General features: G+C 52.7%; 5 protein-coding genes, 1 long non-coding RNA gene and 1 pseudogene across 8 annotated transcripts; 4 read left to right on the top strand and 3 right to left on the bottom strand.

Annotated features, from left to right (window-relative positions):
* Positions 1 to 7,153: 7,153 nt before the first annotated feature.
* On the bottom strand, positions 7,154 to 7,679 carry LOC124506110 (nucleoside diphosphate kinase A-like; annotated as a pseudogene).
* Positions 7,680 to 20,861: 13,182 nt separating this feature from the next.
* Positions 20,862 to 46,045, top strand: MAJIN (membrane anchored junction protein). Its single transcript, XM_047070257.1, has 11 exons — positions 20,862 to 20,940; positions 28,548 to 28,665; positions 35,729 to 35,774; positions 37,435 to 37,510; positions 37,672 to 37,797; positions 38,878 to 38,909; positions 39,208 to 39,320; positions 40,532 to 40,595; positions 44,433 to 44,505; positions 45,275 to 45,392; positions 46,000 to 46,045. The coding sequence occupies exons 1-11, from the start codon at positions 20,862 to 20,864 to the stop codon at positions 46,043 to 46,045; spliced, it is 891 nt and encodes a 296-aa protein (XP_046926213.1).
* Positions 46,046 to 48,158: 2,113 nt separating this feature from the next.
* Positions 48,159 to 49,315, top strand: GPHA2 (glycoprotein hormone subunit alpha 2). Its single transcript, XM_047072098.1, has 4 exons — positions 48,159 to 48,296; positions 48,650 to 48,752; positions 48,915 to 49,099; positions 49,214 to 49,315. The coding sequence occupies exons 1-4, from the start codon at positions 48,159 to 48,161 to the stop codon at positions 49,313 to 49,315; spliced, it is 528 nt and encodes a 175-aa protein (XP_046928054.1).
* Positions 49,316 to 49,552: 237 nt separating this feature from the next.
* PPP2R5B (protein phosphatase 2 regulatory subunit B'beta) lies at positions 49,553 to 57,768 on the bottom strand. Of its 2 annotated transcripts, XM_047071597.1 has the most exons (14): positions 57,426 to 57,768; positions 56,537 to 56,989; positions 55,584 to 55,780; positions 54,868 to 54,969; positions 54,642 to 54,734; positions 54,385 to 54,515; positions 53,231 to 53,290; positions 53,022 to 53,130; positions 52,417 to 52,470; positions 52,294 to 52,344; positions 52,053 to 52,172; positions 51,054 to 51,181; positions 50,718 to 50,819; positions 49,553 to 50,343 (listed from the first exon to the last, which is right to left on the bottom strand). In XM_047071597.1, the coding sequence occupies exons 2-14, from the start codon at positions 56,733 to 56,735 to the stop codon at positions 50,196 to 50,198; spliced, it is 1,494 nt and encodes a 497-aa protein (XP_046927553.1). In that variant the 5' UTR covers positions 56,736 to 56,989; positions 57,426 to 57,768; the 3' UTR covers positions 49,553 to 50,195. The 2 variants fall into 2 exon arrangements, with proteins under 2 accessions (XP_046927553.1, XP_046927552.1); XM_047071596.1 differs by having other exon boundaries at positions 52,294 to 52,470.
* A 5,340-nt stretch (positions 57,769 to 63,108) lies between these two features.
* Positions 63,109 to 82,868, top strand: ATG2A (autophagy related 2A). Of its 2 annotated transcripts, none has more exons than XM_047070389.1 (41): positions 63,109 to 63,358; positions 65,519 to 65,681; positions 65,776 to 65,928; positions 66,087 to 66,189; positions 66,607 to 66,742; positions 66,892 to 66,990; positions 67,284 to 67,380; positions 67,469 to 67,633; positions 67,737 to 67,877; positions 68,423 to 68,660; positions 68,744 to 68,888; positions 68,985 to 69,077; positions 69,535 to 69,693; positions 69,795 to 70,038; positions 70,367 to 70,463; positions 70,593 to 70,752; positions 71,406 to 71,548; positions 71,633 to 71,772; positions 71,878 to 72,038; positions 72,471 to 72,621; positions 72,715 to 72,905; positions 73,009 to 73,089; positions 73,324 to 73,430; positions 73,520 to 73,612; positions 74,900 to 74,970; positions 75,185 to 75,261; positions 75,779 to 75,943; positions 76,094 to 76,220; positions 76,309 to 76,523; positions 77,061 to 77,269; positions 77,543 to 77,678; positions 78,913 to 79,119; positions 79,315 to 79,416; positions 79,501 to 79,585; positions 79,675 to 79,807; positions 79,893 to 79,965; positions 80,159 to 80,241; positions 80,500 to 80,621; positions 80,769 to 80,923; positions 81,959 to 82,111; positions 82,192 to 82,868. In XM_047070389.1, exons 1-41 carry the CDS (start codon positions 63,188 to 63,190, stop codon positions 82,426 to 82,428), a joined length of 5,781 nt encoding a protein of 1,926 aa, XP_046926345.1. In that variant the 5' UTR covers positions 63,109 to 63,187; the 3' UTR covers positions 82,429 to 82,868. The 2 variants fall into 2 exon arrangements, with proteins under 2 accessions (XP_046926345.1, XP_046926344.1); XM_047070388.1 differs by having other exon boundaries at positions 75,779 to 75,949.
* A 6,637-nt stretch (positions 82,869 to 89,505) lies between these two features.
* LOC124506229 (uncharacterized) lies at positions 89,506 to 90,327 on the bottom strand. The gene is made up of 2 exons (XR_006960733.1): positions 90,135 to 90,327; positions 89,506 to 89,795 (listed from the first exon to the last, which is right to left on the bottom strand). It is a non-coding gene; the product is annotated as an uncharacterized LOC124506229 (long non-coding RNA).
* A 6,273-nt stretch (positions 90,328 to 96,600) lies between these two features.
* EHD1 (EH domain containing 1) lies at positions 96,601 to 119,089 on the top strand. The gene is made up of 5 exons (XM_047072197.1): positions 96,601 to 97,164; positions 101,033 to 101,130; positions 113,494 to 113,906; positions 116,365 to 116,529; positions 117,002 to 119,089. The coding sequence occupies exons 1-5, from the start codon at positions 96,761 to 96,763 to the stop codon at positions 117,524 to 117,526; spliced, it is 1,605 nt and encodes a 534-aa protein (XP_046928153.1). The 5' UTR covers positions 96,601 to 96,760; the 3' UTR covers positions 117,527 to 119,089.
* Positions 119,090 to 123,512: the final 4,423 nt, after the last annotated feature.

The following is a 123,512-nucleotide window of genomic DNA, read 5'->3' as shown; positions in this document are numbered from 1 at the left end:
TAGGAGGAAAGCCAAGATACTTTTCACTGAAGGTCAGCGGGAGTCTGGGACGAGAGTTGATATCATGCGCCATGGGCTGAGACTTAACGAGGGGCAGGCCCTGTGTGTGAGGACACTGTGGTCTGGCTTGTGTCCGTATGACCTAAAATTTGTCAGGTACTGTGCTGTGTTTCACCTGGGTTAACCCCCGGGTTGTGCCTCTAATAACTCTGTGAGGTAGGTACGGTTGTTATTCCCACTGCTCAGAAAGGGAAACTGAGGCCTGGGGGTGTTAAGTAACAAGCAAAGGACACATAGCCAGGAAGTGTTGTAGGCTTGATGCAGCATGAGAAACACTTAAACATAGGTGATCCTGCCTTCTCCCTACCCCATACCCCCTACCCCCTCTCCCCACAAGCCCTGCTTGAAGGGGCCAGCATGCGCCGATAGACGTGAACCGAAGACTTAAAACCCCACCTTGAGCTCAAAACATGAGAGAGGGAAGTGACTAAATTAATGTTGGTGCACTCATCAAATGGGCTGCTGGAGAAGCGCGAGGAATAAATAATGCTTCGAAGTACAGTTAATGAGATGAGAAAATGCTCCTAACACATTAAGCTGGGGGAAAAAAAAAGAATGTGTAACTGTCACTATAGTTTGATATTCTGTTTCTTTAAAAATATAAAAAGGAGTGGGAGGAGATGTTGTAGATTCTCCCCAGAAGGGATATGAGCTAATATCTGTGAATCCTCGAATTTGTCAACATAGCTACGGTTATAGCCTGAGCCTTCCACGTGGTTGAGTAGAGCCTAGAAATTTATATCTGGGTGTATCTATCGCTGTACAACAAATGACTCCAAAACTTAGCGGCTTCACGATGAGTGTTTATCATCAGCGATGAGTGTTTATCATCTCACAGATTCTGTGGGCACGGCGTAGCTGGGGGCCTGGGGCTCAGGGTCTCCCACAGGCCCCAATCAAAGCGTTGGCTGAGGCTGCAACATGGGAAGGTTCAGCTGGGGGTGGAGGAGATCAGGTTCGAAGCTCATTCCTGTGGCTTGTCTGCCGGCCTTGGAAGGTCCACTTCCAAGCTTGCTCACAAGGTTGTTGGCGGGCTTTAGTTCTCTGAGGGCTGCTGGACCTCAGGTTCTTGTAGGCTGTTGGCTAGAGAGATCAGTTCCTCGCCACATGGGCCTCCCACAGGGCGGCTTGATATGGAAGCTGGCTTCCCTAGAAGCAAGGAAGCTAGAGAGTGAGGAAAGCTGAGCAGTACAGAAGCCACAGTCTTTTGTGACCTAATTTCGGAAATAACATCCTGACATTCTTACTGTATTGTATTTAGTAGAGGGAAGTCACTAGATCCAGGCCATGCTTGAGGGGGAGGGGACGACACGTAGACATAAAAACCAGGAGGGGAGACCATTGAGGGAACATTCATCTTAGAGGCTGCGTGCCATCCTTGGACCCCTTCTTTTTCCTTTCTTTTTTTTTTTAATTTTTAAATTTATTTTTGAGAGAGAGGGAGGGAAAGAGAGAGAGAGAGCAGGGGAGGGGCAGAGAGGGAAACATAGAATGTGAAGCAGGCTGCAGGCTCCAGGCTCACGTCAGCACAGAGCCTGACGCGGGGCTCAAACTCTTGAACCACGACATCATGACCTGATGCCAAGTCAGATACTTAGCCAACTGAGCCACCCAGGCACCCTTCTTTTTCCTTTCACTATCTGCATAGCAGGTGACTCTCTTTGGAAAGGTCATTTTCTAGAAAGAAACTATTTTGGCCCCTAAATCGTAGTGGCAATACCACCCCCCCCCCAGTAAGGAGCAGAGAGGATCTGATGGGTTTGGGGTTGCAGCAATGCCCCTGGCTAGACTCATAGCCCCGAATTAGCCTTGCAGCGAGCACAATGCAGACACTCCCTCCTCACAATGACCTTTGAAGTGATGCGTGGACAGTCAGTGCTGAAATAGCAAGCATGTGCAGGGCAGGAGTCTTCTATGCTTTGAAAAGGAATCGCTCACTGGAGGACTAAAGTTTAAACTCAGTTTACACTCTTTCAGCTTTTTTTTTCTTTTGAGTTTCACCTCTGCACTGGGTTGTACAGTACCTTTTGGCTCCCTAAAAGGTATGTCCACCCAGGAGCTATGCATGTGACCTTATCTGGAAAAAGGATCTTTGCAGATGTAATTAAGTGAAGGGTCTTAAGATGAGATCATCGTGGATCATCCAGGTTGGCCCTAAAAAAATAAGAGGAAGTCACCAATAATAGGGAGAGAAGATGCAGGGAAGAAGGCCATGTGAAGACAGAGTAGAGATTGGAGTTAGGAAGTCCCAAGCCAATGAACATCTGGAGCCACCAGAAGCTGGAAGAGGCAAAGTAGGCTTCTCCTTGTGGCCTTCGGGAAGAACACGGAAACAGGAGAGCAGGGAGGATGTTGTTGCAGTTGTCCAGGTGAGTGATGGTGACAGTCGTGACCAGAGGGGTCGCGGGGAGGTGGTAAGGAGAGACCAGATTCAGGATGTGCTTGGTAGATACAGCTGAGGGGGAGTGCTCATGGGTTGGGTATGGGAAAGGAAGGAAGGAAGGATGATGCTGTGGTCTGGAGCCTGAGTAATTGGTGGCTGGTAGTTCCTAAGAGCAAGAAAGATTGGAAGAGGAGCAGTTTGGAGTGAGTGTGAGTGGACAGGGTTGGGAGCCCTGTCTTGGCAATGTTAAATCTGAAATGCAGATTTGTCACCCAACTAAAAAGAAAAGAGTTTGGAGATCAGAGGGATGGTCAAGACTGGCTATATAAATTTGGAATCCAGCAATGCAAAAATCGGTGAGTGGACAATGGTGACTGGACAAGGTGATCTCTGAGGGCCCTTGTGGCTACGATTATATGAGGACTTACTCTTCCTGTGCCCTCAGACTCTCTCAGCCTGGCACTCCTTCCCTTCACCCTGGCACGCCCAGAAGCTTCCCCCCATCTTTTCTCTTTAGATGCTTTTTCCTTTAGGAAGCCTCCTGTGATCTTCCAGGATACAAATGACCCCCTTTTCCTTAGACTTCTTGTCACACCCATGTGCCTTACCAATATTCATCATTTTCCTTCTAGAGTGTGCATTCCTCTCTTTTTTTATTTCCCTCAGTGGCAGCAACCAGTCTGGCACATCATGAGTACCTCTAAATGGCCTGTGTGCCAGGAGGCAGTAAAAGATGACGGATAGAGAGCTTGAGCTCCAATGCCAGACAGGATGGGATTTGCAGCCCAGCTCCACTACTTCCTGGCTCAACTTCTTCAAGCCTCAGTTTTCTCATCTGAAAACGGGAATTTAAAAACCTGCTGCAGTCCACCCGATGTATGTGTGTGTATGTGTATACATACTCCTCTATACATGTGTATCTAATATCTTATACGTTATAGAAAAGCATATGTTCACCAAAAGATATGAACAAGAGTGTTTATATCAGCAATATTCATAATGGCATAAAACTGGAAACAACTCAAATACCCCATCAGCAGCGGAACGAATAAATTGCATAATGTCTTACACAAGGTAACGCTACATGACAACAAGAATGAACAAACTACAACTATCTAGAATATGAATAAACTTCCCAAGCATAATAGAAGCCAGACACAAAAGAGAAGACAATTTGTATGATCCATTTATGTAAAGTTCAAAAGTAGGAAAAAACTAATCTCATAATGTTCTGTTTCTAGATCTTTGTTTTGGTTACATGAATATATTCGCTGTATGAAAATTCATTGTGTTGTATGTTTATGATCTGTGCTCTTTTTCCTTATGTCTGGAAGACCACAATAAAAAGAGGCTGAATGTAAGGACATCACAGTCCCTGGGGCATAATAAGTGCTCAGTGTATATTAGTTATCGTGAAGGAACGAAAGAACCCATGTCTTGCCCTCAAGTGAAATACATTAACAATCAGAACCATGGACAGATCAGAGTCTGCTCTCAAGGAAAGCGGAAGGGAAAGAAATTGATCTCAGGTCTGATCCTGGGGACTGGAAGAAGGAGAGAATCTGAGACCTTTCCTCTTGGATTAGTGGTTCAGTGCCTTCTGGGGGGCAACCTTCAAGGCAGAAAGGAGACTATTCCCAGAGGACCATGGGTATCTCTGTGTGTGTGTGTGTGTGTGTGTGTGTGCGCGCGCACTCATGCAGAATTTCATTCCATTTTAAAAGGTCTGCAGCTCTTATTTTTCTAAGCCAGTGAATACTGAAATCTCCCCAGAGAGGTCATTCCTGGACTTAGCATATCCAATAGCTTGCTCAGGCTCTGCAGGCTTTGCTCACTGTTTGGGCTTGGTTAGGGGAGATAGGAAAGAGAGCCCAGGCAGGATAAAAACAACCTATGACAGAAGATCTTCTCTCAGTCATGCCCAAACTCCAGGAAGAAAGGCATATCTTGTTATCAATTGAAGGAGCTGCTTTATTTGATAGTGAGTTCCCCATCACTAGGAGTATCCACACAGAGGCTGCACAGCAACCTGTCAGGATATTGCAGGGAAAACTCCTGCAAAGTGAAAAATTTACCCAGGTGACTTTCAAGGGCACTCTAAGTCTAAAATTCTATTATTTAATTCAACACAACATTCCCTTGAAGGCATGAACTGCTTCTCTATGCATTGCCCCTGCTTATCAGTACTTTTCCTTTTTCCTGAGAATTAAAATATTTCATACTCAGTAGGAAATTTGAAAAGCAGGTGAGCAGAATTACTTATACCATTGAATGAATACTACTCAGCAATTAAAAGGAATGAACTACAGATACACCTAACAACTTTGATGGGTCTCCAGGACATTATGCTGAGTGAAAAAAGCCAATCTCAAAAAGCCACACACTATATGATTCCAGTTATGTAACATTCCAAAATGCCAAAATTATAGAGATGGAGAACAGATTAATGGTTGCAAAGGCTTAGGGATGGTGGGAGAGGAGATGGGTGTGGCTATAAAGGGTTGCATCTTTGAGGTGATGAAACAATTCTGTACCTTGCATGTGGTGGTTATACGAATTTACATGTGTGAATAAATGATGCAGAACTATACACACACTTTATAGCAAGGACATTTTTCTGGTTTTAATATTGTACTAAGTCATGTAAGATGTAACCATCGAGGACAGTGGATGAAGTGTATGGGACTTCTTTGTACCACCTTGATAGCTTCTTCCAAATCTATAATTATTTATAAAAATAAATAAAATTAAATGAATTTTAAAAATTTAGAGCACAGAAAACCCACTGTTAATATTTTAGCGTATTTTTATGAATTATTTTCTTCACACAGTTGTGATCATATTGCATATAAACTTTGTATCCTGAAATTTTTTTCTTTTTTTTAAATTTTTACTGTTTTTAAATTTATTTTTGAGAGAGAGAGAGAGAGAGAGAGAGAGAGAGAGACGGAGCATGAGCAGGGGAGGGGTAGAGAGAGACAGAAACACAGAATCTGAAGCAGGCTCCAGGATCTGAGCTGTCCACACAGAGCCCAACAGGGGGTTCAGACTCATGAACCACGAGATCATAACCTGAGCTGCTTATAACCTGGCCGCTTAACCAACTGAGCCACCCAGGTGCCCCCTGAAATGTTTGTTAATAGGATATCATGGGCATTTCCTCTGTCCTGAACTTCTCCACAACACCATCGCCATACTAGTTATTCCCATCAGTTGGAAAATGGATAAAGAAACTGTAGTATGTTCATACAATACAATATTATTCAGCAATGAAAAGGAACAAACTGCACCAATATGGATAAATCTCAAAAACATTACATTGAACAGAAGAAGCTTTACACAAAATAGTATACGCTATATGCTTTCAATTATATAAAGTCCCAAAACAAGCAAACAATCTATGATGGAAAAAAATTAGGTTAGTTGTACCTCTGGGGTGGGGGTGGGGGATGAAGTGAGGGCAGGGATTGAGTCGGAAGGGGCATTGAGTAGGAAGGGATTGAGTAGGGCAGGGATTGAGTAGGGCAGGGATTGAGTAGGAAGGGGGAACTTTTTGGCATGTTGGTAACATTCCATATCTTGATAGGGATTTGGGTTACACAGGTAAATGCATTTGGTAACATGTAGCAAATGTATGCTTAAGATTGAGGCATTTCATTTTATGTAAATCTCCTCTCAAAAGTAAAAACTTGTAAATCAATACTGATCCCCTTTTAATGAAGTGCATGCTGAAGTATTTACAGGAAGTATACTGATGTCTGCAACTTCTTTGAAATGCCTCAAAAAAGAACGAATTGTTGGGGGGAAAGAAGGATGGGTGGGTGGGTGGAACGGGTATGTGATGAAGCAAATAGAGTTAAATTGAAATGACAGTCTAGAAGGTGGGTATACCACTTTTCTGTCTGTTTGTAGATTTTCATTATATACACACATATATATATTTTTAAATTTAGACAAAAATCACTTGGAATCTTTGGTACAATGCAGAATGTCCCCCAACCCGGTCCCCCCGGCAATGTGACTCCCTGGCCCGGGCCTGGGACCCAGTGTCTAGATCAGTTTCTGTGGAAGATTCTCGGCACACTTGAGCCTCTAAGGGCTCAGTCTCCCAGCTAGGTCCAAACATGAACCCTTTTCAAGCATCCGTCTTCTAAATTTTTTTTTTCAACGTTTATTTATTTTTGGGACAGAGAGAGACAGAGCATGAACGGGGGAGGGGCAGAGACAGAGGGAGACACAGAATCGGAAACAGGCTCCAGGCTCCGAGCCATCAGCCCAGAGCCCGACGCGGGGCTCGAACTCACGGACCGCGAGATCGTGACCTGGCTGAAGTCGGACGCTTAACCGACTGCGCCACCCAGGCGCCCCTCAAGCATCCGTCTTCTAAAGAGGTTTCTCCAGAGTCTCTCCCACCTCTTTGCTGAGGTTCGCTGCTTCTGTCCTATGGCAGCCACCGCCCGCAGAAGTTAGCTCTCTTTACTGAATTCACAAAGGCCTCCAAGGTCTAAGCTGAGCCCAGAAGATTCTTTTTTCTGGGGGGAGAGGGGGCGATAAAACATAATACTCTATAGGGAGCATATCCAGCTCCAAGAGTTCCCCTCCAGATTATAAGGAAGTTCTCAAAAATAGCTAAATTTGCTAGAGCCTGGCCCACTGCTCAAGGGAGGGAGAGGGAGTGGAATGGGCAAAGAACTGAGGTTGGTTCTCTTGTCACTCATGGATCGGGTTCTAAGCCCAGCTCTTCTAATCTACCAGCTCTTCAGGCTGAAACCATAAGCCAATCTTCTTCTCTGCACTTTGCACGGAATCACTGCCAACCTGGATGCAAAAGTCCCACGGATGGTCCCAGGTTTGGAGTCTGCAGGGTTGGTCTCCCTGAGCATCACTTGTCCTGTCTTCACCACATTCAACCCCTCCCAGACCATGGCAACCACAGGCCCTGATTGAATGTACTTCACCAGGCCGGCAAGGAATGGACGGTCCTTCAGGTCAATGTGGTGTTCCTTGAGAAGGTCTTCAGAAGCCTGAATTGATTTCATAGCAGTGAGGAGAATCCCTTTTGCTCAAAACACTTGGTGATCTCTCCCACGAGGCTGCGCTGGACCCCATCAGGGCTTGATGGCAATGACAGCTGCTCAGGCTGCAACTCCCGCAGCCCCTCTGGGGCTGCCGGCACCGGAGAAGCCCAGAAGGATTCTGAGGCCTCTTTGAGCAGCCCTAGCCCAACCCATTGCATCGCTGAGCTCTACAAGGCTCACACTTGGGTAGTCACAGGGTGTCACAGACTTGCTGTGAGCCAACACTCAAAGAAGGAGAGAAAAACAGCCAATCAAATGACAGTTTCCCTTAGGAACCACTCCTCCTCCCCTCCTCCTACCCCCAGGGTTGCCTCTCTGAGCCAGTTTTCCTGGTCTCCAGTCCCCTCGAGATGAGACCTGAAGAACATCCAACATCCCCTGACTCTGGTAATTGACCTGGGAAGCCGGAAGGGAGGTGGCAGGGGCTCAGGGGAGGCAGAGCCCCAGGTGCTGCAGGAAGTGCAGCTGTTAATTTAGTGGCTTCTTCCCACCCTGGGAGAGGGAGATGGGGGAACTGCAGAGGCCCAGGAAGCAGGGGTCTTAAAGGGGACAAGACCCCTTTCTGACCCTATCAGAAAGAGCCACGTTATATCCCAGGCTTCTTCATGGGTCATACTCGGGATTTGTCCTGTCCTCTGGGGCTCCCTGGTGGAGCTACTCAATGGGAGGGAAGCCTGTTAAGGAACCCACGTGACCACGCTCCCTCTGAGAAGCCTTAGGGAGTCCCTGGGAGAAAAGGACCAGGAGAGGGCACTGTAATGCCCAGCTCCAGCTCCAAGGGGTGGGACAGAGTAAAGACTAAGGAAATCCCCTGAAGGCATCCACTGAAGCTTCAGGTGGTCAGACAAGAAACAGCAGCAACAGCTGCAAAGAGGGCCTCTTGACAACCCGGGCTTGTCTGTGAGAAGCACCTGAACTGTAACCACAGCCACATCAAAGGTTCCTTGAGTGTGGTCCTCAGCAGCAGCAGCACGATCACCTGGGACCTTCTTTTGCATGTCCAACATGCAAATGTTCAGTCCCCTTCTCCTTCCCAGACCTATGAATCAGAAACTTGGGAGCTAAGCCCAGCAATCCACAAGCCCTCTAGGTGATTCTGACAAATACTTAAATTTGAGAACCACTAGTATAATCTGACAGATTCTGGAGCTGGGCTGCCCGGAAAACTTCTATTCACAAATTCATTCACATTCATCGAGTATTTGTGTATTTAATTTATTTATTTATTTTTAATTTGTTAGCGTTTATTTATTTTTGAAGGAGCAAGAGACAGGGCACGAGCAGGGGAGGAGGGGCAGAGAGAGAGGGAGACACAGAATCGGAAGCAGGCTCCAGGCTCTGAGCTGTCAGCACAGAGTCCGACGCGGGGCTCGAACTCACAAGCCGTGAGATCATGACCTGAGCCAAAGCCAGGGGCTTAACTGACTGAGCCACCCAGGTACCCCTCATGAAGTATTTATTAGCACCTTCTGTGTGTTGACCCTGTGGCAAGTGTCACGAGGAGCCCAAAGTGGGGTGAATGATAGCTCCCACCCTCCAGGCAGACTGATAGTAAGTACAAAAGATGGGTGAAGAGCCCCAGGAAGGAGCCCAAGTTTCTGGTTAGGATGATTAGAGAGGACTTCCCAAAGGAGGTGGCCTTTGAGATGGACCTTGAAGATTGAGTTAGAATCAACAGAGCAGAAAAGCAAGGCACTTCTAAAACCAAAATCTAACTTAAAAAAAAATGTTTATATATTTTTGAGACAGAGAGACACAGGGTGTGAGTGGGGGAGGGGCAGAGAGAGAGGGAGACTCGGAATCTGAAGCAGGCTGCAGGTTCCACGCTGTCAGCACAGAGCTGGGCCAGGGGCTCAAAGTCACAAATCATGAGATCATGGCTTGAGCCAAAGTCAGACACTTACCCGACTGAGCCACCCAGGCACCCTCAAAATCTAACTGTTAAAAGCACCTTATGGGGACGTCTGGGTGGCTCAGTTGTAAGCGTTCAACTTTGGCTCAGGTCACGATCTCACTGTTCCGGGGTTCAAGCCCCACATCGGACTCTGTACTGACAGCTCGCAGCCTGGAGCCTGCTTCAGATTCTGTGTCTCCCTCTCTGTCTGCCCCTCCCCTGCTTGCATTCTGTCTCTTTCTCAAAAATGAAACATTAAAAAAAAAAAGATCAATGAAAGGAAAGAAAAATATTCATTAAAAAATAGGTAAATAATGGGGCGCCTGGGTGGCGCAGTCGGTTAAGCGTCCGACTTCAGCCAGGTCACGATCTCGCGGTCCGTGAGTTCGAGCCCCGCGTCAGGTTCTGGGCTGATGGCTCAGAGCCTGGAGCCTGTTTCCGATTCTGTGTCTCCGTCTCTCTCTGCCCCTCCCCCATTCATGCTCTGTCTCTCTCTGTCCCAAAAATAAATAAACGTTGAAAAAAAAATTTTTTTAAAAATAGGTAAATAAAATAAAAGCACCTTATAGCTTTGGGGATAAATTCAAGTGCATCAGCCAAGCTTCTCCATGATCCAGCCCTTGTCTCCTTCATTAACTCTATGTCCTGCCACTCTACACCTCCATCCATAGATTTGAGTAAAATTAAATTTCTCATAGAAGTGCGCACACAGCATGCTATTTCTTTCTTTTCTTTTTTTATGTTTATTTATTTTGATAGAGAGAGCAAGTTGCTAAGGGAGAGAGAGAATCCCAAGCAGGCTCCTCATTGTCAGCACAGAGACCAATGCGGGGCTCAATCCCAGGAATTGTGAGATCATGACGTGAGCCCAAACCAAGGGTTGGACGCTTAACCGACTGAGCCACCCAGGCGCCCCAGCAAGCTATTTCTTATTGCCAGGGCTTCGCTTAGCCTGTCTCTTCTACCTGGAATGCCCTCTTTGTGTCTCTTAGTCCAATACCCACCCGTTCTTCAGAACTCCTTACAGGCGTTATCTTCTCCAAGAATCCCTCTCCTCCAGGTCCCCAAAGGCCTGGAACACTGGTCCCTCACTGTCTTCACTGCACTGTATTTAAAAATCTGCTTTACGTTAATCCTCCCCCCGTTGGAATGTGAACCTACCGTAAGTGGGCATCTTCTTCAACTTTGTGACCCTAGAGCCTAGCACAGTGCCTGGCATGCAGTGGGCTTTGAATAAATAGTTCTTTAGCAAAGGAAAGAAGGAAGGGAGAATGTTAAGTAGGAGGCTCAGGAGAAAAAACCATGACAAGAATGACGTAGAGTCTGACAAGGAGCCCATCCCGAAGGCAAAGGCACAAAATGTTTTCCTCTACATAAAACCTGGAGCAGGGGAGACAGTGCTTAACAGCCAGGAGCCTCTTGCCGCCTGCTTGCTGGCTGGACAGACCTGGCATATGTGCTTTGAATCCAATTGTCATCTGCTGAGCATGGCTGCTAAAATGTTCCAGTATGTCAGGCCAAATGTGAATCCATATAAGTCTATTTAGCACTGCAGGTTGGTTTCTGAGTTGGGGTCCAGGTTTATTAATTCTCAGGATTCCCAAGAGCACATGAAAAGATGCTCAAAAATGCATTAGGGAAATGCAAATTGGATCTACAACTGATACCATTAATATCTCTTAGAATGGCAAAAAAAAAAAAACAAAACCCAAATATTTTTAACTGAAAATACCAAGTCCTGGGGTGATTGGCTGGCTCGGTTGATTGAGCGTCCGACTCTTGGTTTGTGGGATTGGGCTCTGCATCGACGGCACAGAGCCTGCTTGGGATTCTCTCTCTCTGCTCCTCCGCTCATGTTCTCCGTCCCTCTCTCTCTCTCTCTCTCCCTCAAAATAAATAAATAAACTTAAAAAAAAAAAAAGAAAGAAAATACCAAGTGATATCAAGGATGCACAGCAAGTGAAACTTTCATACTCTTCTGATAAGAATGCAAACCAACACAGCCACTCTGGAACACAGTTTGGTGCTTTCTTCGAAAGTTAAACATATACTTGCCATAGAACCCAGAAGCCCCTGTTCTAGGTAGTTTTTTTATATTTTTAAAAATGTTTTTGGGGCGTCTGGGTGGCGCAGTCGGTTAAGCGTCCGACTTCAGCCAGGTCACGATCTCGCGGTCCGGGAGTTCGAGCCCCGCGTCGGGCTCTGGGCTGATGGCTCAGAGCCTGGAGCCTGTTTCCGATTCTGTGTCTCCGTCTCTCTCTGCCCCTCCCCCGTTCATGCTCTGTCTCGCTCTGTCCCAAAAAATAAATAAAAAACGTTGAAAAAAAAATTTTTTTAAACGGTTTTTATTTATTTTTGAGAGACAGAGCAAGAGTGGGGGAGGGGCAGAGAGAGAGGGAAACACAGAATCTGAAGCAGGCTCCGGGCTCAGCGCCGTCAGCACAGAGCCCCAGGCGGGGCTTGAACTCACGAACCGTGAGATCATAACCTCAGCCCAGGTTGGACGATGAACTAACTGAGCCACTCAGGCGCCCCTCCTGTTCTAGGTATTTACTTGAGTCATATGAAAACTTACATTCATACAACTGGTTATGTCAAGCCTTATAGAAGCTCTATTCAAAATCGCCCAAAACTGAAAACAAACCAAATGTCCACCAATAGGCAAATAATAAAGAAATGGTGGAATATCCCTACAATAGAATACTTCTCAGCAATAAAAAGGAATGAGTTGGGGCGCCTGGGTGGCTCAGTCGGTTAAGCGTCTGACTTGGGCTCAGGTCACGATCTCACTGTCCGTGAGTTCGAGCCCCGCGTCGTGCTCTGTGCTGACTGCTCAGAACCTGGATCCTGTTTCCGATTCTGTGTCTCCCTCTCTCTCTGACCCTCCCCCCGATCATGCTCTGTCTCTCCCTGTCTCAAAAATAAATAAAACGTTAAAAAATTTTTTCTAATAAATAAATAAAAAGGAATGAGTTATGGATATATATACAACAACATGGATAAATCTGAGTGTATCACTCAGAGAAAGACCCCAATTCCAAAAGGTTACATAGTGCATGAATCCATTTACGTGACACACTGGAAACCAGGAATGGAGAACAGGCTGCCAGTAGTTGGGGTTGGAGGAGGGTTTGATGATAAAGAGGCAACCAGAGGATATTTTTTGGAGGGACAGAACCGTTCTCTATCCTGATGTCCTTGAATCTATGCATATGTTAAAAATCATGGACTTAGGGGGCACCTGGGTGGCTCAGTAGGTTAAATGTCAGCTCAGGTCATGATCTCACCGTTTGTGAGTTTGAGCCCCGCGTGGGGCTCTCTGCTGAAAGCTCGGAGCCTGGACCCTTCTTTGGATTGTGTGTCTCCCTCTCTCTCTGTCCTTCCTCTGCTCGTGCTCTTTCTCTGTCTCTCAATAATAAATAAAAATTTATTTTTTTTTAAATTTTTTTTTAACGTTTATTTATTTTTGAGACAGAGAGAGACAGAGCATGAACAGTGGAGGGGCAGAGAGAGAGGGAGACACAGAATCGGAAACAGGCTGCAGGCTCTGAGCGGTCAGCACAGAACCCGATGCGGGGCTCGAACTCACGGACCGTGAGATCATGACCTGAGCCAAAGTCGGACGCTTAACCGACTGAGCCACCCAGGCGCCCCAATAAATAAAAATTTAAAGAAAATCATAGACTTATACACCAAAAACAATGAATTGAACTATATGTGATTTTTTTTTTACTTTGTATTTATCTATTTATTTTTAAGGTTTATTTATTTATTTTGGTGGGGGAGGGGCAGAGAAGGGGGGTGGAGAATGAATCCCAAGCAGACTCCATGCTGGGCACAGAGCCCGACTCGGGACTTGATCTTATGACCGCGAGACCATGACCTGAGCCAAAACCAAGAGTCGGACAGTCAATCAACCGAGTTACCCAGGTGCCCCTATAATTTTTTTTTACACGTAATACTAGTTTAAAGTAAAAAAAAAAAAAAAAAAATCCCAAGGGACCAGGCAGTCTTCAGGCCCACAGGTGGTGCCCCTCCCACCACCTTGCCTGCGGTGGCCAGGTGTGGTGGCCAGGTGTTGGTACCACCTCTAGCTCTTGAAGCAGGTCAGTCAGCTATACAACCCTCCTGGGGGGCTCAGGAAAGCAAGCTGCAATTCTCCCATCTAGTTTGATTTCCGGGTCGTCTCCATAATGACAGCTAATTTTGTCTTATTCACCAAAGTATCCCCAAAGGGCTAGAACAGTGCTTATAGTTATTCAAATAAATATTTGTTGATCGAGTAAATATTTGTTATCCCTTTATCTGACTGGCTCCAAATTCCTGAATCCACTCTCTTAATTGAAGTACTCACCTCAGCCCCCCTCCCCCTTCTCCAGTTATGTCACTAAGTTCCCTCCTGGAATTTTGGCACTTAACGTTCCTGCTCAGGGGGTGGCTCTGCCCCTTTTCTGGCCCAAGGGACACCTGTCATCTCAGGTAAGAATTCCTCCCTATGGCTGCATCCCACTACGGGCCCTCAGCCAGAGCCCCCGTGGAGGCAGCCCTGGGCTCACCACACAAGACGGTGCCCAACATGGGGCTGGCACCCTCCCCGAACAGGAAGGAAAAAACAGCGGACCACATGGGCAGAGAAGGCACCCATGCCTTGACGGAGTGTGTGCGCGTCTGTGTCTGCCAGGAGACTAGATGGACTAGTATTACATGTAAAAAAAATTATAGGGGCACCTGGGTAACTCGGTTGATTGACTGTCCGACTCTTGGTTTTGGCTCAGGTCATGGTCTCGAGGTCATAAGATCAAGTCCCGAGTCGGGCTCTGTGCCCAGCGTGGAGTCTGCTTGGGATTCATTCTCCACCCCCCTTCTCTGCCCCTCCCCCACCGAAATAAATAAACTCAACTCAACTTTGGTTGAATCTTCCTCCTTGAAAGTGTTTGTGTGCTCCTTTCATTTCACCCGACACCCTGTAATTGCAGATGACAGGAAGTGGGATGTTTGGTCATTTGGAGTTGTAAGTAAGCCTTTTGGTTAGAATCCCCCGGGTTCCTGCTTATTTCCCTTCTGGCTGGTTGAAACTGAAGACCCTTTGTGTCCAGTGATTACTTCCTGTTCATCACACCTGACAAGGGGCCCTCTTCCATAGGAGATCATGTACATCACACAAGTGGCCATTCAACCTTCTTTACCGCTTTGGGACAAATAATATCCAGGTAGGTAGATTACAAGTAATTAGCACATGTACACAACAGAAGCCTGATCCCTTTACCCTGCATGGATCCTATCCCCACCCGGCCCAAAGAGGGGCCTTTCTCTTGGTTCCCAAGCATAAAGAGTGCAAGAGTGCATACAACTGCCGGAAAGCTGCCCGGTGCTCCGACTCAAGTCTCACTAGCTTGGTCATCTTTTTCTCTGTGCCAAGCAAGGTCAGAGCCACAGATGGGTGTCTCCAGAGCTGTGCACACAAATGTGTTAGTTTCAGTCCACAGTGTATTCAAGTTTTTCAATTAGTTGCCAACATTTGTTTTTTGTGTGTTTTTTTTTGGTTAATGTTTCTTTATTTTTGAGAGAGAGACAGACAGACAGGGAGGGCACAAGCCAGGAAGGGGCAGACACAGACACAGACACACACACACACACACACACACACACACACACACACACAGAATCGGAAGCAGGCTCCAGGCTCCGAGCTGTCAGCACAGAGCCCAATGCAGGGCCTGAACTCACGAGCCATGAAATCACGACCAGAACTGAAGTCAGACGCTTAACCGACTGAGCCACCCCGGCGCCTCTAGTTGCCAACATTTTTAAATTGGGAGATTCCCCAGGAAAATCAGATCTGGCATTACCAGGCCACACTTCCCACAGGCCTCCCTTTAGCGGAACACTGGACAGCAGATGCCTTCTTTAGATGGGGCAGATGCCCAGGTGAGATATTTTCCTCCCCCTCCATCCACTTTTCCTTTTTCTTCCTGCCTTGCTTTTCCAGGTCTTTGCGTATACTACTCAGTAGCAGGTGCTCAGTTGCCCTGGGTATAAAAAGATATACAAGACTCAGCCTTCAAAGAGCTTATTATTTGGGCATGTGGAGTAAAGTTTTCAGGTGGGGTGGGGGAGGCATTCCAAACAGAGGGAACACCATGAGCAGTGAAGAGGAAAGCAGGAGAATGCAGGAGGACCGTAGACATAAGAGTTGGGATCGCCGGCTATCTGGGCAGGTCCGTTTTCAGGAAGGCAGACACCCAGTCCCCCCCCCCCCGCCTCCCCCCAGATGACGTAGGGCCAAATCGCTTAATAATTCACATGGTCAGAATTTGATCAGCAGGGAGTTGTAGGGAAGGTGCTGGGCTTTGAAACCAGAGACCCCTGTTCCTGACCTCGCACCTCCACAAGTCGCTCCCATTCCCACGCCTCTTTCAAAATAGGATATGAATAACTGCTTTACAGAGGCGCCCGAGTGGCTCGGTCCGTTAAGCGCCGCCTCTTGATTTCGGCCAGGTCATGATCTCATGGTTTCTGAGTTCCAACCCCAGGTCAGGCTCTGCGCTGACCGTGTGCAGCCTGCTTGGGATTCTCTCCCTCCCTCTCTCTCTGCCGCTCCCCTGCTCGTGCACTCTTTCTCTCTCTCAAAATAAATAAATAAACATTAAAATAAAATTTAAAAAACCTGCTTTACAACACTGCGGTCGGGATTTACCAAAGAAGAGCGAGTATGAAAAGTGCCTTCACAATCCAGGCCTATCTCAAGAAACAAGAAAAATCCCAAATACAAAATCTAACAGCACACCTAAAGGAAATAGAAGCAGAACAGCAAAGGCAGCCTAAACCCAGCAGAAGAAGAGAAATAATAAAGATCAGAGCAGAAATAAACAATATAGAATCTAAAAAAACTGTAGAGCAGATCAACGAAACCAAGAGTTGGTTTTTTGAAAAAATAAACAAAATTGACAAACCGCTAGCCAGGCTTCTCAAAAAGAAAAGGGAGATGACCCAAATAGATAAAATCATGAATGAAAATGGAATTATTACAACCAATCCCTCAGAGATACAAACAATTATCAGGGAATACTATGAAAAATTATATGCCAACAAATTGGACAACCTGGAAGAAATGGACAAATTCCTGAACACCCACACTCTTCCAAAACTCAATCAGGAGGAAATAGAAAGCTTGAACAGACCCATAACCAGCGAAGAAATTGAATCGGTTATCAAAAATCTCCCAACAAATAAGAGTCCAGGACCAGATGGCTTCCCAGGGGAGTTCTACCAGACGTTTAAAGCAGAGATAATACCCATCCTTCTCAAGCTATTCCAAGAAATAGAAAGGGAAGGAAAACTTCCAGACTCATTCTATGAAGCCAGTATTACTTTGATTCCTAAACCAGACAGAGACCCAGTAAAAAAAGAGAACTACAGGCCAATATCCCTGATGAATATGGATGCAAAAATTCTCAATAAGATACTAGCAAATCGAATTCAACAGCATATAAAAAGAATTATTCACCATGATCAAGTGGGATTCATTCCTGGGATGCAGGGCTGGTTCAACATTCGCAAATCAATCAACGTGATACATCACATTAACAAAAAAAAAGAGAAGAACCATATGATCCTGTCAATCGATGCAGAAAAGGCCTTTGACAAAATCCAGCACCCTTTCTTAATAAAAACCCTTGAGAAAGTCGGGATAGAAGGAACATACTTAAAGATCATAAAAGCCATTTATGAAAAGCCCACAGCTAACATCATCCTCAACGGGGAAAAACTGAGAGCTTTTTCCCTGAGATCAGGAACACGACAGGGATGCCCACTCTCACCGCTGTTGTTTAACATAGTGCTGGAAGTTCTAGCATCAGCAATCAGACAACAAAAGGAAATCAAAGGCATCAAAATTGGCAAAGATGAAGTCAAGCTTTCGCTTTTTGCAGATGACATGATATTATACATGGAAAATCCGATAGACTCCACCAAAAGTCTGCTAGAACTGATACATGAATTCAGCAAAGTTGCAGGATACAAAATCAATGTACAGAAATCAGTTGCATTCTTATACACTAACAACGAAGCAACAGAAAGACAAAGAAACTGATCCCATTCACAATTGCACCAAGAAGCATAAAATACCTAGGAATAAATCTAACCAAAGATGTAAAGGATCTGTATGCTGAAAACTATAGAAAGCTTATGAAGGTAATTGAAGAAGATTTAAAGAAATGGAAAGACATTCCCTGCTCATGGATTGGAAAAATAAATATTGTCAAAATGTCAATACTACCCAAAGCTATCTACACATTCAATGCAATCCCAATCAAAATTGCACCAGCATTCTTCTTGAAATTAGAACAAGCAATCCTAAAATTCATATGGAACCACAAAAGGCCCCGAATAGCCAAAGGAATTTTGAAGAAGACCAAAGCAGGAGGCATCACAATCCCAGACTTTAGCCTCTACTACAAAGCTGTAATCATCAAGACAGCATGGTATTGGCACAAAAACAGACACACAGACCAATGGAATAGAATAGAAACCCCAGAACTAGACCCACAAACGTATGGCCAACTCATCTTTGACAAAGCAGGAAAGAACATCCAATGGAAAAAAGACAGCCTCTTTAACAAATGGTGCTGGGAGAACTGGACAGCAACATGCAGAAGGTTGAAACTAGACCACTTTCTCACACCATTTACAAAAATAAACTCAAAATGGATAAAGGACCTAAATGTGAGACAGGAAACCATCAGAACCTTAGAGGAGAAAGCAGGAAAAGACCTCTCTGACCTCAGCCGTAGCAATCTCTTACTCGACACATCCCCAAAGGCAAGGGAATTAAAAGCAAAAGTGAATTACTGGGACCTTATGAAGATAAAAAGCTTCTGCACAGCAAAGGAAACAACCAACAAAACTAAAAGGCAACCAACGGAATGGGAAAAGATATTTGCAAATGACATATCGGACAAAGGGCTAGTATCTAAAATCTATAAAGAGCTCACCAAACTCCACACCCGGAAAACAAATAACCCAGTGAAGAAATGGGCAGAAAACATGAATAGACACTTCTCTAAAGAAGACATCCAGATGGCCAACAGGCACATGAAAAGATGTTCAGCGTCACTCCTTATCAGGGAAATACAAATCAAAACCACACTCAGGTATCACCTCACGCCAGTCAGAGTGGCCAAAATGAACAAATCAGGAGACTATAGATGCTGGAGAGGATGTGGAGAAACGGGAACCCTCTTGCACTGTTGGTGGGAATGCAAATTGGTGCAGCCGCTCTGGAAAGCAGTGTGGAGGTTCCTCAGAAAATTAAAAATAGACCTACCCTATGACCCAGCAATAGCACTGCTAGGAATCTACCCAAGGGATACAGGAGTACTGATGCATAGGGGCACTTGTACCCCAATGTTCATAGCAGCACTCTCAACAATAGCCAAATTATGGAAAGAGCCTAAATGTCCATCAACTGATGAATGGATAAAGAAATTGTGGTTTATATACACAATGGAATACTACGTGGCAATGAGAAAAAATGAAATATGGCCTTTTGTAGCAACGTGGATGGAACTGGAGAGTGTGATGCTAAGTGAAATAAGCCATACAGAGAAAGACAGATACCATATGGTTTCACTCTTATGTGGATCCTGAGAAACTTAACAGGAACCCATGGGGGAGGGGAAGGAAAAAAAAAAAGAGGTTAGAGTGGGAGAGAGCCAAAGCATAAGAGACTGTTAAAAACTGAGAACAAACTGAGGGTTGATGGGGGGTGGGATGGAGGGGAGGGTGGGTGATGGGTATTGAGGAGGGCACCTTTTGGGATGAGCGTGGGTATTGTATGGAAACCAATTTGTTCAATAAATTTCATATATAAAAAAAAAAAAAAAAGAAAGAAAAGTGCCTTCACGATGCTGGACACATTAGTAGAGGCTCCGCAGGACACAGCTCCCACGGCAGGCACGGCAGGCACGGACTATGCGCTAAGTGAACACAGTGGACAGGATGAGTAGTGACAAAAAGGCCCCGGCCGGGGTGGGGCCGCGAGCCACTCCGGACCTGAGCGGCGGACCACCCACGGGGCCGTGGCGCCGCGCCGCGCACGCGCACATCACGGCCAAACCTCGGCGCGCGCGCCCACAGCGGCAGGCGAGGGAGCACATCTGCGCGTGCGCAGAACGCTCGGCCCCGGCGGGAGGTGGGGCGGGGAGCGCGGTTGCGCGTGCGCAAAAGGGCTGGCGGGCGCGCGGCATGAGCCAAAGCGCGAGCGAGCGCCTGAGTGAGTTCGCGAGCCGCGCTTCGTGCGCAGTCGACGCCCGCACGTTTCGGGGGCGCTCTCCCGGCGGAACTGCGGCCGAGGCCGCTTGTACGAGGCGCGAAGAACCCGTAGCCTGTATAAGGGCCCGGCCTGGCCTGGGAAAGTCTTGAGTCTGAGGTAACGGCCCACAGCGGCCTGGTGCTCCCGTGAGGGTGGCGCTTCGTGGCCTTTTATTTTCCGAGGGAGAGTTACAGCCCCGGCGGCCCCTCCCTTTAGCGGCGCGAGAGGGCCAGGCTACCGCGGCCACTTGCAGGCCGCAAGGGTGGCCCGGGGCGGGCTGGGCAGGGGGGGTGGCGGCGGCCTGGGCCGACCCCCTTCGCCCGGCGAGCGGAGCGGCGGCGCCGAGGCCGAGAACGCGGCGCGCTGGCCCCTCTTCCCGCCCCCGAGGGCCGCCCCGTCTTCCGAGGGCCCCGCGCCCCTCTCGCCGCACCCTCTTTTTAAAAACCCCCTTTCCCCGTAACAAAAGTGTGCCCTCTGCTCTGCAGCCTCCCGGTGACCCCAGGCTCAGCGGTTGCCACGAAAGCAAGACTTCGCCCACGGAGAAGTTTCTCGTCCCCGCCATGTCTTAGTGATCTCGGGGAGTCTCTGCCTTGCCTGACTCAACCTGGGAGGGAAATACTGGAGGCGTGGCACTCAGTGAGACCTCCCCTTCCCACCCCCCCCCCGCCCCCCCCCCCCAGCCCCGCCGTTTGAATCTTGGCATCTGCGAAAGTGGAAAGATTAAGCCTGCCTTGGTCCTTGACTTTTCTCAACTTCAGTTCCTCCCCTTGCGCATGTGCAGGTGGTGAACCTACCGCAGTATCCCAACCGTCTCCCTAAAATCGCTCTTTGGCTGGCTCGTGGGCACCTTAAAATTGAGCACGTCCCACTAAGGAGGTCACATCTTCCCCCTCAAAAATGGACTTTCCAGGGGCGCTTGGGTGGCTCAGTTGGTTAAGCTCCGACTTCAGCTCAGGTCATGATCTCGCGGTTCGTGAGTTTAAGCCCCGCATCGGGCTCTGTGCTGACAGCTCAGAGTCTGGAGCCTGCTTCAGATTCTGTGTCTCCCTCTCTCTCTGGCCCTCCCCCCATTCATGCTCTGTCTCTCTCTGTCTCAAAAATAAATAAACGCTAAAGAAAAAAATTTAAAAAAAAATGGACTTTTCAGGGGCGCCTGGGTGGCTCAGTAGTTGTGGGGTTCTTGACTCAGGAGGTCATCAGCAACTCCCGGTTGGTGAGTTCCAGCCCCACTTCGAACTCTGCTCTGGCAGTGGGGAGCCTGCTTGAGCCATCTCTTTCTCCCTCTCTCTTACCCCTCCCCTGCTCGCTCTCTCTTTCTCAAAAAAGGAATAAACTGAAAACTTTTTAAAAAATGTACTTTATAGGGGCGCCTGGGTGGCTCAGTCAGTTGAGCGTCCGACTGCAGCTCAGGTCATGATCTTATGGTTGGTGAGTTCAAGCCCTGCGTGGGGCTCTGTGCTGACAGCTGGGAGCCTGGAGCCTGCTTCAGATTCTGTGTCTCCCTGTCTCTCTGTTCCTCCCCGGCTCACACCATCTCTCTCTTTCAAAAAGTAAATAAACATTAAAAATTTTTTTAAAGTTTACTTTCTAAGGCTACTTTTTCAGGAAGTGGTACTTTTTTCCCTCTTCCATTAGCTGCTCAAGCAATTAGGAATCATCTTTGTTCTCTCTCCCTTCCCTCATCAGTTGACAAAATCACGACTAGACATCTTCGCAGGCATCCTCCAAATCAATCCTTTTCTCTTCATCTCCACTTTTGTCACTGGAGACCAGGCCACTTAATCAGCTTCTGCCTAGCACCACAGGCATCGCCTAGCTGGTCCTAGTCCTTTTTTATCTGTTCTTGTTCTGGATTATTTTCCACGTTACAACCGGATCCATACATATGTGTACTTTAACTCACAGCTGTGTGGTCATTTCTTTATTATACCCTTCAGCGCCTTCCTATTGCTTTCAGGATAGACTCCACAATTCATAACCTGGGCTGTAAGTAAGGCCCACATCCCTTCTTTACCTGCACTTTCTCCCCTGATGATCACGTCTGTTCAATAGTTTCAAATACCACCTAAACACTGATTACTTAAATTTACATTTCCATCCTGATTTCCATCTCTTGCACACTAGGAGACCACCCTCTCAGCATATCCACTGGGATGTTGAATAGGCCTTAGACTTAACCAAAACAGAACTATTGAGTTTCTCTACAAATCTCTTTCCCTAGAATCCTTCCCCATCTCAGAAAAGGGTATGTACCATCCTCCACCTAATAGCAAAGGCTGAAAACATAAGAACCGTCCTTGACTTCCCACATCTAGTCCATCAGTCTAAAATATACCCCCATTCAGCTATTCATTAAGACTCCCCAGTCAAAATCAGCATCATCTTTCTCCTGGACTACTACAAAAGTTTCCTAACTGGTTCCCTGCTTCTACTTTTACCCTTGTACAGTTCATCTTTCTAAAACAAATCAAATCCTTTCATTCTTTATAAAACCCTTAGCATAAAATTTGAACTCTTTACAGTGGCCTACAGGCCTTACACGATCTGGTTGCTTCTTATCTCTGACTTCGTCTTCCTCTATTCTGTTTTCATTCTCTGTGCTCCAGTCACACTGACCTTTCTGTCCATTAAACCTAAACCACCCATCACAAGGCATCTGTGATTGCTGTTTTTTTTTCTGCTTGGAATGCTTTTCCTCTTGACTTTGCATGGTTGTTCAACTTTCCATTTGGGCCTCAGCTCAGCTGTAATCTTGTCCGAAAAGTCTTCCCTGGCCACAGTAGTTAAGCACCCTCCCAGTTACTCTTTTCTGTGAAACTCTTTTATTTTCTTTAGAGTACTTAGAGTACTTGAAATTACATTTATGTACTTACATGTTTATTGTTGCTTCCACACCTGAAATATAAGCCCTTAAAGACAAGTTATCATGTCTCTCTTGTTATACTCTAGACATAGAGCAGTGCATAGTAAGGCTCTCACATGTATGCTGACTAACTCATTGCTTATCTGTATGTGTTATCTCAAAGCACTGTCCTTTTTGCCCACTAGGTTCCAAGTTTCTATACTTCTTTCTTTTGAAAGCGCCATGCTCTCTCCAAGTTGAAGACTCTTACATCTTCTGTTTCCTGTACGCACCTCAGACCTGCTCTCTTTTTGTGCGTCCCTAACTCATATTCATCCCTCAGGTATGAGTCTTTTACTTAGAATGGGCTTCCATGATTTCCTTTCTAGGGTTAGGATTCTCTGTATCATGTTCCCATATCACCCTGTTCTTTTTTGTAGCAGTCACCACACTTGAAATGATTTGTAAGCTCTTTGCAGGTGAGGACCAAGTTCCAATCCTCTCCACTTCATCTCCAGCACTTCCGCTTCTGTAACATTGTAGGCATGTAAATATTTGTGAGCTGAATGAATGAATGTTGAATGAACATGAGATTGAGAGGCTCAGATCAGGTAAAAACTAGGAGAGCAGTTAGCATGGAAAATGAATTAGCTGACTCTACTTTTCCTACTTCAATAGAAGTTTTTGGATCTTGTGAGCTAGAGATAAGAAAGCATTATATACACTGAAAGTGCTTTATAAATATGAGGTTTGCTTGTTTGCTAAGGCCTCTTCACCATTAGAGCCCTGTGGTTTGATGGTTATTCAAAGTACAAAACTTTATGTTTCTTAGCCATAATAAATGATTTGTTGTTTTAGAGCTAGGCTTAAAATGTAAAATATAAAGAATTGAGGCTAATATTGAGTGTAGGCCAGTTCATAATCAGTTGGACTGTCTTGCTTTAACAATACATCTGAGTTTTAGTCTTGCCCGTCATGGCCAAATTAGATGATCTCCTCAAGTCAGCTATATCTTTTTGTAAATACAGTTCTTATCTCTGCCCCCCGCCCCACATCTCACCAGAATTGGATTAAACTTAGTAAAATATTTCAAATTTCCTGTATGAAATGTCTCTCATTACATAAAAAGTAATTTAGTTTTCTTATTAATTTCTTCAGAATCTGCCATTGTTTCCTGGCAAGAACAAAGCTGGATATTTTAGAAGCTTTCTTTTCTTTTCTTTTCTTTTCTTTTCTTTTCTTTTCTGTTCTGTTCTGTTCTGTTCTGTTCTGTTCTTTTTTTTAAGTAGGCTCCACACTCAGCATAGAGCCCAACTCAGGGCTTGAACTCACGACCCTGAGCTGAGATCAACAGTTGGACGCTTAACCAACTGAGCCACCCAGGTACCCCTCAAGCTTTCTTTTCACACTTTCCTATATCAGTCTTCTGTCACTAAGACCATCGAGATATGTACATCAAGGACTCAAGAGTTTTGAGCTCAAAGTTGTAAAAGATGTTCCTTTCTCTCTACCTAAGCATATTCTCTAAACCATTTGCCCTTCTGAAACTACTGATGCTTTCCCCCCCACCAATTTTACATATTCTTCCCTACATGTACGGGTGAGTACAGGTCAACTCACCCAGTGGTGTAACCAAAAGATAAAATGTCTCTCATTGCCTTCAGTTTTACATCCAAATGCTTTTTGGGTTCCTGGGGTTGGTAGGATGTTTAGAGTGCTACAGTGAATTCAGTGTGATGTGAATGCTAATAGGTTGATCATCACATAACAAGCCAGAGCTTCTGGGCAGGGTGATGAGATGAGATACCATTCTATTGCTTTTCTAGAATAAGGACCACAGTTCTGGACCTATTGACTAAAGGTAGTTTTTCCAATAGCTTTTAGGATGGTTAAATTGTAAGTGGTGCAAAGGTAACTTAAGAGATTAACTTAGACTCCTTTCTGGTCTACTGACTTGTCCATTAGGCCTTTTAATTTCACTTTAGGGCATCTTCCTACCTCTCTGTTAGAAACTTTAGTTACTCCTTACCTCTCAAACAAAACAAAACAAAACAAAATCTAACACAGTTCCAAGGGCAAATCTATTCCTGAACAAATGCCAAGAGCATTTTAAAGATTGTGTTTTACCAGAAAGAGTAGGAAGAAACCTAAAGAGAAAGAACGATACCAGTAAACATGAAAGTATTCTGGGTAGTCTTAGATCAGTCTCTCCCTGTCCCCTCCCATATCTTAAGACTTTGTTTTGTCTTAGAAAGGTTATTCTTTATTGAAAAACCTGTGTAGAGCACTAAAATAAGCAGTTATACCTGCATTATTTCATAACCATCCTAGCTACCCTGCAAGGTAAAGAAACGGAGAATAGTTCCTTTTGACAATAGAGCTTGAAGACAAACAAATGTGAACACTTTAACACTCCAAGAAATAATTCTAAGAACATTTGATCAGAAAAGCTTACATTTTGGTTTGATGCCTTTATACCCAGATTGAGTTTGCCTTGAGTCATCCACAATTATAAGAGTGACCAGGGTTACAATTTAATAAAGTGACTGACAGGGTATTGTGATGTAATGGGGAATGCGTGGGTCAAAGGAGTCAGCAATCTTGGGGAGTGCTAATCCTGGTTCCGTACTAAGTTATATGACACCTTGTGGAAGTTATTTCGTTCTTTGTTGAAATCCCTTTATTCTCATACCGTCTAAAACAGAGGGCGCTTCCAACTATAGGCAACCATGAATCTCTGTTTGGAAATACAGACTTCAGAGAGTCTGAACATACTTCAGTAAAGCCAGGCAGACCTTGGAGACTAGCCAAGGACTTGTGAAGGTGGAAGGAGTTGCTGGTCATCTGTCTTCAATCTCAATTCTAAAACTTGGGTAGTAAATTCATGGTATCAGTGGGATTTCCCTGTTTTGTTACCCCCACTCATTAATGGTCACAGAGCCTATCATATTAGATCTGCTCAGTAAATGTATTTTGAATAAATGCTTATGAAGCTCTTTTATTCTTTAACACTATGGAGGATTTTTCCATCAAATATCACCAGATATATTTAGTGACAGCACTTCCTTATCTTCCACCTCAATAGTCAATATTATCCTCATATAACATTCAGCCCTGCTTTAGGTTCTATGAACTGACCCAGATGTTTCTTTATGTGAAAAAATTACTAAAACCTTAAAAAATCGAACATCATTGCCTATGTGGCATTTAAATATAATTATTGGAAATTTTCAAAGAAAAGGTTCTTGATTGGGATTTGTCAGATTTTGCGCTGAAATTAAAGGTAGTCAGTTTTCCTCTCTTAAATTTGCTTTTCTAGTGAAGCATTAAGAGAGAAACTCTTCAAATCTATCAAAACAGCTAATGTTTATGTAATATTCTAGAGTTTATGGAGTGCTATTTACAGCGTAATCTCATTTAATCCCACAACAATTCTAGATGGGATTCCCATTTGTAGATGCAGAAATTGAGAAATGGCAAGGCTAAGTGACTTGCTCAGGATCTAATGGCTAATAAGAAGCAGAGCTAGGACTCAGGCCTTGATCCTCCAATTGCAAATCTTATGTGTTTCCAACTAATGCATTTTGCTTCTAAACTTTTCTTTGTTTTAACACCATCGTGTTGTTTGATCACCTAAAAATGGATTGAGAGTGACCCTTCTTCATATGTTAAGACCCCATATTGTTATCTTGACTACAGTACTTAGGTTGAAAAATAACCTTGTGAAATCTTTGAACCAATAGTACTATGTGGTTGTTTTGGATTATGCTGTCTAATCTTTATTTTCAAATGAGGCAGTTAGTGTGTGGTTGTTTCTGAAGCAGGCAGCCAGCAATTAACAGGCAGGCCCCAGCCAGAAGAGGGCTGTTGTTACCTCTTTCGGACAGCCAATGTGGTGCAATACATGAAGTTTCCTCTCTGGATTGTCATTTCCAGCAAATGTCCTTCATTTCCTTTGCTCTGATCCCCAGCCCTCAGTCTGTGGTGAGAGGTGACTGCATTTTAGTAAAACTCTCTGAATAACTGAAAGCTAAATTTTTGTGGCAGCAACTTTTGTGGCAGGTAGGCTCCTTTCCTACTTAGAAAAGTCATCTTAGCACCGAAAACACCATCAAATCTAGCTGGGTTCCTGCCATGCCTTGGGCATGGGAATCAACAAGCTTCCCTCCCCCCTGCCCCCCTCCCCCCCCCCCCCCCCCGCCAGCCTTCCCCACCCCATCTCAGGATATGAACAGTATTTCCCCTCTGGTAACTTTGCAGTTGGCACCAAGTATTTCTTTTCACTTTTGACTGCAATTCTAGTCTAAATAGTCTCATGGGCTCTGGCTCCAACCCCCTGTCATTCTAATCCCAAGCAGCTGAGATCAGACACTGGGATATCTCTTTACTGGCAGCCCCAGACATGAACTCTGGAAATTGTGGGAAATTCCATTCTTTGGGCACGTAGATCTTCTGACTCCACCACACGAGAGTTTTCCCTGCTGAGTATAAATGGTACTGGGGTAATATGGAGGAAAGAGTAATGAAAATAGTCCTTTATGTGTATATAGTATTTTAATACTTACAAAATGATTTATATTCATTATCTTATTTTTTTGTCCTAAAAACCCCAGAAAGCAGAGTAGGAAAGTGGTTAAGGGTATCAAGTCTGGCTTCATATTACTTCATTTGAAACTCAGTTCCAACATTCATCTCTCAATGTCTCAGTTTCCTTATCTATCAGATTTGGGCTGTTGATCGCAAAGCCTTGGTGTAAGGATTAAGTGAGATGATACATGTAAGACACTTAAGGTAGGGCATTTTAAAAAGTTGTTGTTAATTGTTATTATTGTATAAATAAGAAAATCAAGGCCCAGAGAAGCCAAAGAGGGATATTGGACCCGAGACTCAAACCTAAATTATTCTTTCTTTGTGCCTGTTCTGTCTACCCATCTTAGCTACCTCTGAAATCAATACTTTGTGTTGTGTGTAGGTAGCTTTTATCCTCAGGAACTCTGAACCTCTCATCTCATTATTTATTACTTACACTTCCATATGAAGAGACAGAAAGCGCAGGGTTTATTATCTCTACAAGTAAAAAGAGGCACAGAAAAGCCCCAGTGACTTAGAAAATCACTAATCACTGTGCTTAATTCTTTTTAGTGTGTACCGAATGCCTGCTTGGAGGAGAAGAGACTTGCCATTGTTCTTTTCCCATCTTTCCCTTTTCCTGACTTTCCCTCAAAGAGGACCTTAAGTGACAGAGATTCAGGAATAGGAGAAGTAAATCTAGTAAGTGCTAGGAGGATAGTAGGTACTCTTGTGGCACAGGGCTGTCTCACAAGTGGTGAAAAGGAAGAGTGGTTGAGAGGTAGGAAAGATAAGGCATTCCTTGGCAGCCCTGGGAAACATTAGCGTACATCCTTATTTGCTGCATGAGCTGTGGCAGGAAGGTGTGTTCCTTCCTTAACTTCATCTAAAATTAACAGCAGAGGTCTTCCTAATTGTGCCACCTATTGGTACATTCGGATTGTTTCATTATTTGACTTGAGTCCTCTTCATACTGGCCTAGATTCCAAGGAAAGTGGGGAACAAGGGGGGGAGAATAGATTCAAGAGATGTTTGAGAGAGAGATTTAATCCTAACAAAAACCTTATGAGGCATCAGATGTTGGTTATCATTAGTCTCATGAAGAGAAGTGATTTGCCCGAGGTTGTCAGGTAAACTACAAAACTCGAACCCAGGTCTTCTGATTTCAAGTATAGAGATTATTCCCAAACACCGTGTATCTTCCCCCATGCAGGTAGAAGAATGGTCCAAGTGATTAAAATAGGTGATTAATGTAAAATCTGAGACGGGACATAGGCAGTGGTGCTGAATGTTGGACATTTTACTCATGAAGAGACGCTACAGACTGGGCAGGTTCTCTTTCCCATATGATAACATAAGGAACCATCTTTAGCTTTTTAATAATTCTCTAATATTTGTATTTCATTTAGGCTATCATTTGGAAGCAATGAGTTTAAAACCCTTCACCTACCCGTTTCCAGAGACGAGGTTTCTTCACGCAGGACCCAATGTATATAAATTCAAAATTAGATATGGCAACAGTATCAGGTAATTTTGAAGCTAAGAGAATAGCCTTTGCAAATACAGGTTAGTACATTCCCACAGGTATCCCTTCTCTACCTTCCCCTTGTCCAGGGGACTGGCTGAATTAGCATCTTGTAGGATTCTGTTTCCCATGTATTTTATTTTTTTAAGCTTATTTATTTGAGAAAGACAGAGACAGTGAGAGTGAGGAAGGGGCAGAGAGAGAGAGGAAGAGGACGAGAATCCCAAGCAAGCTCCACACTGCCAGCAGAGAGCCCAGCACAGGGCTCAAACCCATGAAACTGTGAGATGATGACCTGAGCTGAAACCAGAAGTCAGATGCTTAACTGACTGAGCCACCCAGGTACCCCTGTTTCCCAAGTATTTTATAGTCCATATATTAATATTCATGTAAGTTTCTAAATTAGTGATGGCATACCTTTGGAGCAGTTCTCAAGATTTTTTTTATCTCAAGATCTCTTTGCACTCGTAAGATTATCAAGGATCCCAAAGAGTTTGGTTATGTGGGTCATACCTGTCCATATGTATCATATACAGTTTAAAACAGGAAAATTAAAATAACATACTTACTAATTTAAAAATAATATATCATTAGGGGTGCCTTGGTGGCTCAGTCGGTTAAGTGTCCAACTGCAACTTAGGTCATGACCTCACGGTTCGTGACTTTGAGCCCCACATCAGGCTTTCTGTTGTCAGGACAGAGCCTGCTTCAGATCCTCTTTCCCCTTTTCTCAATGCCTCTCCCCATTTATTCTCTCTCTCTCTCTCTCTCTCTCTCTCTCTCTCTCAAAAAGTAAATAAACTTAAAACAAAAATAATATATCATTATGCTAAGGGAAATTAGAAAGATAAATATCATATAATTTCACTCGTAGGTGGAATTTAAGAAACAAAACATGAACATAAGGGAAGAGAAGGAAAAATAAGATAAAAACAGAGGCAGGCACCAAGGGATACAGGTGTGCTGTTTCGAAAGGACACTTGCACCCCCATGTTTATAACAGCACTATCAACAATAGCCAGAGTATGGAAAGAGCCCAAATGTCCATCCATGGATGAATGGATAAAGAAGATGTGGTGTACATATATAAAATAGAGTATTACTTGGCAATCAAAGAGAATGGAATATTGCCATTTGCAACCATATGGATGGAACTAGAGGGTATTATGCTAAGAGAAATCAGTCAGAGAAAGACAAATATATGACTTCATTCATATGAGGACTTTAAGAGACAAAACAGATGAACATAAGGGAAAGGAAACAAAAATAATATAAAAACAGGGAGGGGGACAAAACATAAGAGACTCTTAAATATGGAGAACAAACAGGGATTACTGGAGGGGTTGTGGGACGGGGGATGGGCTAAATGGGTCAGGGGCATTAAGGAACCTACTCCTGAAATCATTGTTGTACTATGTGCTAACTAATTTGGATGTAAATTAAAAAAAAATTAAAAAAAACAGAGGCAGGCAAACCATAAGAAACTCTTAAATACAGAGAACAAATTGAGGGTTGCTGGAGGGGTGTTGGGTGGGGGGATGGGCTAAATGGGTGATGGGCATTAAGGAGGGCACTTGTTGGGATGAGCACTGGGTGTTATATGTAAGTGGTGAATCACCAAATTCTACTCCAGAATCCCTTATTACACTATATGTTAACTAACTTGGATTTAAATAAAATTCTTAAAAATTGCTGAAAATAATGTCATTAAATGTTAACAAATAATATGTTTTATTAAAAGTAACTATATTTTGGGGCACTTGGGTGGCTCAGTTGGTTGGGTGTCTTGATTTCAGCTCAAGTTATGATCTCATAGTTATGGGATCAAGCCCTGCGTCAGGCTTTGCACTGATGGTGTGGAGCCTGCTTGGGATTCTCTCTCTCCCTCTCTCTCTCTCTGCCCCTCTCCCCTCAAAATAAATAAATAAACATTTTTTAAAAAGGTTAACTATATTTTTAAAAAAATTAATGAGGAGATTGGCACTGTTTACATTCCTGGGATAAAGACCCTAGGAATGCAAGGATGGTTCAGTATACAGACATCAGGGGCACCTGGGTGGCTCAGTCAGTTAAGCATCAGACTCGATTTTGTCTCATGTCATGATCTCTCGGTCTGTTACATTGAGCCCCATGTCTGGCTCTGTGCTGACCGCCAGAGCCTGCTTGGGATTCTCTCCCCCTCTCTCTCTGCCCTTCCCCCACTCTCTCTCTCTCTCTCTGTTTTTTTTTATTTTATTTTTAAATTTTTTTCAACGTTTATTTATTTTTGAGACAGAGAGAGAGCATGAATGGGGGAGGGTCAGAGAGAGAGGGAGAGACAGAATCTGAAACAGGCTCCAGGTTCTGAGCCATCAACACAGAGCCTGACGCGGGGCTTGAACTCACGAACCGCGAGATCACGACCTGAGCCGAAGTCGGACACTTAACCAACTGAGCCACCCAGGCCCCTCTCTCTCTCTCTCTTAAAATAAATAAGCATTAAATACACACACACACACACACACACACACACAGAGAAATCAACCAATATAATACACCACAGTAACAGAATGTAAGGGGAAAAAGTCACATGATTATCTTAATTGAGAAAGGAAAAGCATTTGACCAAATCCAGCACCCTTGCATGATAAAAACACTCAATAAACTAGGAATAGAGGGGAACTTCCTCAATATGATAAAGACCATATATGAAAATCCCACAGCTAACTTACTCAGTTATGAAAAACTTAAAGCTTTTCTCTCAAGATGCTCATTTTCACTACTTCCATCCATCATAGTACTTGTTTCTAGCCAGAGCAATTAGTCAAGAAAAAGGAAGAAAATGCATACAAATTGGAAAGGAAGAAGTGAAACCATCTCTATCTGTGGAAACCATGATCTTACCTGTAGAAAACCCTAAAGAATTCACACACACACACACCAAAAAAACAAAACAAACAAAAAACCTATTAGAGCTGATCAATGAATTCAGCAAAGTTGCAGGATACAAAATCAACACACAAAATCAGTGGTATTTGTATACACTAGCAAAAAACAATCTGAGAAGAAAATTAAGAAAACAATTTCATTTACAGTAGTACCAATAAGAAAAATATTTAGCAATAAATTTAACCAAGGAGATGCAAGACTTGCCCACTGAAAACTACAAAAAGTTGCCAAAAGAAATTGAAGACTTACTAGATATCTATGTTTGTGGATTGGAAGACTTAATATTATTAAGACGACAAAGCAATCTACAGATTCAGTGAAATCCCTATCAAAATTCCAGTGGCATATTTTGCAAAACTGGACAAGCCCATCTTAAAATTCATATGAAATGGAGCATCCAGGCGGCTCAGTGGGTTGAGCATCCATCTCTTGATTTTGGCTCAGGTCATGGTCCCAGGGTCATGGGTTCGAGTCCCACATTGGGTTCTCCACTGAGAAGTGGAGCCTGCTTGGGATTTTCTCTCTCCTCCCGCTCTCTCTCTTAAAAAAAAAATCATGGAATTTCAAGAGACCCTGAATAGCCAAAATAATCTCGATAAAGAACAAAATTGGAAGACTCCTACTTCCCAATTTAAGAACTTGCTACAAAGCTACAGGTAACCCAGAAAGCTACAGGTAATGGCGTAAGAACAGCTTACAGACCATAGAATAGAATTGAGAGCCCAGAAGTAAACCTTCACATTCACATCTTTGGTCAATTAGTTTTTGACTAGAATGCCAAAACTGTTCAATAGTGGAGGAACAGTGTCTTTAACAAATGGTTCCAAGAAGAATGGATATCCACATGCAGAAGAATGAAGTTAGACCCTTATGCTGTACACAGAACTTACAAAAAATAGATCAAAGACCTAAATTTAAGAGCTAAAACTATAAAACTCTTAGGAGAAAACATAGGTGCAAATCTTCATGACTTTGAATTTGGCAGTGGTTTCTTAAATACCATACCAAAAGCATAGGCAACAAAAGAAAATTCAATAAATTTGGACTGCATTAAATTTTTAAAAATTGTGCATCAAAGGACACTATCAACAGAGTGCAAGGGCAACTCACAGATGGGAGAAAATATCTATAAATCACATATCTGGTAAGAGTGTAATATCCAGAATATAGAAAGAAGTACAACTCAGGGAACCTGGGTGGCTCAGTCTGTTAAGCATCCGACTCTGGATTTTGGTTCAGTTCATGATCTCATGGTTTGTGAGTTTAAGCTCCAAGTCTGGCTCTGTGCTGACAGTGCAGAGCCTGCGTGGGATCTCTGTCTCCCTCTCTCTGTCTCTCTGCCCCACACTGCTTGTGCTCTCTCTCTCAAAAATAAACACTAAAAATAAATAAATAAATGAACATTAAAAGAAAAGAAGTACAACTCAAAAACAACAAAATAAATCAGTTTAAGAATCGACAAAGGCTGGGGTGCCTGGGTGGCTCTTTTAGGTGACCAACTTCAGCTCAGGTCTTGATCTCAAAGTTGGTGAGTTTGAGCTCCCCATGGGGGTCTGCACTGACAGTGCAGATCCTGCTTCAAATCCTCTGTCTCCCTTCTCTCTCTCCTCTCCCCCGCTTGTGCACACGCTCTCTCTCTCTCCCTCTCTCAAAAATAAACATTTAAAAAATAATAAAAATGGACAAAGTATTTAAATAGACATTACTTCAAATGAGATACACAAATGGCCGATAAGCACATGAGAAGATGCTCAGTATCCTTACACCAGGGACATGCAAATCCAAACCTTAATGAGATACCACTTCACACCTACTTGGATGGGTATTAAAAAAAAAAAAAACAAAAAACCCAGAAAATAACAGTTGGCAAGGATGTGGAGAAATTGGAAGTCTTGTATAGAACTGATGGGAATATAAAATAGTGCACCTGCCATGGAAAACAATTTGGCAGTTCCTCAAAAAGTTAAACATAGAATTACCACATAACACAGCAATTTCATTCCTAGGTATATGCCCAAAAGAATTGAAAACAGGGAGTCAAGCAGATTCTTGTACAACGATGTTCATAGCTGTATTATTCATGATAGAAGATGGAAACAGCCCAGGTGCCATCAAATTGGTGAATGTATAAACAAAATGTAGTTATATGCGTGCTGTATACATATGTGCAATAGAATATTATTCAGCTACTAAAGAAATTGCAAAAGAAATGAAGTTCTGATACCTGTACAACATGGATGAACCGCAAAAACATTATGCTAATTGAAATAATCCAGGAACAAAAGGAAAAATATGATTCTACTTCTATGAAATATTAAACAGGAAAATTCATAGAGACAGAAAATAGATTAGGGGTCACCAGGGGAGGGGTGGAGGGGAGAATGGGGAGTTATTGCTTAATGAGTACAGTGTTTCTGTTTGGGAAGATAAGCTTTGGAAAAATAGTGGTGATGGTTGTACACCATGGTTGTGAGTCTAATTAATACTGCTGAATTGTATACTTAAAAATGGCTAAAATGGCAAATTTTAGGTTATATATATTTTACCACAATTTTAAAATGTATTAGTTAATTTAAAATAATGTATCTATTAAGTGTTAACACATTTTTATTAAAAATAGCTAATTTTCAAAGACAAAAAAATTAATGAGAAGATTGGCATTGTTTTAAATTTTTGCAAATCTCATTAGTCTGGCTTGATAGAAAGCTGATAGATTATATCTGCTTCTGCATTCAGTCTGGTTTTTTTGGTTGAATTATATGAAAAAAATCCAGCCCCACATAGATGTGTAGTTGGGGAAGGTAGAAATGTATTAACAGCCTTCACAGATTATTGTGGGCATTCTTTGACCCTACATTAAAATTTAAGAAGTGATATTTTTTTTGTTTGGTTTTGTTTAACGTGGTACTTTTTTAAAAGTTAGTTGCAATATGGAATCTGAAATTCTATCGGTAAACTTTTTGAACTCTGCTGTATTAAAATCTGTCTTGTTCTGGGAGTGAATCTTTTACCTAGGATGATTTGTAACATAACGTGTTTCATTGGTCATTTGGAAAATATTGGTTGACTGACTTATATAGATAATCCAAATGTCAACACACTTCATTATACAATATCAAAAAATCATATCTGTTAATATCACGATCAATCTTAGAAAAGTGTTTTAAGTTTTTGAAACTTGTCGATCTCACTGTGATGGATTGAGTTTTCCAAAGTTCAAATTTTGCTTGAAATCCCAAAATTCATCATTGGCACAAATAAATACTGTCAGTTGTTTTGCTTGAATTGATAAGCTCACTATTCATTTTTGAGGAAATGTCACATTTCTAAGTCTGTATAATGACGATAGTTTGTTAGCTGATCATTGAAGTAAAATACCATTCCATGAAAAGCAGCTAGTTTAATCTGCAACTAACTTTAACAGTTAGTTGCCCAAGTGCTTTTCCTCAAGACACCCATCATATTTCTGTATGCAGCAGAAGTACTTAATGAATACTTCCCATTTTATCACATAGTGTATTAAAAAGACATGTATTTAAGGGTTGAGATTTTATAAAATTATTAATTTTTTTCTTGCTTCCTCAAATATATTAAATGAAGCTGGATTTTTTTTTCCTGTGTGGCAGTCAAGATTACCACAACTGCTAGTACAGTTTAGTGTAACTAGCTAGATTTGTGCAAAGGCACCAGCAATTTTGCCCTCCATTGCTTTTGTACTAATGATTACAAATGTTAACACAGCAAGGAAAAAAAAGGCAAATAACGTCTTATTATTAGTATAAAAAGAGTTATGCCTTCAAGAACACTTGACAGGGGCTTGAGGATGCCTGGTGGTCCACAGACTACACTTGAGTACAACAAGTCTAACAAATTATTAACTTAATTTCAGGTCTTGGCAAGTTAATGGGGAAGATATTTTGGAACAACCTTCTACCAGTTCTCAGACCATACCACCTACGTGATCACTTCTTCCCATGAGCTGTTGGTCAACACACACGATTCTTACTTAGTCATGTTTCTGTAGCTCAGTGGAAGTGTCATTTTTGCTCTTCTGTCTACTCTGTACTGACAGTAGAGTCTAGCGTCTTCAGAGCTTTCCTTCTCAGCTTATTTATCTCTTGTTTGTTTACCTTCTAGAGGGGAAGAGATAGAAGATAAGGAAGTCATCCTCAAGGAGCTGGAGGTAGGGGAAAAAGCAGACAACTTCTGGGAAAGTTATTCTTTAAGCCAAGGATGCGTCCATATCCAGCTTTTAATTATTTCCTGTGAACTGAGTCACAACCTCCACTTGATCACTTGGCTTCTCCCTGCCGTAGTTCCTCTGCAAAGAAACTTAAGTGTTTTTCCAAGGAAATTAAAGCCTGTATCCTTTCTCAGTTCTTCTAGTTGAAGTGTCAGCACCTTTGAGGCTTAGAGTTCTATTGTTTCCACCAGAGTTCCCAGCCCTCTGCAGCTCTCTTCTGTGGTGGCTGGCATGGAGAAAGCTTCTGGAGGACTGCCGCCTTCCAGGGCTCTGGGAAGCCTCACCCTCCCAACCACTGCCTGGTACTTGACGTTCAGGAAACTCAATTGTAAATACACATACAAGACTGCTGTGTCTTCATTTTAATTGGAAACATTTGCAATTGCTTTATTCCCACTTCATTTTCATTCCTCCTTTACCCAGCCTTACTTAGGTTCTCCCACAGGAGAAACACTGAGCAAGTGAACAGCTTTGTGAATTGGTGAACGCGTTGGGCAAGGAGTCAGAGCTCTGGGCGCTGGCCTTGGATTCCAGCCCTGGCTGAGCCACTGATTAGCAGTGCAAACCCCAGCAAATCATTTCTGTCTCTTGATCTTAATTGCCTTGTTCATAAAATGAGAGTTCTAAACTAGTTTATTTCTCTTCTGACTTCACAACTCAGTGATTTGGGACCGTTCAGATTTATAAAGACATACACTGTCATATTTCAAAGAATTTGAATACAATGAAATATACAAACACAAAACTCTATGAAACCAAAAATTTGAGTCCTAGCCTTAAAAGTATCTATAGCTCTTTGGCTAAGTGTCGAAGGTACCTTAGAATCTTGTGGGAGATCAGAGACATTGTTATAAATAACAATTATTTTAATAATAGAACCATGAGAGTTTTCTGCTTATTTTAATTGTAAGTAGAGCAGAGTTTATTTCACTTTGCTTCAGTTAACATGGGCAGAGAAAAGTGCAAGGCAGTATCTAGCAAAGTGGAGAGACCATAGACCTCAGAGCCAGTCACACCTAGATTTGAGTTAAGTTCTGCCTTCACAATGGGACTTTTGGGCAAGTTACCTACCTTCTCCAAGCCTGCTTCCTTACCTGTCAATGAGGTTGATAAACAGTACCTGTTTTCACGATTGTGGTGAGGGTTAGAAATAGATGTGTGCAGTGCCTGCCACACAGTAGCTCAGTATGCGGTAGCTAGGGAGCATTTATATACATTTATAACCAAAGTTTTCAAGGGCTTTTTCTGTGTTCTTGCTCTCAGCTTTCAGGCAGATATTCTCATCTTCTTTTACTCAGAAAACATTTGTTGATAGGCATTGTGCCTAATGAATGGTTAAGAGAGTAAGCCCTGGAACCCCATTGCTTGGAACCCCATTGTTCATATCTTGGCCCCCTCCATTACTCCCCCATTACTAAGAAAGGGCATTTCAGGCAGAGGGAACAGAGCACAGAAATGGAGGATCAGAAGGCATGTTCAGGGAACAGCACATAGTTCAGCTTTAATAGAATGAAGGGTTTGCAAAAAGCAGTGACAGGTGTAAATGGACAGATTGGCTGGGACTAGACAATATTAAACTCATTTCAGATTTTTTTTCCAGGATTCTATTCGTGTGGTCTTGGGAAACTTGGACAATCTGCAGCCATTTGCTACAGAACACTTCATTGTATTTCCCTGTATCCTTTCATTTCAGGATAGAATAAGCTACAGGTCACACTATAGATTCAAATGGAAGCAGCAGACTCGTAGGACAGGGAAGGGCAAGGGTCTTATCCCTAGAATAGTACTCAGGGATTCGTACTGACTGCTTTCTTCACTCCTTAGCACCATTTCTCAGATAAAAGCAAATGGGAAAGAGTGTCCCACCTGAAATTCAAATATGGGGAAATCGTCTTGGCCCCCTATCCATTTGTTTTTACTCTGTATGTGGAGATGAAATGGTTTCATGAAAACCCGTCACCTGGTAAGTAGAATGATGGAAGTTTTAGTGGTGGAGGAGAAATAGGGAAGGTTGAACGTCCGTGGGTTAGCATTGCAAGGTCAGTATGGCAAAATGGCCAGCCTGACTGGGCCCTAACGCCACACAGTGTAGAGGTTAGGAGCAAGTGCTCCAAGCCAGACGGCCTGGTTCAAATCCCAGTGGTTTTGCCACTTGAGAGCTGTGTGACCTTAGATGAGTTCCTTAATCTTTCTGTGCCCCCTTTGTGAAATGGCGAAGGATAATAATAGCACCCATCTTAATTATACATATTAATAAACAAAGTCTGACTGACAGTAATCACTCAGTGAAAGAGATCTCATATAAAAATACTTCCTTCCATTTTAGAGTATTCAGTGACTTTTACGTTAGCGGTATCTTAAAGGCATCTCCAGGTTTTTAATCTCTGAAGGCCATTGCTATTTTTACTCGTAGAGGGACAAATAGATACCTGCCAGTTTGATTTGGAAAAGAGTGCAAAGGCCTTGCCTCAAAGTATCTCCCCAATTCATTTGTCACTGATGTCTGAAGTTCTACCTTTTTTCTTTTTTTCTTCTTAAAAATTTTTTTAATGTTTATTTGTGTGAGAGAGAGACAGACAGACAGAGTGTGAGCAGGGGAGGGGCAGAGAGAGGGAGACACAGAATTGGAAGCAGGCTCCAGGCTCTGAGCTGTCTGCACAGAGCCCAACACAGGGCTTGAATTCACAAACTGTGAGATCGTGACCTGAGCCAAAGTCGGATGCTTAACCGACTGAGCCACCCAGGGGCCCCTACCTTTTTTCTTTTATACTAAGGATCATTCCCTTTTAAGTGGCATATCATTAGAATATAATATAAATGTAGTATGTTTGACCTTGTAGATGACAATAGTTCTTTAAGTCTAAAAAATAGGGGAAGAGAGTTTGAAGACCCCGGATTTCTAGCAAAAGTGGTACCAGGCAGAAAAGGGAAAAGGCATACATAGAGCTTTTTGTCTACGACCAGTTGTAAGAAATAAGTGGTAGCCAGAAATCCAGGTGAAACAGCATCTTGATCCATTATAACCTTCAAATTTCCATTGTAGGGAAACCAATAAATGACAGTCCTCTTGGATTGGTAAGTTTGCCTTTTCTATACAAGATGAAAATTGCCTTTATTGCCATGTCTTGTCCAAAAAGTCCTGCTCTTGTCTCTTCCTCTTACTTTGCCCCTTGGTTGCTGCCCAGGTCCAATCAGAATTGTATACATGAGACCATCTTTTTCCTCTTGGCTAAATTTCTAAGACTGTCTAACAACGATATCTAGCCTCACTTGCGAAGCTGGTGTTAAAAGTTGCTGTAGGCAATTTAGAGATGGGGAGTTCTCTTCACTCTGCCCTCGTGAACTGTGAGCAGGTCTGGAAAAGGAGTCACAGGAGTCTGGTTCCTCTCTGAAGGTGCCGGTGGAGACGAAAGCAGCAGGAGCCATGATGAGGAAACGAGCACGAGTGGAAGTACCCAGCCCCCTGCACAGGCCAGAGCTGGACAGGTCAGTGGTGTTGGGAAAGAGTTGAAATCCTGCATCCTCATTAGGCTTCGCCAGCTATTGCTGCTGGCCGATCTTGTCCTTCGCTGAGTCACTTTTTGTCTTCAGCCTTCACTGGTACCTGCTTATTTCCGGGGGCGGACTAAGGGAAGGAGACACGTTGATGTTTGCAAAGTAATTTGAACACAGTTCCTTCCTCAGCAAAGTGGGAGTCTTCTGCTCATCAAGACAGTGACTATGAGGAAAGGCGATCACATCTATGTACAATTGAATCCAACACATACTCAGCACTCAGTATGGTCACACTACCAGAAGGCCCGAGACTTAAGAAGTCCCAGCATATTATATAAGAACACAGAAAAATCCTCAAGAGAGTGAGAAAAAAATAAAATAAAATTCTATTTTACCTAGTAAGCAGTGAAGTTTTTTGGAAATCTGCCTTTAAGAGAGAATGTGAGCTAAAATGTAAATACGTACAAGAGGGTATGTATCAGTCAATGGGTGAAATACTGCAATATTAGGGTCAATGTTGAACATATCCTTAACATGTTGAAGTTGCTATTGTGGAGGCTACTTACTTTATTCTTTACAATCTCTGTCAGGGACAGAGTGAATCAGTAAAGATAAGATAATTCAGTCATTCTTAACTCGCACCCAGAGAGGGCAGCTGGAATAATCCAAGGTGTGGTTTGCTCCCCAGCCCAAAGTGCTTTCAGCCCATATTCCCAGAGAGCAGCTGCTGCTTTCCTGGGGTCGTGTGGGCAAACAGTTCCGTGAGGGAACTGAGGCCTCTACCCTCCACATGCACATGTCAGGGAAGAGTCAGGAAACTTCTTTCCCAGACAGGTGGAATGTGAAGGTACTTGGAGGTGTGAAGCTTTGCTCTGTTCTATTTGACTGAATTTTCCATGGAGATGAGGCCTCACATCTTCCCTTTCTCTGGGTTTTGATGCAGTCAAGTATTTCAAAATCTGATTACCTGCTGTCAATCACATTTTCCCTTTCTCAACCCCTAGATCCTTAAATGTTTCAAATTGGGATTCTGCTGTGAATTAAAGCAGCACCCAAAGAAAATTTGGCCATGCAATTTATTCCGTAGGCCAGGAGTGGTATAAAAATAGCCAACCTGCTGAAATATTCATTTAGGCCACATTTGCTTAAATGTGATGTTGCTGCTGCCAGTAACATTTCCTGGGCTTTTTTCCCCACCTCAGGGCCAAGATGGGGATTTCCAGCCAAGGCCCCAGCAAAAAGAGGCCCCTTATGGAAACCAGGAGGGTAAGCACCAAAATGGAGGCTGCAAGGCTTTTGGCTGTTCCTGTTCTGTAACAAGTCATAATTCCTGTTACCAGCACATTTTGGTCCTAAGTACAGACTGAATTGACTGAACTCATTCTCAGGTTTCACCATCTGTAGAATAACATTCAGCCACTCTACTTCTGCCACAACCTGTCCCAAAAGTAGCCACATAATACACACATCGATGAATCCTTTTGTTAAAAGGCCTTTTCTTCTCAGCTTAAAAAGCTGCTTCTTGTACTCTGCAGTGAGAGAAGAAAATAGGTCTGTTGAATCGGGGTGGGATCTGGTATAGAATTTTTTCATTTTAGAAAACTTTTTGCCTTCATCTGCACCGGGGTCTGAGTCTGGGAACATCTAGTTTTTATAGACAAGCTAGGCATACATCAGCATGGGATACTGGTAAGAGAAAACTTCACTTAGAGCAGTGATGGGCTGGCCCCAGTGGCATTTGATTTCATTTGTGAGGTTTATTCCCCATTTAGATATTCATATACCTGCTCCTCTTGCATTTCAGGGCTTCTTTTTTAGTAGCCTGTGGAAGAGTCCCCTTTTTCTTTTCTTCCCCTCTTGAAATAGCTGTTATTTGTGCCTTTTTCTTACTTTCCACTTATCTCTCCAAAGTAGCTCTGACCTTAAGTATTTAAAGTTACTTAAGGTCACACTCCCTGTTCACCTCCCTCGCCTTCCCAGAACCCGTAGCATGATCAGTTATGCAGTAAGTATCTGTAAAACATGTGCATTTATTCGACAAACTGACTGCGTGTCTGCTGTGTGCCAAGTACTAGAGATCTCCTGCTCTCCCCTAAAAATGCCAACTGTGTAAAAAGCTAGGCAGACAATTATTGATAGATGTGCTACGTGCAAGAATAAAGGAAGCAAAGGGACCACAAGGGAGAACCTCACCCAAACCAGGTGGATGGGAGGGAGGCTTCTCAGAGTAGCTCAGAGAACTAAAGCCAAGAGGAACGAATATAGTGCTTTTGGTGACTGCAAGCCAGTGCACCTGGAGCTTAGAGTACAGTGCTAAGAAATGTTATTGGAGAGATCAACACAGGCTGGATCTTGAAAGACTTAAGGGCAACTTCAAGATCACAGGCTTTCCCCTAAAACATTTTTTAAGTAGGAAAGTAAAGTGATTTTCATTTCTATATGATTATTCTGCCTCCTGTTTGCAAGGTATTGTGTTAGGTGCTGGGGTGCACCCAAACATGTAAAACATGGTTTTTCTTGCAGGAATTTATTGTTTAGTTAGGGAAAGAGAGAACCCTTAGGGACTCAGTCCTCTGGCTCCGTGGGTAGGGGCAGGGTATAGGACCCATTATGCCATGGCCACCTGGCCCACTGAGTGATTGTAGACAGATGATTGCCCTCTTCTATACTCCTATCCTTTCAAGAGGGAAGAAAAAGAAATGAGAAAGTACAGGAGGGGTACATGAAGCTCTGAAGAACAAAGACGCTTTATACAACCAAGATAATTACTATTAAAAGAACATTTCCCTCACTCTCTATCCTTCATACCTTCCTATTCTTAGTTTGACACATCATCTCCCTCAAGAACAGTACCCACAGTTTCTTACTCAACATAATTACCTTTTCAACCTGATACTGGGTTTAGAAAAAAACTCTGAGCCAAAAAAAAAAAAAAAAAAAAAACACCGAAACAAAACCCAAAAGGAACATGTTTATTGATTTTGACTCAAAGCCCAATGACAGTCTCCATTGTAGACCCTGTTCCCAGAAAGAGGATTTCTCTTGAATTAGAGTGATCATAGTAGCTCTCAGTGTAAGTCACTTGAGATGGAAAAATCGAATTTGCTCCTATGGTCCAATGCTTAATATTTTCTCTCCCCTTTGGGGAACTCAAGATGTAGGGTCACAGTCAGTGTGGACTGTCATGTCTTAACAGGACACCACTGGGAGCTGATACAGGGAAAGCTTCGAAGAACATGGCTCATATCTAAATAAGGTCTCTGTTTCATAAGAGGTGTTTTGGGGAGAATGGGAAGGAAAGGCAGACCCATTCCCTTTATTACTCGAGGTGCCAGACTAGAGATCCAGACTTTGTAAGGACAAAAAGGGGGAGAGCAGATGTAAAACAGACTGCTGTGTGTGTGTAGCTTTTTTTTTTTTTTTTGCCACTTCTGCTTGAACTGCTTGAACTTTTTTTAAAATTTCTTTTTTTTTTTTAATTTTGAGAGAGAGCGTGAGCCAGGGAGGTGCAGAGAGAGCAAGGGATAGAGGATCTGAAGCAGGCTCTGCACTAGGCTCTGCACTGACAGCAGAGAGCCCAATGTGGGGCTTGAATTCAAGAGCCACAAGATCATGACCTGAGCTGAAGTTGGACGCTCAACTGATTGAGCCACCCAGGTGCCCCTTGAACTATACTTTTAAGCAGATCTGGCCCTGAACATATAGAGGACAGTTTTGTGTTGGGTTGTCAGTGTATTATGTCTTGTTGGATGTCCCAGATGGTACCATCAGTTTAATTTCAGGCTATGTTTTTCTTTTCTTGTGACATTTTCCTGAGGAGACATCTGTCAAGATTTTAGGAGAACACAAATGCTAACCTATATTGTGAGGGGCATCTGCCCTGGTTGAGAGATCTTTACCTCTGTCCCAGGGCCTTTGAACCCTTCTATTCCCCACTGCCACCCTTAGTAGATGCTTTCATTAGAGCCAATGCAGCAGAATTTAAGCTCCAAACCATAGTTTCATTAAATTTGTAAGAATCATTTTCTCAAGCTAGAAGTTAGAGCTGTGCCCTCTCAATTCCATCTCCACCCTGTGGTGGACTGCAAGCCAGTGCACCTGGAGACTTAGAAGAGGTAAGAGTTCCCCTTCACTTTTATAGGAGTATGACCCAGGTAGCAGCCTATGTGTTCCGGAAATTGAGGGTTTATGGAAATGTTTATCTTAGAAATACAACTCATGCTTAAGATGGAGGCTACATCCTAATTTCTTTCTTTCTTTTTTTTTTTATCCTAACTTTCCTAGAGGCTTATCATACCTCTGCCTCCCAGACCCACCTTGATAGTCCACAGCCCCTGGCTGTAGAATTCTTCACCAGCACAATGGCTCAAGGAACTTCCCAGCACTGCTAAGGTAGTCAGGCCCTTTCCAGGTGAGGGGAGTGGCCAGTTAGCAGAGAGTCCCAAAGAAAATATATGAACCATGATTCTGAATATTGGGGTATCAACTGGAAATGTGGGCTTGGAACCAGGTTATAGGATGTCCTCCTCAAAGTATTAAAAGAAGTTCTGTAGGGGCTCCTGGGTGGCTCAGTCGGTTAAGCGTCCAACTTTGGCTCAGGTCATGATCTCACGGTCCATGGGCTCGAGCCCCGTGTCGGGCTCTGTACTGTCGGTTACAGAGCCTGGAGTCTGCTTCGGATTCTGTGTCTCCCTCTCTCTTTGCCCCTCCCCAACTCATGCTCTGTCTCTCTCAAAAAATGAATAAACTTTAAAAAAAGAAGTTCTGTAAAGGAGTAGCCCAGGGAGAAGACTGAGTTATAGTGTGCTGCCTGCTTATGCCATAGTCATATTTCCACTACCCCAGCTCTAGCCACACTCATCTTTTTAGTTGTTAAAGGTAGTGCCTCCTATACACCGTGTCCCTGTCTAAAATGCCCTGCTCTCTCTGACCGTCTCTTCACCCCCATTATGATAAAATTTCACTCATCTGTCAAGACCCCATTCAAATAGCACTTTCCCTGCAAAGTCTTCCTTGACTAACCACCAACCAACAAATAGCATCCTGCCCACCAAGATGTATGGGAGTCAAGTTTAAAACTTTTCTTGGTCCTCTTTTTATCAGAACATGGAAAGAAAAACCAAGCAGAAATGTCAGGAGAGCCCAACGTTTGATATCACTGATGTCCAGGAACAGGGTAGGTTCTGGGAAATTTATTCTCTTTTAATAATCATCCTGACCTCTTTCGTTCTCTGATGAGCAGAGCAACACAGAGCTGAGTCTGGGCACACTTGCTGGGTGATATACCTGCTCCCATGAAGACTCTTGTTGGCCATCCTCTGGTGTGGGGGCCTGCCCTCGAATCGTAAAAGCTCCCTCAGCTTCCAAGAGAAGTGAGAGGAAACGATGCATGTCCTTCCTGTGCAAATGATGGTGAAATTGATGCTCCCACTATTTGAAAACAGTTCTATACGGGTGATACGTTTTACAGAAAAGTTGGGAGGGATGTGTTTCACTGTTCTGTCTCGTTGGAGAATAATCTCTGGGAAGCTGTCTTTCCCCCTCTTCCCTTCAGGGCATTAATGTGAATATTGGAGGTGCAGTAGATGTTCAGCAAAGGCTGGAAATGCTTGTTAAGATGTCCAGCATGAGGATTCAGTATGGATTGTAGTTATCACAGATGCAGGGATGTAAGCACATGAGTTCTTCAACAAGTTGTCATTCCATGAGAAAACATCATGGTGGGTGGCTAGGACTTAAGCCGTGTAAAAATCTCAGGGGCCCAACTAAAAATAGTCCAAGGTCAGAGTAGTATCTTACTGGGCTGAGATGAAATTGGGAAGGTCTCAACAAACAGTTTGGCTAGCTTCGAACAAATGGTGTGAGGCTGCCCTTGGCCCATACTAGATGTCATGTGAAAGTCCCCGGGCTAATACCTTTTCCCTGCCTGAGTGTTTTCCTTGCAGATTCTAAGCTGGGGGACAGCCTAGTGGGACAGATCATCCCCCCATTGCAGCAAGACAATCCATCTCCACCGGAAAGACCCGCAGAGCTGGCAACCAATGGCTTCTTTGGATTTCTAAGGTAGGATGGATTTCTCTCCTGTCATTAAACTGAGACCCAGAGCAATCTAGCTCCAGAGTCTGCCTCATTGAATCTTTTGGGGAAATTAGACAAGCAAGCAGATTCCCCACATAATCTCTATTTTTCCCGGGATACAGGATGGAAATGAGACTGCACAAGGGCCCTAACTGAATTTAATAAAGACCGTGTCTTGTTCGCTTTTACACATCCTACCCCACCCCACCCCAGTGTGCCTCGCATTGGACCTTGTCCCATAAGTGCTGCTTAAACAGAGCCTGTTCTTACCGTTAGGTCATTCAGATGCTTCGGTTACCAAAATGTTTCCATTCTCCTCTCTGAATCTAGGCTGTGTCTTCAGAGTCCTTTTTGCGGAAGACAATTAGCAAATCCCTTTATCCATCTAGAGCTCAGCCATCCCATTGAATTCTCCTTCATGTGTCCCTCCTGGGTATAATTGAATTTGGGTACCTTTTCAAATGCTGTTCCAGACTTGAATCCATTCAGTGGTTCCCCGAAGCCAAAATGTCCCAGCTAATGGAGCCCTACTGGGACTGGGAGAAGGGAGGGACCTCTAGAATCTCAAGCCACTCTGTTCTCCTTCCTGCAGCTCTCTCTTCCCCTTTCGTTACTTCTTCGGAAAGAGCAGCCGGTGAGTCTTCCGGATGCAGCAGTGGGAAGAGCGTCCTCCCGCAATGACTCTTCCCGTTCCACCCTCCATGCATGACATTTCAGTCAAGGGGAACGTGGGCCCTAAACTCTCTGAGTCCTCTTGTGGGTTTGTCCTATCCTTTGCCTCTTTACAGTGGATTTTTTTTTTCAATTTAAAACACTAAGAAAAGAACTTCCTAAAATGTTCTAGTCTGAGAATTGTACGCTCTGAGGGCCAGTTTAGGTCTTTCGTCTCCAGCACTTAGGATCCTAATGAAAATAAATTATTTACGAAGAGTTATTGACTGAATTTCATGAAGGAGAGAGAGAGAAAACTTCTCCCTGAAGATACAGGGAAGCAATGCCTGAAACCTCCCCTGGGTCTGCCTGGTCCTTGTTGGTGGGATGCTTTGGGTGGGTGGGGTCTGCACCTGACCGCAAACTTTAGCCTCCCTGCCGGGGCCTAGGGAATGAAGTTTGTAAGACTCAAGAGCCCCAAAGACCCCCAATACATCATCTGTCCCCAGTTCACCCAGTTTGGCCCCAAAGTGCACCCTCAGTGCATAAATGCTTTCCACTCACCTACCCCCTCTGGCTTTTGATAGGAGAACAGTTTAGCTTCTCAGATCAACTGCAGGTCAGCCCAGGTTAGGGCCCCTGGAGAAGACCAGGGCACCCCAGCTCTGACTTCATGTAACCCAAAGGCTGGTCTGGGACACACAGATTAGACTTGTGTTGTGTGGCCACAGAAGACCAAATGGGAATTTAGGGAAACTCAGTTTAGCTCAGAACAAAGGGTTCTAACTGTTATAAATGTCCAGGATTAGAATGGGCCACCTTGTGAGGTAATGAGTCCTTGTCACTTCTAGTCTTTAAACAGAGCTGACGGTCCATCAGATGCTAAAAGGTTCTCATGATTAATGGCAGTGTTGGGGCTGGAATGCCTAGGTCCCTTGCAGGCCCCTTGTTAGGCTGCCTCACCCTGGATGGGGAGAAGAGGGGGATGCTGTGGACATGCCCAGGTCCTGAGGAGAGAAGTGGAACTGGAGGATTAAGGACAAGTTGCGTTTATGGCCTTTGCCCTATGGTCCCAAACATGGCCCGCTTTACAAAGCTGCCGAAGGCACACTGCAGAACCTAGCGAAGTGAGTGCCATTCTGACCCTGAGTAGCTTACAGTGAAGCCTTGGCAAAGTCACCTTCCTCTCTGGTTCTGATTTTCTCATCTGAACACCGAAGGGGAGATCCAGTGAGCTCTCGAGCACCTTCAGGCCATGGCAGTCTGTGTGGCCGGCTCTGCCTTTCTGAGCAAATCAGTGAAGTAGTGGCCCTGGGGTGTAAGGGGCCAAATCACCATCGGCTTCTTCCTGATGTCCTGCAGCTACTGCTGATGGGGAGCTTCTCCAACTTGCCACATTCTTGCCCCAAGTGTAATTTAGCACCATGTGTGGATGGCAGATTTAGCCTGATGTTAACTAGCTGTGTGACTTTTAGTAGCTTTCCTTCTCGAAGACTTAGCTGCTTTACCTGTAAGACCAGAGCCAGAGCTGGACTAAACAATGGGATTTACTGGGGTTGACAGCTCCAGACTGTTCTAGGAGTCAGGACCCTGTCATTCCAGGAACTAAGGGGATCCCCACTCTGTGGCTGACCCCCAGGATGAGAAGTCATCCACCTGACCGTGAAAGTGAAGCTCTAAAGATGGACTTAGAACCCTCCGTTCCCCCCAACTCTGCCACCAAGCATATCTCAGGAGGCCCTGACTGGGGTCATTTCCCTTGTCCCTCTGCAGTGGCTAAAGGATAACCTGGGAGGAGCTTAGGAGCTTTAAGTTCGGGGTGGCAAGGCCCTGAACAGGGGAATGTCCTGTCCACGGTCACACGGCAAAGAAGAGAACCCTCAGCCCACAACTCGGCCCGGTCTTGAGCCCTCTCTCCCCAGCTGCCTACAAGCCACCCATTCCGCCAGTCGGTGGGCTTTTTCCCACATCTCACTTCCCCCAGCCCTGGACCTCAGACAGCAGAAAGCGGCAGAAGCCATTCTCTGAGGACCGCACCTCAGAGAAGAGCTGGATCTCCCAGGTGGGATTTGCTCTAAGGCCTCTGGCAGGGAGGCAGGCATGAAAACTGATCCCCGAGAGGGCGTGGCTCCAGAAAGCTGGCAAATAAAAATCCGGAGAGCCAGCACCGTCTGGAGACCCACAGAGGACCTGAGGAACCCGCTCGGCAAGCCACTCAGTTCCTGGGCCTTGGAAGTGGTAAGCCTCCTGAGGCAGGAGGAGCCCGGGGAGGACCTGGGGACTGCGAGTGGGGCAGATGGAGGGAGGCAGATGTTTGTGCTCCGAGGGTAGAAGAAATTCCAGGGGAGAATCACTGCAGCGAGCTGACAGCTGCTCACACTCCCACCCAGCAAGAGAGACCCCCAGGCAGACACACACATGCGCCCAAAGACGGATACAGGGAAAAGACAGCCCCGCTCACAGGCTTGCCTCACCCCAAGCAGAAAGAGCGGCCCAACCCTGGCTCATTCACCTGGAGGCACACAGTAAAGAGCCCCCCCCTCCCACCCGCACGCTGATCTAGAGCCCGCTCTTCACCCGCTGTGTTTCAGATACCCATGGCATCCCCCCACATGCTGCTCCTGTGCCTGCTGGTCCTGGCAGTCGCCGAAGGCTGGGGTCGGCAGGTGGCCATCCCAGGCTGCCACTTGCACCGTGAGTAACCCCGGGAGCAGAAAGCTGGGTGGGAGCAAACAGCTGATGGACTGGACCGAAGGTCAGGCAGCACCCTCAGTGGACCCCCCCGGAGGTTCCCGCAACAGGAGCTAGGCGAGGCTTTGCAGAGGCTCCGTCTGCCACTTGCCCGTCTCCTTCTAGCCTTCAACGTGACAGTGCGAAGTGACCGCCAAGGTACCTGCCAGGGCTCCCATGTGGCACAGGCTTGTGTGGGACACTGTGAGTCTAGCGCCTTCCCTTCCCGGTACTCTGTGCTGGTGGCCAGTGGCTATCGACATAACGTCACCTCTGTCTCTCAGTGCTGTACCATCAGTGGCCTGAAGAAGGTGAGAAGGCCTAGCCCAGTAGTGGCTCATTGGGGGTGGGGAGAGACCAGAGGAGATGGGGATCTAAGATGGCCCAAGGAAGGCGAATGGAACATGGACCCCCTTCTCCCACAGGTAAAGGTGCAGCTGCAGTGTGGGGGGGACCGGAGGGAGGAGCTGGAGATCTTCACGGCCAGGGCTTGCCAGTGTGACATGTGTCGCCTCTCGCGCTACTAGCCCCTCCCTTCCCTTCCTCCTTCCCCTTGGTCAGAGGGTTTGAGTTGGAGTATATCCCAAATATCCTGAGCCTCGTTGAGGACAACAGCTCCAGCTCTCTTAAGAGTCCGTGATTGTCACCTCCAGAGAAGAGGGGAGTTTCTCTCTCTCCCCTGCCTCTGCCTGGCCTCGTAACCAGCCTATCTAATCATTTCACTCCATTCTTTGTCCCTACCCCCTAAATAAAGCAAGCAATTCTCAAGTTTCTCTCTTTATTAAGTCTACCCCCAGGCAGGGGAAGGGGGACAGACCATGGTAACTGTGACACCCCCCCCCACCCTAGGACACGGGGAATCTCTTCTGCCTATGCCCTCACCCCTCCCCCTGCCCAATAAATAAAAAGGGGACAAGGAAGTACAGGGTGAGGGAGAGGAGGGAAAGAAAATGCCCCAGGCCCAGGACAGCGTCTGTGTTGGGGGTGAGCTGGGGAGAATAAATAGACCATGGATCCCATGGTGGGGTGAGGAAGGACCTCGTGCTGGCACGAGGCAGGGCAGGCAAGGGGCTAAGTGCCCTTGCTCTAGGCAGGAGCCGGGGTGGGAACCTGCCTGCAGTCTGGAGCCCAGCTTTGCGGGGCAGGTGCAGTCCCTGATGGCAGCTTCCTGGTCAAGCCTGCCCTGGTCGAGTCCTGCCACAAAGGCCTGAGAGTTCTGTTGCCAGGACCACCATCTCTCCTCCTCTCCCCATAGCAAAAGCTGCCCATGCCGGGCCAGGCAGGGAGCCCTCCAGGCCCGCTCTGGCAAGGCCAGGGGTAGGTGTGTGTCTCTCTGGGCCCCTGGGCAGGAGAGGGGATGGAGGGACTGAGAGCTCCGAATTTAGCTCTTCCCCTTCTAGGGGATCTCTAGCTCTGACCCCCACTGGTGGCCACCTGGGGTGTAAGCCGCTGGAGGGGGGCCTCTTTGGCCCCTTGGGTCCCCTGTAACCGGCGTAGCCGTAGCTCCTCCAGGCCTTGCCATAGCTCCTGACGCTCCCGGGCCTTCTGCTGCTCCCTGGGGAGAGAGGGTGAGGCAGCTCCCATACCCGGGCCGCTCTATAGTCCAGCCTCCCTTACCACCACCCCCACTGTAAAGGGGCTGTATGGGAACCTTCCACTTAGGGCAGAGGGCATTGGGAAACTGGCCCCGGTCTGCGGTGGTGAAGCTGAAGGGGAGGAAGCTCCATACCTGGAAGGACATGGGAGCACGACTGGAGGAGGCAGTGGGGGGCTGGGCGTGGATGGCCCGGCACTTGGCAGGAACACAGGGACACTAAACATCTGATCAGATAGGGTGTGGGGCCGTCCTCTTAGGCTCCCTCCAACCACGAGGAGCTAGCTCCTTCCTGCTTTTTTCCCCTCTCCCCCCATGCCCAGCCCGACACTCACTGCTGCTTCTCTAGCTTGTAGGAGGCTGTGAGCTCATCAAACAGCTTTCCATTCATCTCCATGAATGTCTTGAGCACATTGTAGATCAGAGATACGATGGTTCTTAGCAGGGTCCAGCGAAGGGGGAGGGGAAGAGAAGAACTTCAGTTAGGCGCCACCTCCCTCTCTAGGACTCTGCCTGTCCCAGACAGCATGCAGCCGTGAACACCACAGGCACTGCTCTCTCCCTGCCCCCTTTACCATCCCTGACCCTCTCCAGCTAGGAGTCATCCCACATCTGGACTGGCCGACCCTGGAACCAGCTTCTGTGGGGTGGGTCAAGGCCTGGGCACTCACTGATTCCAGTGTTCCTTAGAGACTTGGTAGAGGGTCCCAAACACAGCAGGCAGCACAGTGTGGCAGTTGTCCTCAATGAGGCTCAGGATATACTCGTTGTTCCAGAAATACAGAGCCCGCTCTGCAACCTGGGGGCAGGGCAGCAAGGTGGCAGAGTGGGCGCCTGGTAATGGCTTCCCTGCGTGTGCAAGGGCCCGGTGTCCACCCCCACCTCAAAACCCAGGGAGCTCTGCTTCAGCTCATCTGACCCACTGGAGGAGGCAACGCAGTGAGGAGAAAAGAACACTGGGTTTGGAGTCCAACGCTCAGGGTTGAATCCTGGCTCCACTACACATGGGACGTATGACCTAGGGTGAGGCGTTTAACCTCTCAGCCTCAGTTTTCTCATCTGTAAAATGGGGCTCATAATAGCTCTCTCCCCCCACCCGGGGCTGCTGTAACCATCAAATGAGGTGTTTAATAAATTTAAGTACCAGAGTCACTGTGAGAAGAACTGACTTCCACCAGATTGAGGCTCATAAGATTGAGGGAGACAGTCTGCACACACGTGCAGGAAAAGAGCAGTTATGGCCAGCCTGAGAAGTGGAACCGCCTGGCTGTGCCCTGGAGTGGGACTGATGAAATCAAAAGCCACTAAGAAGAGGGAGCAGGGATAAAAACCCATTCTGGAGCACACTGCAGCTTACGAAACAGGTTTGCACTACGTAGTTCTCAGACCTCATCACCATCTGGGGAGGAGATCCCTGTGGTCCCCTTCACAGATGAGGAAGCTTCGTCAGATTCAAGTGGCGGAGTGATTGCCTGTGACCCCTTAGCCCCTCGGGAGTACAGCTGAAGCCTGACCCTAGGTCTCCTGACCTGAAGTCCAGCATCTCCCCGTCACCAGACCCTGGAGGGTCCAGAGGAGACACTGAGGGCGCAGGGAGCGGTGTTTGTTCGACTAGCCAGCCCTCCTAGTCCCTACCCTGGCTCCCACTCTTACCTGTTCAGACCCCATACCTGGAAATGGGGGCTAGACACACAGCGGGCCACCTGCTTGAAGAGGGGTTCCTGGATCTTCACAAACTGGGAAGGCTCGATGACATCAAGAATCTCTTCCATCTCCCCCAGAAACATGACCTGGAGGTAGGGACACAGGACACGGCAGTTCCCATCTCCCCCCCCACACGCATTTGACCGCCCTCCAGAAACAGCCCTCCTGATCCCTCCCCCTGGTGGGCATCAAAGCCCTTCTTCGTACCTCCTTCTGGGTACAGGTTTTTGGCCAGTATTTGAGCAGCCCCCGGATCACCTGTGGGAGTTGAGGCAGAGAGGAGTCAGACCTGCAGGGGTGGGGCCTGCCTTGCCCCCCAGAGGTACTCACGTGCTCTGTCAAGGTGGCGTCTTTCTCCAGGAACTGCACCACACAGTATGCCAGCTGAGGGGGGGAGGCGGGTGGGTGGAGAGAAGGAGGACTGGGGTCAGGAGGGGACCAGGACGGGAGGCCAGATGTCTGCTCACTTACTGTGTCTACTCTCTCATTACTAAACGTTTATTGACTGACTACCCATGATGTGCCAGACACCGTGCTGTGTGTGCAGGGACATAACCGTGTTCACCCGGGAGGAACATTCAGCACACCAGTCCTTATACATTTTACAAAAGCTTCCATAATTGAAATCTGTATCACAATCTGTGGGACCGTGGCAAGAGAAGAGTTTAATCTTGCCTAGGGCAGGTCAGGAGGGAAAGGGCTGGGAAGTCTTCACAGAGCTGATGTCTGAGATCAGCCTTAAAGCGTCATGGAAATTCTCGAAGGTAGACGGAACAGAATTAGTAAAGGAAAAGGAGGTAAGGGAGGGAGGATCCCATGAGTTCAGGACTTAGTGTGTGGCTGGAGCAAAATGTTGGGCTGACCCGGATGACCGGATGGCTGCCCTGACTGTGTCAGGATCTCTCTGCTGTGGCAGGGCCAGGCCTGGGCCTCACCTGGGCATGAAAGACAGACAGTGACTTGACAGAGTGCAGGGGAATCAGGACCCGGACCAGGAACTGCTTGTGCTCGGTCTTCAGGGGCAGCGCAAAGCCATTGATGATGCTGAGGTGGGGGCAGAAGAGAGGAGGAGGGCTCAGAAGACCGGGCCTCAGTCTTTCCTCCCAGAATCCTGATGCTCCGGCTGAGGCCCAGAGAGAATCACCTTCCTAAGATCTCCAGCAGCTCAGCCACACCATTGAAGTGCTCGAGTTCATAGATGAACCTGCAAGAGAAAGAGAAGGATGCGGAAGGGCTCAGAGAGATCGGAGCAGGCCCAGCCCCTTCTCAGCTATCCTGCCTGCCACCCCATCCTGCACACTAATCCAACTGTCTCCCAACCCAGAGGCTGAGCTCCCTTCCCAACACCCCAAACCACGCCCCACTGAGATCCACACCCACAGGTGAATCACCCTCCTCAGCCCAACCGCTGGTGCTCAAACCTCTCTTCTAGGAAGCATTCCAACTCTTCTCTTTCTCCCCCAGACCCTAATTCTCATTTTCTGGCCCCCCATCCAGTCAGCAGGCACCCAGGCTGCATCCTTCACTCTTCATGCCTTTCAACCCAATGAATAACAGACACTAAGAGCATCTAGTCTGTGCTATGGACTTCTCAAAATGATCCTGAGAGATAGGGTTTATTAAATCCATTAAACAGATAAAGAAATCGGGGCTCGGCAGTTTGATGACACCCGCCCCAAAGTTAATAACAGGATTATTATTGAACTACAACTCCTGGAGGACAGGGATCAGGTCTCACCTATTCTGTAGCTAATAACAACAAGAACAAATGTTTCAGCCTCGGTCAAGGAGCTATATGCTGTGTGCTTTGGAAGCACTGCCTTGTTTCATCGTGATGACTGTCCCTGGGTTAGTGTAGCTAGCATTCCCATTTTAGAGATGGGAGAACCTAAATGATTCGCCCACAGTCACCCAAACATTTGAACCAAACTCAAAACAGGCCACCTAGCTCCAAAGCCAATCTCAACTCCTTCCTACCCTTGTCCAGACCCATGGGGCCCCCTGATGCCCAGTGGGCATCATTGCTCAATACACATTTGCAGAAAGAATCTCTTCATTTGGGTCTTTATGGTCCAGCACAATAAAGATCAAAAGATTTGGATCCTAGGCTCCTAGGCTCCCGGGACTGACCGAGTCCCTGCAAACTACTTCATCTCCCTCAGCCTCTATTTTTTTCATCTGTAAAATGGAAATAAATACCCTTTCCCTGCTGACCTCACGGGAGCCTTTGCCTCTGTCTTCTCCCCTGCAGCTCCCCTCCCTCCCCAGGTCTCAGCTGGGCAGGCAGCAGGCACCCACCGGAGGAAGATGTGGCTGCACTGTTTGCGGATGTAGGCCCGGAGCCCCAGGAACTTGCCATAGACCCGGTGCAGGATGGTCTTGAGGTACTCACGCTCCCGGGGGTCCTCACTATCAAATAGCTCCAGGAGCTGGGGGACCCAGGGTCAGGGGTCAGGGGAGAGGCCAAGCCCAGGTTGCTCCCATCCTATCCCCACACCCCTCAGAGAGCCTGCCCCTGTCCCATGGCACCACCCGGCCTGGGCTCCCCACTTCACCATCAGGACAAACTTTTGATCCACATATCTCTTGGCCACAGAGGGTTGGAAGTCTGGGCTCTCCAAGAAACGCAGGAAAAACTCATATACCAGCTGAGAGAGGGGAAAGACAAAAAGGTGACTTCAGGAACAGCCTCCCTCCTCCCCCTACCCGCCCTCTGCCAGTCTAGGAGGCCATCCCCCCCTCTACTGAAACTCAGCTCCCTGCCTTCCCCAGCCCCCGTACCTGCAGATGTGGCCAGGAAGGCTCAAGGTTGGGCTCATCCTCTTCAGGATCAAATTCAGGGTTCTCACTGGGTGGCAGGGTCCGGAAGATATTCACTGAGATCTGAAGGGCAGGGGCAGGGTTCTTTTAGGAAGAACCCTCGAAGGCAGAAAAGCCAGGAGGTCCCTTATCCAAAGGTCTAACGAGCCTCAGCACCTGCCCCGGCAAGCAATTCACTCCTCAGCGATCATGACCTGAACATATGGAAGCCCTGGGTTGGGGGCTGGGGACCCAGGGATAAACAAGTCACATCCCTGCCCTCTATCGGGTACCGGAGTCCAGCGGGGATGACAAGATGTTAAGCAATAAGGTCTACGGACATCCTAGTCAGCAGAAAAGGAGGTGTCTAGCCTGGACACGGAGACGCTTCTCTTCACTGAGAAGAGGCTGCACCTGAGCTAGGCCATGGCAACAAGGGACACGATGGGAGTGCACGCCAGGCGTCAGGAGAGCATAAGCGAAAGTGCAGGGTGGGACAGGCCCAGGAGGCACCGAGGGACCTACACTGGCCAGATGCAGCAGGGCTGCAGGGAGGAGGGGAGGAAGATGTAGGCCCTGAAGCTAAGCCAAAGAGCATGGGGTTATCCTTTGCAGAAAAAGGGGACCACAGGCAGGTCAGTAGGGTTCCATGTCCCCCAAGCCCTCCCCCAGAGGCCGGGAGCCAGGCAGGTGCTTACCATGCGGATGATGTCAGGGTAGACAGGCTCAATGAGGACCCCCCGGGTGCTCCCCACACACTCCACCAGCTCATTGAGCGCTGCCCGCTTCACCTCCTTCCCCTTCAGGTCAGCCACACAGTCCAAGAAGTCAAACATCACCCCACATTGGGCCAGCTTCCGGCTCAACAGCTCGTGCAGCTCAGAGGCTGGCACATCTGGGGAGAAGGGAGGGGGCTGAGCCTGCGCGCCGGTTACCACAGCTCTGGGCATGGACGAACCTTCCTAATCCATAGAGCAGCCTCCCCCTGCCCCCAGCCCCAATGCTCGTGTCATCCTCCACTCTTTGCAGACAGCAAATGCCTCCTGTCCCACCCTGCATTCCTGCAGGATAAAGGAGCTGCTTCTCTTCCTAACCCAGGCTCAGAGAGCAGGATGGCCTGACTCAAAGCAAGGTAAGAGACCCTGGATGCCCGGGCTTGCCACGGGTGCCCAAAACAACCATGCCACCCTTTCATAGGTGGCACTCTGTTCTAAGAGCCAGAGATGAGAAGGAGGGTGGGTGCTGAGGATCTCCAGGGTACCCTCTGGCTCAGCCAGTCGGGCCCCGTGGCCCAGAGGTGAGGACCCTACGTGGTGATCACAGGGAGCTGTGCTGAGCACCTGCTCCAGGACCCTGGCGGTAGCCTCCTGGAACCCAGACTGTGGGCCCCACCCTCGGCCGTGGTCTGCCCCCCCAGGGTGGTGCCACTTCCAGATGCCCCACCTCCAAGGATGACAGGCCAGTCAGGCTATGCGTCAGCAGAGGGCTGGAGCGCTGGGGGTGGGGGTCATCTCCAGTGCTGGAGTCCCCAGCCCAGAAGGAGCCATCTAAACCCTCTGATCACAGCGGCCAGCTGCTTCTCACTACCTGCCGCAGCATCGCTTGCCCGCTCTGGGACTCGGGTACCCTGGCAGCCAGCCGCAGGGCTCACCTTTGAGCAGGGGCAGTGGAGTGAGCTCTTGCTGGTTGCTCTGATAGCGGAACTGAGAGGAGCTGTGGGAGCGCCGGGGCCGGGCCCTGCGGAGGGAACGGCGGGAGAAGCCGTCCACCTTGTCGGGTGGGGGCACAGGCGACAGCCCAGGGGAAGAGGGGCTGGTGGGGGTGCTCGCAGGGGGCAGCTTTGTCTCCATGGTGGCCAGGCGGTGGGTCAAGCCTTCAGGGCCCCTGGGGTTCCCTCTGGGCCCGGAGGATGCCGAATGAGGTGAGGCTGACTAACTTGGGCCCATCCTGGGGCGGGGGGGGGCACACAACCACAGTCTGGGCCCCCCCCCCAGGGCCTTCGGCAACTGCCCAGTCCTGGGGGGCAGCAGAGTAGAGAGGAGGATGGCTCAGGCCTCAGGTCCTGGGGTTCCCGAAGAGTCCAGTTAGAGTTCCCACCCTGGTTCTTTTGAAAATGAAGTCAAGGCAGAGACATCAGCAAGAGAGACAGAGAGAGCCTGTCAGTTCTTCCCAGAAAGACCGCGTGTGCGGCTGCTCCAGTCTTCTATTCCCTCCTACCTTTGCCCAGACCCTAAATACAGGTGCAGCCCATTCCCACAGGAGCATATCCCACCTTCTCCTAGACCTAAAGGCCCCAGGCTCCAAAACAATCCCTCTCCAGTCCCTACCCAGAATGGGGAAACCCCATCCTCATCCCTGGCCCCTAACAGCATGGGGCCCCCTTCTGCTCCACTGATACAGGCCATCAGCGACTTCCCCAAGAATGGGGTCCCTAATCCCACACACCCCCCTCCCTCCTAAAACCTGGCATCCTTCCCCACCCCACCTCCTCCTTCCTTGCCCCGCAAATCTCATCTGCCTCCCGGTGCGGGGACACTCACTTCTCAGAAGCCCAGACTTCCGTCCCCGACCACAGGGGACTGCGGGTGGGGAGGGGGCGGCCGATCAGGGCTCCTTCGCAGAGGTTCCGCTCCGGGCGCTGGCGCTGGGTGGCGGCGCTCCCGGGTTCTCTCTTCGGCTCCGGAGGGGCCGGAGCATGCCCCCAGCTCAGCCCCCGGTCGGGGTGCGGACGGCTGGCACGCTCTGGGCTGACCCGAGCAGCGCGCGGACCTCTCCTCAAGTCGTGGGACCCGACCCAGCACGACGCGACGCCGCGGGAGCCCCGGCTCTGGGCGCACCGGCACCCGCCGCCCAGCTGCTCAGGATGACATCAAGTCACCTCCCCCCGCCCGGCCCGCACCTCCCCGAGGGCTGGGTAGTTGCGGGGGGGGGGGGGGGGGGGCTGCGTCAGGATGTTCCCGGGGGCCGCTGGGAGATGTAGTCCCCGCACCAATTAAAGGGGGCTGCCGGAGCAAAGGGGTAGTGCCTGCACGGTCCTGGGGTCAAAGCTTAAGCAGAGCGGGATGACGTCCAGTTGGGGCTAGGCTCCCGGGTTCTAGAAGGGAGACTACCTAGGAAGAGAGGACTCAGGAGTCTGCATCGAGAAGCTGGGGGTGATGTTGGGACCCTGGCAGGAAAGAGGCCCGATCCTCTACCAGAAGCAAAGATTTGGCCTGCTCCCTCTGTGCTCCAGGCATTTCACCCCCATGGGAATCCCACCCTCACCCCAGAATGGCAGGACACTTGAGAACCCACTAGGAAACTGGCACTGAACTGGTTAATAATCTGCAGTGAGCAAGAGGCTGCTGGGAGAGGTGTGGTGCATTCAAGACTGCTGGGAAATGCAGTCCATCCTTAGGCCTGCAGTCCCCCTCCCGTCCTTTGCTGTCTGTGGTGACATCATGGTCTGGGGTTTAAAGGGCCAGCCTTGGAATGGCAAAGCATCAGAACAGAAGGTGCTGCCTGGCGCTGCCACCCCACCCCAGGCAAGCTGGCCTCCCTGGACAGACCTCCCTTAGCCCCTCTGGGACCTAAGATGTGCTGGTGGGGTCTCTTGTTCAAAACCTTACTGTAGGTATCCAAGGTACAGGTGGGATTTCAAAAGTTTGGCATTCTGGCCAAAAGTTCCTGGCCTGCAGTCCTGGGTCTCCTTCTTAGGACCCTAGACCCCAACACTCTTTTATTTCTCTGAACTCCATCCCCTACACTGCACTGTGAAATCTCCACCCAGAAGTTTTGCCTGGATGAACAACTAACCGCTCCACGTAAGCAGCAGCAATGGGCAATAAGAATGGACACCGAGGTCAGGGAGGGGACTGGGGCAATTTTCAGAGTCTTCTCATTCTGCCTTATACCTTAGCAGCCATCTTCCCTGCTACAGAGGGAGCCCGGGTGCCCACCTGCTGGTGCAACAGAAAGCAAAGCCCATGGATTAGCCAGATGGGGTACAGGGCTGTATGACTTGAGAGTTGGCCAGCAATCCCTTGCTCAGAAATCTTCAGCAGGCCTTATCCACCTGACCCTTGGTGTCCTCGTCTGTCAAATGGAAACCCATAATTTCCTCCTTGCCCACCTCCCAGGCTCAGGAAGTGAAGCCTTGTCCCACATCCCTGCAGAAAAAAACTGGGGGACAACAGGCCCACGGAGCCTTCTACAGCCAAGTGAGGACCCCCACGCCCAGAGAAGAGAAGTGCTTTGCCCAAGGTCATGGAATCTGTCATCAAAAGCTGGAACCACAGACCTCCCAGCCTGAGTCAAGAGGGCACCACCTCCAGCCTCCCATCCTTGGCTCCCTGGGCTAGGACCCTGAACTCTGAGGGTCTCCAGGCCAGAATGACTGTGGAGGGTTTATACTTTATATAAAGGGTACTATGCTCCATTTGAGGATATTGGGGATTGAATGGTGGAAGAGGTAAGACTTCTTACAAGACGTGACATTTGAATTGGGTCTCAAAATAGATACAGTGTCACCTGGAGGTTATGGGGTGAACATTATTTTTATTTATTTATTTATTTATTTATTTATTTATTTTTAATTTTTTAAAAATGTTTATTCATTTTTGAGAGAGAGAGAGAGCGTGAGTGGGGGAGGAGCAGACACACACACACACACACACACACACACACACACACACACACAGAATCTGAAGTAGGCTCCAGGCTCTGAGCTGTCAGCACAGAGCCCGATGTGGGGCTCAAACTCACGAACCGTGAGATCATGACCTGAGCCAAAGTCTGTTGCTTAACCAACTGAGCCACCCAGGAGCCCCAACATTATCATTTTTTAAATCATCATTATTGAGATACCACTCACATACTATACAATTCACCCATTTTGGTATTGTTTAATGCGTATAGAGTTGCAGTTTTGCAAGTTTGCAGTTTTCAGTTTTGCAAGACAATGAATATCTTTAACACTACTGTATGCTCAGAAATGGCTAAGGTAGTAAAATTTGTTATGTGCATTTTACCACAGATCAGACAAAATGCCAAATCCAAGCCCTCCACCGTGGACCCAGTCAAAGGCACAGCCCCCAGGCTATCTTCCATGATCCCATCTACACCTATCAAGACCCCATTGAGGGATTTCCCTGAGGGATTTCTTCTGGGTGGACCATCCCTGGGAAAGGGAGAGCCTCAACCCCAGGGACCCTGAGGCCTACAGCACCCAGTTTGCCTGATGAGTTTCTACCTAATCTAATATGGAGAAGTCCCCAAGGGGTCCCACAAATCCTGACCCTCTCCCTTTTCTCTCTGTGGAGAGGAACCGTGCCCTGGATCTTCATCCCAGGAATACCCCTGTGAGGCCCCGTCCTGAGAGAACACCATCCTCTTTACTCTGTTCTCTCTCTCTTTACTCTGTATTATTTATTCTCTCATTCAGCTCCTACTCCAAGGCCTGGGTCAGGTTGCGGAATGACTACATCTTTGGAGTTGGTCTTCTGTGGATCTCATGGCACGTTGCAGGAGGCAGCATGAAAGACCTTTGTGCCCTTCTAAGTCCTAGTTATTCCTCTGCTGTGGCACAGACACTGTGCTGTGGCACAGACTTGAGTGCAGCCTCCCTGGAGGGAAGCTGGCCTAAGAAACAGCCACCCAGACTGAGGGCCTAGATGCTGGGAATGGTTCTGTGTCCCCAACCTTTCCACGTGATGCACCCTGTTCCCACAGCAGGGGAATAGTTGCCTCTCCAAGTCTGGACTTCAGAACTTTTCCTAGACTCCAGTATACACCCTTCCACTCCCACTGCCTTTGGGAGAAGTGATGCTTGTTCATTCACTTGCTCCACAGGCACTTACACACAAGGCCTCAGTTTTCCTCGCCTGTAAAATGGGGATATTAATAGTACCTACCACCAAGGACATAGTGAAGAACAGATGAAGTAATGCATATAAAGTGACAAGCCCAGGGCCCAGGACATCACACAGGCTCAATTCATGGTGTCTATCATTTTAATTATTTAATTTTTTTATTTTTTTTTTTAATTTTTTTTTCAAGGTTTTTTATTTATTTTTGGGACAGAGCGAGACAGAGCATGAACAGGGGAGGGGCAGAGAGAGAGGGAGACACAGAATCGGAAACAGGCTCCAGGCTCCGAGCCATCAGCCCAGAGCCCGACGCGGGGCTCGAACTCACGGACCGCGAGATCGTGACCTGGCTGAAGTTGGACGCTTAACCGACTGCGCCACCCAGGCGCCCCATTATTTAATTTTTTAAAAAAATCTTAATTTATTTTTGAGAGAGAGAGACAGAGTGCAAGCCAGGGAGGAACAGAGAGAGAGGGAGACACAGAATCCGAAGCAGGCTCTGGGCTCCAGGCTGTCGGCATAGAGCCCGAGACAGGGCTCAAACTCACAGACATCGAGATCATGCCCTGAGCCAAAGTCGGACACCCAACCGACTGAGCCACCCAGGCGCCCCTATCATTTTAATTATTAAAAAAATGTTTTTAACGTTTATTTATTACTTTGAGAGAGAGAGAGACTGCACGCTAGGGAGCCTGCATGAGTGAGCGGGGGAGGGGCAGAGAGAGAGAGTAAGACACAGAATTCGAAGCAGGCTCCAGGCTCTGAGCTGTCAGCACAGAGCTTGATGTGGGGCTCCAATGCAGGGCTGGAACTCACAGACCTTGAGATCCTGACCTGGGCCGAAGTTGGTTGGACGTTTAACTGACTGAGCCACCCAGGCACCCCTCTCGTTTTAATTATTATTAATTTAATAAATGTTGGATGAACATAACACTGCCCCTGGCCTATTATGGGAGAAAGGTTAATCTCTTGATTCATTCCACATTTTCCTATTAATCTGCCTTGAATGGAACCTTCCCAGTACTTCCCAAAATTACCTAGGAGGCTGTTCCTTAGTCCCTTCCAGGTAAATGGACTGTACCACCTACCACCCCAACTCCAGGTTACCGGGGATAAAACAGGCTCTTGGAAGAACAGTGACTTGCCTGAGGCCACACAGAGCTGGGACTGGAATCCAGGCCCCTGGCTCTCAGGTCAGGGTGGTTGCCCTTGCTTCAGGCTGCCTTTATTAGATTGCAGTAGAGTCCCCCTCCCTAGTAAGGCTAAAATAGAATTATAATTACCTGTCGGTATCCTTTAAATCACCTATGATGTCAGAGGGCTTGGGTGGCCAACCCTGTAGAATAAGAGTTGGCAAAGTTTCTGTAAATGGCCACGAAACAATTATTTGGGGCAACAGCTCCCCACCTTCCAACAAACAGCCCCAGACAGTACTTAATCGAGCGTGGTTGTGTTCCACTAAAACTTTATGGATACTCACATGTGAATTTCATGACATTATCATGTGTCATGCAGTCTTATTCTTTTGATTTTTTCCAACTATTTAAAAATGTAAAAAAAATTAAAATTAAAACTAAAAAATGTAAAAACCATTCTTAGCTCACTGGCTGTACAAAAACAACAGACCCCTGCTCAAGGGATTAAGTCCATCTGTTATTAATTTTAGGTTAGAGATAAGAAAAACTAATTTTTTCCCCCCAGAGAGGAGCTGGAGGCTTGACCAAATGCGGAGAGAAGGGAGGGTCGGTAAATCTCCTGCCCAGCATTCCAGGTAAGGGGCGGGGGTGGGGGGGTGGGGGGGGACTTCCTCGGTGATGGACTTAAGAGTATTTATAAATCGGTTTTCTTATCTGTAAAATGGTTTTCTTATCTTTCAAATCTCCACCTAAGAAGGTCATGAGGGTTGAATGAGATAAAAGATGGTGAAGCGTTTTGTAAAATGCAAATGCTTACTCACTTAATTGTTTCTATGACGCGCGCTGGGGCTCTCACACAGACTTTATTCCTCTGGGAAGCTTAAGTTTGATGGGACACTGTCCCTTTAAATCCTGCCTAACTACCTCAAGTACTTGGAAGAGTCGGCACATGCGCATTCCTCTGCGGGGCTGGTACCTCCTGCAACAGCCTTCCCAGAGCCGGTAGAAGGGAGGTTAAAGGTCCTCCCACCGAGAATTTTTACGCAAGCGTAAATCAGGATTAGGAGCCCTGTGTCGTGCGGAGAGCCCAGTCCCTTTTTCGTGCTCGAAGACTCCGCCCCCCGCGGCCAATCAGCAAGCCTCGCCCTTTACAACGGCGAATGGCATTGAGCGTGGGGGGCGTGGCTGAGGGCCCGGGGGGCGCGGCCTGGCGCTGAGAGAAGCGGCGGGGAGAGCCGGGGGCTCTAGTGAACAGCGAAGCCCGACAGGCATCGCCGGCGGGTGGGGAGCGCAGGCGGCCCGGGCCCGACGGTCTCCGAGATGTCACGATGGCTGTGGCCATGGTCGAACTGTGTAAAAGAGCGGGTATGCCGCTACTTGCTGCACCACTACTTGGGTCACTTCTTCCAGGAGCACCTCAGCCTGGACCAGCTCAGCCTCGATTTGTACAAGGGCAGCGTTGCCCTGCGGGATATCCACTTGGAGATCTGGGTGAGGAACCAGGCCCGAGCTCGCGAAAGGGGGCGGGGGGCGCCGCAACGACCTAAGGATTCTGACTGAAGGGTGGGCTGGGGACCGGGCATACGGCGTGGAGAGGCCATGGGAGTCAGGCCCTTTCCAGCAGACTGATCGCTTCCAGAGCCAGAAGCTGGGTAGGACTGGGTCCCTGCCTCCCCAGTAGGAGAAACTGAGGCTGGGGAGGGGGATGTCACTTGTCTGAAGAATGCCAGAATAAGCACATCGAGTTTGGGGCCTGAGTTGGGAAGCGTGGTTCTCAGGGGCTAAGGAGAAGGTGAGGAGGGAGCGGAGGAACTAGGGGACTCTAATAGGACCGGGCCAGGGCAGTGAGAGAGTTGGGGCCTTGCAGCTGGTCAGGGAAAGCTGGTAGGGGTCCGGAGTCCTGCCGAGAGCACCTGTGGGAAAGGTGCTCTGACCTCCTGACCCTAAGATCCTGGGCCAAGTGGGTGGGGTTCCCGCCTCCGGACGTGGATGTCAACAACCGCGTCAGCGCCGGTGTTGATCAACACCTCGTGTGACTGGCGACTGCCGCCCCTGCCTACTTCCTGCTTTGGGGAGAGTGGGATGGACCCAGTAGCGTTTGGGGAGGGGCTTGGGAGTTAGCATCCGTCCCCACCTGCCAGAGAGTCCCTGAGGAAAAATGGAGAGGTTTGGCTTCAAACCGGGAGGAGGCCAAGGGAGATGCTGGGGAGGCGGGAGGAAGAAGGTCTGGGTCAGAGGCCTGAGGCTGGGGGCGGTGAGAGTCAGTGACTCACAACTCAGCTGAACTGGGAAGTTGCAAAGAAGCCACCAATTAGAGGCATCAGCCCAGGGCTGGCACTGGGTCAGCCCTCCAGTCCAGAGCCGCAGGGGTGGGCATGGGGCAGGGGCTTCTCAGTTTTCTGGCTGAGCCGACAGAGTGCCTGGCCTAAATGCAATGTGGGGCAGGAAGAGCTGAGCTTTAGGGGTAGGCAGGCCTCCCTGGGCAAATGTAAGGTAAGGGGAAACTCCTGAGCCCAGAGCTGGGGACACTTCCCAATAGCTTCTTGCCTGTGAATCCTAGTGGAGGAGGCCTTTTCTGACCTCTGACTTCAGCCTCTTAGGCTGGCCTGAAAGAAATGGCCAAGACCTCTAGGCTGCCTCTTCCTACTTCCAGTCCCAGAAAACACTCCCACCCTGCCCAGCCCTGCCCTGCCCTCTTGGTGGAGATTGAAATGGCTCCTAGCTAGGATGCTTTCTGGGCTGGCCTCAGGAGTTGTCCCTTGGAAAGCAGGTGCTTTCCCCATAGCCAGCCCCTCCTCCAAGCTGCTCTGCCTGCCGCTCCTGCCTTGAAGACCCCAGAAGAAGCTGAGTGCCTGGGGATCCTGGGATGGGGTGAGGAGAGAGACTTCAGTCACAGTCCTCACCCCACACTGAGTGGTTAAACTAGGCCCTTCTCTCTAGGCTTCAGTTTCCCATCTATGGATCTCTGGGTAAGGAATTTCAACTTGACCTCTATGAGTCTTCTAGTTCTGCCATGTGTTTGTTTACTCACGGATCCAACAAGCGTTACTGGGATCCTCTCTGGGTGGTACCACACACTCCCTGGGGTCACGTGAAGCAGGCAGGTGAGTTCCTGCCTTCAAGAAGCTCCCAGACTGGCAACGGTGCTATTTCCCCATTTGTAACCAGGGGTTCTCAGCCTCATACCTCAGAGAGGTACAGCTACACCAAATGTTTGAAGTTGGGCAGGGGTCCCCTCCGGCTCAGCTCGGCCCTCTGCCAGCCTCTCGTGTACACTCCCCTTGAACTCCACACTGATCCAGAGAACATGGGTGCTGCTGCACTCTGCTGTGCCTTTGCACGTGCTGTTCCCGTGCCTGGAACATACCACCTTCCATCCCCTCTGCCTGGCTTCCTCCTTCTCATCCTTCAGCTCCCCCTCCTCTGGTTTAAAGGATGGACCACGTTTGGATGGGCCAAGAGTAGGGATCAGCTAGAGCGATAGTAGAAGTTTATAGGTAGCACAGGGGCAGTGGGTGGGGGGTAGGGAGGGGGCAGGGAGAGCCAGGGAGCTCTCGAAGGTCGCAGCAGCCCACCAGGAGTGCTGCAGCCAGGGAGACCGCCACATTTGGAGGTTTCCCTGAGCCGGATCTGTCCCTTCCCTGCTCCCAGTCTGTGAACGAAGTGCTGGAGTCCATAGAATCACCCTTGGAGCTGGTGGAAGGCTTTGTGGGCTCTATCGAGGTGGCCGTGCCTTGGGCTGCGCTGCTCACCGACCACTGCACCGTGCGTGTGTCAGGACTCCAGCTCACTCTGCAGCCCCGCCGGGCCCCAGGTGAGGGTTGGGCAAGGCTAGGGGCAGGGGGCTGGGGAGCAAGTGGTAGGAGTAGGCCTGGGCACCTCTTCTGAGACCCTCTGCCTACTCACAGGGCCAGGGGCTGCTGACTCACAGAGCTGGGCCTCATGCATGACCACGAGCCTACAGCTGGCTCAGGAGTGCCTTCGGGATGGGCTGCCCGAGCCCTCTGAGCCACCACAGCCCCTGGAGGGACTGGAAATGTTTGCCCAGACCATTGAGACTGGTAAGTAGGCCTCCCATGGCCACCCTGCTCCCTGCCCCCCTGTAGCCCACAAAACAGGGGCCCTAGACAGTGGGATGGCCACTCTGCTGCCCCAGTGGGGAAACTCTGCCTGCTCCCTTGCGGCTCTACCTGGCCTGAGACCCCTTTCCGCCCCTCAGTGCTACGAAGGATCAAGGTGACCTTCCTGGACACTGTGGTGAGGGTGGAACACTCACCAGGTGATGGGGAGCATGGCGTGGCGGTGGAAGTCCACGTGCAGAGGTAGGGGCATGCCAAGCGGGGTAGTCTGGTGCGAAGAGGAGGGGGAGTGAGGGGCTGCCGCATGGCCTTGGCGGTGCCCCTGCCCCTAACCCCAGCCTGGGCTCCTGAGAGGTAGCAGGGCGAATTTTGGGTGGTCCTGGTGGTGGCTGTGGTGGTGGGAGGACCATATCGTGAGCCTGGAATGGGGCCCGACGGCCAGGGTGATACAGGCCCAGAGTGGCTGGGGCCCTAAGGAGCAGGTTACACACCAGGGTCTGAGGAAGAAGGGCTGGCCATGGAGGTCCAGGATGGCCTGGCTCTGGTGGGGAAGCTCTGCTGTCCAGACTCTGACCCCAGACCCCTAAAACAAAGTGCTGTGTTCGGAGAGGGGCGCCAGCCTGAGGTGGCTGGGGCAAGGGCTCATCCTCCACTCCCCAGACTGGAGTACTGTGACGAGGCAGTGCGGGACCCAAGCCAGGCCCCCCCAGTGGACGTGCACCAGCCCCCTGCCTTCCTGCACAAGCTGTTGCAGCTGGCGGGGGTCCGCCTACACTTCGAGGAGCTCCCCCCACAGGTGGGCTGACTCTGATCCCCACAGTTTCTTTCTCCTTCTAATCCCTGTCTTCTCTCCCATCTGCCCCCGCTGACCGTCCCCCCATTCCTTCTGACCATCTCTGACCTCATATGTTCAACCCGTTCCCTCCTGTATCCTCTTGCCTCCAGGAGGAACCCCCGAAACCCCCCTTGCAGATTGGCAGCTGCTCAGGGTATATGGAGTTGACAATGAAATTGAAGCAGAATGAGGCCTTCCCAGGCCCCAAGGTGGGTCCCAAGCCCCTGTGGAGGATGGAATGTGCTCCATTTCAGAATACTCCTCAGCAGTGCAAAGCAGGGTCATTGAGTGGGGGAAGTTACTGCCTTCTTAGCAATTAGAGAAACAGGCTCAGTGGTCAAGTTGTGGCCGGGGTTCCAGAACTAGCTGGTGACAGCTTAGCCTGGCAACTGACATCCTACATCCTCTGGGTGAGGGCAGGTGAGTGGTGGCTCTCAGAAAGAGGGCCTAGGTGGCTGATGTAGGCTCCATGGTTGTCTCCTCTGGCCCCTTCTGGCCCCAGCTGGAGGTGTCTGGACAGCTGGGCTCCCTGCACCTGCTCCTGACCCCTCGGCAGCTCCAGCGGCTTCAAGAACTGTTCAGTGCCATGAGCCTTGCAGGTGAGGCCTCTGGGCGCTCCAGGGGAATGGATGCCTGGGGAGGGGCCAGCCAGGCCAGGCTGACAGAAACAACTGTCCTCCTCCTTAGACCCCGAGGGCCTGGTGGACAAGCTGAACAAGAGCCGCCCGCTAGGTGCCGAAGACCTGTGGCTGATTGAGCAGGACCTGAATGAGCAGCTTCGGGCAGGGGCTGTGGCTGAGCCCCTCAGCCCAGAACCCCTTGCCAGCCCTCTTGTCAACCTGGACAACACTGGTGGGTGTGGGGTCACACTTGGCATTTGTCTGGGCAGCGAGCATGGGTGCAGGAGTGGGGACCAAGTGTGGCTTTCCCTAACCTCCCCTGTCCTGGCCCACAGACCTCTTCTTCTCCATGGCGGGCCTCACAAGCAGTGTGGCCTCAGCCCTCTCCGAGCTCTCCCTCTCCGATGTAGACCTAGGATCTTCTGTGCACAGCGACATGGCCCCCCGCCGGCTGTCTGCTCATGCCCACCCAACTGGTGAGTGCTCCTGGGGCAAGAACAGCTGGAAGAGGCCTCAGTGCCCCTGTGATGTCACGTGGGTGCAGGAGGCCTCCACTGATGCTTAGCCGTCCGCGTGGGTGACGTGGTTCCCTGGGGATGCTCGGGAGGCTGGTGACACAATAGATAGAGGGCTAGGTGTCAGAGTCAGTGATCTTGGGCAAAGCATTTAAATTCTTGGAGACTCCGTTTCCCCTTCCATAGAAAGGGTGTAATAAGATCTAACCTTGCCGAGCTATACGTATTGACCGGTGTTTGTCGAGAGATCATGTGTGTCAGGCGCTGGACTGAGTGCCTTGCCACCTCTAGTCCTTCCAGCTCCTTGAGAGGGTTGAATTGAGCGTGGGCTCAGTTTCTGGCATGATGAGGCTCTGTGTCGCCCCTGCCCGGCCAGGCCCCGTGCCAGAGTCATAGTCCATCTGGGCCAGGGCTTCTCCCAGCCCCTGGCCCAGCATCTGACCATCACTTTACCTGGGGTGCCCGTGAGCTCTGGGAAGTCCCTGGTAAAACCTCTCTCCTCTCAGGCAAGACGGCCCCCACACCCCTCCCGGACACCCTGCGCCCTGACTCGCTGCTAAAGATGACCCTGGGGGGCATGACCCTGACCTTGCTTCAGACATCTGCCCCATCTTCTGGACCACCTGACCTCAGTACCCACTTTTTTTCGGAGTTTGATGCCACCAAGGATGGGCCCTTCGGCTCCCGTGACTTCCACCATCTCCGACCGCGCTTCCAGAGGGCCTGTCCCTGTAGCCACGTCCGGTACAAGCCTGAGGCAGGGGCCCAAGGAGAGACTCCCCGAGCCCCCCGAGCCCAACTTCTGATGCCCAGCTTCTTCCTCGCAGGCTAACGGGCACAGCTGTGCAGCTGTCCTGGGAGCTGCGGACAGGCAGGGGCCGGCGGACTACCAGCACACAGGTGCACTTTGGGCAGCTCGAGGTGCTGGAGTGTCTGTGGCCCAGGGGCGCTTTCGAGCCTGAGTACACGGAGGTGAGGGCCGAGACCGAGTGTGGATGTGGGGGGGCCCGCAGGTTCAGGTGGATCTGGAGGCCCCGCCTGACTCTTGCCTCCTGTGTCCCATCCCAGATCCTGAGCTTCCCCGGCAGCCTGGGTTCCCAGGCCTCAGCTCGGCCCTGTGCCCACCTGCGTCATACGCAGACTCTACGCCGTGTGTCCAAGGTAACCCCCCCAACCCGTGCCTAAGGGGCCCTTGGCTGTTTCCGTGGTACCTTGACCCCACCCCATCCCCCGTCCTCCCCTGGTGGCCACCTGCTCCCACCCTCCAGCCCCCTTGCCTGTGCTCCAGCTAGAGCACACCTCCCCATCTGGGAGCCCTTGAAGACGACGTCTGGGCCCTACACATGTATCCTTTGGCCTGGTTGCCCCTTCCCTGGCTCATCTTGGCAACCCCTGCCCGTTTTGAATATTGGATGGCTTATATTAAACAAACATGGTCCTCTTTGTCAGGCAATGTGGTGAGGGTCTCCCTCTCCCTTCCTAGCTTTGTCCCCTGTGCAAGCTTTTCTCCACACCAGCCAGGCGGCCTCTGCATTTTGTTTTTGCTCAAGGGGGTCCCTTCCCATCCTGCCCTCACCTACCCCACAGCCCTCGCTGACCTGAACACCTTCACCCTCAGAGCCGACCCCGGCGCCCAGCCGCCTGCCATTGCCACTCAGAACTGGCCCTGGACCTAGCTGACTTCCAGGCAGATGTGGAGCTGGGGGCCCTGGACCGGCTTGCTGCCCTGCTCCGCCTGGCCACCATACCCCCTCCCGAACCACCTGCTGGCCTCCTGGTAAGATACCCAGCTGGGGCAGGGGGCCGGCATGGACCCTCTAGCTCACAGCCATAGTGCTGGGGCCTCTGGCAGCTCTGATCACCCCCCTCGTCCCGCAGACGGAACCCCCACCAGCTGCCGAGCAGCAGACAGTGGTGCGGTTGTCAGCACCCCAGGCCACGCTGCGGCTGCGCTTCCCCATTGCTGACCTGCGGCCCGAGCGGGACCCCTGGGCAGGCCGAGCTGTGCGGGCTGAGCAGCTGCGGCTGGAGCTGAGTGAGCCCCAGTTCCGGTCAGAGTTGAGCAGTGGTCCTGGTCCGCCCGTCCCCACCCGCCTGGAACTTACCTGCTCCGACCTGCACGGTGAGAGCCCCCAGAGGACAATACCCAGGGCAGGGCCTCAGGCCTCTGGGAGAGGGGGGCCCAGGGCTACGGAAGGGACTGAGACACAGTTGGGATGGACTGGGGCCCAAGGTCTCACCAGCTCTGTGAGATGCCAGCATTACCTGTCTTCAGGCTCCTCTGAGAGTGTGCAGAGTGGACCCTTCATCACTGGACTGCTGCCGGCCATGGGTGTGAGGAAGGGCGCAGGCACCACGATGGAGGCTCCGGGCCCCCACTAACCCCACCCGACATTGGGGAAGAAATGGGGAAAGGCAGCAATGACAACCCCTCCTCTTCATCCTCGCAGGCACCTACGAAGACGGAGAGAAGCCACCCATCCCCTGCCTGCGGGTCTCCAAAGCCCTGGATCCCAAGAGCCCTGGGCACAAATACTTCCTGCCCCAGTAAGTGGGGGCTCAAAGGGCAGACAGGAGAGGAGTGCTTTGCTCCTGAGGGCAGCAGGAAGCTGGAGGGGGCGGGGACCAGGGGCTGAGGGAGACTTGCAGCCCGGTGACAGGCCTGTGCTCTGGCAGGGTGGTGGTGACCCTGAACCCCCAGCTCAGCAGTGCACAGTGGGAGGTGACCCCCGAGAAGGGAGAGGAGCTGGAGCTGTCGGCTGAGAGTCCATGTGAGCTGCGGGAACCTGAGCCCTCGCCATTTTCCTCCAAGAGGACCATGTACGAGACAGAGGAGGTGAGGCCCCGTAAACCCAAGGGAGCCACTTGGTGGCTGTGGGCCGGGAGGACAGGATCACTTAGGGCACCAGGTGACGTGACCCAGCACCGGCAAGAGTGGCATCGCTTCCATCGTCTTTGATCAGTGGGGAATCCGAAGCACCCCAGCTCATGGGGCCTAAGGGTGAGGACACTGGTGGGGGCAGGTCCTTCACTGGGGAGATCAGGACCTTGTCTCTCGGCAAGGACCTCGGGATCCTTTTCTCTGAAGGTGATGAGATTTGAGTGAGACAGTTGAGGGCCTGGTCTCTGGGCTAAAGTGGGTTTGAATCCAGGCTCTGCCACTCTAGCTTTGTCATCTTAGAACTGGTCTAATCTTAAAGACTTATACTCAGATGAGTTTCCTTATCTTGAAAGTGGGTGCAATGACCTGTGTCGTAGGCCTATCATGAGGATAAAGGAGTTAACATATATGAGGTCCTCCAAGCAGATTTGGCATGCTGCCAGCGCTTCTCCCGAGATGGCTGTCCTACCTCCCAGCAGAGAAGGGCTCCCATCAGTGCATGAGAATGAATAAATGATAGGAAGTCAGCGTGCAGACCAGAGTCTGATTCCCGAGCCAGCGGCAGACCCTGACATCTCTCAGATGCCTTTCCCCACTCCCCTGACTAGATGGTGATTCCCGGAGACCCCGAGGAGATGAAAACCTTCCAGAGCCGGGCCCTGGCACTATCACGCTGCAGCCTTGAAGTGGTCCTGCCCAGTGCCCATATCTTCCTGCCCAGCAAGGAGGCCTATGAGAGCCTCTATAACAGGTGGTGACTCAGGCGAGTAGGGGGAGTATGGGGAGGGGCCGGGCTGGGCCACCCTCACTGCTGCTGTCCGTCCACTTGTCTCAGGATCAACAACGACCTACTCATGTGGGAGCCTGCGGACCTGCTTCCCACCCCTGACCCCACTGCTCATCCCCCTGGCTTCCCCGGCCCCTCAGGCTGCTGGCATGCCAACTTCAAGATGTGCAAATCGGCCTTCAAGCTGGGTAGGAGGGATGCCCTGGCACGGATCTCAAGGTCCCCAGAGCTGGGTAGGGCTGGGGCAGCCCTCCCAGGTCTCCTTCCCACTTGGCTCTTTGATCTCACCCCAGACTCTGACTCGGATGAGGAGGATGCCCACTTCTTCTCGGTAGGGGCATCAGGCGCCCCCCAGCCCCCTGCCCCTGAGTCCCCAGGTCCTCGCTCCCAGAGTACCTTCTCTACACTGGTGACGGTGCTGAAAGGTCGGATCACAGCCCTTTGTGAGACCAAGGTGAGGGCAGCCCTGGGGAGGTGAGCCCCCCTGACTCCAGAGCTCCCCACCCACCACTGGCAGGAGAGCAAGACCTGTCTGAGCAGTTGGGGAATCTGGGGGAAAAAGCCCCAGTGGGGCCGAGAGTGGCCCATCCAGCTAGCAGCACCCACCCATGACCCACCTATCCCATCACACCCCATTAGCGCCGGTTGTATGCAAGGTGCCATGCTAGGGGTCCAGATGGGTGCTGTCTCGTGCTGGATGGCGGGGAGGGCAGGGATGACTCCCCTTCTGGCAAAACGGGCAAGTGTTGCTCCAGATCTTTAGCAGAATCTGGGTAGAGCTGGGGCTGGTCCTAGGCGGGCTGGGGCTCCAGGGCCCCCTCCCCTGCCAAGGGCCTAGGGGCTACTGAGTGCCCTGGAGGGGCCAAGCCACGTGCTTTGTCTGCAGGATGAGGTTGGGAGGAGGCTAGAGACCTCACACGGGGAACTGGTGTTGGATGTGGAGCAAGGCACCATCTTCAGTGTCTCCCAGTACCGAGGCCAGCCAGGACTCGGCTACTTCTGCCTGGAAGCCGAGAAGGCGAAGCTCTATCACCGAGGTATGAGGGGAGGGGGCTTTCAGGAGGGACTGGGCCCCGGGTGGAGGGGACGGCCAGCCAGCTCGGCAGGGGGCTCACCGGGTGCCTCCCCAGCGGCTGTGGCTGACCGCCTGCTGCCCAGTCGCCTGGAGCCGCCCAGCTTTGCTCCTCCGGCCCAGCTGGCCCCAGCCATCTACCCGTCAGAGGAAGGCGTGACCGAGCGGGGAGCCACGGGCCAGGGCCGGGGCCCCCACATGCTGTCCACTGCTGTGCGCATCCACCTGGACCCCCACAAGAACGTCAAGGTACAATAGTGCCCGCTCCCGGTCCACCCGCTTGGCTGGGACGACTGCCTCTCTGGTGCCTGGCGGGCTGGGCCCCACCATGCTGACTGTGCCCCACCTCCAGGAGTTCCTGGTAACCCTGAGGCTCCACAGAGCCACCCTGCGCCACTTCATGGCCTTACCGGAGCAGAGTTGGCACTCCCAGGTGAGTGAGAGTGGTACAGGCAGGCAGGTCTCTGGACCAGCGGGGAGGCCAGTGTGAGGGGTCTGGGCTGGGCCAGAGCTGACTTCCAGGCGAAGCCCCTGGGCAAGGGGTATGGTGGCAGCTGACAGGTGACGGGCAGCAGGTGGGGAGCCGTGCTGGGGTGGTGGGGGTGGGGGTTGCTTAGAGGAAGGAAGAGGCCCCTTGTCCTCACAACTCCTGTCCTGGTCCCCAAAGCTGTTGGAGTTCTTAGATGTGCTTGATGACCCAGTGCTGGGTTACCTGCCCCCAACGGTCATTACTGTCCTACACACTCACCTGTTCTCCTGCGCCGTGGACTACAGGTACCCAGGCTGGGTGGGCCAAGAGCCAGGGGCGGGGGCGCAGGCTCTCGTGTGTCAGGAGCCTACTCTAGCCCACGTGTGACCCCCAGGCCCCTCTACCTCCCTGTGCGCGTCCTTGTCACCGCTGAGACCTTCACGCTCTCCAGCAACATCATCATGGACACCTCCACCTTCCTACTCAGGTATGCGCCACCCCCACCCAGCTCACTTTCCATCCCACTCCAAACTGGGCTGCAGCTGCTACTCCCCTGGGTCCTGCCTTTCTGCTGTGTGTCCTCGGGCCGGTCTTTGAGCCTTTCTGTACATTAGGGTGATGATCCCTCCCTCGGGAATGAGAATTGGTTCCGCCTTCCCGGAGGACAATTGAACCTCTGAATCAGAGCCTTAAAAGCATTTGTGCTCTCTAACTTGACAGTCTCACTTAGGTGGTTGTCCTAAGGATCTATAAGAAAAACAGGTGGAATGTGATGTCTCTGGAGTATAGCTCAAAACAGTTCAGGGGCACCTGGGTGGCTTAGTCGGTGAAGCATCCTACTCTTGATATCAGCTCAGGTATCGATCTCAGGGTTGTGAGTTCAAGCCTTGCATTAGGCTCCATGCTGGGTGTGAAGCCTACTTCACAATAAAGAAATAAAACAGTTGAAACCTAGAAATAATCTAAAGACCCCCAGATTATAACCTGAGTCAGTAAACATGGGTTACCCAGCTATTGAAGTCAAGTCAAAGAATGACCTTGAAAAATATGGAAAATCCCTTAATGCAGCATGGACTGAAAAAACCTACGTCAAGGCTTATGAGGGGTTATGTGTGTCCGTGTCTGTGGCTTCACAGAAAGGATGAAAGAAATGTATAGGCGCTTTTCTCAGAATTTGGGATCAGGGAATGTGAATAGAGATCATTTCTTTTTTCTTTCCACGTTTTGAGATGTCTCAAAGGAGGTTGTGCTATGTTGCCATTAAAATAACTTATTTTGGGGCACCTGGGTGGCTCAGTTGGTTAAGCATCTGACTCTTGATCTCAGCTCAGGTCTTCATCTCAGGGTCAGGAATTCAAGTCCTGCATCAGGCTCCACACTGGGTATGGAGCCTACGCAAATAAGAATAAAATAAGAACATATTTTGAAAGAACAATGAATGTCGGGGGGGGGGGCGGGGGACGCAGGACACGTCCCTCCCGGGGCCACTGTGAGGTGAGGGGGAGGTGCAGGAAGTACTTGGAGAGCCCTAAGTGCCATGTGACCTAAGCAAGCTTGTGCTATTTCGGGCCTTCGGCTCAGGAGACAGGCCCAGTCTCCCCATGGTACAGACAAGAACACTGAGGCCGAAGAGGACCCAGCGCTGGCTTCTTGTGGGCTTGGGACCCCCTGTGGGTGCCCCCTTGCCCATCTCTAGGAGCCCCACCCCTGTGGCTCCCATGGAGCTGCAGTCTGCAGCGGCTCCTGGGCCCTTCTCAGCCCTGTTCCCCACCAGGTTCATCCTCGATGACTCGGCCTTATACCTGTCCGACAAGTGTGAGGTGGAGACCCCGGATCTGCAGCGAGGTGGGCAGGGCCTGGACGGGGCTCCCTCCCCTCTGAGGGACCCCAGCCCCCGGCCACACCCAGAGCAGCCAGATGTCCTCCCCTAGCTGCTAGCTGGGCCCTTAGCACGCACGCCAGGGCTGCACTCGGATGAGCCCCACGTTCTCCCCTGTGGGGGTGGGCCAGGCGCTGAGTGTGAAGAAGCAACTGGAACTTCTCTTACTTTCTGCTTCAGATTACGTCTGTGTCTTGGATGTCGACCTCTTGGAGCTTGTGATTAAAACCTGGAAGGGGAGCACCGAGGGCAAACTGGTGAGTGTTGCCCGGGGTGGCCCGGAGCCAGAGCAGTCGCAAAGGCCGATCACCGTTTCCCTTGCGGCCGTCTCTTCCCTTCTGCTACCTGGGCCTGGGCTGGGGTTATGGTCACTGCCTGCCCTTCAGTGCCGGGCTCTGTTTACTGGCCCTCCCGGAAAGGGCCAGGCCCACCGTGCGTGTCTCAAATTGGGAACCCCACCACCAGAAGGCAGCTGTAGCCAGAGCAAAAAAAAGGCCTTGAGAGTCAGACGGCGTTTGTGGGGCCCCATTTCCTCATCTGTAAAATGGAGATAATCGGCCCCACCTCCCCAGCTTGAGGCGAGGGATTGAGGACGGACACGGGAACATTGGCAAGCCGGGAGCACCCCTGCTGCCTTGGGTGGCCCCGAGCGAAGCCCCTTTTAGTCTCGGGCTCAGTTTGCTCAGTGGGCTTGCCGGGCAGCAGGCTGTATGGAGGGATGGACCCTGGGCAGGTGGGGTGTGGAGCCTGGGCTGACGGCGCCCCGCCCCCCAGAGCCAGCCGCTGTTCGAACTGCGCTGCTCCAACAACGTGGTGCACGTGCACAGCTGCGCGGACTCCTGCGCCCTGCTGGTGAACCTGCTCCAGTACGTAATGAATGAGGGCGACCTACACCCCCCTCCCCGGCCCCCCAGCCCCACGGAGATCGCCGGCCAGAAGGTACAGGTGAGGCCTGGCCCTGCAGGCCACTAGAACTCTGCCAGGCCCCTGCCCCTGCCGTGGCCCCCTCGGGGTGGGGTGCTGGCTTCGGAGGAGCAGGCGTACGTCCTTCCTGTCATTCATTCATCCCTCCTCCCCTGCCTGGCCCAGCTCTCCGAGAGCCCTGCCTCCCTGCCCTCCTGCCCCCCAGTGGAGACAGCCCTGATCAACCAGCGGGACCTGGCCGACGCCCTCTTGGACACCGAGCGCAGCTTGCGGGAGCTGACCCAGCCTTCAGGTGGGATGGGAGTGCTTTGGGGCCGGGGGACGCAATCAGGCGCCCAAATCAGGCATCACACCCCCCAAACTGGACTCTCTCTCCACAGGTGGCCCCCTCCCTCAGGCCTCGCCCGTGTCAGTCTACCTGTTCCCTGGTGAGCGGAGTGGGGCCCAGCCCCACTCACCCCCTGTTGTGACCCCTACTGGCAGCTTGGGGTCCTGCTCAGAGGCCAAAGAAGATGCAAAGGAAGAGGAGGGAGATGGAGACACTCTGGACAGTGACGAGTTCTGCATCCTTGACGCTCCTGGTCTGGGCATCCCGGTGTGTTGGTGGGGAAGGCTGGGCAGGGCCAGGAACTGGTGGGAGAGAGTGGCTCCCTTCAGCGTGCTTCTAGAGCTCCCGGGGAGGCTGGGTCTGTGGCAGGGCTGGGGGCGGTGGGGTGGTGGTGGTCTCTGGCTCTGGGCTCTGAAGGATTTTTCCAGAGGAAGAAAGAATGGCATCCAGGACAGAGGGATGGGACATAGGACATCAAGAAGAGGGAGGGCGATTAGCAAGAAGGGGGTGGAAAACCATTTGGCTGCAAAGGTACGGATCTGCTGGCCCCCAGGAGCCAATGTGAGTGTCATGTGTAAGCAAGACCCAGGGCCCAGAGAGACAGGCCTGGCATGAACAAGGGGCACTTAGCCCCCACCCGGGAAAGAGCACTCTGACACAGCTTCTGGGGATGGTGGCCCAGGGGAGTCATCTTTTGTCCAAAACAGGGAGGGAAATGTGAGGATGGGGACGAAATCGCGAGAGGGTGGTCTGGACTGAGGAAAGTATCTGTGCACACGTGTTCACTTGGCCTTCTCCCTGTAGCCCCGAGATGGGGAGCCCGTGGTGACACAGCTGCATCCGGGCCCCATCATCGTGCAGGACGGGTACTTCTCACGGCCGCTGGGCAGCACAGACCTGCTCCGGGCACCTGCCCACTTCCCTGTGCCCAGCAGCCGTGTGGTGCTACGTGAGGTCTCCCTCGTCTGGCACCTCTATGGAGGCCGAGACTTTGGCCCCCACCCTGGCCACAGGTGAGAAGGATGGGTGTAGGTGGCAGGTATGGCCATGGGGCCCACCCACTTAGGAGATGGGGCCCGGGCTGGGGTTCAGCTCTGACCTTCAGCCACTGATAACCTTGAGCAGGATCCTTGCCTCGGTGGCCTCCGTTCTTCCTTCCTTGCCCTGCACCCACCTCCCAGGGCTGAGCTGGAGAGTGTCTCCCGTCCCTGGCTGAAGGGCCCACTCAGGGGAAGGGGCAAGGAAGGGTTCCCCTGAGTCCATTTGTCCCCTCTCCGTCTTTCCAGGGCAAGAGGTGGCTTCATGAGCTCCAGGGGCTCCCCTTCTCGCTGCTCTGGCCCCAACCGGCCCCAGAACTCTTGGCGGACGCAGGGGGGCAGTGGGAGGCAGCACCATGTCCTCATGGAGATCCAGCTCAGCAAGGTGAGCTGGGGGCAGAGTGCAGAAAGCCGCCGGGGTGGGGGACAGGGCAGGCTATCCCGTCCCTGCCCCTCAGCCAGCCCTTCGTGGCAACTTACCTCAGGGTCCCCCATCACGCACCGAGTCACCGAGCGGCTGCCGTGCTGCACACTACGTGCTGTTCTAGATGTTGGGTGTCGCGACGGGCAAAGCAGACAGCACCCCTCCCTTCCTGTCACTTGTGTGGTAGTGAACGGAGCCACGGATCTGTATGGTGTGGAACGTGGTGAACGTTTGGGGAAGGTGAACCAGGGAGGGGCACGGGGAGCGCTGGGGAGGGGGGCCAGCCATGTTCTCAAGAAGGTGCAGTTTGCACGAAGCCCTGAGGAAGGGAGCAGGAAGAGGTTTTCAGGCAGAGAGCACGGCACGAAGGCTGCCAGCCAGGAGCCTCCCTGGTGTGTCCAGAGCAGCAAGGAGGCCAGCAGGCTGCGGCCGGGCAGGGAGGAGGGCGGTGGAGGCCGTGCGTCCAGCTGGCAACCAGGCTCGAAGGCCCCACAGACCAGGGACGGCTTGGGTGTTTACTAGAGTAAGGCGCCCTCAGCAGGACACAGTGGCTGCACGGGGTGGCCGCTGTAGAGCCCATGATGATGGTCAGATTCTGGAGAAATTTTGCTGGGGAAGAACAAGTTGGGTGGGTGGCCAGGCTAACCTGAGAGATTGTGCAGGTAGAGGTGCCGCCCATTGAGTGAGCACACGGGGCTGTCGCGGGGCTGGCACATCGGGAGCAAGGGTGGAGGGCAGGCTTTGGAGGGCGAGGCCAGGGCGCAAGGTGAGCAGGCGTGTGCTTTATGAAGAGCCCTGTTGTGTGGAGAAGGGGCTGGGGGCACCACCAGGAGGGGCTGTCCAGGGGAGAGGGGACAGCAGTTCCAAGATGAGCTGGAGGCGGTGGACAGGACACAAGTGCGGAGGGACTGGAGAGATGTTCTAAGGAAGCAAGCCTGATGGCCTTGGTGGCGGAGAGGTGGGGGCGCAGTGTGGGCATTTGGTGACAGACAGGTGACACTTAGGCGACAGGAAGGGAACGGGAGCAAGTAGATTCAGGGGAGGAGTTCAGTATGTTAAGAGGAGTTTGAAATGCCTGTGGGACAGCGACAGGAAGGCAGCCAGGTGGGGGGCTGAGGGCGGTGCTGGGGGCAAGAAGGGTGGCTGAGAGACAGGGGCCCTGCCTGCGTGGCTCAGGCCTCCACCCACCCCTCAGGTAAGCTTCCAGCACGAGGTGTACCCAGCGGAGCCGGCCCCCGGCCCCGCGGCCCCCGGCCAGGAGCTAGAGGAGCGGCCACTGTCCCGCCAGGTGTTCATTGTCCAGGAGCTTGAGGTCCGAGACCGGCTCGCCTCCTCCCAGATCAACAAGTTCCTGTACCTGCACACGAGTGAGCGGATGCCACGTCGCGCCCACTCCAACATGGTACAGGCCACCCCCGCCGTCCACGCTGGGCAGAGCCGTGTGCGCACGCCCGCGCCGGCCTGTTTGGGAGAATGCTGGGGCTCGGGCGGGCTCAGCTGCGGCGACAGCATGCGCCGATGCGAGGCCAGCTGGGCACGGGGTGGGGGCAGGGACCCGAGGGCCCGCGGGCACCCAGAGCTTGCCCTCTGCCCCCAGCTCACCATCAAAGCGCTGCACGTGGCCCCCACGACCAACCTGGGTGGGCCCGAGTGCTGTCTCCGTGTCTCGCTGATGCCCCTGCGGCTCAACGTGGACCAGGTGAGGAGGTCGGATGGGGGTAGAGCTGGAGGTGAGCCCCGCTGCCTCCGGGCCTGGGCGCCTGACCTGCACCTTCCTCTGCAGGATGCCCTGCTCTTCCTCAAGGACTTCTTCACCAGCCTGGCGGCTGGCATCAATCCTATGGTTTCGGTGGAGACGTCCACTGAGGGTGAGAGGCTAAGCTGGGAGGGGAGGGTCCGGGCCTCCCACCTCCCGGCCATCCCCAGGCCCATCCCCAATCTGTGCCCCCCACCCTAGCTCGCCCTGAGACCCGAGTCCAGCCCAGCAGCCTCCAGGAAGGCCAGGCTGAGGACACAGAGACGCCTGGCTCCCGGGAGACCACAGGCAGTGGACACCGCTCCTCTGCCGAGCAGCAGCCTATCTACTTCAGGTGGGGCTGCAGGCTGGGGGTCCCAGCCCAGGCCGCAGAGGGCCGGGTCAGTGACCAAAGGCCCCTCTCCCCGTTCCCCACCCAGGGAGTTCCGCTTCACGTCTGAGGTGCCTATCTGGTTAGATTACCATGGCAAGCACGTCACCATGGACCAGGTGGTAAGTAGGGCTGTCAGGCAGGCTGGCTGTGTGGGCCCATCCCTCTCGTCCCCATTCTGCCCAGATGTGGCCTAGGGGGCCAGGGCTTGCATCCAGGTGACATCAGCTGCTGAGTCGGCCTTCAGAGGCTGCCGTGGGCTGGGCAGGCCCCTGTGCTCAATCGCATAAACCCCAATCCCTTCTCCGTCCCCAGGGCACTTTCGCTGGCCTCCTCATTGGCCTGGCCCAGCTCAACTGCTCTGAGCTGAAGCTGAAGCGGCTTTGTTGCCGACACGGGTGAGCCCTTCTTGCCCTGCAGCACCGCTAGCCTCTCTCCAAGGTCCTCTAGCTTCCCTCTGCTCTGTTTCTGACTGGTTGTGTGGCCTTGGCCAACTCATCACCCCTCTGGGCCTTCAGTTTCACTCTGTATAATGGGGACCATCATCCTCCACAATCCTCCGGGGGGTGCTAGAGAGAGCATTGGGGTACCTCAGTTCCTGGTCCCATGACCCCTCAATGTGTGGCTCTACCTCTCCTCTCCTCTCCCCTTCCCAGGCTCCTGGGTGTGGACAAGGTGCTAGGCTATGCTCTCAACGAGTGGCTGCAGGACATCCGCAAGAACCAGCTTCCTGGCCTGCTGGGGGGCGTAGGCCCCATGCACTCAGTTGTCCAGCTCTGTGAGTGGCTGACTATCGGGGCTCTGGAGACTGCTCTTACTCTTGGGCAGCCTAGAAGCTGCCTCAGGGATAGGTAGAGGAGGTCTGAAGTCAGGGCTTGTGTGGGCAGCGCAGCCCTGAGCTCCTCTGACAACCCTGTCCCTGCAGTCCAAGGGTTCCGGGACCTGCTCTGGCTGCCCATCGAGCAGTACAGAAAGGATGGGCGCCTCATGCGGGGGCTGCAGCGGGGGGCTGCCTCTTTTGGCTCCTCCACGGCTTCCGCCGCCCTGGAACTCAGCAACCGGCTGGTGCAGGCTATCCAGGTGAGTGGGCACACGGTTCCAGGCCAAGTAGGGCAGGGAGGGTGCTCCACAGCACCTGACCCATCCCCAGATTTCTACTGAGGATAGTCTTGGGTGTGTGGTCTCATGAGACACAGTCATGGATGAGTGAGGCCCAGTGACCAACTTGGGGCCCACACAACTCCCATGCTGGAGGGTGAGTGCCCTCCAGGCTCTACAGCCCACTGGTGTCTGTTCGTGGCCACCTCTTGAACAGCAGGGCAGGGGGTGTGACTCTGTTTACAGACGGAAAATCTGAGGCACAGACCGGCCCTCACTCATTCAGGCCCTGCATTTTGCTAGGCCCAGACAGATCCCAGGGACACCAGGGCATTGTCCTGTGAGCAGCTGTAGGTCAGTGCCGTGAACTCTGGTAGGGGGACTAGGACGGACACGCCCTTGTGGGGGAGCTCAGTGCTCTCTGGGATCTGCAAGCCCAGCCCCCTGCAGCCAGGGGGCAAGATCTCTAGAGAGGAGGCAGGTCCCTCTGGAAGGATTAGCAGGTCCCAGAGAGGCCCCAGAGGCACAGGTGAAGAGACTGGGTGAGAAGTGAGGGGGCAAAAGGAACAGGGGAGCCAGCTCCGGAAGGCAGAGGGGACTCGGTGGGGATGAGCAGGGGGGAAGCCAGTGCTCTGCCAGAGCTGCCTCTGCAGCGGACAGGGCAGGGCAAGGTGCAGGGTAGGGGAGATGGCACACTCGTCTCAAGAAAGCTGCCTGTGTGGCACCTCACAAATGGGGCAAGGGCACACAGATGGTTTGGGGTCCAGAGGACGTTGGGCGAATCCCCTCAGGAGGCATGTGCCCACCTGAAGCCCCTTGACCTGAGTCGTGGAAGCATCAGCAGGGCCCCAGGAGCAGCACCATAAAGCACAGCTATGGAGGGAGACAAGAGTGCGGCGGCTCCCTGGGCTGGCCAAGGGTCTGGCACGGTCCTCTGGGGCTGGCTCAGGGGCCTCGGGGCTGGACGTGTGTGCCCCGGCCAGGTGTCCTCATCCGGTGCCCTCCGTGTTCCTCTAGGCCACAGCTGAGACGGTGTATGACATCCTGTCCCCTGCGGCACCCATCCCCCGCTCCCTGCAGGACAAGCGCTCCGTCAGGAGGCTACGAAAGGGCCACCAGCCCGCCGACCTCCGGGAGGGTGTGGCCAAGGCCTATGACACAGTTCGAGAGGTGACGAGGCCCCGTCCCCCCTCCCAGCCCCACAGCCGCCTCCCCACCCAAACCCCTGCGCTGACCTCCCACTTCCACAGGGCATCCTGGACACGGCTCAGACCATCTGTGATGTGGCATCCCGGGGCCACGAGCAGAAGGGGCTGACGGGCGCCGTGGGGGGCGTGATCCGCCAGCTGCCCCCAACTGTGGTGAAGCCCCTCATTCTAGCCACAGAAGCCACGTCCAGCCTGCTCGGGGGGATGCGAAACCAGATCCTTCCCGACGCACATAAGGACCACGCTCTCAAGTGGCGTTCGGATGAAGGCCAGGACTGAGCGCCGGGCGCCCAGGACCCAGGGGCACTGCTGCCCGCCTCGTGCAGCCAGCCCCAGTGGCATCTTGGTCCCTGCGCCTCCCCAGATCTTCGGCCCACAGCTGGGCGGGCCCTCGGGGGAAGGGCCTGGAAGGACCCTGCCTGGCCCACCCTGCCAACCGCTGTGAGAATGAGGCCTCCCTGCCTGGGGCCTCGGCCCTGTCTCTGCACTTTTCCTCTGGGGAGAAAGGACGCTGCCTCCACTACTACCTGGGCCCACACTGCCGCCTTGTCCCAGAATAGGAGGCATTTGGACCCTCAGACCCCAGCCCCACTCAGCCAAGTACCTTTCTATGTCTGGGGGGAGGTGGGGAACAGACCCTGTGTGGTTCAATGTATTTTTAAGCTCCTTGAGCGCGTGGGTCAGTGTCTGCATGAAGTGGAATAAACTGCCCACCGCCAGCCCCCTTGTCCCGTGTACCTGCGCTGCCCCAGCCTCAGCCTTGACCTTGGCTCTCACTCAGATCCCCACCTCTGTACCCAGCACCTCCCATGTCACCACCAGGGGTCACCACACCTGCCCAGCAGGTTCAAACTGGCCCCCAGCTACCTGCCCACCCCTGCACCCCTTCCCCTGCCTGCCCTGCCTCCGCCCTGGGCTCCTCGCCACTCGGCCCCACTTCTGCTGTGGCAGGAGCAGAGGGGGCAGGAGGAAGGCTTGGAGCCCGCCTCACCCGACCATGTTTCTTGGCTCTATCCCTGCAAGAGCCCAGGATCCAGCCTTACCTGGGGCCAGGTATTAGGGGACAGCTGGGAGGACACTGGCCTGCAAAGGGTAGGGCTGTGGGGTGCCCCCCGGAGATGCAGACCCTGAGCATGTGGCCTGAGGCTACGCCCTTGGTCTCTGAGCCTCAGGTGCCTCCTGGTAATACCTGCCTGGGGACCAGGAGGGTCAGTCAAGGCCATACCTGGAAGGCTGGGCCCTCTGGAGGCCGCTCCTGCGTCCCTAGCAAAAGGCTGTTCAGGTGACTGGAGCCTCTGCCCTGGGGTCCCAGCTCCAGGGCACTAGACAGGGAAGGACACTGGGGGGTAGCACTGGCCAGCAGGGGTCCTGACAGGCGTTTTCCCTACATGGGGAAGGGAAAATGCCCACTGTCCCCACCACCACACATGCATGCGTGCACACACATGCCTTGTTTCAGAACAAGAAGGGGCTAATCTTATGCCCCACCCCTCCTTGCTCCCCCAGGCAGGTGGGTCTGTGAGGAAACTGAGGCTCAGACTAAGAGGCACAGACTTAGAGAACCCTCACCTTGCTAGGGTCATCTGCAGACTTCTCTTTGGTGAGCAAAGGTTCTCCCCCCAACCCCAGTCCCCTCTGTGCCCTTGCTGTCCCCTTTGTGTCTGGGCACCAAATGAACAGGGCAGAAGTTTTGTCCTGGTGGATCCCAGGGGTCTCGGCTGCCCATGGTCACCTGAGGGGGCAGGGAGTGAAGGAAGACAGGCTGTGGGTGGCTGGGGTCTGATGCCACCAGAAGGGACAGATGGGGGCCCAGCCTGATGCTTCCTAGAAGTGCCCCACCCCACCTGGGCACAGTCCAGGGTTTCATGCCCTTCGAACCACACTTGTGATCAGTATTGACAAGCAGCAGAGTAATCATTAACCACCACCAGGGGCTGGGCCAACGGCTCAAAAGGCACTGGGCCCAGGGCGTCCCCACTTCCTCCTTGTGCCCCGAGGGCCAGCCAGGCACCGAGGTAAGAGCCAGTCCAGGCGGTCAGACCCCTACAGCCCCTCTGCCCCAGGGCGCTCCTGAGCCCAGCTACCTTTTTGCAGGGTTCCCAGCCCCTCTGAGGAAGGAAGGGAAGGGCCTAAGCAGCTGCTGGGTGACCTGAGCCTGTCCTTTCCAGCCCTGGGGCCTCAGGTTCCACCTGTGAGATGAGGGAGCCCGACCCCTGACTGGGCAGTGGCATCGCTGCCTCCACTAAGCCTGGCACTTGGTCTGGCCTGGGCATCTTTGGGAGGGCCTTCTAGGCTTTGGTGATGGGAGGTGTCACCTGCTATGGTGTCTTCATTCACAGGCCTGTCTTTCCAGGCAAAGGACTCCTGCCCAGGGACCTCCCATTCCACCTTGACTGCATCCCAAGAGGGTGGAGGCTGCTTCGGAGAGGTTGCCAGGCAGGACAGAGGCCCCGCTCCGTGAACTCGGGCAGCCTCCTTTGCCTCTCTGGGCATCTCCAGTGTCAGGAAAGGGAAACGGTCCAAGTCCACTCTCAAGGCTCAGAGTCCCAGATCCCCCTTCTCCAAAATGTCCCCTAGGTGGGTAGGACTGGCCTTGGATCCTGTCACTGAAGCCTCTGGGGCCAGATCCTGTCCGGATCTGGGGGGTGGGAGGTTTGGCGCGAACACACTTTGCAGGAGAAAAGTCTGCTCCCCTGGGAGTCCTGGGCTGGCTCCAGGACCGCGGGCAGAAGCTCCTTCGGATCTTCACAGCAAGGTGGGACCCAAGGGTTGAAGGGACGGTGGCTTCCAGCAGTCAAGGCTGGCGTGCAGGACAGGTCTCACAAGCCCTGATCTGCAAGTGAGGAGGAACCAGCAGGAGATGAGGCCACACGCTCAAGGTCACCCAACTGCCAGACCCCTGCAGGCGCTCAGGCCACTGAGGTGCTAAGTGCTCTTGCAGATGGTGGTCGCTGACAGCCCTGTGCTTAGCATTCTGCCGGCAGGTTTGCACATCGCACCTTCTCAAGTTCCCTGTTTCTCCCCGTCGCCTTCCTCTGTCCCTATTTGCTCCGTTCCTTTCCAGTTCTCTCCGGCTCTGCATCTGCTTCTCCCACCTTCTGTGTCCCCCGCCCCCACTTCACCCCTGCCCCTCTCAGTCTTGCCTCCAGCTTCTCATCTGGGGCCATCCTCAGGAATCTGGATGGTCAGAGATCCCTGGAGACCGACAGGTGTCCAGCTATCCCTCACTGTCCCTCTGCCCTGTGGCTGTGGCAGGAAGGGTGGGCAAAGGGCAGAGGGTGGAGGCCACGGTGGCCCAACCTGGAACTGGGGCCCGGCTCTGGTTGGGAAAGAAAGGAGGAAACAAGGAACTTGGGGACAGAGGGTGTGGGGTGTCAGGGCGGGCAAAGGCTGCCCAGGAGCTATAAATCGGGGCCACTCCCGGCTTTATGAGCAGAGCTGGGGCTGAGACAGGACTTCGCCCAGAAAAGAAGGGCTGGCATCAGACTCCAGGTGTGGACCCCGGATGATAAGGAGCCTCAATAAAGAGACCACGGACCTGGGGCCATGAGGACCCAAGAGGCCCACATGGGTGGGCACGGGTCCTCCCCGGACTTCTGCCCAAGGGGGAGACGCCAGACAGGCAAGGTCCAGGCCTCCAGTTGGTTCCCACCCTCTGTAACAGCAACTCCATGTGGAAGTGCCCACTGGTTCCAGTGGGGCTGCTGTTATCGGGGATGGGGACCAGTACCCACGGAGGCGGAAGAGCACGCCAGCAGGGACCTCCACGGCTGCGCTCCCAGGCCCAGGATGGCAAAGGGCAGTGGGCTGTCGGCAGGCTGCCGAGACCGAGTGCACAGGGCTCTGACCTATGAATTGACAGCCAGTGTTCTCATCTCCCCTCTGGCTGCCAATTCCATAGGTCACAGGTATGTTCGCCTCAATGTCAGCCGCCGGGACCTGCGGTGCAGGGAGGGGAAGGGATGGGGCAAGGGGTGTCCAGAGGGCAGGGAAGACTTGCTACCCCAGGGCAGCTCTCAGGTCCAACTCCTTCCTGTTTCATTCCTACCTTTCCATGTCCCCTCCCGTGAGCCTGCCCTGCTTTAGGTCCCTGCCTGCACTGACCGCTTGTGGCATGCCTGAGCGCTTTGCCCATGCTTTTCCCTCTGCCTGGAACACTTTTCCCTGCTTTTTTTGTGCCAGGTTCACCCTTACTAACTGTTCCAAGCTCTGCCCAAGCATTGGCTGCCTACAGGAAGCCTTCCTGAAGCCCACTTGATCCCCAGTGCCCGCCTGGGCACCCCCAGCAACCTGCGCTTCCCCAGAGAACTGTACTCCCCCCCGCCCCCCACCCCGGTGTTTCCATCCTCCCCACCACCTGTGAGCTCAGCTCCCGGCACCCAGCCCCGTGTGCTCGGTGGATGTCCAAACAGATCCTAAGCCTTGGATCTTAAGCCTAAGCCTCGTCTTGCAGCCCAAGGAAGCACCACCAATGTCCCATGTGGCCAAGAGGGGCCGAGGGCTCCGGGCCCCAGTCTGTGTCAGAGCCTCTCCAGGACGAGGACCCCCCGAACCGCCTCCCCTCCACTGGCCTGCTCTCTCCTCTCTCCCTGCAGCACAGCCCAGACTTGCCTGCCCAGCTGTGGTGGCCGTGGAGGAAGGCGACCGTGTGGGGGCAGGACCTGGCGGAGGTCGCCACAACAGCCTCTCTCCTGCTTGGCTTTCATACGATGCCTATGCGATGCCGTTCCGGAGACATTCGCATTTGAATTAAAAGCCTTCTGCTGCTAAAAGATAAGCTTTTCGAAATTGGAAACAGAGACCTAAGAATAAAGTTCAAATTGCTCAACGATAGGAGCCGGCTCTGGAGCCCTTTCTGTGTGCCGGGCCCTGGCATGCATCGGTCACCTGGGATCAACTCAACGACCTTGCGAAGCGACTATCATGGACCTGTTTGGGAGATGAGGACTCGGGGCTCACAGAGGGGGGAGCATCTTGCTAAAGTGAGAGTAGTTGAACCTTCTCTCTCCGAGGACCAGGCAGCTGGCAAGCATCCAGCACCCTCTCTGGCCCCTATGACTCTTATCCCAGTGGGGCTTTTTTGCTGCCTCATCGGCTCACCATCTTGACCGAGCTGGGCTCAGATGTCCCTCCCGCTACCTCTCCTCACTACCTCCCACTGCTCCCCCCACCCACCACACCTTGGGCCCCCGGGCCTCTCCCTGCTCCCTCTTATCTTATCCCTTCAGGGCTGAGAGCTCCATGCTCTTAACACCCTGGGCTCCAGACTCCTGGAGGGCAAAGTCCATGATTCACTCATCCTGCCTGGCCCCTGACCCCACCCCAGCATGGCAGGTGTTCCAGAAACCCCGGCCCTCTTGGGGGCTGTCGGGCCCCAGGCTCAGAGTGCTGGCTTAGGGTGGGTGGGTGGAAGGGTGTCCACTTCCATCTGCCTCTGGCAGCTCCAGGAGATCATATCCCAGCTCCAGAGCAAGGCCCACCCAGCTGCCTCTGACCAGCTCGTTTCTCTTCACTGCCCCAGGGCGGTTTCCAGAGAGGCCCCGGCCTGGCCGTATGCTCCTTGCCTAGCCTGGATCCTGCCCCCACTTTCTCTTAAGACCTCCGGGACACCTGCTGCTTGGTCCTTTCCCCCCACTCCGTGGCTCCCGTGACGTGACCGCTCTTAGAGTCCCCATCACCAATGCCTGGCTATTCCCCGCCCAACTTGCGAACCCCTGGCCGCAGCAGCCACTGACTTTTTGTTTCCTGTAGCCTCGGAGACTGGTGCCGAGTAGCTGCTTAATAAATGCCAGCTGAAGTACCGACCACATGACCACGCGTGTGAATGAAGAGGCCTGTGGGGAGCAGGCCGCAGACGCAGGCGGGTGCAAGGCCCTCAGTGAGTTCCGGCTGTCGTCTCCATCACCATCACCATCACCATTGCCGCAGGTTTGTAAAACAACACGAGGCTGACTGACGAGGCATCCTGAGGGCATGTGCAAATTCCAACAGCAAAGAAAGCCCTATGGGGGAAGGAACGGTCAGAGTGGGGGGACTTTGATTGGGAAAGTCTCCCCGAGAGAGGGGAGTCTGAGTTCAGCTTTTGCTGCGGTGAATCCTAGGAAAAGGTCATGAGCACCGGGGAAGGAGGGAATAACAGGGAAAAAGGTACAGAAAAAGGGGCTGGGGGGGCGGGGTGTGAGTAGAGGCGACCCTGCGCTTTCGCAAGCCTCGCTCCCTAAAGCCACCACCAGGGGGTGCACTGGGCCATGTCCCTCCCTGGCTGGCTGGGGCTGATGCTCCCCACCTCCTCCCCAGCTCAGGGACTCCTCCCAGCCCTTCTCTGAGCAGCCCCCCAGGGCACCCCCCCCAGGTCCTCACAGATGTCAGCTCCCTTAACACAGTGGCGGGTCCCAGGCACTCAGTGCGCACCTGGCACAAAGTGGGATTCCTTAGGGACTTTTTTTTTTTTTTAACGTGTATCTATTTATTTTGAGAGAGAACGCAAGTGGAGAAGGGGTAGAGAGAGGGGGAGAGAGAGAATCGCAAGCAGGCTCTGCGCTGTCAGCACAGAGCCGGACAAGGGGCTCGATCTCACCAACTGTGAGATCATGACCTGAGCCGAAATCAAAAGTCAGAGGCTTAACCGACTGAGCCACTCAGGTGCCCCTTGATGGGGCTTTTACGGCTGCTTTTTGTGTGTAAAACATAAATTTAGGGGTGCCTGGGTGGCTCAGGCGGTTAAACGTCCGACTTCGGCTCAGGTCATGAACTCACTGTTCTTGAGTTCGAGCCCCGCACCGGGCTCTGTGCTGACACCTCGGAGCCTGAAGCCTGCTTCGGATTCTGTGTCTCCCTCTCTCTCTTTTCTCCTCTCTCTCTCAAAAATAAGTAAACATTAAAAAATTTAAAAAGCACATAAATGTATAGTGTATATTTGTCTCATTAAAAGTAAGTCCCTGTGGGGCGCCTGGGTGGCGCAGTCGGTTAAGCGTCCGACTTCAGCCAGGTCACGATCTCGCGGTCTGTGAGTTCGAGCCCCGCGTCGGGCTCTGGGCTGATGGCTCGGAGCCTGGAGCCTGTTTCCGATTCTGTGTCTCCTTCTCTCTCTGCCCCTCCCCCGTTCATGCTCTGTCTCTCTCTGTCCCAAAAATAAATAAACGTTGGAAAAAAAAAAAAATTAAAAAAAAAAAAAAAAAGTAAGTCCCTGTGTAACTACCACTCAAGAAAGAAAATCTGTGCCGCCGAGCACCCCTATATGCGTCCTTCCGGGTGACCCCCCCCCCCCCCAGGTAAGCACAGTGCCGCCCTGTAAGATAATCACTTCCAGTTCACCACCCAGGTACACAGCGGAAAACAATATGTGTTCCTTTCGCCTGGGTTTGTGTTGTTGTGTGTTTATTCTTTAAGTGGACCCGGCTGCTGGGTTCGTCTGTGTCCGCGTGGTTGCTGGAGCCATAGTGTGTTTCCATCCGTTCGCTGCTGTGCCGCATTCCGCTGTATGAATAGAAAAGCCGGGTTGTCCTTCTTACTATAAACGGACTTAGTACTGCTGGGTCACGCACGGGGCAGCAAATACAACGCTGGACCAGGCTGCACAGTGGTCTGAAGGAGGAGCGCCTGGTTACAGGCGGGTCTTTTTGGTTTGTTGTTGACAATCATGAAACCTTCAGAAAAGGTGCGAGAAAAGCACAATGAACACCCTTACACCCTTCGCCCGGATTCACCGATACTTAACATTTTGCCACGTTTGCTTTCTCTTTCTCTTTCTCTTTCTCTCGCACGCCTGAATGTTTTCGGAACCATTTGAGAGTAGGTTACGTACGTTATGACCCTTCACCCTTAAATATTTCAACACGTACCCCCCCCCCCATGACATCTCTTTACACAACCACAGTACAGTTACCAAATTGAGGCCCGGTGACAATGACGCAATACTGTGATCGTACGTGTCATCCCCTTTCAAATGTCTCCCGTTGTCCCAATAAACGGGGATCACACCTCACCTGTGGTCGCCTGGTCCCTTCAGCTTTCTTTAGTCTGCAGTTGTCTTCGACCTTGCTTTGGTTTTCAAGACCTTGACATTTTTGAAGAGTACAGGCCAGTTGTTTTGTAGTATGCCCCCTCGGGTTTTTTCCCCCCACTTGCCCCCAATTAAGAAAATCAAAGGGGGCGCCTGGGTGGCTCAGTCGGTTGAGCGTCCGACTTCGGCTCAGGTCACGATCTCACGGTTTGTGGGTTCGAGCCCCGCATCAGGCTCTGTGCTGACCGCTTGCTCAGAGCCTGGAGCCTGCTTCAGATTCTGTGTCTCCTTCTCTCTCTGCCCCTCCCCCGCTCACACTTTGTCTGTTTCTCAAAAATAAATAAATGTAAAACAAAAATTAAAAAAAAGAAAATCCAATATGTCCATTATGTGAAATGTTGGCAATATAGGAAAGTAAACAAAAATTGCCCCAGCTCCGATGATGCAAGAGTAGCCCTGTAGACATATCCTGTAATCACTCAAGTTAGCAGACTGTGTTGTTCTATGCACTCTGTACATTAACTCACTTAGCCCTAGAAGGCGGGTGCTTTCCTTAGCCCCATTTTACAGCCGCTCCCAGAGATCTCGAATCTTGCTAAAGATCACATAGTTTGGTAGGACTTGAATATGACCTTGTACTTGGCCCTTATGCTACACTGCCTCTCGATAGTTGTTGGGTTTGAGTGTGTGTGTCTCAACCTTTTAGTGACATTTAAAAAAATTTTTTTTAACGTTTATTTATTTTTGAGAGAGAGAGAGAGAGTGAGACAGAGTGTGAGCAGGGGAGGGACAGAGAGAGAGAGACAGAATCAGAGGCAGCCTCCAGGCTCTGAGCTGTCAGCACAGAGCCCGATGCGGGGCTCGAACCCACGAACCGCGAGATCGTGACCAGAGCCACAGTTGGATATTTAATCGACTGAGCCACCCAGGTGCTCTCAACCTTTTATTGACATTTGGAGCTGGATAATTCTCTGTTGGGGGCTGTCTGGTGCATTGCAGGATCCCTGACCTCTGCCTGCTAGATGCCAGCAATGTTCTCCCAAGTTGCAACCACCAGCAACATCTCCAGACACTGCCAGAGGTTTCCTGGGGAGTAAAATCACCTCCAGTTGAGAAACTCGTGTGTGTGTGTGTGTGTGTGTGTGTGTGTGTGTATTGAGCCAGGCCACTGTGTGTGTACAGTCTTGAAATCTGCTTTTTCAGTTTTTTTTTAAATGTTTATTTCCTTTTGAGAGAGAGACACACACACACAGATGTGTGCAGGGGAGGGGCAGAGAGGGAGGGAGACACAGAATCTGGAGCAGGCTCCCTGTCCTGAGTTGTCAGCACAGAGCCCAACATGGGGCTCGAACCCATGGACTGTGAGATCACAACCTGAGCTGAAGTCGGACACTAAACCGACTGAGCCACCCAGGTGCCCTGCTTTTTCAGTTATCGACTCCACGACCACATTTGTTCCTTTCCATTTTCTTCTCTTCGCCGGTTGAACGGCTGCGAGGCGTTGCCAGTCAAATAAATTGTCAATTGACCAAAAGACAAATCCATTGCTGCGGTCGTCTTCTATGGCCACGCAACAAATTACTGCAAAGTTAGTGGCTTAGAACAACCATTTATTAGCTCATGTTTCCATAGGACAGAAATCCAGGGTCTCGAATGCTGAAATCTGGTGTTGGCCGGGCTGAGTTCTCAGCTGGAGGCTCAGGGGTGGAGGGAGTCTCCCTCCGTGCTTATTCTCGTCCATCAGCAGGGATTGGGATTTCTTGCTGGTTGTCAGCTCTTGGCTCCTAGAGGCCACCACGTTCCTTCCACGCGGCTCCCCTCCATCTTTAAGCCAACAGTGGAGCATTGAATCCTTCTTGTGCTTTGAATTTCTGATGTCCTTCCTCTGCCACCGGCTAGAGAAGAGTCTGCTTTTTAAGAACTCATGTGATTAGATCCGGCCACCGGGAGAATCTCCTATCTAGAGTCAGCTATGCTGTCAAACATGCTCTATCACAGAGTAAACCACCATAGCCACATTCACAGGCCCTCTTCCAGGTGTGTAGACCAGAGCAGGGAATCTTAGGGGATTCGGGGAGCCGTCTTGGAACCGACGGGCTGGAGGCCAGATTAGAAGAGCAGAACATGGAGGCGTGATGCCAGCTCTGGGAAGGGTCCTGCTGTATCCCTGCCCTTGGAGAAGCCCCAACATGTATTTCTGGGAGCAAACGCGGACCTTGGGCAGACACGGCCCTCATCTCATCTCCCCACCCCCCAGTCCCTTTCCAGATGACCCATCCCCATTGCCTGTACTTAGGGCAGGAGGAAGAAAACACAGGTCAGAGGAATGTTCCAGCGGGGCCAAGAGGGAAGTGAGAGGCTGACTGCTGGCAGAGGAGGTCAGCTGGGGCAGCTGTGTGGACCACCCAGCTCAGTGGGACTTGCGTGGCGACCGATGTGGGGGAAGGAGGGGGTAGCTGTAGGTCAGCAGAGGGGGCTGGAGGGTGGCCTTGGGCACCGTGTCTGACCCGCACTGAGGTGTATGGGTGTGAGGGGCTGGGCCGGAGGAGCTGGGCTTGTGCCCTGGTGGCCAAGTATGACACACTGTTGGGCACAGAAGTGCTCCCCGTGAGCCCCGTGAGACCAGTGGGGAGGCTCAGGGTAGCCCCCAGCTGTGGGGGAACAGGGGCTCCAGGCTATGGTGAGGGACAGTCAGCTGCAGCAGAAAAGCGTGCCTGGAGGGGACGCGAAGAGGGTGGTGGCCTGCGCTCACACAGGTGGGGCCACCACTGCGATCACCCTGGCAGCAACGTCTGAGCCCCTCACGTGTGCTCTCCGGCTGCTGGGACCGGAACTCCCAAGTCCCATCTTGTCTCTGACCTCGCCACTGAGCCCTGGCAGCCTCGTAACTGGCCGACGGCCTCCTCGCATCCCCCACGTCCCCTGCTGACCTGAGCCTCTTTCTGCCATTTCTCCTCCTATGCCCACCATTCCCATCAGTATGGAGTAAGGAGACCCCAAGACCCTGCCCAAGGACCCCGACGGTATCACTGTAAAAGGCAGAATTCCCATGTGCCAAATAATAAACTCATTCCCACGAAGTCCCCAAACCCGATGCGTCCACAGCAAAGGCCTGGAGGGCAGCGCGGGGGTGGTGCCTGCCGCTCCAGCCCCGGCAGCCCCTGCAAGATGGGGAGCTTGGAAGCCCAGCGGTGGGTGGAGTTACTACCAAAGGTGCTCGGAGGCTTCTGTGGCTCAGCTCTGCAAAGCGCTATGCGGTTCTGTATACACAGCATCCTCGTACATCTGCACGCTGGGCCCCCAGGCTGCAGAGCTTAAGGGCAGAGTTAACCCCAGCCCGCACCTAGCTGGGAAAGAGGTTCTTGAAACTCCCTTCCTCTGCGTTGCCACCAGCCCAACCTCGCAACTTCCAGATTTGAGCGTGCAGAGGGCGGCGATGTCAAGATTCCAAAGGCCCAGCTTCTTATTCAGCCTGAGTGACTTGCAACAAGGCACTCACCGTCCCTGGGCCTTGGGCTTTTCTCGCTGAGATTTGACAGCAGAGATCCTGAGCAGCCCTGACACCCTGTCACCTCCAAGCTGGGCCTATCCCTGCCACTGGACACACCTCCAGATCGGCAACTCTCCCCAGGACCCTAGCCCCAGGGCCACACGCACTGCCGTGCTCTTCAGGAGAGAGGCTTCATTGGGTGCAGAGGATGTGCTCGTGGCCAGCGCTGGAGACCTCAGCCTGCAGAGGAACGGCCCTCCCCATCTCTTGACCTTGTTTTGACAAAATTCATCTCTTGGCCAATTCTGTTCCTCCAGCCTGCAGGGAAAGCTGTGTCTACACAAACCCATGTGGTTTTGGGTTTTCCCAGCCTCGTACAGACCCTTCTCTAGACCAGGCCATTGTGGGACTGAGGGGCCAGCTTTGAGGGAAAGCAGGTAACCCCCTTCTGCTGAGAGCGATTTCTGGGACTGCAGGTGTATGCTTCTGCATTTGAAAAAAGGAAACGCTGGGGGCCGGGGGGGGGCATCATTTCCGAGAAAAAGGAAAAGAGTCGAACTCTTCCTCAAGATAGACAGAAAGTGAAACTGAGACACCCAAAGTGAAATGCTTCATTCGTGTTTTACAAAACTCCCACCAAATAGAATCTACCCTACTCAAAACACACACACACACACACACACACAAAGAAAATTAGACCATTTTCACAATCTGGGAACTACCAGATGAGGAAGCTGGCCAGGACCTGAGCGCCAACTCCGTGAAACTGGGAAAACTGATCTCTGCCCACTTGGGCCTCATGAGGGAGAGAGATGCCTTCTTCCAGTCCTTTGTGCTCCTTGGAGAAAGCCAAGCGGCCGTATGTAACAAACACGGGCTGAGTCTCATGTATAAATAACCCAGGAACATTTTGTTTTTCAATTTTATTGGGAGGGCTATTCCCAGCACGGAGGGCTCTGGGGAGATGTGATAAACCACCGCCGGTCGAGGTGAATGCCGCCGAGGGGGAGCTCGCTGTAGCCCCATTCAGGCCATTGAACAACCAACTCTTTCAGGATCCTCAGCCCCGAGCTCTGCCCTGGAACAGCCCGGAAGTTGCATCTCCGGGGTGGACCCCTCAAAGCACCATGGAGGAGGCAAGTCCTTTGGCTTCTAAGGCTGGCCCAGGAAGTCTGGACTGGACCCACCCAAGGCTCCTGATCACCAGCTGGCACTCAGCCTCTGGTGACAGCCCTAAGAGGCTCCATGTCTTTTTTTGACACCAAAAAAGAAAAAGACCCTTGGGGCTTCTGTTTTATTTTGATTGATGAAAGAACACTCATGAAATCTCAAATAAAAGCAGTAAGTCAGAGACCTAAGATTACAGGCAGGACTTTCCAATGATTAGGGAGGGAAAGGGGTGGGGTGGGAGGCAATGGACTTAACATTTTACTTCTTCAGAAGGCACTGAGGCCCTATCCTACCAGGGGTGGGCAACCAAACCTTCCATTTTGCCCTCTCTGGCTCCCACTTGACCCAGAGTCCCTAATATTCTGCTTCTTCTCAGATCTGAGTTCCTGCCTCCACCCTTTTACACCGCCAGCCTGCTTTCTTCCCGGATACAGGCACCTAGCCTCCCAGGCTCCCACATCTCCCAGAAGCCGGAAAGTTGGACATGAGGCTTTCGAGTTCTTAGGTGCATTTCAGATCCATCTAGGAACTTCTCACCACCACCTCACCCCCGACCCCCTCCTACACTTTGGTATCCTCATTCTGGTTATGTAACAATCAGCCCCCCGAGTTCTGACATCACCCACTGAACATTCTCACCGGCCTGGACAGCCAGGGCCAGGGGCCTATACGTGGCAGGGAACGATGGCGGGGGAATGAGCCTAATGGAACAGCCAGGAACTGGTAAGGGGATGGGGCACAGATCAGAGTAAAAGCCGGTTAACTGGTGGTGACCCTAAGAGGAAAGCAGAAGTATTTGGGTTTTTTAATTCCCCCTAGGTTCCCACAAGATTTCATTGTTGCCCCACATTTCCCCTCCACCCCACATAGGGAATTTCCGATTTCACTTCCTCAAAACTCAAGCGGCCAAAGGGCCTCAACTTCCTTTGTACCCCTTCCCAACCTCCCACAGATGCAGCCCCTTCAAAGAGGCCATCTCTTCTTCCCCAGTATGTCCTGTGTCCTCCGCTGCTGTGTCCATCTTACAATTCCCCGCCCCACTGGCCTGAGGGCAGCTCAGGCCTCCTGCTGCTGGTCGCTTTTTTCCCCAGGGGCGTCTTGCTCCCTCCCCAGTTTTCTTTCCCCAGTCACCACCCGCCTTGGACGCTCTACTCCCTCAGCCTCGTCTACTCCCTCTTCCCTCTCTCTCCCCCTCTCCCCAAAGCAGACGGAGAAGAGGGGTAGGAAGTAGCATCAGGGAAGCAGGGGCGAGGAGGAGGCAAGGAAGGCCTGTTCGGACTGGAGCGAGGCCCCCGGGGTCCGCCGGTACTTCCGGGGACTCTGAGCCAGTGGGGGCGGGAGGCCCGTTCGTGGGGGAAGCGCGGGTGCGGCGCGCAGCCAGGGAGCCGGGTGTCTAACTGGGCGTCTCGAGGGTGCTGGAAGGCACGCAGATTCCCCGACCTCTTCGCGCGCGACCCCGGCTCCCCGGCTTCCCGGCTTCCCAACCGCAGCACGTCCGCGAGCGGCCCCAAGGAGGGCGGGGCGGTGGGTGAGAAACAGGTGCGGTTGCCACGGCACCCGGGCCAGGGGCGGGGAGCGGAGCGAGCGGCGCTCGCGATATTTGGAGTCGGCCAATGGGAGCCGGGGGAGGGGAGGACGTGGCGCGGGGTTCGCGGGCGGAGCTTCTTCCTCCCCCGCCCAGTTCCCCGCGGCCTGTCGCGGCGGCGGCGGCGGCGGCGCGCGCCCGAACGCCGGGCCCGGCCCTATAAAGGCCGCACGGATAGGAGCGCGCGCCACTGCGCAGAGGGCGCTCAGCGGGCCGAGCTGTGCGCCTGCGCAGTACGGGCCGTTCCCCGCCCCCTGCCCCGCCGCCCCTCCGCCGGCCGGCCGGGCCCCGCCTCGGCTCTGCGCCCTCGCCCCGCTCTCAGCCGCCGCTCTGCCCCGCAGCAGCCAGCCCCGTCCCCGGCAGCATGTTCAGCTGGGTCAGCAAGGATGCCCGCCGCAAGAAGGAGCCGGAGCTCTTCCAGACGGTGTCCGAGGGGCTGCGGCAGCTGTACGCGCAGAAGCTGCTGCCCCTGGAGGAGCACTACCGCTTCCACGAGTTCCACTCGCCCGCGCTGGAGGACGCTGACTTCGACAACAAGCCCATGGTGCTCCTTGTGGGCCAGTACAGCACGGGCAAGACCACCTTCATCCGGCACCTGATCGAGCAGGACTTTCCGGGAATGCGCATCGGGCCCGAGCCCACCACCGACTCTTTCATCGCAGTCATGCACGGCCCCACCGAGGGCGTGGTGCCGGGCAACGCGCTCGTCGTCGACCCGCGGCGCCCCTTCCGCAAGCTCAACGCCTTCGGCAACGCCTTCCTCAACAGGTAGCCGCCCCTTGCCCCCGGGGCGCGTAGGGGGGACCCCCGATGCCGCACTCGGGTCCTGACCCTATCGCGGCCGCTGCCCACCCCCACCCCCCGTTGTCCTTTGTCTCCGAGGCCCCAGCGAGCCCCTCGGCGACCACTCCCTGGGACAAGGGCCCCTGCCTCTTCGCACCAAAAACTCACCCAGAGGTCTGGGAGCGGGTGTCGCCGCCACCGCCCCCCCTCGCTTGTGTCACACCCCCCCCCCATAATTTTCCAGATTGTCAGTTTAACCCCCAAACCTTCCTGCCGATCCTAGCCCTGCTTCCCTCAGAACCGCGATCCGCGTTGAGAAAGTGAGAGATTCTGTCTCCACCTCTCCACAAAGTAGTCCTTTCCCCAGACTGGGTGCGTGTAATTCATTCATACCGGCCCCTTTCTCCCTCCCTTTCTCCAAATGTCTGTTTCTTAAGTGTCCTGGAAAAATATGTGAAACTTTTAGTCATTCCCTTTGCTGGTGTGCTGTGCCTCCCCTGGGACCAATGGTTTCATGTGGGAGGGACAAGGAGGATCTCCTGTGGCCTGCCGAGTTTGGGGCAGCCCAGGAGGTAGCGGACAGATGGGGTGTGAACACTTCTCTTCAGGTAGGGGGCAGGCGCAGCTCTAAACTGTGCTGCTTTAGGAGTTTCAGGAAGCAGCCTCAGGCTGTGGCACTGGGAGTCCTGGAAGGAGATCGGGGCCCTGAATCCCTCCCTAGGACGTTCCTTAACCTTCTTGAGCCTCAGTTTCCCCAGTTAAATGGGTGAAATCTGCCTCCTCGCGATCAGGGTTATCCTCCAAGAGACTAACCCTCACGATGCTGGGAACGAAACCCATTGGCCCTTGTTCTAAGGAGTGCGACAGCCAGGTTCACACTTCTGTAAAGGAATTCAAAGGCGCTAGTCCGTGATTCTAAAGTCCCTCTCCCCGTGCTCGCTTATACTAAGTTTCCTCTCCCCACCCCTACCCCCAGAGACATACCAGAGGACTTGACAGATTTGCCTTTTCTGCCACCCCCACCCCCCATTCAAGGAGTGACTCCACATGCCTTTCAAAGTCTGGGTCCTGGGAAGAGCCTAGGAAAGAATCCTTGACTCGTGCCTTCCAGGTCTCCGCCCTGTATGATCACATTCCTTTCCAGACACTGTCCAGCCACACAGGGTGAACCAGCTTGCTCCTGATCCGAGCCAGTGGCCAGCCTACTTCTGTGTACAGAGCTGACCTTTAATAGAAAAGACAGGCAGGCTTCTGTTGTATTATTTTGTCCCTTTCAGGCGTTTTAAGCCTGTCCTGTTTGTGGTTGATGGCGTTCGTGTGTCGAGGGCCAGGGCTAAGTAAAGCCCTTCATGTGAGAGGCGTGGCCCTCTTAGCCGTGAGCCCTCCTCCGGTATTACACCAGTGTTTTGGAATTACTGTGCCTGTAGATAGGCAATTAGCCCAGACTGTTAGCCGGTGGGTGCCATAGGGTCTTGTGGAAAGTTTGTCTGCTGTGCTGGAAATTTCGAGCATTATTAGGTCTTGACTTTCACGCTGAACTTTGGGAAGCTAGAGCGGAGGGTGGCTACACCTACTTCTGTCTTTGCGTCTCCACTTCCGACTGTGAGGGCAGACCGTTTTTTGCAAGGATGTGACCTGTGTTCTGAATTTGGAGACCTAAAGTTTCAGAGTTGGAAGGGATCGTAGACATCATCTAGGCACCCCGCACCTCGGTGGTTCAGGAAAGCCTGGCTCAGAGGGCTCTGCTGACTTGTCAGGCTCACCAGAGCAGCGCTGACGGGCCTTCATGCAGCCAGTTACCACCTACCGCTGCTTCTGCCTGAAAAAAAGAGCAGTTCGGGGGTGCCGGGCCCAAGGCAGGCACTCTGATGATGTTGGTGCCGTGTGTGTGTGTGTGTGTGTGTGTGTAGTTTTTTAAGTAGGCTCCACGCCCAACGTGGGGCTTGAACTCACAACCCTGAGATCAAGAGTCCTATGCTCTACCGACTGAGCCAGCCAGGCACCACTCAGTTCCTTCTTGCCACTCTCCAGAGGGTTCTCGATCACTGCCCAAAGGAGCCTTATCAGCCAAGGGTCAAGTGGCATGGGTTTGCACTTGAGCTGGGGCCCCAAGCTGTATCAGCCCATGGAGCACACCAAGTGCTACCCGGCTAGCCAGAGCGCACAAAGAGGGCTCTTCTCTGCCCGCCTGACACGGCCTCTCTTGGCACACTTCAACAGACGCATCGAGGAGCTCCTGGGAGTCAGTTAAGCATCCAACTCTTGATATTGGCTCAGGTCACGATCCTGGGGTCGTGGGATCGAGCCCCATGTTGGGCTCTGCGCTGGCTGTGGATGGAGACTGCTTGAGATTCTCTCTGTCTCTGCCCCTCTGCCCTGCTCTCTTTCTCTCTCTAAATTAAAAGCGCGAGAGAGAGACCCCGTTGAGTCATGAACTTGACTTTCTGGCCTTTTACCGTAAGTGGCCGCTCTAAGAGTAGAATCCGATGGAGCCGACCAAGTCAGGGTGCCGTCAGGATGTCCTAAGAGCATCCTGTGAGGACTCCGTTGTGTAACCGGTACCACCCACTTAGAGTGTGAGATGAACTCGGTGCGTCCTTGTTGGTGAAAAATGCATGTTGCGTGTGCCCCGTGCACCGCCTGCTCCCCGGGCCCTGCAGGGCGTCTTATTCCTGTGTCTCTCACACGTGAGCTTGCTCCACAGTCTCATTTACGAGGCGTTTTTAGGTCTGTAACTTCTCGGAGCCGGTTCTGCTTCAGGTTCTTTTAATCTGGGCTCCTCTCAGTGACGCCCTTCCCTAGCAGGGTCCGGGTCTGGCCTGCAGTTACTTCCGGCACCCCGGCTCCGTTGCCGGCACTGGTGAGGACGAGGTCCAAGGTCTGCGGGTCAGCTGATGTGGCTCCGTTGTGCTTGCGGGCGGCACCTCTCCCCTTGGCCAGCTGCACTTAGCCCGGCCACTGGTCACTTTGTCAGCGGGGGAGGGGGGGGAGGGTTGGGGCCGATAGGAGAACCTTATCAGCTCAGATTCCTCCTCACTGTGGGCAAGGCAACTTTTTAAGCCTGCGTCCTACAGACAAAGGGTCAGTATTTTCTTTGCTCACAGTATCTTTTTCAGAGAAGCGGCTGTGTCCAGCAAAGAATCTCTGTGATCAGTTGGGACAGCCCCTTGCTGTTCTGGGCTGTTCTAAGCTCAGTGGGAATTCAGGCACACACACACAGCTAAGCCCTGGCTCATGAGCTGCCATCCTGTCTGTGGCTTCGTTCATTCTTCCTTGGCCTGCTGTGGCTTTCAGAGAACCGTGAACCGTGTCTGTGCTTCCCTGCCCTACCCCCCCCCCCCGGCCCCCTGGCTCCAGCCCATGTGTCCCCCAGCTGTTACCCGCCTCCCACGGCTATCCCTTCACCCAGGCAGCTGGGCCCAGCAGCAGTAAGAAAGCCTCTCGCTGCCTTCGGTATATATGGAAATTCAGCCAAGTGGTTGAACATTTTAATACAGAATTCCAGGGTCCCAGGGTCCCCTTCTGTTTCCCTTCTGGAGTTGAAGGGTGACCCAGGCTCGTGCACTTTTCATACCGTATCAGCAACTTGAAAGCTGAACTCCTAAACCCTGGGGACAAAGCTCGCGTGGGGAAAGTGCTGATGTAGGCCAGTCTGAGCCTCTGGTTGGATTCCCAGTTAAGAGAATGAGCTGTTCCATGGCCACCCCTGGAAACCAAGAGTGTAGAAAACCTTGACATTCTTTGCTTCTGAAAAGGAGGGCAGAGGTGGAGAGGAAGGGGTACGGAATGCCCCACTGTCACATCTAGAGCACCAATAACCGAGTCTTGACGTCTCTCTTCTGGGCTCTTGCAGGTTCATGTGCGCGCAGCTGCCCAACCCAGTCCTGGACAGTATAAGCATCATCGACACTCCCGGGATCCTGTCTGGAGAGAAACAGCGCATCAGCAGAGGTAAACAGCCTCCGACACGGCCCGGGGCACCTTCCGTCTGATGTCCGCCGCGTGGACCAAATGCTGCCCTCCAGGTCTCTCCCGGCCCAGGCGGGGACCCTTCTATATCAGCCTCGTGTCCTCATAGTGCGCTGAGCCTAGAGTCGTCAGGAGCTGCTCTGTCCCCTGGCTGCCTCTGCCCAGATCACTAAGAGCTGTCTGGGGCAGAGCACAGCCAATCTCGCGTGACTTTCATGCTTCCCAACCCCTGGGGCATCTGGAAAAGAGGGCAGGTTTACGAGAAGGCACCTCGGGCTGGCTGCGAGGTCACAGGGAGTCACTCCGGGTCCGGGCTCCAGGTACCTCGGCCAGCACAGCCGTTCTGAACGGGCCCCTGGTCCCCCTGGGGCTCACTCACTTTAGTTTATGTTTAAAAGCTTTGCTTCCAACACCATAGGAATTCCTGGCAAGCCCAGCAGGTCTGTGAGAGAACAGTTGACATGAACAAGTGAGCCCAAAGGAGAAGCTGCAGGAGTTTGTTAAATATTTGTTTCAGGGGTTAGTGGCAACGTGTTTAAGTTTGCTTCAGTGTTAAATCAGCAGCCTCGCTGCGCGCCGTGCGCAGTGGGCGGTTTCCGTGCCGGGTAGTGGTAGTGTTAGCGTGTCGGGCCCCTAGTCGTGCAGACTCCTGACTCGATCTTGCCGGGCTCTTCTGAAGATCTGGTTCAGGATGAGCCTGAACCGCGTTATGTTTCTGCTGCTGTTCCTTTTTTCGAATGGGAAGGGGGCTGCTGTCTGCCCGGAGCGTGAGGGCAGGCTAGGAGTGGGGCCTACAGCTACAAATGTGCGAATGAAGTTAAGATCAAACTCAGGGGTTTGAAGACAAGTGACCAGATTTGTTTACCGTTAACTTGCAGATCTTTCCTGTACCCCTTTCCCTCTGGGCGGCCCAGCCTTGGCCAGCTTTGCCTTTGAAGCCAGCAGCCTGACATTCAGGGGATTTTTTGTGGCTGCTGTGGCTCTGAGGAGGTGGGGGCCCTGCTCTTGGTCCTGAGAAACCTTGCTTCTCTTTTTTTCCAGGCTGTGGGCCCTGGCCGAAAAGGGCTTACATCAGAGCATCTTGAAACTGTCCTAATTCTCTCTCTCAATCTGGTTTCAGCTTTCAGGTTCTGCACCCTGATGACAAAGACACTCCTAGGAGATGAAGGGGGCCACTTTGGGACCCCTTCTAAAAAGGAGAGGGCTAGGGGCACCTGGCTGGCTCAGAGGAGTGTGCGACTCTTCATCTCAGGGTTCTGAGTTCGAGCCCCACATTGGGTGTAGAGATAAAATAAATATTTAAAACAAATAAAAAGACGAGGGCTAGTTTTCCCTCTCTTACTGCTGTTGTTTCAACCTGGTTGTAAGAAAATACCTGATAAGCATGCAAGAGAAAGACCAGACAAGGGGGAATTTATTCTCTGTTCACTTCCAGGCCTGAGTTCTCCTGGAGGGACTTTTCTTTGAGGCTCTGTCGTGTTATCTTTTTTTTTTTTTAATTTTTTTAATGTTTATTTTTGAGAGAGAGAGAGAGAGAGAGAGAGCAGGGGTGGGGCAGAGAGAGAGAGAGAGAGACACAGAATCAGAAGCAGGCTCCAGGATGTCAGCACAGAGCCCACCGTGGGGCTCGAACTCACAAACCGTGAGATCATGACCTGAGCCGAAGTCAGACACCTAACCGACCGAGCCACCCAGGCGCTCCTGTCGTGTTACCTTTTTAATGACCTTGAAGAGTAGGTAGACTGGGGGCCATCGGATGGAGAACTAAGGCACCTCTGGGTGGCCACCTCCCTGCCGCAGAGGTCAGCTGATGCGTACACATCTTCGGATGGGGACAGTAGCTGACAAACACCGGCTTACCTTCTCGGCAGTCTGTGCTCACTTACGGCCTTCAGAGCTCGGAGTTACGGTATTCGAGGGAAAGGGCTCGTGACCCTCGTTGTCTTGTAAAAGGGATCCCAGATACCACTGCTTGCTTGCTTTCTTTCTTTCTTTCTTTCTTTCTTTCTTTCTTTCTTTCTTTTTTTTAATGTGTATTTATTTATTTTGAGAGGGAGAGAGAGAACGCACCTGCACGCGAGAGTGCATGGGGGGAGGGGCAGAGAGAGGCAAGAGAGAACCCCAAGCAGGCTCCTCGCTGTCCGTGCAGAGCCCGGCTTGGGGCTCGATCCTACGAACCACGAGATCATGACCTGAGCTGAAACCCAGTCGGGCGCTTAACTAACTGAGCCACCCAGGCGCCTTGACAGACCTCACTGTTTTCCAGCAGTGCCGTGAGGTTCCCCTGCTTGGGAAGAGTGTCTTTGACACGTCAGCCTGCGTCCTTAGAGCTCGGCAGGCGACAGGTTGGGAGGATATGTCTTGCAGCATTGGGTGCCCTGGCCCCGTCTGCTGGGATGTTTCCCTCCCCTGCCTCCTTTCTCTGTCAGCAAAAAGGGGGGGCAGCGGTGTCCAGACGTGCCCTCTCTGGGACAGGCGCCGCTGTGCCTCCGCGTGCTCTCCAGTTCGCGGATCGGCAGGCATAGGGTACACTCTGGGGGCCAGGGGAGGATGCGGGGTGCGAGGCAGTCCCCGCCCTCAAGTTGCCCGTGCAGGTGGCGGGTGCTTGGAGGAGGAGGAGGCCAGCCAGAGACACCAGGGCTCGCCCCTGCTTGTCTGCTGCCCCTCCAGGTGGGAGATGTGGCCCCTTTCTGTCCTGGGGCAGCCACAGAGGGCCTCCCCCCCACCCCACCACGGCCAGGAAGGAGGAGTGGGCCTTAAAGAGAAGCACATTGCTGGGGCGCCTGGGTGGCTCAGTCGGTTGACCGTCCGACTTCGGCTCAGGTCACGATCTCACAGTTCCTCAGTTCAAGCCCCACATCAGGCTTTGTGCTGATAGCGTGGAGCCCGCCTCAGGTTCTCTGTCTCCCTCTCTCTGTGCCCCTCCCTGCCAGTGCGTGTGCACGCGTGCTCTCTTTCCCTCCCTCTCTCTGAAAGATAAATAAACGCCGCAAAAAACTTAAAAAAAAAAAAAAAAAAGAAGTGCTCTGATTGGAGGAGGGCTTCTTCCTGTGAAAGTTTCTTTCCCTCCGTGCCCTTAGATATCTTGTTTTTTGGTTTTTTTTTTTAATGTTTTTATTTATTTTTGAGACACAGAGAGACAGAGCACGAGCAGGGGAGGGGCAGAGCGAGAGGGAGCCACAGAATCCGAAGCAGGCTCCAGGCTCTGAGCTGTCAGCCCAGAGCCTGACGCGGGGCTCGAACTCACAGACTGTGAGATCACGACCTGAGCTGAAGTTGGACGCTTAACCGACTGAGCCACCCAGGCGCCTCCTAGATACCTTGGTTTAAAGTGTTTTACTGAAAGTTACCAAGTTGGCATTTGCTCTGCAACATGTTTGGTGTCAGTGTTTTATTAGCCGGAGAGAGACCAGCGGGCAGTACCTCTCAGATGTGCTGGCCGTGGTCTTCACGGGAGGTGACCACTCGCTAGACGGGGAAGGAGCGGCCTTCTTCTCGGAGGCCCCACCCATCAGTCACTGCAAAGGGCCCGTGTTGCCCTGTCCAGCAGAGGAAGTCAGAGTAGGGCAGTGCAGTTCCCCGGCCGGTGGCCTGTCTGTTCCCTTTGCTGACGGCACGGAAAGCAGGTGTTTCCCTCCCAGAAAGATCAGGCCACCAGAAAACATGGGTCCTGGGCAAGCAGCACGCGTTCCTGTGTCCCGCCGCCCTGGTTCCCTGGAAACAGAAGGTTCTTCTGGACGTTGCACGTGTATTAGAGTTGCTACTTACATTTACTTCCATTTCCCACCCTATCTGCCCGGCCCCTCTGGACTTCTTCCCCCTTTCCCCGTGGTGCCTAACGTGTGCAGGAAGTACTGCCTGGAAAGATAACGTAGGGCCCGTGCAGGCCCAAAACAGGGTACAGGCCAGGCTCTGCAAGAGCCCCCTGAGAATTGCCACAGGAAGGAGAAGGGGCCCCGTGGGGGCCTCGGGCTACGCTTCCTCGCTGTGCTAGTCTGACCGCCTTTAAAGATTACGTTCTCCTGTGTCAGCAGGGAAAGTGGCCTGTGGGGACAGCATTCGGTCTTTAGTGCTGTGTGACTGATAAAGGGCATTCCAAAGGGCACCCGGGGCCCGGTGGGGCTGGCGCCCTTGGCTCCCAGGCTGCTGCCCGCCTGCACTGTCACGAGCTGGAGCAGGGTTTTCCCACGGCAGGCCCCTGGTGGGCAGCGGTGGGGAGCACGCTCAGGTGGAGGCCCCGGCCTGGGAGTCAGGGGCCCGGCCAGGGCACCCCCTGCCCTTGTCACCACGCGGCTGAGAGCTGGCCGCAACTTTTATGCCTGTGAGTCGCGTCAGCAGGGAAGTGTTCCTTGAACTTGGGTTAGGAGAACACCGCCTGGCCGGCCTCGTGCCTGGCTTTCTGCAGACCGTTGCCACACGGACCTGCTCCCCTGAGTTATCACACAGCTGCATTGGGGAGGACACTGCTGCTCTGCAGATGAGGAGACAGAGACTCGGGAAGGTTACGTCGTTGGTGCAAGGCGACATGGGCTGGCCTGTGCCCACGGGCCCCGCAGAAGCTGTGGCCACACCAGCCGGGGCTGAGAGCAGACGCTTTGCCGCCGAGGAGCGCCCACAGCTCAGATCGGGCAAGTCTTTGACCCTGTTGGGTCGTGACCGTGCAGGGGCTTCTGAGCTCTCCTAACACACGCAGGGGCCACCTTCCGTTTCTCTCCCGGCCTGAAACCAGACTCTGAGTCCAGAAATGGACCTGAGGTCCAGGGCTTGGACCAACAGCGCTGGGATCTTCTTTTCCCTGTTCTCTGCCTCCAGCCAGAGACGGTCCCCCAGAGCATCTGTGGGTGAGGACTAGGACGCCTGGCCAAGGCTGGCTGGTTCCCTGGCTTCTCACTTGCCCTCCTGCTGACTGCCCCTGGTTCCCAGGCTCCATCCAAGCCTGGAGGCCATCCCAGTAGGCAGGTAGGGCCTCCCAGGCCCAGACCCGGAGTCCTCGGACTCAGAGATGGGGCCGCGCTGTGGCCCTCCCTTCCCGCTGACCCTTGTGCTGACTGCCTCCTGAGGTGCCCCACCTAAAAGCCCTCCGGGTCGGGGTTTTCTGCAGCCCAGAGCATGCTCTGTGAGGTTGCCTGAAAGCCTTGGGCAAGGCCAAGTGCTGCACCCCTCCTGGCCTCCCAGCACCCACAGTTCAGATAATGACTGAACGTGCAGGCCCCAGCTCAGTACTGTAGGAGCTGGGGGCCCTAGGGAGTTGCAGCGACCCCTGGGAGCCAAGTCAATAAAACAGGAATAGCGACATCAGCCTCCTTGTTGATAAATACAGGAATCTATACGTGTTAACCTCTTGCCCTAGTCCCTGGTGCACAGTTACATGTTCAGCGAATGTCAGCTAATTAAAAACAGACACCAAAAAATCCAGGGATTCCCAGACTTTGCTTAGACCTTTTCCTGAATAACCTCCTGAGGAGGCCAGAGGATGGGGAAGTACTGACTCAGCTGGAGTTTCCCTTCAGCTTCCAGGACCTTCTCGGGGCCCCTGGCCTCCTCCAAGCCTCCCTCTCACCACTGTCCGCCCCCCCCCCCCCCGCTGTTCCCCCACCTGTGGTCCCCTGGACAGCTTTGGGCCGAGCCTTTGCCCGGAATGCCGCCGCTCCGCCGAGGGGCGTGGGCCGCTGTGCCCGGAGGAGCGGTACCAGCCCGTGCTGGCACCCGGCACCTGCTCGTTCCAAGGCTGCGAGCCGGCACCCGGCTTTGTAGCAGCTGGCCCGAGCGCCTGCAAATGTTCCGCTTATATTTGGTGGCATAAGGCATTCTTTGCGCGTTAGAAGTGGTCGTTGCCTACACACCCGTCGGAACCTGAGCTTTTGGAGCCCAAAATACGATTCCCGTGAGTAAATGATAGCAAACCTTTACCAAGTGCTTACCAGCAGCCCTGTGAGTTAGAAACTTCCATCTTCACGTCACAGAAGAAGAAACTGAGGCTCACAGAGGGTCCGTGGCCTGATGGGGTCACAAGGACTCCGGATTCCAACGCGGGCCCGATTCCAGAGTCCATCTGTCCTTCCCCTTCCCCACCCTTTGCTCATTTGCTTGAGTCCCCGTCAGATTTATGGAGGTCTTCACCCTGGTTAGACGTACAGCTGCGTGAAGCTGTTACGCAACCGCCACGACCAAGTTCTGGTCTTTCCGTCCACCTGGAAAGCTCCCTGCAGTCGCTCCCCGCCCTCACAACCCACTGGCGTGACACTCGTCCCTAAAGTCTTGCCTTTTCTAGAATGTCACGTAAAAGTCTTCTGTGTCTGTCTTCCTTTACTGAGCAGGTGCTTTGGGGATTCATTCGTATTTGAGAGCATCGACTGACTGTTCCCTTTTGTCATTGCCGTTCCTACCCTGTCGCATGTGTGTGCCCTCCTTTCTTACCCGTTCACCTGCTGAGGGGCCTACAGGTCTCCAGTTTGGGGCAGTTTTGAACAAAGTTGCTGCGGACATTTGCACACAGCAAATGGTCGCTGAGCAACCCCGGGAAAGCCCTTCCCTGAAGAGTGCCCGCTTGCAGAAGTGCGCCACCCAGTCCTCTCTCAGCGCCTTACCCTCCATCTTGCCCCTCTGTGCCCCTCTTCTGGGCCCAGCACCAGCTGGAAGCGTGCGTGGTGGGAGCTATGGCAAGAAATACCGAGGCCCACGCGGCTTGAATGGCAGGAAACAGACGTCGATTGCAGACAAACCCTCTATTGTTGATGTTCTAGAAACTTGGAATGTATGAAGTAGCTTTTCCCCCAGCTGCTGGAACTACCTGTGTTTGTAGGGTGCCAGGAGAGGGCGAGGACCTGTCACGGTTTTCCCTCCTCCGCCTCGGTGCCCATGGCGGGGAGCGGGACTCTCCTCGGGAGGTCAGACCTGGTGAGGAGGCCTGGTGGGAACAGAGCTGGGACGGGAGGCACGTTTGGGTCTCCTCTCCACTGGCCTGCGCCGTTGCTTCCCCGAGACCCAGCCCAGCCCTCAGCCTGGTCACCCTAAGCGAACACACGACTCTTCTGCCTCCCCCCTGCCTCCACCCCCGCGACTGTGTGCACACGTGTGCTAAGCTTCACCGACGCTAACCGTCTTCGGTGCACAGTTCAGCGGCCCCAAGCAGATCCGTGTTGTTGTGTGACCTTCACCACCTTTCAGAACCTTTTCATCTTCCAGACAGAAGCTGTATCCCCATTAACCACTAATTCTCCGTCACCCCTCCCCCCTGTTCTACCTACTGTCCCTATGGATTTGACTACAGGTACTTCTTAAGAGTAGAGACATACAGTATTGGTCCTTTTGTGCCTGGCTTGTTCTATAATGTCTCCAGAGTTCCAGAACTTTCTGCACTGGAGCTTGTCCCCTATCAGAGACGGCACTGGCTTTTCCTCACGCTGTGGGGTCAGCCTTTCCTTTCCAGCTCACCACCTTGGACCACGTTGTCTGTCCTTCGTAGGGACACTGGTGTCCGCACGCTCAGTCCTAGCCCCACCTGAGGCAGACGAAGCGTCCCTGTCTCCTTGGGTGGGGGTGTACTTGTCTCTGGCACCAAGCACGCCTTGAACTCCCACTTTCCTTGAGGAAATGCTGTGCATTGGGCTGTCTGATGGCTGACCGCCATCTTGTCACTGATCTCGTCACTTATCCTGTCACTGAGACTGATCTCTAATGTGTCCCAAAGCCCGAAGGCTCACTGTCTTGGGCGAGGGTGGGGGTGTGGGCACGCCGGTCCCTGTGCTTGTCGCCTGGGGCCTAGCTCTAGGCCAAGTGGTGGCCCTGGCCACCTTGCTGGGTGCGTGGACTTGAGTGATGCTTTGGTGCTGCTGCTGTGGGTGTAGCCCTTGGTGCCTTTTGCGACAGCATCTCTCAGGCTGAGTGAGGGTTTGGTGGACAAGTGGGTGCCGGGCAGGCCCGGCGGTGGCTGCAGCCACGTGGTCGCGCACGGTCATACACCTGCGATGACCTCACACGAGCCTGAGTGACCCTTTTCATGACCTGTGGATGTACTTGGCCAGCCACCGTGTCTCCCTCACCAAAAGTGTGAGCATTTTTCATAATAAACAGGAAATTTCATTCACCTGCAAAAAAAAAAAAAAAAAAAAAAAAAAGGACTTAGCTCTGCTGGCTCCAGCTCGAGGTGTTGGCGAGTAACTGGGTTTCTGGGGGGGGGCGGTGGGGGGCACGTGGGGCTCTCGGACCGGCGGCAGTGACTCCGGCCACAATTCAGAAGGGGCTCCTCCTCTCCGTCTTTCCCCGTTGTCTTGGGCCCCCCACCATCGCGGGAGGGGGGCGTGGGGCCACATTGGGTGGAGTCTGGGGGTGAGCTCAGCTCCCTGTGCGCCGTCCTGACTCCCGGGCCAAAGCTAACTTGGGCTGGAGCCCAGCCCATCGGGGCGCCCCTGTTCCCAGTACCTCGCTTCTGGCACCGCTGCCTCCCCAGCTGTGTGAATCTGCAGTCATCCAATCTGTGCTGGCCTGAGGACGGGCGGTTTGACGAGGGGAGAAGTGGGGCCTCGTTTCTGCTGGGAGGGAGCCACCATTCAGTCCTGAGTCATTGCTTTCCCAGCGCTGGCCTGCTGTTCCCAGAGTGGGCCATAAAAGGCGGTGGCTTTGCGGCCCCGGCAGGCGCCGCGGCCTCCCTGCCGCTTCCCTGGCCTGCTCCTCTCAGCCTTCCTGTTCTAGTTTTCTGCTGATGAGTTTTCTCTCCGGGTGTCCCGTCCCGTGGCTCCCGGAGCCAGCCGTGCGGTGGCGGGGGGCCCCGTCCTCTGGAACCAGCAGCCTGGGATGCTGGCTGGCAGCTGGCACGGGAGTGACCCGGCACCCTCTCCACGCCTCTCCTGCTCTGAGCACAGAGAATCTGGTGGTCTGGCGCTTTCCCACCATCTGCACTGGCCTCGGGAGAGCTGATGACCGCCGTGCCCAGGCTCAAGTTCAGACTCCCAGGGGCTTTACTGTCCCCCTCCCCCCACCGGCTTCACCTTACCCCCATGATAGTAGAAACTCCAGCCGGTCGAGAGGCTGCTTCTGATCAGAGCGTCCTGTCTCCCTGGTGTGCTGGGGCAGAAACAGATGCATGTTGCTGCCATGCTGAGTCGACAGAATGTGGGGTTTTCCTTAAGTTTTGATGTCTTACCCCAAGGGCGAAAGCTGGCTTCTGGCCTCAGAGCCAGGTTCGTCTCCGTCCCTGACTCGTGATGCCGTCCTAGGCCACTCGGCCCCTCCTGCCGGTCGGGCCTGTGCCAGGAGCCCCGCGTGTTATCCCTTCTGGTCCTCCCTATGACCATAGGAGGAGGAATTGTTTTCTGAATTTCACAGAGGAAACAGTTGTAACAGAAAAGTTAAGAGCTTCGGGTCACAGGGGCGCCTAGGTGGCTCAGAGGGTTAAGCGTCTGATTTCAGCTCAGGTCATGATCTCGCAGTCCATGAGTTCGAGTCCTGCATCAGTCTCCACGCTGACAGCCCCTGCTTCGGGTTCTGTGTCTCATCTCTCTGTTCCTCCCCCGCTCCCACTCTGTCTCTCTCTCTCTCTCTCTCTCTCTCTCAAAAATAAAGATTTTTTTTTTAAATTAAAAAATAAAGGGGCGCCTGGGTGGCTCAGTCGGTTGAGCGTCCGACTTCGGCTCAGGTCATGATCTCGCGGTCCGTGGGTTCGAGCCCTGCGTCAGGCTCTGTGCTGACAGCTCGGAGCCTGGAGCCTGTTTCGGATTCTGTGTCTCCCTCGCTCTCTGCCCCTCTCCCGTTCATGCTCTCTCTCTGTCTCAAAAATAAATAAAAGTTAAAAAAAAAAAAACAAAACTTCAGGTCACAGAAGGGGGCGGACGAGGGGAGTCGAACACAGAGCTGTCTTTTTTTTTTTTTTTTTAATGTTTATTATTGAGAGAGATAGAGCATGAGTGGGTTAGGGGTAGAGAGAGAGGGAGCCACAGAATCCGAAGCAGGCTCCAGGCTCTGAGCTGTCAGCACAGAGCCCGATGTGGGGCTCGACCTCACAAATCCTGAGATCAGGACCTGAGCCAAAGTCGGAGGCTTAACCAACTGAGCCACCCAGGCGCCCCCAGAGCTGTCTTATTTAAGGGCCTGTGTTCTTCCTGAGCACCGGAGTGGGGAGAGGCCTGGAACGCTGTGGCTTCGGGCACGCAGACAACTCCGAGGTACACTTGAACCAGGGTGAGGTTGGGAGGGGGGGATGCCTGGCGGCCAGAATGTTTATCCAGCCAAGCAACTTCACCCCTAGGCGCGCCCACAGTGTTAACCGTTTATCTTAAAGCCCTTGCGATGAGGGCCCGGTTCTGGCCTGAGTGCAGGGAGCCTCTTGGGGAGCTTGGCCATATAGACTTGTATTGGGTCTGTGAGGCTCGGCAGGATGGGAACGGCCGGATACCCCTCTGACGAACCGCCCTGAAGGTTCCTTAACCATGAGGCTGGGGAGGGCTGCCCTCCCACCTCATGGCACTGGTGGGCACTCTGGGCCTTTTCTTGACACTCTGTCCTTTCCTTCTCCCCGCTCTAGAGAATGCATGTCTAAATCCCGGTTTGGTCAGAGGGTAGTGAGCGTGTTGTGCAGGGGATGCTAGAGTCAGGCTGTGAGGACAAGGAGGTTGGTTTGGGCCAGTTTCTGAGAGCAGTGTCCCGGCTGGCTCTTCCCTGTGGGAGCCGTGTACCCTCAGGAGCCTGACTATACTCTGGGATGTATTTGGTGCTTCTCAGGAGGACCGGCCCACATTTCAGGTGGGAGGTGGCCTGTGGGTAGCGGCTGGCTGAAGAACGAGGAGAAGGAGCCTGGGGACAAGGAGGCCTGCCCAGAATCCCCCAGAGAGGAAGTGATTGTTCCGGGGCTTGGACCGAAGCTTCCCAAAGATTCTTAGGCGATTGTTTTCACGTGGTCGTCTTCCTACCTCTCCTCTCCTCTTGATTCCTAAAAGATGAGAACGAGAACTTTCACACCTTCTGGGGGCAGTGGAAGAGGTGGAAACATTTTGAAGAGGGGGGATTGTAAAACAGGATGCAAATTAAGCTGCGGTTACAGAGGTGCAAAAATCCGTTGGCTTCAGCCAGTTGTCAGACGGTTTCCGTGGAAAACGGTAGTCCAAAGCCGTCCTGAATGTTCGGTTTGCACCTCTGAACTCAAGGTGGTTGCTCCAGCTCCTCCCATCACATCTGCATCCCATTCTTCAGGAAGGGAGAAAAGGACAGAGGGCTCATACACCTGTTCATGGTCATTTCTGCCTCAAGAGAGGCTGGGGGGTGCACTCTCAAGCTGTGGGGCCCTGAAATCAGCTAAAGACAAACAGTTCTGTTATTAAAGGAAGAGTTCCAGTTAGCAGTCTTTGCTACAGATGTCCATGTTCACCAAAGGGCTTTAACTGGACGGTGGAAAACAGCAGAGAACGGAGGGAAGAGCTACTTCATTTTAGGGAACGTGGAAGACCTAAGCGAGGGGAGGCGGTGTGTGACACGTCATAGGCTGCCGTAGAGCAGGGGCCAGCAAAGTTTTTCTGAAGGGTCAGAATTAATATTTTTGGCTTTGCAGGCCTGTGGTCTGTGGCCTGACAGCTGAACTTTGCTATTGTAGACAAAAGCCACCATAGACCGTACCGAGGAGCGTGGCTGCATTCCAATAAAACTATTTTGAGAAAGAGAGAGACAGAGCAGGAGAGGGGCAGAGAGAGAGAGAATCCCAAGCAGGCTCCTCACTGTCGACTCTGAGTCCGACGCGGGGCTCGATCTCACAAACTGTGAGATCATGCCCTGAGCCCAAATCAGGAGGCAGACGCTTAACCGACTGAGCCACGCAGGCCCCCCCCCCTTGCCCCCCGCCATAAAATTTGTATTTGCGGAACAGGTGATGGGCGAGCTGCGGTCTGCCAACCCCTGTTGCGGAGAATAAATGAGACTCCTGCAGAATGGGGGGCCTGGCGCTAGCACTGCACGAGTAGCGGCTGCAGGTGTGGTGGCTGTTACTGTCTCTGTCGTCCCAGGGCATCCAGCTGGCAGGTGGCAGCACCCCCCCCCCCCCCGGACCCGAGTCTCCGCTCTCACTATGCCGGGCTCTCCCCCTCACTCTCGCCCCGATCTGAGCCGCTTCAGAGCTCAGGCTCTGACTTCTTTTGCATGACTTATTTGTGCTCCGGGCCAGGTGCTGCGTGGGCGAGGGTGCCACAGGGGTGGGGTGCCACACAGTGGGGGCCTGACGCCCCTGCCCTCAGGGTGCCGGGCTGGCCCCGTGAGTACACGGAAATGTAGCTGACCCCGGGCTGAGTCGGGAGGAGAGCCATCCGAGCAGCCTGGGCCTCGGTGCCCCCGCCTCACCCTGCTCTTCCCGCCTCCCCCCCACAGGGTACGACTTCGCGGCCGTCCTGGAGTGGTTCGCCGAGCGGGTGGACCGCATCATCTTGCTCTTCGACGCCCACAAGCTGGACATCTCTGACGAGTTCTCGGAGGTCATCAAGGCCCTCAAGAACCACGAGGACAAGATCCGCGTGGTGCTGAACAAGGCCGACCAGATCGAGACCCAGCAGCTGATGCGGGTCTACGGGGCTCTCATGTGGTCCCTGGGGAAGATCATCAACACCCCCGAGGTGGTCAGGGTCTACATCGGCTCCTTCTGGTCCCACCCGCTTCTCATCCCCGACAACCGCAAGCTCTTTGAGGCCGAGGAGCAGGACCTCTTCAAAGACATCCAGTCTCTGCCCCGAAACGCCGCCCTCAGGAAGCTCAATGACCTGATCAAACGGGCACGGCTGGCCAAGGTAAATGGGGCGGGGGCGTGGGCAGGGGGGGAGGTGGTCCGCTGCTGGAGGGGGCCCGAGGGGGCCTGGGACTGCCACTCGGGGCCCCAGGATTGGGCTGCCGTGGCTTTCGGGACGCCTGAGTCGCATCCGGGCAGACCCACAGCCACACGCCTACGTTGCGCCGTGTCTGAACGAGTCCCCTCTACGCCCATGGGTGCAACCTTTTCTCAACGGAGTCTTGATGCATGTGGACACCAGGTGGGAAGATAGCACTGTGCCAAAGGGCAGCCTGGGAACTGGAGAGCAGGTGGGGGCGCAGTCCTCGTCGGCTTCCCTCCCGGGCCTGTGGAGCGCTTAGCACACGCTGGGCGCCGGGGACACAGTGGGGACTGCCACGCACGGTCCCTGCCCTTCCGGCACTCACCAGTCGTACTGCGAAAGCAGAACACGCAAAGACAAATAAAGCCCAGTTTATTTGTGTGGCCATGGGGCGTTGCAGCAGCAGGCGACCACGAGGCCTCAGGTGGGAGCTGATGCATGAGCCGGGACAGGTGAGAGCTGGTGGAGGGATGGGGCGCAAGCCTGCGGGCCCAGGGAGAACCCGGGTGGCCTCAGCCCCCAGAGGCCTGTGAATCGTCCCCAGTGCTCTGTGGAAACGCAGGGCCTGCTGACACCCGCCGGCGGCGTCGGAACTGCTCACGAGCCTGGGATCTCAGCGCCTGGCCAAGCGCCTCCCTGAGACCCCGGCGTGGGTGGGGCTGGGAAGCAAAGGTCAGTGCCACCAGTGGACCCTTGGGACACAGAGGGGCAGAGCGTGTCCCCTGATGTGGCATAGCAGCACGTCGTGAGCCTGCCTGGATACGTCCTCAGGCCGCGTCAGTGCCCGTGTGAGGGTCACGGATCCTTGGGGCTCAGCGCTCGGCTTCGGCCCGAGCCTGTCGGTGATGGCTGCCGAGCAGGGACCCTGTGCATCACCCCCTCCCTGGAGCAGTGGCCGCGGAGGGCAGGGGGGTTTCCACCCGCCCCTGGCTCATGGAGGAATAGGAGGGTGTTCTGTGGGTGTTAGGGCTTCGGTGAAGGCGGTCCCATGGCCTGTGAAACCCTCGCCCTGGGCTCCCGACACGGTGGCTCACGGTATCCCATCTGGAGGTCCGAAGTCAGGTAGCATGTGGGTGCTCACTATCGTAAGTAGTAAGAACTGACCCTTCATCTTTTACCACTGGTCCCTGTCTCCACCCTGGTTACCCACAGTGCTCACGGGCCCTTCTGGAGCGTGCTAGAAGTGCAGTCCTCGGGCCCTACCCGGCACGACCGAACCGTCTGCACTTGAACACCATCCCCTGGTGGTCCGTATGCACAGTAACGTGCAGGAGCCTGCTCTGGGGGATACAGGCTGCACAGTTTTCTAGATCTCTCACTTCGGGACCTTTCCCAGTGAGTGGAGTCGGTTCTGAGAAAAGGACCCATGAGAAAACCCGCTTCACTGGCCCCCGGTCTCTCCCGTTTCCAGGCTGCGGGGAAGGGCGGCTCTGGTCTCTCCTTGTCCAGCCTCCTGTTGGCAGGGCCGCCTGTGTTCTCGCGCAGCCTCTTTCTAGGATACAACAAAGGGCAGACTCTTTGCTCATCCACAGAAACGGTGTTGTAATCACCCGGCCGACGGGCACATTGAGTCACCATGCCCGGAAAACCCCGGGGCCTCCCATCTTGTCCCGCACCTGCGGTTTCTAGACCGTTTCCTTTTCCTGGAGTGAGTGGCTCTCTGCGCCAGGCCTGTGATAGGCGGAGCAGTGACTGCCACTCTCTTTGACAGGCCTGATGCCCTCAGGCGGTTCTCAGCCAGGTTCTCAGCCAGGCTCTCAGCCTGGGGCAGGGCAGGGCCAGGCCCCTGGAGGGGTTTTGATGGAGTAGAGCTGGCAGTCGGGAGAAGGAGGGTGAGGCCGGCTGGCTGGCTACAGCCCTTCACGGCTGGACAGTACCTGGGGCAAGGCAGAGGGATCTGAGGGCCAGGGCCCTGGGAGGGTTGCGGGTGTCACCAGCCCGCCGTGGGGAAGTGAAGGGTGTGCCCCTAACTGGCGAAGGTCTAAGTAAGGTATTGAGTTTAGATAAACTTCAAAACATCTGGGAAAAGCCTTAGGTGGTTTTCCTAATCCTTAGTCATTCTGAGCCATCAGGGTGGTCAACTGAGCATAACTCCAGCCATGTTGAAGTTTTGTGAACTTGACATCATCAGCCACACGTTTGCACATGCGGGATGGGATGGCAGGGCTCTGCTCGGCTTGTACGGCGTGCCCCTCATCTCTGCTGCGTGGAGGGGTGGCTGGGGGGGTGCCCGGTGCCACAGAGAACACGGGCTGTGGTCTGCTTTGGGCAGCGTCCCCAGTTACAGTCCCAGCCTTCTGGGGCGGCCCCCACGCAGGTCCCCCCCTGACAGGGTGTCCGGGACGCGCCTGACGTCCGCCCCTTCCTGTCTTTCCAGGTCCACGCCTACATCATCAGCTCCCTCAAGAAGGAGATGCCCAATGTGTTCGGTAAAGAGAGCAAGAAGAAAGAGCTGGTGAACAACCTGGGAGAGATCTACCAAAAGATCGAGCGGGAGCACCAGATCTCCCCCGGCGACTTCCCAAGCCTCCGCAAGATGCAGGTGTGGTGACCCCGCGCACCCCGCATGTACCCTCTGTGGGCGCTGGGGTGTCAGGGAGTGAGACGGTGGCAGGGGGAGGCGGGGGGGGGGACGCCGGGCAGTGGTTCTGGAGGGAATGCAGCTTCTTGGGGTGGGGCCTCCCCAAATGGAAGCGGCTGAGTCAGTCAGCAGCACCCCACCCGAATCAGAAGTCGACCCGGCCGTGACACCACGAAGGGGAATGCGGTGACTCACCCTGCATGGCGGGGGGAGGGCGGCGGGCCAGGCACTCCAGCACCGTCCTCCCCACGGCCCTTCAGGGAAGGTACCTCTGCCCCGCAGCGTGGGGAGCCGAGGCCGAGGGGCTGCCAAGCGGTCGGGGCCGAGACCTGGAACCAGCTCTTTGGCTTGGGATCCCTTGCTCCCCCCACCCCGCCTGGAGTCTGCAAGGGACCTGAGCCAGCACCCCCCCCACCCCCTCTGCCTACCACAGGAGCTCCTGCAGACTCAGGACTTCAGCAAGTTCCAGGCCTTGAAACCCAAGCTGCTGGACACGGTGGACGACATGCTGGCCAACGACATCGCCCGGCTGATGGTGATGGTGCGCCAGGAGGAGTCCCTGATGCCCTCCCAGGCCGTGAAGGGCGGCGCCTTCGAAGGCACCATGAACGGGCCCTTTGGGCACGGCTACGGTGAGGGGGCCGGCGAGGGCATCGACGACGTGGAGTGGGTGGTGGGCAAGGACAAGCCCACCTACGACGAGATCTTCTACACGCTGTCGCCCGTCAACGGCAAGATCACGGGCGCCAACGCCAAGAAGGAGATGGTGAAGTCCAAGCTGCCCAATACGGTGCTGGGGAAGATCTGGAAGCTGGCCGATGTGGACAAGGACGGGCTGCTGGATGACGAGGAGTTTGCCCTGGCCAACCACCTCATCAAAGTCAAGCTGGAGGGCCACGAGCTGCCTGCCGACCTGCCCCCGCACCTGATCCCGCCCTCCAAGCGGAGGCACGAGTGACCGTGACCGCCGCGCCCGCCTGGCCAGGCAGAGACTGGGGGGAGGGGAAGGGTCACCAGCTCTCAAGGTCCATAAAGACTGAGCGATGTTTCCTCAGCTCTTGAAAAGGAAAACCATCATCTTTCTTTTAAGGCTGTTCCTGGGCCCAGCAGGGAGGCGGGTGATACTCGCATGTGAATGATGGAATTTTGTGCACAAGAACTATGGATATTTTTAATATATAACGTCAGAGGCAGCGTTCTTTCTTGCCTCCTCCGTCTGACAGCCCCACACACAACAAGCCTCTGTCCTCTCCTGTCCCGCCGTACGGCCGGTGCCCACCCTGGCTTGCCCCCCACCCGGCAGCTGCGGGGGGGCCCCCGGGTCGTGTGCAGACAGGCGCCCCAGGATCCCAGCTTGTCGCTAAACTGAGCGCGGCTTCGCTGGGCCGGTAGCTTCCTTCCCTGTGCGGCTCCGCCCCCTCCCCGTGCTCCTGGATTAGGTTGGTTCTGGTGCCTTCTTTGCCCTCCGTGGTGGCCCCCTATGCACGGGCCCTGCTCTGTGCTCTCCTGTCCCACCCCGCTCCCCCAGCTTGGCAGGCACGGAATAAGCCCAACTACCTTTCTCGCGGGGTCCGGGGGATGAGTAGGTATGCGAGAACGTTTCCCAGAAAAACATAGAAGCTAGCTTTGTTCTGTAAAGTGACGCCTCTCATACTTGACCGAGTTTTTCAGTAACTTCCTAACCACTTGTTCAGAAGCTGTGATTTTGTCCCCTTTCCCACACTCCAAGTAGGGGCGGTCCCACCCAAGAGCCGTTGGACGTACAGAGCACGCCCTGTCGGGGGCTCAAGAGCCGGCGTTTCTTGCTTCTCCCTTCCACTTGCCTGGAACATTCTGGTGTGCCTCCTCCCCCACCTTGGATGGGTGGGGGGCCCCGACGAAGCCAGCATGGCTTAGCGTTCCGGCCTGGGCCTTGCGTCCAGACAGCAGAGACCAGGGACGACCCAGCCCCTCCCCTCCTCGTACCCGCATTCGAGGAGGCCCTCTCCTACCCTCCTTCCGTCGTCCTCCCATCAAGCAGAGGAGGGCAGCGTGTTGTCTTGGATGCCCTTAGAATAACCTCCCTCCAGGCTGAGCAGTGAGGGACCCGAGGCAGCGAGCCACCAGATCAGGTGGCCCCATCAGCTTTGCCAGCACGGCCTCGGGGGGCCTGGCCACACTCGCGGGTGTCCCCGTCACTGGTGGGGGGCGGGGGGGGCAGGCTTCCCACCGGGCACTCCCCAGGTAGGTCTCAGGGACTCCTCCATCTGACCTCTTCGACCCCCCCCCCCCCCAGCCCCATGCCTCCAGTACTGCTCTCTCTGGGCCTCCGCTGGGTCTGAGTCACTGGCACTGACCTTGTCACCTGCCGCTGGCTCCGGCGCACCGTTCTGTGCAGTAGTATCCAGTGAGGGTGGGGGCAGCCTCCTGGTCCGGAAGTCACTGTCAAGGTGCCATGGCCCATCCACACTTACTTGTGGGAAGAAAAAGCAACCGCAGGTAACTTCTTTTCTTGCATTAAAAAACATTTAATCGTGCCGAAGGTGGCTTTTGGTGCTTCGTCGTCTCTTCCAGGGGCCTGCACCCCACAGCGGCGGCTGGGACACCGGCAGGGCATCTGGAGGGCCGAGGTGCCAGCGGGGACAGATCGGCAAGCCTGACAGGGTGCAGAGGTGGTCCTTGTCCCATAGAGCGAGGCCTGTAACGGGGCTGACGACCCCCCTTTCCTTGTGCCAGGTGGGGGCTGCGCGGGCAGAGTTGATTTGTGGGGGGAGGATGGGGGGTGAAGAAGTCAGGGAAAGTTCTGGTGACTGAGGACGAGGCCGGCCCCCAAGGGGCTGGGGTGAAGGTGCCTGCTTTCTACGACCTTCTCCGCTTCTCCAACCGGGGCCCCTCCCTGGCCTTGGACTCTAGGCACTGGGAGGGGTCAAGGAGACAAGGGCTTACTGAGCCCCACACTAAGCCCCGGGGTGGTTCAGAGACCACGAAGCCCGCGCTCTGAAGATAGACCCAGCAGACACACTGGCGACAAAAGCACAATTATGAAGGGTGGGGCCGGCCAGCGTCAGACCGGGGGACTGATGGTACCGGCAGAGGGAAGGGCGACAAATCGGGAGCTGATGCGCCATGGATGTTTTAGGCGCAGTCAGGGTGGAGACATCTCCGGGCCGGCGCATCTGTGACAGAGGCAGGACACAAACAGGTCCCCGTGGGTTTTGAGGGCCAGGTTGTATGCTGCAGCTCGTGTGGCAGACGTCCTGTCTGATGGCCGGTAGCTGAGGGAGCAGGGGCTCGCCAGCCCCCCAGTTAACCGCTCAGGTTTGCCTTGACCTTCATGACCCGGGAGGTTACTATTCCCCATTTCACAGCCAGGAACTGGAGACTCAGGAGGACTGGGAAAGCAAACATAGAGGTGTGGGACTCAAACGCAGGCTGCCCAACTCCAGAGCACGAGCTCTCGAAAGTAGCCTTTAAATGTTTACTTTGAGGTGCCTGGGGGGCTCAGTTGGTTAAGTATCCGACTTCGACTCAGGTCTTGATCTTGCAATTCATGAGTTCGAGCCCCGCATCAGGCTCCGTGCTGACAGCTCAAAGCCTGGAGCCCGCTTCGGATTCTGTGTCTGCCTCTCTCTCTCTCTCTCTCTCTCTGCCCCTCCCCCACGTGTTATGTCTGTCTCTCTCTCATAAATACACATTAAAAAATTAATAAAAAAATAAAAATATTTATTTTGAGACAGAGAGAGCCCAGGGGAGAGGCAGAGAGGTGAGCGAGAATCCCAAGCAGGCTCCGCACTGTCAGCGCAGAGCCCGACTCGGGGCTCGATCTCATGAACCTCACGATCTCAGATCATGACCTGAGCTGAAACCAAGAATCGAACGCTTAACCGACTGAGCCACCCAGGTACCCCCGAAAGTAGCCTTGAAAAAGGAAAAGCTCACAGCTCGCTGTGCCCCCAAATCTGAGCTATAGACTCGCATTTGAGAAACCCACACTGGAGGTTAAATGCTGTCACTCCAGCCCAGGGCCTTGAAGGCTCAGTCAGTTAAGCGTCCGACTCTTGATCTCTGCTCAGGTCATGATCTCACAGTTCGTGGGTTCCAGCCCCGGGTCAGGCTCTGTGCTGACAGTGCGGAACCTGCTTGGGATTCTTTCTCCCTCTCTCTGCCCCTCCCTCCCTCTCTCTCTCTCAAAAATAAAACATAAAGGACGCCTTTGGGTGGCTCAGTCGGCTAAGCATCCGACTTCGGCTCAGATCAGGATCTCGCGGTTCGTGAGTTCGAGCCCCGCGTCGGGCTCTGTGCTGGCAGCTCCGAGCCTGGAGCCTGCTTCCGATTCTGTGTCTCCCTCTCTCTCTCTCTCTCTGCCCCTTCCCTGCTCGCTCACACACACGCGTGCTCTCTCTCAAAAAATAAACATAAAAATTATAAATAAGTAAGACACAAACACACACCAGCTGAGAAAGCACACAGAAGTCAGGCCTCGGGTCAGACAGTCCCAGTTAGAATCCACTCTGCCACTTTCTGGAACTCTGCCTCTCCTCTCTTGAGACTATTTCTTCCTGCGCCAAATGCGATGACCCCAGCTTCACAGAGGCGGGGGCCCCTGGGGTACCAGCTCCATTGACCCACCGTGGTTGATCGGGGGGGGGGGGGGAGGGTGGTAAGAGTGGGTGCAGGGAGCCTAGCACCCCACCCAACTCCCAGAACAAAGCAGGCAGGACCCACCCTTCCCTGAAGCAGCTCGCAGACGGGGTGGCGCCCAGGGGCCAGAGGGACGGTGGCCAAGGGGGCTCGGGGCCTGGCTTCCTGTGCGCCCAGAGGGATTGATAATTATAAAACCACGTGGGGCTGCAGCCGCCGTGGAGCGTGGGAGCCCCTATAGCGTGTTGGAGCAGCACAGACAAGGTTTTTGGAAGGAAAAACCAGGATGATGAAATCACCATATGTCCACCCATTTGGAGCTTTGGACTCTTCAAAGGACACACCCCTGGTGTGCTGGGGAGGGCGGGGGAGCGGGCACGTGGGGCTGCCAAGACTAGCTCGGGGAGTGGGGACCCTCGACCCCACCATTTCTATCAGGCCTTCCCCCAAAGCCACCCCAATAGACACACGGTGAAATAGAACCCGAGTGCCCGAGCAGCGCGGCACGGCTTTCCGTGAGCTCTGCCCCCCCCCCCCACCAACCCCAACCACACTCTCTTCCCATCAGACGTGCTCCAGCGACATCGGTGGCCATTCTGTGCACCATTTGCCCCTCACACCCAAGCTGGGCAGTTCTCCCTTGGGCACAGACGGTGGCCCGGAGAGGGACTTGCCCAAGGCCACATGTCAGTCAACAGTAGGCATGGCTGTGTGACCCCGCAGCCAGCCTCTCATCTGGGGAAGGAGTGGGTCACTGCTTCTGCCGGGGCCAAGGGCAAGGACAGTCTGCCACTCTAGCGAGCCCTTCAGGACCATCTGCCGAGAGCGGCCTCCTGAGCAGGTTGTCCTCTGAATCTCACTCAACCTTGGGGAAAGGGGAGCCGCGGACCAGGCTTGGGACGCCCATGATGTGGCTGTGAATGCCAGAGACCCTGGAGCCTGTCTCTCGCTTCCGGTCCCCTCCCAAACCCAGAGGGCTGTGCTCTGGGGGTCGAAGAAGCTGGGTTCCCTGCCACTCACCTGGGGCCTCCTTACCCGGGCGGCCTCTTTTCCCTGCTAGGCCTGGGTCTCACCATCCAAGGCCCTTCACAGAAGACTATGTCAAGTTCACTGCAGTTCGGTTTTCCTCGCCCCTGTCCCCGGGATCTGGGCGCTACGCCCTGCCCTTCCCCAGCCCGGCACTGGCCTGGAACCTGGATAAGGAGGGAAATCTGGCACCACCCCCTGCCCCCTCCCCAGCCTCAGGTATTACTCGATTAAGGGAGGGTAATAATAACCCCTCCTCGTGAAGATAACAGATCCACAGTCACTTTGAAATGCGAAGGCGCACCATACGAGTGTAAGGTGTTATCGAGGTGATCTGCGCCCCACAAGGCTGGGTGAGAGAGAGTGCCCGCACTTCAGTATCAAAGGGACTCACAGGGGGAAGAGGTGCCCCTGCCCCGGGGCGGGCCTCCCGCAAGCAGTGACCAAGAAGGCAGTGGGAAGAGGGGAAGTGGGGGGGGGGGGTCTCCTCTTCAGACTCATCCGCTGAGCACCCGCCGAGCTGGGTCAGGATCCTGGCCCCCACACAGGGCTCCCTGGGACAAGGTCTCCGTGGCCCTGGTGGTCCGGCTCACACAAGCTCACAGACCCGGATCTACTGGGGCAAAGCAGCACCTCGTACAAGAACTTGCGACTGTCAGGGCTGGAGGACGGGATGCTTGTGGAGGCTGGAGCGGGAGTTCGGGCACAGACGGAGCCTTGAGGGGCTTTCTGACCCTGGAGCTGCAGGGGAGTGGGCAGGGCAACCCACCCCCTTTTACAGACAAGGAAACTGAGGCTGAGAACAAGGATGTGACAAAAGCAAATACAGGACCAAATAGAATCAGGTACCAGATGGGCTGGGAGTGCCGAGTGCCAGTCCCAGCTCTGCCCCATGCAGGCCTCGGCAGGACTCCGCTTTTGCTGCGTGGGACTCAGTTTCCCCTCTGCCTGTGCTATGTGGGGACGGAGTCTTTTTTTTTTTTTAAGATTTTTATTTTTTTTAAGCATTCTTCTTTCTTTTCTTTTCTTTTCTTTTTTTTTTAAGTGTATTTATTTATTTTTTAGAAAGAGAGAGAACGCGAGCAGGGGAGGGGCGGGGAGAAAGGAACAGGGAGAATCCCAAGCAGGCTGCATGCTGTCAGCACAGAGCTGGATGCGGGGCTCTAACTCACAAACTGTGAGATTGTGACCTGAGTCAAGAGTCAAGAGTTCACTTAACTGACTGAGCACCCCCAGGCACCCTAAGATTTTTATTTTTTTAAAGCAATCCCTACACCCAATGTGGGGCTTGAACTTAC

The sequence above is a fragment of the Lynx rufus genome, unplaced genomic scaffold (genome assembly GCF_022079265.1).
Source record: "Lynx rufus isolate CCGP_SWC_20201006 ecotype Redwood Valley unplaced genomic scaffold, mLynRuf1.p SCAF_9, whole genome shotgun sequence".
NCBI lineage: Eukaryota > Metazoa > Chordata > Mammalia > Carnivora > Felidae > Lynx > Lynx rufus.
This window is presented reverse-complemented; position numbering and strand designations above follow the sequence as displayed.

Coding starts and splice junctions, on each gene's coding strand:
- ATG2A (XM_047070388.1), top strand. CDS start 63,188: ATGTCACGATGGCTGTGGCCATGGTCGAACTGTGTAAAAGAGCGGGTA. Junction 72,039..72,470: donor CAGCCCTTTGTGAGACCAAG/GTGAGGGCAGCC, acceptor CTTTGTCTGCAG/GATGAGGTTGGGAGGAGGCT. Junction 79,417..79,500: donor TGCGGCTCAACGTGGACCAG/GTGAGGAGGTCG, acceptor CTTCCTCTGCAG/GATGCCCTGCTCTTCCTCAA.
- GPHA2 (XM_047072098.1), top strand. CDS start 48,159: ATGAAAACTGATCCCCGAGAGGGCGTGGCTCCAGAAAGCTGGCAAATA. Junction 48,297..48,649: donor GTTCCTGGGCCTTGGAAGTG/GTAAGCCTCCTG, acceptor GCTGTGTTTCAG/ATACCCATGGCATCCCCCCA. Junction 49,100..49,213: donor CCATCAGTGGCCTGAAGAAG/GTGAGAAGGCCT, acceptor CTTCTCCCACAG/GTAAAGGTGCAGCTGCAGTG.
- EHD1 (XM_047072197.1), top strand. CDS start 96,761: ATGTTCAGCTGGGTCAGCAAGGATGCCCGCCGCAAGAAGGAGCCGGAG. Junction 97,165..101,032: donor GGCAACGCCTTCCTCAACAG/GTAGCCGCCCCT, acceptor GGGCTCTTGCAG/GTTCATGTGCGCGCAGCTGC. Junction 116,530..117,001: donor CAAGCCTCCGCAAGATGCAG/GTGTGGTGACCC, acceptor TGCCTACCACAG/GAGCTCCTGCAGACTCAGGA.
- MAJIN (XM_047070257.1), top strand. CDS start 20,862: ATGGACTTTTCAGGGGCGCCTGGGTGGCTCAGTAGTTGTGGGGTTCTT. Junction 38,910..39,207: donor ATGACAGTCCTCTTGGATTG/GTAAGTTTGCCT, acceptor AAGGAGTCACAG/GAGTCTGGTTCCTCTCTGAA. Junction 45,393..45,999: donor GGCTTCTTTGGATTTCTAAG/GTAGGATGGATT, acceptor TCCTTCCTGCAG/CTCTCTCTTCCCCTTTCGTT.
- PPP2R5B (XM_047071596.1), bottom strand. CDS start 56,735: ATGGAGACAAAGCTGCCCCCTGCGAGCACCCCCACCAGCCCCTCTTCC. Junction 53,131..53,230: donor CTGCTGGAGATCTTAGGAAG/GTGATTCTCTCT, acceptor CCCCCACCTCAG/CATCATCAATGGCTTTGCGC. Junction 51,182..52,052: donor TGTCTAGCCCCCATTTCCAG/GTATGGGGTCTG, acceptor CCCTGCCCCCAG/GTTGCAGAGCGGGCTCTGTA.